Source organism: Bos indicus x Bos taurus, chromosome 5 (assembly GCF_003369695.1).
Source record: "Bos indicus x Bos taurus breed Angus x Brahman F1 hybrid chromosome 5, Bos_hybrid_MaternalHap_v2.0, whole genome shotgun sequence".
NCBI classification, from domain to species: Eukaryota; Metazoa; Chordata; class Mammalia; order Artiodactyla; family Bovidae; genus Bos; species Bos indicus x Bos taurus.
In genome coordinates this window covers 90,035,509-90,175,248 of record NC_040080.1, presented here as the reverse complement: position 1 = coordinate 90,175,248, position 139,740 = coordinate 90,035,509, and the positions used below count along the sequence as shown (strand labels likewise).

The window sequence follows — 139,740 nt, the reverse complement described above, 5'->3', positions numbered from 1 at the left end:
AAGGCAGGCCCTAAATTAGTTAGTTCCCTTCCTCCTCCTCATGTCCTCCTGGTTCTCTCAAAATTTACAACCCGGCCATTGCAGCCCCCAGTGCACCCCATGCTGAATCACACTCCTGTGCATTTTCTGATACTAATCTCGACCTGAAAAGGCCCATTCCCAGCACTGCCCATCTTAACCTCTGACTCGATCTTTGAGATCTCACCTTTGCTCACATACCACTTCCTACACACTTTTCCCTGAATCAGGGCACAGGGCTCTCTCTCTCTTGTCCCATGGCCCTGCATTTCTGTGGTGACTGAATAGCAGTAAGTGCCTTATCCATCTTTACCCCCAGCATGGAGCCTGTTACCTGGTGCCAGGTGGACGCCCCGTCTGACTCCCTGCCTGGTCAGGAGACTGTCTCCTCTCCCAACAGACACCTTTCCACTTCTGACGTCCATCAAGACTTTCCCCACTCTAAATCAGCCTGCAGACCTGTTAGGCCTGGAATGAGTAGCTACATCATCTCTTAAAATTTTAACTTGTGACTGGTGGGCAGGTTGAGAGACTAAAACAGAGCTCACTGCCCTGCTCTGGTTACAAAGATTGGGGTTGGGTGGCAGGGGGAACTATTCCCTGAAGCCCCTCCTATTTCCTGCTCCACCGCAGCTGGAGCCTCAGCCAGCAGTCAGACTAACAGGAAGCTGTTGAGCAGCGGGCAAGCGAGCCAAAATGGAGCAACTGGAATGCAAATTTTGGCTTTTAATAGCATACATAAACACTATGAAGACAAGGATTTTTATTTTCACTGATTTCTAGCATCAAGAACAGAGCCTGGCCCAGTTGGGCAACCATGAATACTTGCATAATGAGTGGGTTGTGATGCTTTTTCCATTACACGCTGTGCTTAGTTGCGTCGGACTCTGGAACACCATGGACTGCAGTCTGCCAGGCTCCTGTCCGTGGGGATTCTCCAGGCAAGAATACTGGAGTGGGTTGCCATGCCCTGCTCCAGGGGCGCTTCCCAACCCAGGGATCGAATCCAGGTCTCCCGCATTGCAGGTGGATTCTTCACCATCTGAGCCTCAAACTTCAAAGCTTGGCTGTATTCCGGAATCAGATATACATGCTGCTGCCATGAGCTCCCTGCAATAAAGGCCTGGGTTGTGTATGGAACACAGAATATTCCCAACACCTGTGGCAAGCTGGGTCTACAAGAATGGGAGGCCTAAGTGGGGTTTCTTTGTTTCTATTGATACCTAGAGCAGAAACTTAATCCTGTCCCACTCCCAGCCCCAAGAACAAGAAGTCAACAGCACCTCAAACTCAGCTGTAGCCTTGAATTCCACACACACACACCAGAAAAGGTTAAGGAATTTTATTTTTTACAAATTAAGACTATGTAGATTTCATATATTTCTGGATCAAAAACACCTTTGTCTTCACAGTATGAGTTAGAGAATGCAGCCTGAGCTGAAAACCAAGGAACTAGAAAAGAAAGTGATAACTACAGTGATTACTGTATTAAAAACCTGTTAGGCATTTTCTTTAAAAGTAGTTTTTTATATCTTGTCATTCTTGGCACTGTTTCTAAAAGAAAAACTCCTTTAATCCCAAGCAAAAAAGCACAAGAGGTGGAGTTCGGCTTCAGATGTAACTCAGATTCTCAGGCCTAGCAGAGAATCAACAAATTTATGGAGAGTTGCTAGTGGGGGGTTGATAGGAAGGAAATTCCTTCTGGTAAATGTCAAGTGACAGGCTGGGGACAGCAGCTCAATCAGAGCAGCATCCTCTGCAGAAGCAAGCCATTCTTCCGGGTGGCATGCCACTCAAGGAACCACACGGCCTGCCAACACAACTGTCTCATAGGGTACGGTGATGTGGTACGCTGCGAACCAGCAGCCACTGGGTCAAACTGTATACTGGTTGTGAACAAGGAAAGCCAAAAATGGTGTCCTACGAGCAATGAGTTTTCAATGGCTCCAGCCCTCCTTAGGCTGAAGCTCTGTGAACAGCCAAAGCCACAACCATTCCCAAGGTTGCCTGCCCTTCCGGGCCAGCTGACTGTGGCAGCTCACGGGGAGCAGCTGGTGATCCCCATTAGTACTGCCCCCTACACCTGCAAACAGAAAGTTGCAGGAAATCAGGGGTTTGGTCGCGTGGCCCCTGCCTAAAGGCAGCTACAGACTTCTAGAAATCAGTGAACAGACCAAAACCTAAAAGTGCATCTGTAAAACGGACATTTATCGACTGCCCCAAATCTCTGGCCTGATACTACTTATTAGTGCTCAGGTGGGATAAGACAAAAATGCACCTAAGGACTGTTCTGAATGCTGCCTCCTGAGTCATCACAGCCGGTTCCCCTGGTCTAAACAAAGATGCAGTTAGTGGAGATTTTGCTCTCTCCTGCCTCAAGAAGGTCCTTATCTAGGTTTGTCTGGCAGGATTAGTTACAATCACCCTAGAGGCACAACCATGCCCCTTCCTTATCCTTCCTCTCCTGGGATCCTTATTCATAGTCACCTAATAGAGGCCACTCAGTAATTAAGACAGTGATCAAAAAAAAAAAAAAACACTGGGACAGTTTGGGAATTTTCCATATCTTGCCATACATAATCAGCCTTTCATAAATGCCTGACAAGAATTTCCCTTTGTACTGAAATCCTCCCATCCCCATGGAAGGAAAGCAGGCAGATTCCCTGAGGATCAGATAAGGGACTGGGAAGGGAACACACACAAATCCACATTCCTTTTGTGATAGCAAGGCAGAAAGGTGTGTTTGCCAGACCAGTGGAGACTTAAGCAGCTCAGAGGAAGCTCAGCATCCACCAGAAGAGGCTTTTTCCTTGTAGGGGCTGACAGCTCAGATACAATGAGCCCAAGTAACAATGGGACCAGAAGTCTTTCCAGTGGAAAACACACTTCCTAGTCCCACAGGAACTGTGCACAAACCAAACAACGCTGAGGAAGGAAGGGCCGAGGCGTCTTTACCAAACAGTCCAGGTCCTCTTGGTGAAGCTCGGCCGGAGAGCGGACTCTTGGAGCTTGCCTCTGCTGCAGACCCCGCTCCTTCTCACGGTGGGCTGGCTGCTTGAGGAGAGGAAGGGGCTAAGGGTGGGGGCTGACAGAAAACGAAAGCAGGGAAAAACCCCAGGAATACGAAGCCAAACTCCAAACTATATTCTGCTAATCAGTTTTTTGGATCAAAAAATTCAAAATAGAGAAAACCACAAAGTACAAAAGCTTTTCTGATGCTTTTCATTATCACAGAACACGCCACCTGTAATGTGTGCAAAGAGGAAATGAAGGGCGGAGGGAGAGGAAGTCAAATTGGGGAAGGCTGGATGGCTGCTTCACTTCTTCTTCTTCTTATCCTAGAAATGGAGGAAAACGACCCAATTAACTTCTGGTGTTGACAGTTAAGCTAAAACTCTTGAGTGAGCCAACAGCTGACTGCCTTTGATTAGGTACTGTAAGACGGAAGGAGAGAAGCTACTTTGGTGTAGGAGGAGCTAAAGCTTAACCGTCTTCCACTGGCAGTCCCCCAAATTGCCAGACTTGACAAGAAAAAAGTCTACGCTCTCGCTCCCGCTTCTAACCGGCGTGAAGCTAGGTGCGTTGCCTGACCACTCCTGGTACTCACAACCGTGACAGCTCAGATACCCACCACCAAAAGCTGCAGACTGGCAGTCTATCCTAAAAGAACTAAATCAGAGGCCAAGACCAACTTTCCATTAGGCCTGAGACGGAAACATAAATCCTGGGCGTAAGCCAACATGCAAAATAATCCAGTCCAGCCAAACTCTTCACTGCACGGGGGTGGAAGCCCAGTGTATAATTACATGAAAGAAAGGCAAGTTGTTTGGACCGAAACTGGGAGGCTGGCTTCGTGCTCAGCCCATTCGTGGCACAGCCGAGACAGGGGCCACAAATCCTATCCAGTCGCCAGCACCCACCACTGCTGCACTGTCCCTTGTTCCATTTTAAGTTCCGTGAAGAAAGGCTATGCTTTCAGCTGTTCCCCTACTACTGGAGTGGACAATGCTTGCTCCTCACTAACCCTACCTAGCATACCTCACTTGGGAAAAAAAAAATTAGACCAACAAATGGATACAACTGGCCTATTTCTGAAATAAAGATAAAAAAGCTGGCTGTCATTTTATCCAAATCCTCTAGGATCTCTTTTTGAGTCAAAGCTATCTTTACAGCCTTTAAATTCTTCATATATACTAATTGTTTCTTGCTGCCACTGAAGCTCTTTTCCTTCTGATACTAATCTTGGGGAGACATTTTCTAAAAAAAAAACAGAATTGTCTTTACTTGTTCCTTTTTATCCAACAGCTAATGACTTCTAGTTTAACTTATATGCAGTGGCCTGCCTTACAAGTACCCTGGGCCCACACACAGTGTGAGCAAGCTCTCAGGTTTGAAGGACACACAGATGCTGAGCTCAGGAGCCCGTCTTTCCTCTTCGGGTGGTGCTAACCTTCTCATTCATAGCCAGGATCATCATGAGCTTTCTGAAGAGAGTTACGAAATCCAAGAAGAGGTCAACGCAGTGCCTGAAAGAGAACCACCAGGTTATAAACTGCACTTTCCATGTGTCTTTATCCACAAGCCCACAGAGGTACAGGGCATAAAAACCTCACCCCAACCCCAAGAGTCAACCTCACCAGCACCCTACCACCAACGAAGTACCCTATTGTCTCAGACCCTCTTTGACTCCATGAAGCCATGAAGCACAGAAAGAAGAAAATTTAGACTGTTACATTCCTCTCCCTCTCGTCTACCTAGAGGTAACCACTATTCAAAGGATAAGATAATTAACCATCTATCAATAGTCCAACTTTTAAAAATCTGATGTCTTTCAGGAACTGAGAAAGACAATGCTTTCTAATGGATAGTTCCAGAACCCTGGATATTCCATCATGTATACCCCTGGTAGGCTGGCCACATAAGTCAGCCAGTGCCACCTGGTCCACTCTTATTCCTACCAATGTGCAAAGAAAGGTGAGTCAGACAAAAGATCATCCCAGAGATTCAGGAAAGAGCCACTGAAGAGTAGCCTCCTCCTCCATACTTATTAAAGACCATTTTCACACTCACCAGATATAATCTTTATCTCCATTTTCAGCCTTTTCAATAATGAGTTGAGTATCAAAAAGGACAAAGCCACACATGACCACCAGCCCCATATACAGGTTTGCCTGGCAAAAGAAGAATGAGATGTTACCATGTGGTAGACCTTGTAGAGAAGAACAGTCATACCTCTCTCTGGTCCTTGGTCACTTCAAAGTACATCAAACACTAACCCTACAGACATAAACATTCACGAAAATTGAAGCCCACAATGAAGACCATATTACCTTCCCAAGCACAATTCTGCACTTATTTTTTTTTAGGTCACTGAAAGAGCTTTGATCATTTTAACAAGAAGCCACTGCTGGACTGGTTTTAGAAAAATGACTTCTGAGCAAACCATCATCTCCACTGCAATGCCCAACCCCTGTTCAGTCTGTACTTTGACCTGGAGCAGAAGGCTCCACTCTGAAAGGGTGAGTGGGGAGGCTTCAAGAGCACTGCCCATGAAGATAAGAGTTTTGGAGGATTCCTAGCCTATCCTGGTTTTAGGAGATTAAACAAGGAAAAGAAACACAAGGTAAATGGGGACTGGAAAGTTATATGCAAATCTCACCTGGAAAAGCCAAACAGATCCGAAGAAAAGGTTCCCCAGGGAAGACAAGAGCATGAGGCTCATGGCCGACATCAAGATACCTAGAAGGGAAGACAAAAACCACCTTGAGAAAAGCTAACACAAAGTTCAGCAATCTCATTAAAGCCATTCTTTACTTTTTCCCCCAAAACAGAGGCTTTCATTCTCAACCCAACAGTTACAAGTTGGAGGGAGGGAAAGGGTCCCAGGGAGAATTTTGGCTAAAGCAGAGATCCTCTCCCTGTTTTCCAGCTCATACATACCTCCTAGAAAGAGGTAGCTACGGCGCCTGGCATAGAGTGCACTCAGGGTGAAGCAGGTGAAGATCATTGCTGTGCCCATGAAGGCAGTGGGAAGGATGCTGTTAAAGGAAAAGGCCGTTATATCAAGGGCTACAGGCATATAACCTTTGTTTAGAAGGTATCTTCATTAAGGTAGAAAGACCTAAGACACTACTAACATAGTTACCTGGGGTTGATGGCAATGCACAAGTCCAGAGCAGGGCCCAGGCCAACTCCTAGAAAACAAAAAGCCCCAGAACATAAAATAAACACCAATTCTTGAAGGATTAATCAATAGCATGGGCATGCCTACAGTCCTAGAAAACAAAACATGTGGACTAAGATAATTCAGTCTCCCTCCCTTCCATCCTCAACTGTTTTCCAGAGAACATATACTTGACTAAATTATTTATGGACAGAGCTGCAAAACCAAGTCCTTGGTTGAAAATCATGGATGACACAGAAGGAACAGAGATTAGGAGAAATGAAGCAGGGAGTTCAAACATTGTCAAGCTAAACTGTAAGGCTGAAAAATTCTGAAGAGCAGTGATGTGAGACTGTAATGTGGGCCAGATCAGGAATCAGAATAGAAGAAAAGGATAAAGAGCAAAGTGGTGAAAAGTGGCCAACAACCTGTAGTCATGCAGACTGACTCCCTGTGTAGCAGAAAAGGCCAGACCGGTTCTGCAGGTGGACACTTGCCAACAGGAGGGAAACCTGTCCCAGCTCCAAACACTTCCTCTACTCTGGCCATGCCCTCTCCTTCTGCTCATCCCACCTCTTAACACTTTCAAAAACCAGCTTTTCCTGATCTAAAAATCTAATCTCTAAATCCCTTCCTTTCTACAATTTCTTCAACACTGTACAGATTAGACGCACTCAGAACAAGTTGTATTAACTCAAATGTTGCTCTGTGAGTATTTTTATTAGGTAGGCTTGAACTGTTTTCCTTAATGATTATTCTAGAAGAGCTGTGCTTGTACTTCTTTTCTTGAGAATCAGCAAAGTGCCCTGTAGGATGAATCTCGATGTATGGCTTTAATGAACTGTCTGCAAGATTCAGAACAGATGCTCCTACGAAAGTTGCCAGCGTTGAGTCCTTAATTCATTAAATCAGATTCTCAGGCCGCTGTTTAGTCCCATGTCCACTGTTAACAAGTCATGCTACCTAAGCTCTTAAACTTCATTCATTCAAGCACATGAATGCTTATTTTTGGGTACAAAAGTAGAAGTCATAGTCACGAGTCACAAACAGCTTACCCTCTGGATGGGGGAGCAAGATGCACTTATATGAAATAAGAAAGTAATACAAGGCACACTCAAATACAAGACAGGATAATACAGTGTGCCAATTGGGATGCATCAGAATATATACATATCTTGGGCCTTGGTTTAAAGAGATACTAAAATACAGTGTCGCTCCCTCAAAAATCAGAGCCATCCCAAACATACCTGTAAGGAAAGCAAATCCAGCCAGAAGTCCCAGTCTTTTTTGCTCAGTTTCATGGCTGTGAGGTGTTGCCATCAGCCAAATCATCAACCCCAAAGAGCCCAAGGCAGAGAGCAGGCCAGCCTGTCAGATCCAGAATCAATAATTAAATACTTGAAACTATCAAATTTATCTTACAGGAGACTTTATTGGATTAAAATATTCACCTGAACTTCCTAATATTTGATCTTAACCTGGAGGCAGTGGAAAAGGCAGTGAAGGCAGAGGAGAAAAACCAAAAGCCTTGTGGAACAGGCTTAGAACCATGACAGATGCTGGAGGCAGTCCATCCACTAGAACTACCCAAGTCAAATTATGAGTCTTGCCCAAGAAACAGAAAAGATGAATCAAAATTGACAGGTGCTTAAAGAACATTTCAATCTGCAGAATTAAGTAGGAATGACCTCTTTTTGATCCCTTTAAAACATACACACACAAATACACATAGAGAGAGAGAACTGAATGACCGTGTACTCATGTACCCCAAAACTCAGGTTTAAATCCCAATCCCCAATGTAATGGTATTTGGAGGTGGAGTCTTCAGAAAGTGATTAGGTCACAAGTGTGGAGCTTTTTTGAAGGGAGATTAATGATCTTATAAAAGATTCCAGAGAGCTCCTTTGCCCCTTCTACTATGTGGGGACACAGAAGGTGGCCACTTACACAGGAAGCAAGCCCTCACCACACAACAAATCTGCCAGTGCTTTGATCATGGAATTCCCAAACTGTGAGAGATGTTTCTTGTTTAAACCACCCAATTTATGGTATTCTGTTATAGCAGCGTGAATGAACTGAGACAGAGTAAGAACCAAAATGTTAAAGAGTTATTTTAGGGTGATGGGATTACAGGGTTTTATATTTCCTTCTTTAACGAATCTGTTTTCTAAATTCTCTATGGTGAATATGTATTAGTTTAAGAAAAAAAAATTTAAAGCAAATGGGAAAAGTAACAGGCAATAGAGACAGAAAAAAATAATTAAAGATGTATGCAGACACCGAAGTTCCTTCCTTCTTTTAAAGGTAGAGTCAATCCTCAGTGTTCACAGTAGTTATGTTCTGCACAGTCACTGTGAGCAATGAATCAGTGATACCCAACAAATGCTCCTGGAGGAAATGAAGGTGTAATTCTTTCGAGCGTCTTGTCAACATTTTTATCAACTGGCCTAAATAAAATACAAAACCTTACTGAATGTGTGTTTTCTGGTTAAAGACACTTGGGTATGTGGTACTGACTCTTTAACACAACTCGTGCTCAGCAGCACTGTAATTCATGCCTGAACAAAGTTTATCTAACACACGTATTTTCTCTAGAAGGCACATCACAGTATTGCATTGAGCAATACCAGACATTTGAGCGTTATGCTTGGGGCCATTTTAAACATCAAAATCACCAACAAAAATGATAAAAATGCAAAAAATGTGGCACTAAATAGACTATGAAAAGGACACTTGTTGACAGTATGAGAGTTTGAAAGAAGGCAGTATTGCTTTGCTCAATCTCAGCTGGGACATGGTGCAGCGGACAACTCAAATTTTTTGCCACTCTGTGTATGGCTGCAAAAGTCCACAAAAGCACCACAAAGGCTGATTTTAGAGTTACAAATGAATCTTGGCAAGTAGGTGAATTCACAAATATGGAATCCACAAATAATGAGGATGACTGTGTCTCACTTAAAAAAGCCAACACGACCAGAAACCAAAAGGGCCACTGTTGCCTAAGAGGTACAATGTTTTGGTCTAAACTCGAAGGATCAAAGCTCTATCTTTGAGCGTCCAAAGTAATTTTTCACACAGCTTCTGCCAGATGCCTGAGCACTGGGGTGTCTGAGCATGCCACTCCCCAGCTGCGGCAAATGCCAACATAATTACATCTCCATATTTACATTAAAAAGGACAACTCTAAAAGGGACCAGTCTTGGTTAGTGAGCCTCAAACTTTCTGGTTTTTCCTCAACTGTTCCTTTTATTGATGCTAGCCAAACTCAAACTCTCCCTCAACAAAGGAAAATGCGTTGTATCATAGAATAAAATGGACCAAGTCCTTAAAGGTCTCAACCCTGTCTCTCCTGGAAATTAAACATACAGTCAGTGTTTTGTATCCAAGTACTCCACAGTCATTCAGGCAAAAAGAGGAAGAATGGAAGAACAGATAAAAAGGTTACTGTGCAAAGTCACCCCAGCATGCATGTCAAGTCTGTACTCAGTGGGTGGGGGCCTCGTACGTCAGCAGCTCAGCATTCAGTGTCAGGGTCAAGACATCCTGTTTTCAGTACCTAGAGAGGGCATAACTACCAGAAAAAGTAAATGGCTCTGCATGTCCTGATTCATGACTGGTTTTGGCTGGGCTTCCCTGATAGCTCAGTCAGTAAGACCCCTGTTCGATTCCTGGGTTGGGAAGATCTACTGGAGAAGAGATAGGCTACCCACTCCAGTATTCTTGGGCTTCCCTTGTGGCTCAGCTGGTAAAGAATCCACCTGCAATACGGGAGACCTGGGTTCGATCCCTGGGTTGGAAAGCTCCCCTGCAGAAGAGAAAGGTTACCCAGTCCAGTATTCTGGCCTGGAGAAAGTCCAAAGCGACAGACATGACTGAATGACTTTCGCTTGGCTGGGTGCAGATCCCAAACTACTGAAAAAGACTAGGGAGAGACACAGGCTTGTACCACCCTGCTGAGCTCGTTTCTTCCTAATGCAATTTATGCCACAGCGACTAGAGGAGAAAACTGTTCTTACCTGAATGAAATGGGTGACCACATGGATATAGGCCCCCGCAGCCGCCACAAACATACAGAGGGCAAAACTGGCATAAACCTTCTTCAGGTGCTGCTGTGTCGAGGGGGTTCTAGGAAAGAAGGTTAATAATGGCCATCACTCCAGGACCAATCTATTCTCTAAGCTAAGAATAATTTTCCTTCTTCTCAGGGAATATATGAAAGTTTTAATACAATAAAGAAAGAACAGAAAATCTTAAATTCTGAGGAAGGCCCCACAGCCCAGAATTAACAATCAGTACCCAAACTATAATAACTAACTAGCTTTCAGTGACCACACAGCAGCCCTTAAGAGTTTGGATGCTTTTATCAGAGCCTCTGGACTCTAGCGAAGTTAATATGTTAGTTCATACACGCAAAAGTTAATACAACAGGAAAAGGAAAAGAAAAAAGACATAAAAGGAAATGTAAAAGGAAGCACAGTCAAGGTCAAAGCACTTACATGTGGGAAAATTTAAAGAGTGCATCAAAGTTGATCTTCCGATCAAATATATTCATGATGCTAGTGTCTGTGGGACACAGCCTCCGCTCTGTGGAATCAAGGATATAAGAAAAGTTATCCGAAAGATACAGGGACACACAAAATAACAAACAACTTTCTTTTGATTTTTTAAAAATTTATTTACTTTTTACTGAAGGATAATTGCTTTACAGAATTTTGTTGTTTTCTGTCAAACCTCAACATGAATCAGCCACAGGCATTTGTTATGAAAAACAGCAACATACGAGTTGGGAAACATGAAAGTTATCTGAAAATCCCACTGCCCTAACACAACCATTTTCATTTTTACATATTTCCTTCTAGAACACATTTGCAATCATATGCAACCAATTTAAAGGGGACAAACTCATCTTCTGCCCAAACTGTTTCATTACCAGCAATCGATTTCCATTTTTTCATTAGGTAACTTGCCCCTTTAAAAGACATTCTGTTTCTTGGAGAAACAAAGAAGGAAACTTTTTTTGGTTACAATCCCCAAACTAACTTCCTGAGGAATCCCGGGCCATCCTTAAGAGTTCACAGGCACTGCTACCATTTGTTCCCTGAGGTTTCTCTCTCACAAATGAAAACAACTACAATGGCAGGCTTGCTTCCTCATTTCCTCTTTCCTTTCTCACCTGCATCCCTACTCACCTCAACAGCACCTTCAGTTTTGTTCTTAAGGATGGATACAGTGAGAAGCTCCAGAACCTACTAAAGCCATTCCCCTCACCTCTAAGTCATGGGACTCTGGCCCTCTTGATCGAGATGGTGCAATGATTGCAGGCTGTTGCACGGCCAACCACAGCCTTCCATAACCATGATGAATCCACCCTCTAGAGAATACATTTATAGGATGGCAGAATCCAGCATCTGGAAAGTGTCTTTGTTTAAAGCTTCCATTAAGTGCCCTAATGACATCCCTAGACAGAACTTGCAACAGCACTGAAGCAACCTGCAGAGCTAAGTTTCTCTTACAACAAAGCTAGAGTGCCTCTTGCTTCCAATTTCAAGAGTTAAAGGTGGGGATGGGGAGGGGGGGTTAAATCCTCAAATACCCTGGAGGTTGTTAGTCAGAAAGGGCCAACATTCTGTAACCAGACCCCACTGAGTGGAAATTGTAAGAGGGGAGAATGGCAGTTTGCTCTTTGGCATTTCCCAGGGGGTACTCTCTCTCTTAAAACTGCTGATGGAAAAACCAAAGTCATCAAAAGTTGTTAAGATAGGGAAGGAGGTGTCAAATAAGAATTTCTCCATGATTTAGTGTCTTGTGATTTAAAATCACTAAAAAATTCATTAATTAAATAAAACTAGTTTTCCACCATTACTATCAACTCTAAGTTTTTTTAAATCTATCAACTCTAAAATTTAAGTGAAATATGTAATTATCAAATTTTCTAGATGCAAAGGTAAACAGCAATTGTAGTAGCAATTTTATAGGGAAAATGCAATAAAGTAAATATTTAATAAATATGACAAGGTGTATATGACAACTTCAGAAGTGTTAAAATCAGAGGGGAAAAAAGTTAGGACTTTGAATCAAGGAAACATATGACAGTTTCCTCTTGGTCTGTTCCAAATAGACACTAACATACAGACAAGTAATGAGTTAAAACTGTTCTTACAAGTTTTGCCAGACAGACTAAACGCACCAGTTTTCAATCTTAGCCTTAACTACCTGTGCTCAGAAGCGTAGAGAAGAGATACCTACATTCAGTGGTTCCTGTGTAAACTCAGCTGAACAAGATTAAATTGCATTCATAACTCAAAAATAGCAGCTCCCATACCAAAAGTATTTTCAGTCCAGGAACAGTCAGTTCTCAGCCCAGCTTGAAGTATTCAAAACCATTAACCAAGTAACTCAGTTAACATTCCAGAGGGCCCCCACAGTTAAGTGAAAATCTTTGTTTAAAAATTTGCTTTTAAAAAAGTACAAAGAATTCCCTGAAGTCTGGTGGGACTCCATGCTTTCACTGCCAAGGGCCCAGGTTCAGGCCCTGGTCAGGAAGCTAGGATCCTGCAGGCCGAGCAGCTCGATCAAAATAGATAAATAAAATGTAAAAGCACATTAAAATAATTTTTATGTTATGTGTATTTTACCAAAATAAAGGAGAAAAGTATACTGCAAGTATCTAAAAAGGTACTCAATAAAGGATTTCCCCTAACATACATTGAAACCCATTACAGAATGGATACCAGCATTGGTTTGTCTCACTCTGGACCCCAACTCGTACACAGTTCTACACTCCGATCTGAAACAGTAAAGTGGACAGTGCCTCTGAGACTCATGGGAAATTTGCCTGCACTGCATTTGTAAATGAGAAGTAAATGTTCAAGTGTTAATCATAACTAAATTTCTTTAGAGACTCATTTTATGCTTTCATCCTTAGAAAAGCAGAATACCAAAACTTGTCAAAACTGGTCACGCATACATTGCTAAAGCTTTATTGTAAGTCACTACCTGTGGTTTCCCAGGCCAGCCTCTCTGCCAGAGGCACCCAAAAACATTGCATAGTTCTACCAAGAAAGAAAAACTTAAGTGAACACATTGCTTTGAGTCGGTATTCATGAGGTCTGCTTTGGTTTGAGGAAGGAAGGGCAGCAGGGGGCAGGCAGAGGGAGACAGGAGTCAGATAGTCTGATCAAAGAACACCTATGTCTTCTCACATACTGTTAAATCTGTTTTATTCTAAGCATCTCCCTTAACCTGTTCTAAAACATAACAGCCAAGTCTTAAATTAAAAAAAAAAAAAAATTCTCCTCAATCTTATTCTAACACATATTAAGTACAATGCAAATGAAACATGGCCAAGTGGCCAAAAGCTATGCAAAACAACCATGCATTTAGCATTCTAATAAAAAAAAAAAAGAAAAGCTTGCTGACTTTTGGAGCCAGCACAGAAGCTGCCTCAGTGTATACAATTTAACATTAAACCAATTAAGTCAAAGAAACATTGGTCACACATTGATTTAAACATTCAGTGTGTGAATTATATGGTTCTTTATTCCTGTTGTAGTAAACTCAACCAGATGAATCCTGTTCCCACACATCCAAAAGGATCTGATTGATACTTAAGAAAAATCTCATGTTAAAAAAAAAGTGGGGGGGGGTGTGGAGCAGTAATTTTTGTTAGCAGTTCTTCCTACTAAATAGCTTGTAGACTCTGTACAACCATGTCCCTGGAACAGTGGTTAACATGGCCAGCTGCCTCTGAACCCTGGCTACTTCCTTAGCTGTATGATGCAGCAAGTTTCTGGCACTTAACCTCACTGTGCTTCAGTTTCCTCTTTTGTAAAATAGTAACACTTAATATTCCCTACTTCATAGGAATGAGGACTAAGCGAGAGAATACAAATCAAGTGCTCAGAGTAGTGCTTTTTTTCGTAAGACCAGCTCAGTATGTTAACCATTGTTGTTACCAGTGTAATTCATTACTCTCATGTCCTCAGTGCATGACTTCCCCTTTTTTTTTTAATTTGTTTAGAATCATTTAACAGATGTTCCAAACACACCCTTCACAGGGCTACAGGTGGTGGCTTTCCCTTTTTTAAAAGTCTAGTTTTAGAAGACATTTATCTTAGACCTAATTTATATACACTCTGTATTTTACTTAAAAAATATATATTATCCAATAACTAACTATATCCTGAAGGCTTAACAGTTACACAATGAGAGAGTAAAATTAAATGGGAGGAGGGGAGAGTCTAGGAAAATTATAAACTGGAATTGAAAGGAACCTGGTTAAGCTAACTACCGATTAAAAGGTTTAAATGGCATGTCTCTCTGCTGGTACATTTACACTGTCTCTCCTGTCCCCCAGGACCACAAAGGTGTTTTGAGACAGTCTAATAACCACTAAGTGATCGTCTGATGTGGCAAAGAATTTGATGAAATAAATGGTTATTTATTAGCTTGATGTTTTCCTTGCCACCCTTAGGAGGCAGGTCAGTTTGGTTTCAGGAAATCCAAGAAATTCTGTCTCAGCTAGGGCTGAGCTCTGATTGTCCTAGATTTGGATTCCAGATGTCCCAGCCCATCCCTTAACTTGGACCAAAATTCCTGGATCAGGTAACACTGCATCTCTAGGAGGCTGCCTCAGAACCTAACAAGTAACTGGAGATGGAATGCCTATTGCCTTCAATAAATTATTTTTTTGCATCAAGCTGACACTACTAAATCTCCCTCACTAAAGCACAATTGTTTGACAGACACTGAATCGCCTTAAGAAGGTCTCGATGTCCTAAATGCATAATCATCCTCCAGTATAAACCAGCAATCCCTCCCCAATAAAACCGTATTTAGCCCAAGTGAGAGCAGGCATAGATTAGGACAAACGGCACACTCACTCAACCCTCATTCCTAAAGCTCTTTTTTCCCCAAGTGTTTTGGATTCCAGTTAATTGTGCAGGAACTGTTCTCACACATTTTGTTGTAATCACTTTAAGAACCTGCATGTGATTCATCTGGCTATCCCCCACACTTAAATCTCCAGAGTAAATCTAGATGCTACTATCTAATGAAGCGTTGCAACCACACATCAAGATTTCTCAGCTGGCTCAGAGAGGAACTTCCCTTAAAGGGTCATTCAAGTGGCCCTAAAAGCCAGTCTACAGTTTTTCTCTCCTTGGTTTGAATACTGTTTTTTGAAAACAAAAATGTGTATGTGTCATATAAAAGCTACTCCATACAATTTGGTTAGTAACTCTAGAGGAGAGCAAGGTGGAGTGAAAGACATTTCTACCAGTTTCTACACCCAAATCAAAGTAGCAAAGAAAAATTTAGCAAGATAACGCATCAAGAGAATATTCAGTGTTTTCCCAGAGGAGACTAATACCCTTGGGTAGTTTATGAAATAAAGTGAAACTCTTCAGGCCAGTAACGGTACCTCCTGTAACAATACCACCGACTGCATTTATATAGAACTTTACAACTTTCAAAGCATTGTATTATGTACATTATCCCCTTTGATCATCATACACATGAAGAAAGGACAAAAATGATTAGTACCTCTCTAAAGATTAAAAAGACAGTTCAAAAAAGTAACATAATAGTATCATGAGCACTGGATTTGAAGTTACAAGTCCTGCCATCAGATCAGATCAGATCAGTCGCTCAGTCGCGTCCGACTCTTTGCGACCCCATGAATCGCAGCAAGCCAGGCCTCCCTGTCCATCACCAACTCCCGGAGTTCACTCCTGCCATAGTCTACCACATAACTTTGGGGAAATCACTTTACCTAAGGTCATCTAGGCTTCCTCATCTGCGAGAGAACGACGATTAACACCTTCCCTATTAAGCTCACTGAATGCCAGTAAGAAAATCTCTGTGAAATTACTGTAAAGTATTAAACACTACAGTGGACATTGAACAGACAGTAGTGCTGACAAACGTCAGAAAGTTAACAGTGGAGCCAGGACCGGTTAGGTAAACTCTAGTGCTCTTTATATATTACACCCGACAGCAGAAAAGCAAGTTTTCCTTAAAGCAGTTTCAGCTGCTGGTCGAGAGAAATTGTAAAACTATGACAACAAACACATCCCGATTCCTCTTATACTTTTCTCTGTATTTTTCAGCATTTCTACAGTAAATACGAACCATACACATATGTCAGGAAAAAACCTGGCAATGGCTGACCAAATATCTGGATTAATTTTACCTTTCCTATTCTTTAGGAGAGTGAGACTTCAGTGGATCAACAGGGGAGAAGGGAGAGAAGGAAAGAAAGAGGGTACTAAGCCAGGTATCCACAACAAAATAATGGAAAAGGGAAACTACAGACTGCACTTCTCAAGGCTTCAACCATTCTGACTCCACTGGAGGAAAATGGCAGAAAATCTAAATGTCAACATACTCTTGAAGCAAGGACAGAAAAAAACATTAGACGAGGAAAAAGAAAACACTGAAGAGAATAAGTCAAGTAATTACACAAAGGTGTTTGCAGAAGCCATAAGAAATGTGGTTATGAAATTTTTATCTTTCCTGAACTTAATTCTTAAACTACACATTCAACCAAAATTCAAGATAAACTTGAAATAAATAATTAACTAGGAAAGCCCATTTGCCGTTAACCTTTAACCTTGAAATTTCTGTCTATGTTTCAGGCACAGTCAGCTCTTCTGCATGATTACACATTCACAACTAAACTATTGCTGGAACAGAGTCTCAAGTTCAGAAAGGTTTTTGTTGTTGTTTGGTCAATGAAAGGCTGATAAGCAGGCAACGCAACCTGGGCAGGCACCGGGCTGCAATTCCTCACTTAATAAATACACAAAAATACCACAGCTCCAGCAAGTAGGTCCAAGGGAAAAAACAAAAAACTGCCCGATGACGCCTTTCCTGAGCGAACTTTGAGAAAGACGCCCACAAGGCCCAGGCCCAGCAAAGCCAAAGCCACCTCACCTGTCCAAAGGTAACCAATCAGGTCAGAGCGGGGCTGCCCAGCGGGGCTGGCAAACCAGGCCTAGCCCTGGTCTCTCCTCACCTCCCGCCTCTGCTGTTGGCTTCCAAGTAACTAAGGTGCCTCCCATGTCACAAAAGAGTGTGGCATCACCCGCCCCGCCGTGACAGGGCAGCCTGTCGGACCAGGTACTCCCGAGTCCAAGCCCCAGCCCCTCACCCACAGGCAGCCTAGCCAGAGGCCTCCCAGCAGGCCAGCAATCGGTCGGGAGGGGTTGGGATGACCACAAGCCTGTAAGGTTTCGCTTTCATTCTCCTCCGAAGGAAGGGGTTGGGGGCGGGGGGCGGGGAAACGCGCCCCGAATTCAAGGGATCGAGGCTAGGCCTAGGCAGTTTACACTTGGGCGGAGCAGAAGGAGGGACGCGGCCTGGGCGGGGCAGGAAGGCCAAGAAAGGGGCCTGCGATAACATTTATGCGCAGAATCCCCGCCTCGACGCCGCGCAAAGACCCAGCAACCCTGCCCGCCGCCTCTCCCCTGCTACTGTATAGTTGCGCATGCGCCATTGTAGTTCCTCGCTTCCCTCTCCGCCTAGCTTTCCGGAGTCCAGCGGCCGAGCAAGGCCCAGTTCCCCCAGGATGCAGTCCGTCCGAAAACGGTGACTACTTCCACTCTTTCTCAAGCAATAACTGCTAACCTTCTTTCCATTTCTCACTCCCAGCCTGCGCACTCCTAGCTTCAGACATACCTTCTAACCCGCCTCTCAGGAGCCCACACAGCTCTTCTAACACCGGATGTGCTTCTGACGCTCCCAGGGTCCGCTCCAGACTCTTTACCTTGCGTCTCCGCCCCTCGAGGGAAGCCCCGCCTCCGTATTCGGCCTAAGGCCAGTCCTCATTGGTCGTTGATTGCACTTCTGCCCTTCCATTGGTTGTACGTGCATAAACAACGACTACTTACTTCAGAGCTATTTGCTTAACTCCCTTGTCGATCAGGACTCTAGCCGCCAACCAGCGTCGTTGCAAAAGACCTCCACCTTCTTCCTGCATAGTAAGGAAGGGTCGCGGTCCAAAGCCGCCTCTAGTGGACAAAGGGAAGAGGGGCAGGCCCCACCCAAAACACAGGGCAACTAATGCAGCCTGCAAAACGCGTGAGGTAGCGCCGCAAAAGTGTCAGGATTCTGGTTTTAGGCTTGTCACGTAATGTTAAAGGGGGAAACAGATTCAGAAAACACGTAGAAAAACGCTGTCACAAGGGCCAATTTACCGTGAATCTAGTGAAGCTTAAACTTCAGAACACCTACGGAGGCTCAGTGAATTCTCCAGGAACGCGAGGAAGAATTAACAGCCCCAGTCCTGCATCGGACGCACGAGCCCACCCTGAAAGTCCCTCTCTGAGCCTTAATGGTGGATCTGGGGTCGTGGGCGGGGCCAGCGGGCTGCCAGGACCACCTCCCTGTCCACCTTGCTTCGGGGAGGTGGATATTATTAGTCCGATGGGTGGGAGGGGAACGAGGGTGGCTGTCTGGCCGAGCTGCCCTGACAGCCCTGAAGAAACTAAGCCATGGAAGATCAAAGGGCTCGAGCTCTCCGAGGACTCCTAAGCAATACTTGCACAAGAACTTACAGTAAGGAGTTATGAAACTGATTTTTAAAAGTTTCTACACTATCAGTTTTTTTCAGAACTATTTTTTTTTTTGCTGATTTATTTTTCTAATATCTCTACAAAAATAATACAACATGGTCATACGAAGAGGCAAAAAGTATGCAGCCAAAAAAAGTAGAAAAAGAAAAAAAGCTTAAAGTGGTTTGCAAGCAGTTCAGTTCAGTTCAGTCGCTCAGTCGTGTCCGACTCTTTGCGACCCCATGAATTGCAGCATGCCAGGCCTCCCTGTCCATCACCAACTCCCGGAGTTCACTCAAACTCACGTCCATCGAGTCAGTGATGCCATCTAGCCATCTCATCCTCTGTCGTCCCCTTCTCCTCCTGCCCCCAATCCCTCCCAGTTAGTAATAATAATGTAATTTTTTTGATTGTGGTGATGTTTGTGGTTTTGTCATTATTTTAAAATCTGTAATGATTTATTAATATTCTTATTCTAAATAAATATTGACTTTATTACATAATTTTGTATTCTTTTTCTGAAATACAGCCCTACAATTGTAGATGTTTTGGGCTGTACAAAGCATAGATCCACCCCTGACCCTCATTTTACAAATAAGGAAACAAGCCCCTGAACAGAAAAGGTTCTAGCAAAACAAGGGAAGAAATTTAGATTAAGGATTTCATCAGTGAATATCAAATCAGAATGAAAGATTTAGGAAACTGCTTTCTAGAAGGATAGGTTATTTTTCCTTTTTTTTCTTTGGCAGCGTCTCCCTGATTCAGGGTGGAACCCAGGCCCTGGGCAGTGAAAGCATGGAATTCTAACTGCTGGACTGACAGGGAATTCCCTAGAAGGGTAAAATGGTTATCTTTTTTAATAAAGAATACAAATGGGCAGGGTATGATTCTTGGAACACAAACTCAGATATGCAATAACATTTTATTTTTTGTAGTGCAACCTAATGTTTACTCTGAACCTTATTCCATCAGAGTGGAAAAAATATGTATTATCAGTCTTCCTTGAGATTTCTGTCCCTATTCCACCCTAATTTCTGTCACATTTCTGGGGCTAAAGTGCTTGGGAACAGGGCCTATCTGGTTCCTGGTCTTCCATCTACACAGGTTGCTGCAGAAGTTTTTACATCTGTACTGGTGTCCTTTAAGGTATAGCAGTAACTATTTCCTTCTATACTTAAGGCACAAGAAACCTTTTGTCAGGCTAATACTGAATTATCCACCTAGAACAAGAGGTTGCTAAGAATTTGGCCTGGATAGTATATACTGACATAGGTTACTCATTCATTGAAGACGCAGATTATTCATTCCATTTCTGGCTCAGGGTCTTTCAAGAGGTTGCAATCAGATGTCAACAAAGGATGCAGTCATCCAAAGGACTGACTGAAGCTAGAGGAATTATTCCAAGGTACGGCTGACAATTTGGTGCTGACTGTTGGTAGCAGACCTTAGAAGCTTTCCAAATGCGTTCCTTCTTAGGGCTGTTTGAATGTCCTCAAGTTTGAGGCCTGGCTTTTTCCAGAAAGAGCAATCCCAGAAGCAGAGACAACTAGATGGAAGCCCTTTTTACAACTTATCCTCACAGTTGCATAACAATCACTTCCTTATAATAATACCCTTATTACCAGAGCCCTGTCCTGCGTCTCATGCCTCAGAGGGCCTCATGCTTTGGAGGGCCTTCCTAGAAATTTTCTAAGTCTTCCTCATGTGCCTGGGACCAATCTGGGCCAGTTATGGCATCAAGGTTCAGCCCAGATCGGGTCCTGCTGAGCTCTTGTTCAAATTTCTCCCCTTCATGGGATTCTCCAATTCCAGGATGCCCAAGGAACTCTGGAACTCATGTCTATAGCATTATCCCAAGGCCCTGTGATCAAGTCTCTGCCCCAAGAGGGCAGCCTGATCACTCTTGCTGGCCAGGATAGTATTTCTTTTGTGGAATCCATGAGATTGGATCTCCAGGATCATGCTGATAGGCCTACTTGGGGGTCAGACAGAAGATGAACTGAGGCCTCTGGGCTGCCAAGAGTCTTCTACTAAGCCTTGGGCTCGAATTGTGTGTATGGGTCCCTGTATTGATCCTTTCCTGTCTGTGTTCTGACTGTGGGGCTGTGTGTGGTCCATAGCACCAGAGGAAACAGAGTGACCGCAGGCATTTCTTCTTCTGTACATCACCACACACAAGCCACCCCCACCACCCCACCCCCCACCCATCCTACCACTGACATCCAGGGCATTCACTGCATCTCCTTCAAAGACTGTGGAATGTATGTCAAGCAGTCCTCTGGGAGTAGCCCCACCTTTCTCCTCCAAGATCACTTCTGAGTGCTTTTAAAACTGTTGGTCCACAGTGTCAAAAGGCCTTCCCAACTAATGTCCTCTTCTGTTTCTGAATGCTGTGATGATGCCGTGTTCCCACCCACATCAGTCTTAAGTCATGCCACATGAGTGCACATATGACATTATGCCTCTTGTTCTATCCTTGATATGTGGAGGGTAGGGATGTGGTTAACACTGAAAGAGATCACAGTCTGAGAATGCTAGGATTATGGTTTAAAGAGTATAAGAGAAGACATGCTGAGAAGGGATGTTTATCCATTCATCCATTGACATTTGGGTTGTTTACACTTTTTGGCTATTATCAATAATGCTGCTGTGAACAGTCATGTACAAGCTTTTGTGTGAAGATATGTTTTGATTTCTCTTGGGCCTATTCCTAGGTGTGGAATTGCTGAATCTGGAGCCATAATTGGGGTAGTTTTTCTAAAATGGCCTTGAATGCTTGACACTTATCGACAGAGTAAGTCTATTCCCTCTCCCTTGGATCTGAACGAGCTCATGACTACTTCCCATAATAGACTATAGAAGTATTGCTGTGTGACTGCTAGTGCTAGGTCATAAGATACCATGCAGCTTCTGCCTGTTTCTCTTGGAGCACTGTTTCTTGGAATACTCTCTGAAGACTCTCTTAGAACCCAACTACTAGCCTGTGAGTCTAAGCTACTTGAAAAGGCCTTGTATAGGTTCTCCCATCAACAGTCACAATGGAACCAACTTTTGAGTCATCCTAGCCCAGATGTTACACATGTGAGCAATGAAGTCTTTGGATGATCCCAGCCTCCAGATGATTCTAGCAATTCATCTTCCCAGCTGATATCCTGCTGTGTCCTCTCCAAATTCCTATCTCATAGATTCCATAGGCTTAATAAAGTGGTTGTTGGTTTTTGTCATGGGGTGGCATGGACAAGTGTGTTTTTTCTACAAATCAGTAAGAAAAAGACCAAAACCAATGTAAAAATGGGCAAAGGGTATAAACAGGCAGTTCACCCAAGGGAAAAACCAAATGGTCAATAGACAAAGGAAAGTATGTTCGGTCTCACTAGTATTTAGAAAAATGCAAATTAAAACAATGATAGACCATTTTACATAGATTGGCAAAATCAAAAAGCCTGATAACTCCAGCTTTTGTAAAGAAGTGGAAAAACAGAAAATAATATGCTACTGGTGTAATGGAAAACTGTCATAAACATTTTGGGGAACAATTTAACAAGATCTATCCCAGGGACCAGAGAAGGCAATGGCACCCCACTCCAGTACTCTTGCCTGGAAAATCCCATGGACGGAGGAGCCTGGTGGGCTGCAGTCCATGGGGTCGCTAAGAGTCGGGCACGACTGAGTGACTTCCCTTTCACTTTTCACTTTCATGCATTGGAGAAGGAAATGGCAACCCACTCCAGTGTTCTTGCCTGGAGAATCCCAGGGATGGGGGAGCCTGGTAGGCTACCATCTAGGGGGTCACACAGAGTCGGACACAACTGAAGTGACTTAGCATAGCATCCCAGGGACAGAGGAGCCTGGTAGGAGGCTGTCTATGGGGTCGCACAGAGTCGGACATGACTGAAGCGACTTAGCAGCAGCAGCAGCAGCAGCAGCAACAGCAAAGCTTAAATGAACATACCTCATAACTTCTAGGGATATATTAATATTTTAATGCGTATGTATAAAAATATAAAACTAAACTCTTCTTTGCAACAAAAAGTTAGAAACATGGTATATTTATACCATACATTCTCAACAGGGGCAAATATCACCCTGAAAATGGTGAAAATTGGTTCTTAGGGGGCCGAAACTTAGGTGTGGCTTGTGGTTTGTGAACTCCCCAAAGCTCAGTTCTAGCCAATGAAAATTTTATTCCTTAGTACTTTTTTTCAATTGTTGGAAGAAATTAAATTAAAATTGAATGTTATTCATTTAATAACTGGTAGTTAACAAAATTTTCTCTTTGGGGAAAATAACAAAAGAAAGGTTGAGAAACAAATTTACACAGTGAAAAACCAGTGCAGCTGCTACAACAAATGTAGTAGATTCATATGTATCAACATGGACACATCTTCAACACAATATGAATGAAAACAAATTATATAATGCTACACCCAAAATGGTACAACTGACTTAAATATAAAGTAACACTCAGAACAGTAATGTATATATTGTTTAAATATTGGGTTGGCCAGAAAGTTCTTTGGGCTTTTTTCCGTAACATTTTACAGGTTTTAGAAAGTTTTTTTTAAAAACTTGGACTTTTTTGTCCAAAACTTGTATAAACATTGGACTTTCCTGGTGGCCCAGATGGTAAAAAATCTGCCTGCAATGCAGGAGACTCGGGTTTGGAATCATGATAATAGGGGTCTCAGAGGATGCTTTGTGAGTGAGATTAAGGAAAGTTTTGGTGTATTTATAATATCCTATCTTTACGAGAAATTTTCTGAAGAAAAAGTTATGAAATCTTAACATTCATTAATTGTAACCAATGGGAACATGGGCATTTATTATTATTGTCTGTGCTTTTTTTTCTCCCAAATTTTTCAAATTGAAAGAAAGTAAAAAGTTAAATATTTTAAAAATTCCTATTTGTTTTAGGTGTGTGTGAAGTGCATTTATGGAGAAGGAAATGGCAACCACTCCAGTATTCTTGCCTGGGAAGTGCATTTAACTGGGTCTGTGTCAGTGAAATCCAATTTAATGAGAGAATATGAATGGATGGAGCAGATAGAGTTTGCTTATAAAACAAATAGCTTTTTTAAAAAACCCTGCCTGCTTCACCCCATTCATATCATTCTCCTGGCCCTGAAGATATAGATGGGTTTACTTGGTCCAGAAACCCTCTGCTCTCAGGCCCCTACAGACCTCCCCTCCATCCTGTCTCTAATCCAGGGGAGGGAGATTCTTCTTAGTTTGGTGAAATGAAGGTCCTTTTTTATCTGTCCAAGACACTATACCCACGCCCTTGAGTACTTTGCCAGTAAGTGAAATGCTTAGCAGGCATCATTTGTTCACCGACCCTGCTCTACTTGCCATATCTTCCACGAAGACAATAAACATAAAGTCCACCGACTGCTTGATGGGGGGAAATAGGAAGAAAACCAAGGGAAAAATCTTAAAATGTGATTTAAAGCAGTAGGCCATAGCTGCTGTTGAAGTACCTACTATCTGATAGGCACTGGACTCTAGATCCTTTAAAAACATTGCGAAATTTAAGCTGACAGGATTCCTAAATTAGACTTTGACTTCTTTTCCCATTGCTTCTTTATTTGTCCGTCTCACCGTTTACCTTTTGGTTCCCATTCTACCCACCAATGCCAAGTTCAGTTACATAAAATGCACCTCCCAGGAGGGCCTGGAACTTGGCTTTTAGAAAGCATAGACATATTCTTTGGAAACGACTCAAGGAGACTATTTCCAGATAGCACAGAGACCCAGGGAAATGGCCATCACCCAGTCTACCTGAAGATCCTCCGAGTGTGTATGTCCAACCTCAGATTAAGGGAACAAAAGACCAACCATCTATTTACCTGGGTCAGGGAGGTTTCTCAGAATGCGGGACTTTTAGTGCTAAAAGCAGGACAGGCAATTTGGGACAACTACCAGCCCCAAACCTGGGACAGAGTGGAAGTTATGGGACACAGGGCTAGGCAGGGAGCTAGTAGGAGAAGAGAAAGCTAAGCGACCTCCTCCCACAACGTGAATTTGAAGGAAAATTCTGTTGGGTTTCCAGTCATTTCAAGGAGTGTAGATGTAACTAATGACCAAGAAGCAAAAGACTCCAGAAAGATTTCTTAAGCTTTATAACTTCCGCATATTTGTAGTGTTATTTTTGGTCTGTTTTTATTAGCAGAAGCAAAACACTTGTGATTATAGGTAAGATTTTTCTGTTCCTGTTTTTTTTTGTTTTCGATCATGCAGCACGGCTTGAGGGGTCTTAGTTCTCTGACCAGGTACTAAACCCCGGGCCCACTGGACTGCTAGGGAATTCAGGTAATTTTTTTTTCCTTTGCTTTCTATAATAATACTAGTAAATATGTATTGTGCACTGTTTCTTACATGTTAGTCAATGGATAAGATGTTTTGTATGTATAAACTAATTTAATTCTTATAATCACCCTGCGAGGCAGCAACGAATACTACATTTAAGATGAGGAAATTAAGATTCAGTTTGCCCAAGGTCACAGAGCTTCAGTTTGAGCTCTGGGTATCTCATTCTAAAGCCCTTATTCTTAATCATTAAGCTATACTGCATCTCACAAAATTGGCATGTGTTGTTAATGCAATTTTGTAAAGTTCTGTGTGTTTTTGTATTTTAATAAAATCTTTGAAAGAAAAGAGCAGTTGTACTTGACATTAAGAGCTTGGGGAGCTTAAAAAATGGTGAGGAAGGGACTTCCCTGGTGGTCCAGTGGCTAAGACTCTGAGCTCCCAAAGCAGGGGGCCCAGGTTTCATCCCTGGTCAGAGAACTAGACATTGCATGCTGCAAATAAATAATAATAAAAAAAATTCCACGTGCCACAACTAAGACCTGGTACAGTCAACAAATAAATTTTTTAAAAAAGAAAAATGATAGGAAGGAGGTGGGAAGACAGCAACAGAGTCTACATTCCAGAAGCTAGGGAGGAGGTGAAAAGCAGGGTAAGGAAGGAGAGGAGGATGAGAGGGATAGCTTGGAATGACTGCGGGTCCTACTCTCAACTTAGCCATAGGGAGGTTGACTGGTTTCCTAACAATAACGATAAACATGGCTTCCCTGAATCTTACACTTTTCCTTGTCTACTCTTATATCTCCAATCCCTCCTTCAAACTTGCTGACCTTGTTCTGCCCAGTGATTATGAGAACAAGCAGCGAACAGGATTGAAACACATCAAAACCCACACCATCACCCATAAATGTGTATTTAATATTCTGCTTAAGATTCAGGAGGAGCCTTTTCACTTCCCAGATCTCATTTGCATTTCCATTGACATCTGAAGGACAGAAGTGAAGAAACAAAACTTGAGCTTTCTTTTTCAAATCACAGTATTGTAGGCTATTATTACTGAAGACCAGAAGAAGAAAACAACTAAACTACACAGTTTACAGTATTTTTTACTATCAACTCAGCCCATTGTAACTTTTCAGAGGGCAGTGATTAACAGTAGCAAGAGTATTAGAAGAATGCTTTACTCTTTTCAAAATAATTTTCTATCTGTCGTTTCACTTTCTCTGTATAAAAACTCCAGTGGAGAAGGTAATGCAGATATTATCAGTCCCATTTTATAGATGAGGAAACTGAAACTCAAATAGATTAAGTTAGTTTCTGTAAAGAGCTATGAGAGATGCTTCGGTCTTAGATGTACTTAGCTCTCTCCATTTCTGTTGAGTTTCAGTCTGAGTTTCAGATCAATTACTTTAGTATTTCCCAGCACTCTAAAATCTATACTCAGGACTTCCCTAGTGGTCCAGTGGTTAAGAATCCACCTGCCAATTCAGGGGACACAGGTTTGATCCCTGGTTCAGCAAGATCCCACATGCCACAGAGCAACGAAGCTCATCCTCTGCAACTACTGGTCCACTCGCCTAGAGCCTGTGCTCCACACTAAGAGAAGCCACTGCAATGAGAAGCCCCCGCACCGCAACTAGAAAGTAGCCCCCACTCACCACAACTAGAGAAAGCCGGCTTGCAGCAATGAAGATCCAGCACAGCCAATAAATAAATAAAGTCTACACTCTTCTATTCCATCACCACTTCCAAACTCCGGACACTTGGCCAACCTCTTCATCCACTTCGTCTTCATCCTGCCTCTGTCATGGGTGCAGGTAGTGAAACACAGCAAAGGGCTCGTGTGCCCAGGGCACACAGAAAGCCAACCCTGGCAGCAGGAGTTTGCAGCAAAGCAAGGATTTAGGCTTCCTTGATAGCTCAGCTGGTAAAGAATCCGCCTGTAATGCAGGAGACCACAGTTCGATTCCTGGGTTGAAAAGATCCGCTGGAGAAGGGGTAAGCTTCTTATTCAGTATTCAGTTCAGTATTCTTGGGCTTTCCTGGTAGCTCAGCTGATAAAGAATCTGCCTGCAACACGGGTAGACCTGGGTTCAATCCCTGGGTTGGGAAGATCCCCTGGAGAAGGGAAAGGCTACCCACTCCAGTATTCTGGCCTAGATGATTCCATGGACTGGATAAGTCCATGGGGTCACAAAGAGTTGGACACAATTGAGCAACTTTCTCTTTCACTTTCAAGAATTTATTGCAGGGTGCCAAGCAAGGGTGTCGGAGACAATCCTCAGATCCACTCCCACTAGGTCCTGAGTTAGTGGATTTTTAAAAGGGAAGAGCCAAGAGGCTGGGATTAATCATTGTCCTGTGACAACTTTGTGACATTTCTTCATTGTAGTTTTGGAAGCCAGGATATCTCTGGTTTATGATTCTCTCTCTGGCCAGGTGGTTCATGGCTTGGGGGTCTTTTAGTTCATCTTGCCCTGGAGGAACAGCCCGAGTTTGTATGGTGGTAGTTTGTATGGTGGTAGTTTGTATGGTGGTAGTTTGTATGGTGTTTGTTTGTATGTTGTGTTACTTACAACAACAATTTTAGCCATCTGACTCTGATTGATTAGCATTCAGTTAGCACAGGACTGAAGTCAGAGGAGACAAGAAAGGGAATAAGTTTTGGACAGAGAAGTTAATCACAAACTCTGCAGGGGAACTAAGTTTTAGAGGGACTCGGTTTCAGTAGAGAAGCACTGCATTGTATAACCACTGTTTTACTGCACTGGCTCCTTGAATGACTATTCACAACTGATGACAAAAATCTTTCTTGCCTTAAGGCTTCAACATACCTTTTTCCTTTGCCTTCCTTTAACGGTTTTAAAATAGATAAACACAAGTTCTTTAAGATTTCTCCCTTCAGGTATACGTGCATGTGCTTAGACTGTTTGCGATCTCAATGGCACCCCACTCCAGTACTCTTGCCTGGGAAATCCCATGGACAGAGGAGCCTGGTAGGCTGCAGTCCATGGAGTCACTAAGAGTCAGACACGACTGAGCGACTTCACTTTCACTTTTCACTTTCATGCATTGGAGAAGGAAATGGCAACCCACTCCAGTGTTCTTGCCTAGAGAATCCCAGGGACCGGGGAGCCTGGTGGGCTGCCGTCTATGGGGTCTCACAGAGTCAGACACGACTGAAGTGACTTAGCAGCAGCAGCAGCAGCAGACTATAGCCTGCCAGGCTCCTCTGTCCATGCAATTTTTTAGGCAAGAATACTGGAGTGGGTTGCCATTTCCTACTCCAGGGGATCTTCCTGACCCGGGGATCAAACCCACGTCTCTTCTGTCCCTTGCATTGGCAGAGGGATTCTCTACCACTGCCTCATGTGAGAAGTCCTCTCCCTTCAAGAAGCAGAGCTTAATTCTCCTCCCTTCAAGCATGAGCTGGATGTTAAGTTGCTTCTAATAAATAGAATGTAAATCTTCCTCAACTTACTATGGGACTTTGTCCCGATAAACCTATCAAAAATTAAAAATATTTTAGGTTGAAAATGTACTTAATACATCTAAGCCACATAACACCATAGCCTAACCTAACTTAAATGTGCTCAGAACACTTATTAGCCTACAGTTGGGCTAATAAAATCATCTAACACAACATTTTATAATAAAATGTTGAATATTTCATGTAATTTATTCAATGTGTACCGAAAGTGAAAAATATAATACTTGTATGGGTACAGAATGGTTGTAACGGCATCAGTTGTTTACCGTCATGATCCCCTTTAGGGAAGAGTATGGCACTGCATCTCAATAGCCTAGGAAAAGATTACAATTCACAATTCTAACTTCAGTTTCTAAGGAATGTGTATCACTTTCAAACCATCATAAACACGAAAAATCGTAAGTTTAACCATGGTTAGTTGGGGACTGTCTATAAAGTGGAAGTGATGAGGATTAGGTAAAAACACTAGGTCAGAAAAAGCACTGCAGCTTCCTCTCTGCTCTCTCTCTGCTCACAGCTGCCATGTCAGGAGGACACTCAAGCAGCCCTGTGGAAAGGCCCAGGTGGTGGAGGAACTGAGGCCTTTTGCCAACAACTAGTAAGGAAGTGAAGCATCTGACCAACAGCCATGTAAATGAGGCATCTTAAAAGTGCATCAAGTTGGGGATTTCCATGGTGGTCCAGTGGCTAAGATTCTGTGCTTCCAATGCAGGGGGCCCAGGTTCAATCTCTGATCAGGGAACTGGATCCCACAATTAAGAGTTTGTATGCCACAGCTAAAACAGATTCAGCATGCCACAACTAAAAGACCTCACATGCTGCAACTTAAAGATTCCACACGCTTCAACTAAGACCCAGCACAGCCAAATAAATAGATATTAAAAAAAAAAAAAAGAAATCAAGCCGTCAGATGACTGGAGCTGCAGCCGAAAGCTTTATTGCAACCTAATGTGAGTTCCTGAGACAATAGCACCCAACTAAGCCTCTCCCAGATTCCTGACTCTCAGAAAATGTAAGATAATAGGTTTTTTTTTTTTTTGGTTTTGTTGTTTCAAGCCTCAACGTTTTGGGGCTATTTGCTAGGCAGAAATATATCACTAATATCCTATGTAGTTTCCTTTCTTGATTCCAGCTGATGATGTGATGTAGCTTGAGAGTTTCATAGCTTGAACACATTTGGGTGCCAATCATTGCAGTGGAGAGATAAACTGAATGACAAGGAGATTCCAAGGAAGAGCTAGGCACAGGACCTGTGTCTCTAGTTTTAAAACTCTAGGGACTTTTCCTGGTGGTCCAGTGGTTAAGACTCCCTGCTTCCAATGCAAGGAATGTGGTTCAATCCCTCATCAAAGAACTAAGATCTCACATGCTGTGAGGCCAAAAATTAAAAATAAATAAAGTGTACAACTTGAAAAAAAATCACTCTAACTTGTGACAGAAGAGAACAAGAGTGGCATCCAAGAAACTCCTATTGGAACAGAACAAATGAGGAAGAATGAGGGCTTGGACTAGAATGGCAGCTTGTTGAAGATGGAGGAAGCCAAGTAGGTGTTCTACTGTATAGGGAAGTTTTGTGTTTTGTATATAGGGAAGACTGGGGAGAGAAAACAACCCGGTATCTGTCTGAAATCGCTTTCTTCAGGGAGCCAATGCTGTCTAACTGCGGAATCCAAAAATCCGAAGGCCTTTTCCCAACCCTCCTGCCTGAGATTACCTCTCCCCCTGGCTTTGCGGACATAGTGTCACGTGGCTCCCTTTCACCCTCTTAGGGTGTTCCACCTCTGCCTTGCCTCCTGATTCCTCCCTATCTATCAACAACGACACATTTTCTCTTTCACTCAGGGTTAAAACTTGGAGCTCTTCTCAACTCTTCTCTCTTTTCTTTCTTCAACATGGATTTGTCAAATCCCTAACAAGCACCAGGTTCTGTGTTAAACATTAGAGATGCAAATAGGCATGGCCTTAGCCTTTATGACGTTTTCACTGTACAGGGGAAGACAGACATCAGACATTCACGAAGTGAGAGAAGTGAGAGAATTCCCTGGTGGTCCAGTGGTTAGGACTCCGAGCTTTCACTGCTGGGCCCAGGGGGCCTGTGTGTGATGCTTGATTGGAGAAATAAGATCTTGGAAAACACACACACGAGGAGCATAGCAGTTTTTTCCCAGTTCAAAGGCCTCTGCTTTATTTTAAATTTAAACAACTTTATTTAGGTATAATTGACATATAATAAGCTGCACATATTTAAAGTGTACAATTTCATGAGTTTTTTACATGAAACCATTACCCTAGTCAAGATAAAAGAATGATTCATTATCCCTTCAAACTTCCTCATGCCCCTTTGTTTCATGCGACGATTTCTCTTGCCTTCACCCTCCTCATCCCCAGCCAACCACTGACTTGCTTTCTATCACTATTAGATTGGTTTGAATTTTCTGGAATTTTATGTAAATGGACTCATACAATATATACTCTTTTTTCTTTTGCCTCTTTTTACTCACCATAAATTTGAGATTCATTCATTGATGTGAATGAATCACAGTTCATTTTTGTTTATTGTTTATTTCTATTTATTGTTCAAACAGAAATCATAGTTCATTTCTGTTTATTCCTGAGAAGTATCCCATTGTATTTTTTGCTGTTCAGTCACTAAGTCATGTCCGACTTTTTGTGACCCCATGGACTGCAGCATGCCAGGCTCCTCTCTCCTTCACTATTTCCTAGAATTTGCTCAAACTCATGTCCATTGAGTCGGTGATACTATCCAATCATTTCATACTGTCTCCCCCTTCTCCTGCTGCCCTCAATCTTTCCCAGCATCAAGGTCTTTTCCAGTGAGTCAGCTCTTCACACCAGGTGGGCAAAATATTGAAGCTTCAGCTTCAGCCTCAGTCCTTCCAGTGAATATTCAGGGTTGATTTCCTTTAGCATTGACTGGTTTGATCTGATTTATCATAAATCGTTTATTCATTTACCTGATGATGAATTTGGGGTTGCTTCCAGGGGACTTTTTTTTTCCCCTTATAAATAAGGTGCCGAGAATATTTGTGTACAAATCTTTCTGTGCTCATTGGTTTCTTCTTCCCTGGGGTAAATATCTAGGAGTACAATTGCTGAATCATATAGTAGGTATTGGGTTGGCCAAGAAGTTTGTTTGGGTTACCCATACCATCTTACACAGTATGTTTAACTTAAAAAAAAATTTCCGAATTGTTTCCAGAGGGTTGTACCATTCATTTTACACTCCCACCAGCAGAATATGAGAGATCCAAGTTCTCCACAGCTTTTCCAACACTCAGATCACTTTAAATTTTAGGTGTGTATATAGTGGTTTTTCACTGTGGTCTTAATTTGTATTTCCCTAATGACTAATGATTTGAATATCTTTTCATGTGTTTATTTGTCATGCATATATCTTCTTTGCTGAACAAGCCTCTAAATCTTTTGCCCAATTTCTTTTATTGGGCTGTTTGTTTTCTTATTATTGATTTTTGAGAGTTATTTCTGTGTTCTAGATACAAGTCCTTTGTCAGATATGTGATTTGTCATCGTTTCTCCTAGTTTGTGGCTTATTTTTAGTTCTCTTAACAATGTCTTTCAAAGAGCATTTGATTTTAATTTTGATGAAGTCCAGTATATCCATTTGTCCTATAAAGGACTGTGCTAAGGATAACTAAGAACTTTGGCCTCATCCACGTCACAGAAAAGGGCAAACTGTAGCCTAAAGGAGAGGACTGAGAGACAGGACCAGAGATAGTCACCAGCAGGGGCCCCTGGGTGGGTTGGGGGAGTGGGAGTGGGATGGGGGCTGGGGAGGGAAGGCGGGGGGAGGGGAGACGAAGAGACCCAGTTACAGGTGATTAAGACATTGGGTGGATTGTCATACAAGCAGAGTAGTGGATATGTTTATTAGCATTCAGCATATATTCCCACGTTCCTAACATGTTTTTTCCTTCCAGTGTGCTTTCCTATACTGCAGAGGCTGAAAAAAATAAGGATTATATTTCTCAACATACCTTGTAGTCAGTCAGATGTATTTGGGTGAGATTTAAGAGGCAGAAGTGAGACAAAGGTCATCCCTCTGCTACTTTGGCTATTTCTCCTGGCAAGCAAGGCCTTGGAGATGTGATCTATTTCTACTGCAGCAGCCCAGTGATGTCTCAAGCTTTGCAAACATTGAGAGGTGGTTGCATCAGAGTGCAGCGGCGGCAATGTCCTGATTATAGCTTCCAGATCCCTGGATCACAGTTGCGACCACTTGTTCTCAAGCCCCATCATCAGTGGAGACGTCCAGGTGCTCCACCCTCTCTGACTATGGCAGAGGTAGCAGCTCGTCTGATAGAGCACTTTTATCATGTTCTGGAGCTCCATTGCTGGAGTTTCAGCCCAGAGTGGGTGCTTCTAGACATTCCAAGTGAGTTTGTAAGCACGTATGTCTTCATATCCTTGTACTACTTGGAGGGGGTTTTGTTTTCTGCATTGAACCTTCAGTGATACAAGCAGTCAGACTGTATCTGAGAGGAATGATAAAGAGTAAAAGGGCTCTGTGGTGTGGGAGGAATGTCACAATGTATGAAATCATTCATTTATTCAACATGTAACAGACACAAAGTGGGTGCTATTGCTAGATACTAGGAATATCAGCCTGCCCTGAAGGAACTTACACAATCTTATGATTCAAGATATGATGACAGAAATATATTGGGGCACTATGTGCTCACAGACATGTTCTCATCAATTCTGGAGAGGTCATGAAGGAGGTGACCTATAAGCCTGGTTTTAAGGCATGAGTAAGAATTAGCCAGTTAAGAGGAAAGAGAAAATCCTTCTCTCGGTACCAGTGTAAATTATGAAAAAAAAGTTTAAAATTTCTATATTTACCCCCCCCCAACATAACTTCCCACGAGAAAGGAGAGAGCAGATGTGTGTTTCCAAAGACCTTAGAGGAGGGGGCTAGAGATAATATAGAGTTTCCTAGGTAGGAGGGAGTAGCAGGAGTTTGAATGTGTTTTGAGTAAGCAGTTGACTTAAGAGAGAGTCTGGGCTCCCCAGAGAATAAGGGTAAGGGATCCAAGCTGGCCTCAACTTTTCAGTCCTCTTTACTCCCTCACTTCTCACAAGAAAATCAGAATGGCATGGAATTCCAAGTCGAAGGCCAGGTTCAGTGCCAGGGTCTGTACTTACTTGCTATAAGGCCTCAGATGTATTATTTAACTTCTTTTAATCTGTTTACTCATCTGTGCAATGGGGATAATAATATCCCTTTCCCACAGTGTTGTGAAGGTCTAACCAGATAATAGATGTGGGAAAAAATTCTGTAAATTACAAACACTATAAAAATATTAGTCACTGTTATCAAATAGGTAACTATGTCTTGTTGATTCTGTCTCAGATATATCTCTGTTACAAACTGAATTGTGTCCTCCGCAAATTCATATGATGATAATGTGACTGTAGTTGGTAACTGGGCCTTTAAGAAGGCAATGAAAGTTAAAGAGGGTTAATGAAGGGTTAATGAAGATTAATGAAGGTTAAAGGGGGCAATGAAGGTTAAAGGTCATAAAGGTGGGGTGTTAACCTGACAGGATGGTGTCCTTATTAAGGAGAGGAAGAAAGGGACTTCCCAGTGTTTGGGACTTCGCTTTCCAATACAGGGGGTGCAGGTTTGATCTATGGTCAGGGAGCTAACATCCCAAATGCCTCAAGGCCAAAAAACCAAAACATAAAACAGAAGCAATATTGTAAGAAAATGCAATAAAGTTTAAAAAAAAAAAAACAAAAAGAGGAAGAGCCACTAAAGCCTTCTCTCCATGTGAATACAGAGGGAAGGTCCCGTAAGGGCATGGCGAGAAGACAGACGTCTACAAGCCAGGAAGAAAAGTCTCTCCAGAAACCAACCCTGATGGCACCTTGATCTTGGATTTCTAAGCTCCAGGACTGTAAGAAAATAAATATCTGCTGTTTAAGACATCCAGGCTCCAGGATTTTATTACAACAGCCTGAACAGACTAATGTAATCTTTCCCAACAATTCTACTTCTCTTCACCCGACCCCTGCCCCTGGTCCTGATTTTGTTCAGGCCCTTATCTCCTCCATATTATCTCTGCATTCTCAAATGCTGCTAAAAGAATCCTTCTAAAGAGTATACTCAAAAACTGACTAGGGAGAGGAGACACCAGTCCATATGTCCTACCAACCTCCCAGAATTCTTCTTGCTGGAATCAATCTCGGCTGAGTAATGCGTGAGCCACCAGGAAGGACCCTGAATCAGAATGATTGGCCAGAGACAATCTGGAAACTAGCCTTATTACCATAAATCTGAGACTGCGAGCCATGTGGCAAAGCAGTTCTCCTGGATTTTCTTACCCAGCTGCTGTCTGCACAGTCACCTCTTCTCAACAAAGACTCTTTGCTTTGTCAGAAAAACAAAAATAAAATACAAAAAACCTGACTAGAACATAGGACTATCTTCTACAGCAGAAAAGACTCAACTGAACACGAGACTCCTCTAAACTTGATTCACCTGACTTTTTAGGTTTGTCTCCTGTCCTCCCACCACATACCCTATGCTCCAGCCTCACTGAAATTCTTATTATTGCTCGTTCTGTGCTCTTCTACAGTTCTCCATTTTCACTTGTACAGTTCCTCCTCCTTAAACTGCCTTTTCCCCTTCCTGATCACCCCTCCTTCCATTACCTTCTCATTCACACTGTCTCACTTTTTCCATTGGCACATCTATTTATCCCTCAGCCCTGGATCAAGTGACATCTACTCCCTGAAGCCTTAGACAGCATTTTGCACACCCTTCTCTTATAAAACTTATCTCATTGTTTTATAAACATTATTTTCAGAGTCTTCCTTACTAGATTCTGAGAACCTGAAAGAAAGATACCTATTCATCACTGAATCTTCTTTTGTACTTGAAACAAAGCAGGTACTGGATATACGTGTCTTACATAAACCAAAAAGACCCAGAGTCCAGACAAGACATACACAAAAAAACTAAACAACAATGGCAGTTGAGGAACCACAAGTTATGTATTGGGTATCCTCCATGGCACCTAGCCCAGTGTCTTGTACATAGTAGACTCAGTAACATTACTGAATTAGGTTTCAAATGAAAAGTAAGAGAAAATAAGAATCACAAATCTGGGAGAACTCCAGGATGGGATTTCAAAGCTGGTACCCACTAATATGGGCTTCCCTGGTAGCTCAGCTGGTAAAGAATTGGCCTGCAATGCAGGAGACCCCGGTTCAATTCCTGGTTGGGAAGATCCCCTGGAGAAGGGAATGGCCACCCACTCCAGTACGCTGGCCTGAAGAATTCCACAGACAGAGGAGCCTGGCAGGCTACACACAGTCCATGGGGTCAAAAAGAGTCAGATATGACTGAGCAACTTTCACTGTCACCTACTAATATAACCAAAGGTCCTAGCTGGTGCCCTCAAACTTAGTCCATACCTCTATTCCTCTGTACCTTACCTCCTCTGCTCCAGACTATGAGCTCTTTTGAAGTGGGGAGGCACGAGAGTCTCTTACTCATCTTCGTTATCTTGCATTCTTTATCTGTTGGTATTTAGCCAGATGCTTTGCACATGATAAGCATCCAATAATGTCTTTTACATTTTGCTAAAAACCAAAGATTATGCTGAACCTGGGGGGATCAGAATAGGCTGCAGATAAGAAAAATAGAAATCCAGATCAGGGACACAGCAGGAAGGAATTTGTTTCTTGTTGCTGTTCTGACAAATCACCACAAACTTAGTGGCTTAAAACAATAGAGATTCATTATCTTACAGTTCTAGAGATTAGATGTCTGAAAACAGGTCCTACAGGGCTAAAATTGAAGTGTTAAGACCGTGTTCCTTCTACAAGCTCTAGGGGAGAATCTGTTTCCTGACCTTTTCCAGTTTCTAGAGACTGCTGCATTCTTTGGCTGATGACCCTGGATCCTCTTGACCTCTGCTTCAGTTGTCACATCTCCTTCTCTCATCCTGACTCTCCTGTCTCCCTCTTTGAGGACCCTTGTGGCTACATTGAGCCCACCCAGATAATCCAGGATAATCTTCCCCTCTCAAGCTCTTTAACTTAATCTCATCTGCAAAGTCCCTTTTGCTACATAAAATAACATATTCACAGGTTCTGGGGATTAGGATGTGGGTACTTTGGGGAGCCATTATTCTGTCTACCACAAGGAATAAAGCTGAAGACATAAAAATGCACAACTAATGTTAGGAGATGGACCTTTCCTGCTGAAGCAAAGGACTCATGAATATTAGAGCCAAGTAAGATAGGAGAGGTGATGGCACCCCACTCCAGTACTCTTGCCTGGAAAATCCCATGGACAGAGGAGCCTGGTAGGCTGCAGTCCATGGGGTCACTAAGAGTCGGACATGACTGAGCGACTTCACTTTGACTTTTCGCTTTCATTCATTGGAGAAGGAAATGGCAACCCACTCCAGTGTTCTTGCCTGGAGAATCCCAGGGATGGGGGAGCCTGGTGGGCTGCTGTCTATGGGATCACACAGAGTCAGACATTACTGAAGCGACTTAGCAGCAGCAGCAAGATAGGAAAACTAGATTGAAGAGGCCTTGGGGTTTGGAGATGATAGAGATTTTTAAATTGATATTGCCAGCGTGGATCTCTGGTCTCACACATACCAGAAGCCTAGTAGCTACCTCAACTTGGATGTCCAATCAGCAAATCAAGCTCAACATGGCTAAAAACATTGTCCCTGATCTTCCCTTTCTGGCTGTCCTTCACCAAGTCTATTCCTCCCACAATCTTTCTCCATTTCAGTCAATGAAAACTCCACCCTCCCACTTGCTCAGGTCAAATGCTTTGGCACTGATTTTCAATCACTCTCAACATCCAAACTGTCAAACAATTCTATTGGTTCTTCTTTCAAACCCATTAAAAATCCGATCATTTCTACTTGTGCAACTACAACACTGCTCCAAACCACCATCATTCTCTCACCTGTATTATTGTAATAGCCTTCTCACTGGTCTTCCTGCCCATGCCTCTATTCCTTTCATTTGCCATGCAGGAGCCAGAAGATCCTTTAAACCATAAGTTAGATCATGTCACTCTTCTGCTCAAAATCTTCCAATGGCTACTATCTTAGTTAGAGAAAAACCAAAGTCCTTGCAACAGTCTACACTATCCTGCACCATATGGCTTCTGGTTACCTTTTTGACCTTATCTTTTTAAAAAAAATAATTAAATTAATTTATTAATTTTTGGCTGTGCTGGGTCTTCGTTCCTTCGTAGGCTTTTCTCTAGTTGTGGTGAGCAGAGGCGACTCTTGTTTTGGAGCACAGGCTCTAGAGTGTTTGAGCTCCAGTAGTTGCAGTTCCCTGGATCTAGAGCACTAGCTTAGTAGATATGGTGCACAGGCTTGGTTGCTCCATGGAATGTGGGATCTTCCCGGACCAGGGATCGAACCTGAGTCTCCTGATTTGCAGGTGGATTCTTTACCACTGAGGCACCAGGGAAGCCCTGATCTCATCTTTTACTACTCTTTCCTTTGCTCATCGCATTCCAGTCACATTGACCTCCTTCCTATTCCTCTAACACATCAAGTATAGCATGTACTTGACATTTCCTCTGGATCATTCTTCCCCCAGATAGTCCCATGACTCAATTCTTCACTTCCCTCAGCTTTGTATCCAAGACCTCACCTTAATAGTGAGGTCTGCTCTGATCATCCTATTTAAAATTACAAAGGTCCGTCTAGTCAAGGCTATGGTTTTTCCAGTGGTCATGTATGGATGGGAGAGTTGGACTGTAAAGAAAGCTGAGTGCCGAAGAATTGATGCTTTTGAACTGTGGTGTTGGAGAAGACTCTTGAGAGTCCCTTGGACTGCAAGGAGATCCAACCAGTCCGTTCTGAAGGCGATCAGCCCTGGGTGTTCTTTGGAAGGAATGATGCTGAAGCTGAAACTCAGCCACCTGAGTTTGGCCACCTCATGCGAAGAGTTGACTCATTGGAAAAGACTCTGATGCTGGGAGGGATTGGGGGCAAGAGGAGAAGGGGACGACAGAGGATGAGATGGCTGGATGGCATCACTGACTCGATGGATGTGAGTCTGAGTGAACTCCGGGAGTTGGTGATGGACAGGAAGGCCTGGTGTGCTGCAATTCATGGGGTCACAGAGAGTCTGACACGACTGAGTGACTGAACTGAACTGAACTGAACTCATCTCTATTCCATTTCATTTTTTTTTTTTTTAATTTTGGCAGTGCCAAGAGACATGAAATCTTAGTTGTTCCCTGACCAGGGATCAAACCCTCGCCCTCTGCATTGGCAGAGTGGAATCTTAACCACTGGACCATCAGAGTAGTCCCTTGATTTTATTTTTGTTAACACTGATCACTAACACCTGTACATTTTATTTAGTTTATTGTCCACCTTTTTTCCTACCCAGAAGAGCAAGGAGAGCGAGATGTATGCTTCTTTCTTTTTTTGCGGGGGTGGGGGTGGGGGGTGGGGGTGGGGGTGGCGGGTGTCATACCACATAGCTTGCAGGATCCCAGTTCTCTGACCAGGGATCGAACCCTGGCCCCTGGCAGTGGACCATCAGGGAATTCCCTGTATGCCTTTTTCGGTTTACACATATGTCTTCAATGCCCCAGATAGTATCTGACATATAATGAACTTTTCAGTAAATACTTGTTGAACAAATGAATGAAAAGTCAAGGTGATAACTTCAGACATGGCTGGAGTCAGGTTCTCAGCATGTTATTAGAACTCCTTCTTAGTTTTGCTTTCCTTTGCACTGACTTCATTCTCAAACAGGCTTGAGATCTTATGGTGATGGCATGATGGCCACCAGCAGCTCCAGATTTACATTCTCACAATCCAGCAGCCTTCCCACTCTGGGAAGAGAGTGCCTCTTTCCTGATGATTCCAGTGAAAGCCTTAGAAATGAGTTTTATATTCCGGGTCAAGTGTCAATCCCTACAACAGTCCTAAAGGTAGAGCAAGAAAAAGCCTGGGTCATGGGGACCTTCTGGCACAGGCGTGAAATTCCGCTCTACATAGACTCAGAACAGCAGAACGTTAAGTTCCCAAATGGGGTGCTATCACTTGAAGAGGGATATAGGCTCGGCTGGCAGAAACAACAGATGTCCATCACATAAATGATGACCCACCCAGCAGACCTCGGCCAGAACAGCATTGTCCTGCCTCTCCATTTTCACATCCAATCAGATCAACCTCTGAACGTTGGTAAGGTCCTCTCAACTGCCTTTTCACCTGTCAGTTACGGTATTTCCCTATCCCTGAATGGCCCAAATATGATCTCCCTCATCTTGACTCTTTAACAGATGTGGTCTCTCTCCCACTTCTGAGCATCCTACTTGTTTCTACTTCTCTTGTAGTTATTTTTTTCACAATGTGCCCTATACCTTACTTATTTGTGTATATTATGAGCTGTTGTGGAAAACGGCCGCTTTCCGCGCCCAAGCCGACACACCTCACGCCCTCAGCAACTGCGGTGATTAGATACGCACCAGGGCCGCCAGGGCGCGCCAAGTGCCAGGCGCGAGGCCGCCGGGAGGGAGTCGGAGAAAGAGTGGGCAGGAGGCGCTGTGATTGGCAGTTGCTGCAGTCAATCGGACGCAGGCGGGGGCGGGGCGGGGCGGGGCGCCAGGGAGGCCCGTGGGCGAGAGGCGGGGTCTGCATGAATGGGGCGCGCGGCGCGCGGCTGCAGTCGGCGCTCGGGGGGAAGCAAGAGTCCTGGCCCGGAGTGGGTGGGAGGAAGCGAAGTGTTGGGGGGAGGGAAAGAGCGCGGGGGGCGGGGAGGGGCAGCGCCGGGGCGGCGCGCTGAGATCGGCTAGGCGGCGGGTGTGAGCGAGAGCCGTGGCCGCGGTGCCTGTCGCTGCGGTGCAGCTATCCGCTGCACCGCCTCCTGTCGGACCCCGAGGAGCCCCCGACCCGGCGGAGGAGTAGGGACCGGGGTAGCTGGCACTGAGGGAAGAGCTGGGTCCGAGCGGCCGTGCCCAGGAGCCCCGGGCGTGGAGGTGGGGGGGCTGAGGCCCCCAAGGGGGCCCCGCCGCGATGGGCAACCTGGAGAGCGCCGAGGGGGGCCCGGGCGAGCCCTCCTCTGTCTCGCTCCTGCCGCCGCCTGGCAAGATGCCGATGCCGGAGCCCTGTGAGCTGGAAGAGAGGTTCGCCTTGGTGCTGGTGAGAGCCGATCCTGTCCCTTCCCCCTCCTACCGCCCCCCCCCCCCACCCCCGCTCAAGCCCCGATCTCAGCGCCCCGGGGGGGACTTTGCCCGGATTCCTCGGTCCGGCCCACCCCTTCAGTCAGGATCCCCAATGGCCCTCGACCCCCAGCGCCTTTCCAGGCGCTGAGCAGCCCCGTCGGGGACCTCCCAAGCGAAGCCTCTACCTCTAGACACTTAGGAGGAGGGGTCCCTAACCCGGGACCGCCCCAGTATCCAGAGTTCTTCCTCTTCTCTCCCCCTTCTGCCGCCCTTCGCACTTCTCCCCACTTCCTTGACAGTCTCCCCAGATCCCTGGGATTCTCATTTCTAAATCTTTGGCGGGAGAGGGGGAATTCAGAAGCTCTGGGCCGGCCCATTCCTCAGCCTCAGTCCGGGTTCTCTGGGGAGACCGCCTCTCGTGTTAACATGGAGGCTTTCCAGGGAGTGGGTCCTACTCCCAGCCCAGACCAGATGTTTAGGGGAGAGGAGGGGGAATGGAGAGGGGCTGGCAGCTCGTGAAGGGGGTGGAATAAAGAGTGATGCCATTCTACTTATTTTCAGAACGGCCTGCAGGCATCCTGCAAAGTTACAGTGGGTTTGCCTAAAAGGGCTGAACATGTGGATAAACCATTTCACTAGTGTATTTTTCCAATTGAAACAATACACAAACCATCCTGCCTCCCCCACAACCCCCCTTTTTATGTTAAGCCCTAGTGGTTGGTTTTTGTTTTGTGCCTGTGCTTCTTTTTAGTCTTTCTGTAGGTTCCTAAGTGATCTGTATGAGTGAGGTTTTAGGGCTGACTTTGGGACCCTCCTTTGATGTGGAGATTGGACATTGATGTTAGTGGCTGTCTGGAACCAGAGGATCTGATTGATATCACTGAGATGGAGACAGAGAATATGTTGGAGCTAAAAATGATATTTTGGAGAAAGTGAACTAGGTGATGGAACATTTGCTAACAGAGGTAAATCTTAGAGAAACTTGGGGAAATAGTTCCCAGTTGCTCCAAGAACTCTGTTAGAGGCAGTGCCAATGCTGCCTTTATTGTTACTGTGGCCAGAAAGGCTGACTTTGCCTTTGCCTGTGAGGAGGGATAAGTTGTGGACTTAGCAGCCTTATTGGATTTCATCTGCTTTGGAATAGGCAGATTAGATCTGTTGGCATCAGTGAAGCTGTCTAGAGATCCTGGCCTCTCCAATGGTGCAGAGCCTGACATCAGCCCATTGGCACCGTAGCGGGATCAGAGAGGGTCCACGGAGTTCCAAAGGGAAGCTGGCACCTCTCTTGCCCATCAGCTCTGTGAAGGGCCTGAGGGATCTGAGCCACACATCCTGTGGCCCTCTGCATTTCCCCTAGCCTCTTCAGGGGGATGGGGTGAGTCAGTGATTACTAATGTGCTGAGGCCATCTCAGAGGCTGAGGAGGAGAGCCTGGGATTTGGTGCCCTTGAGAACAAGAGCTCAACTGTTGGGGAAAAGAGTAGGAGGGAATCTGCACTCCACTAAGGGTGTGAAAACCCCCCAGTGGCATGAGGTAGCTACAGAACTGGAGAGAAAGGGCTGTTCAAAGGTGGACTGATTGGGGGCTGCCTTAGGTAGGGGCTACCAGGCTGGTTGTTGTGAGAGCTCAAAACCAGAGTTGGTCATGTCCTCTTGGGGGTTTGGTTGACACGTTTGTTTAGTTGGCAGGTTAATGGCTTAATATTCACAAAATGTACAAGGTATCCTGATTACTAGCCAGCAAGCCCAGGTCAAGCCAGAGACCTGACCACCCACTCACAAGCCTTCTTTTCTGTATAAAGTTTTGATTTGTTTCCTTGTTGCTTTTGTTTTGATCTTTCTACTGCTGATGGGGAGCTGGGACAGGGCAGGCCCGGGGCTAGTTGTCTTAAGAAAAGAGGGAATTTTACCTCATTTTTCCAACACATGGAAATCATGCTTTCTTGGAGATTTCAGTTCTTCTCGGGGGCTCTTAAAGATCCCTTTTTCCTCTGTTCCTAAAACATGCCCTTTCCACTATCCTTTGGGAACTCCATTGGCTATTAGCTGTTTGACCCTGGAACAGGCTCAGGTGTATATCCTAACAGCGAGGATAAGCTTAGTAAAGTAGAAAAGGCAGGGGCTCTGACTTAGCAATTGTCTTAACCTCTCTGAGCCTAGATTTTTTTCATCTGTACAATGGGGCAAATGATTCCCATGCTGGTGGGATTTTGAGAATTAAGTGAAGTATGTATATAAAGTGCTTAGCACCTGGTTCTCAATATAGATTTGTTTCTTTTTTTGATTGTGTGACAGGTTGCTCCTTTTTCACCATTTTCTTTCCCAGATTGTCAGCCTCACTGTGATTGACGTGGTTTATGAAAAAGTTATTTGTTGGTTTTGCTGAGGTGATGCGCTGGTGTCCTGGTTAAGCATATGCATTTTCAAGTCAAAATGGGCTCATATATGGCTCCTCACAGTCTCCAGTTAGAAAAGTATTTGACCTCCAGCAGGTTACTTAATCTCTGTAAGTCCCAGGTTCCTCTTATAAATGAAGATAGTAATAGTATTTCCCACATGAGGTTATTGTGTGAATTTAACAAAACTAGAAGTTAAGTCCTTAGTTAGCATAGTCTGGCATCTACTATATGCTCAGTAAATGGTAGTTTTTAAATGTGTAACTCTCAGCTATGACTCAGATCTGAGAGCACTTGTATTCCCAGAAAAGTATTTTCAGTTCAGAAATCTGATGAAACCAGTTACCCCATTATGTACAGCCAGTCCCAGGATATGCTGCTGCTGTCACATGGAGGGCGTCCCCAGTCCCAATATATCTATGGAAACCCCCCCCTGAAAAACACCCTGGCTGGGGAAGTTGTATCACTGCTGAGTCAAGACCACAGGCTCCCTGCTTTTTGGTGCAGACACGTGATCTGACCCACAATCTGTCAGCTGAGGTTGGAGAACTCAGGTCTGAAGCCATGAGGTGATTTGTGCAGGACATTGTTCCCAAGAGTGCTGCCCCAGTCCAGTGTCCTCCCCTGGGGCTTTCCTCCTGGTATGCTGAGATGCTGCCCTTCTTTGCTCTGGGGGCAGCTGACATCCCGGATGGATCCCCTCTGGCTGGATCAGCTTCCACCATTTATTCTGTGTATAGTACAAACAGTATTATTTTCTAGATGTGCCCTCATATTAAAAAGGCTGTGAAGCTGCTATGTATGTTACACTGTTTCCTTGGGATCCTCCCTTACCCCATGTCTTGACAGCAGCGCCTATTCTGTTGAGAACTGAGAGTTTAGGATGGGCAGTTATTGGAGCTCCTCTTTATTAACACCAGGATGAGAGCCAATCTCTGGTCTGGTAAGGCCCCCTTCTGTGTTTTGGTCCTGGCTGGATTACTACCCAATCTTAGTTGGTCAGAAGCTAGTATGCTGGCCAGTGCTGGCGTAGAGAGGGGAGACAGCGAGCTTTAATGGTCTTGAAAGGATAGCTTTTCTTGTTTGCACCCTGATTTTTCTATTTGCTAGCTTATTACAGATTTGAGATGAAGTCTAAAGGTTCTGATGCCAGAAAAAGCCCTGGGTATTCCGCAAGAGGAGGCTCTCAGGGCACGAGGGAGGGGCTGTGTGAGAGCCTGTCCCTGCCATGGCCCCTCCTTTCACATTTCCCTGGTGATGACTGATGACTTGGGGTTTTGCTAGAAGTGTAGCATTGATGTGGGAGCTAAACTGGCCTGGGTGCTAGTTGTCAAGAGACTTTGAGAGGCCTCCTTTGACATAGAAAGGGGCTGGAAAAAACTTGGACTAAATATCAAGTTCCAAATCGCCATGGTGGAAATGTTTTTCCCAGCCTTGGGGATTGTGGTGAATTAGTTCAGGCTGGGATAGAACTTGGGGGAGGGAAAAGGCTCTTGACAGCAGCTCTGGCCAGAGGAACCCCCTTGTTAAGAGACCCCATTTAGAAGACCCTAGGCCACAGAGAGGAGCCTAATTCCTAGACTTTTCCATGTGACCCTGCTTTAGACTGGGGAGGTGTAGGGCTGGGTGGGAGAGGGATGGAACTGATGCAGTGGACTCCTTGTGATTTGAGGATGTTTCATTGCTCGTAAGGAGATTCAACCTTTTTTTCTTTTTTTTCTTAAAGTAATACTCATTCTCTAAAAAAAAATGTTTGGGCAATTTATAATTTAGATTAAAGGAAAAAGTCCAGATTTTCTCCATTCCTTTAGCAAATGGAGACGTGTTCTAAAAGTTTTCATATTTGTTTCTCTGTGTAGAGTTTTGTATCAATACAATGTTGTGATAGTAGTGTGTGTGTGTATACATACATATTTATCCAATATGGCTTTTTTTTTTTTTCGCTTTTGTTATTTCAGTAGTTTTCCCAGGCTAGTCACTGTAAACATTTTTAAATGCTTGCACAATGGTCCATCAAGTGAATGTACTATTGTTAACTCTCCTCCTATTGTTGGACATTTGTTTGCTTCTGTTTGCCGGCATGAACAGTGTTGTGATGAATATCTTGGTGTACATTTTCAGTAGAGTTTTCTTTGGGATAGAAACCCAAAATTGATCTTGCCAGATTGTAGGAAATAATGTTTTTCAGGTCCTAAATATGTTCCAAATGATTTTTTTAAAAAAGAGATTAATGCATGTGAGTGTCTTTAAAGGGAGGGAGGAGGGTTGAGAATAGCTTCTTTTCTCCAGATTATGAAAATAAAACACTTTTTAAGCAAATTTAGAAGTAAAAAGTTTGTAAAGTATAAAATACATAAAAAATATAAATAAGAGAATTAAAATCACCTATAATCTCTCCATTTACTTTTAACATTTTGATGTACTTATATTTTAACAATTAGTCATACTGTGCATATTGTTTTGTAAATTGATTTTTAATTTGACTATTTTAAGCATTTTTTCATTTGTTTATTCTTCAGTATCGTGATTTCATATCTGCAGAATATTCCATAATATAGTATTTTATTAATGCCTTATATTTCCTCTCTCTCTCCTTTTTGTTACTATAATTAACACTGTGATGAATTTTCTGTGCATAAATATTTGTGTGCATCTCTATTTCCTTGGGATAAATTGCTGGAAGAGAAATTACTGGATCAAAGGCCTTTGAGAAATATGCCTTCTGAAAAGGTTGTACCAGTTGGCTTTTCCACTGATCATGTGTCTCCTTTCTTGATAAGCTAATCATGACTGAATAGTTTAACTTTAAATACTTTTGCCAATTTAATTAGCCAGTATCTTGTAGTATCTTGTAGTATTAGTAGTAGCTTGTTCTAATTTGCATTTCTTTGAACATTTCCTCATAAGTGTTTTGGCCATCTTTTATATGTGTTCTTAGTTCTCTGTTGGGGATTTTATTATATATACATATTTCTGTAGAAAAAAATGTATACACTTTCTATACTTTTTCATTATAAAATATTTTGCGTGTATGAAAGAGCGTATATAACTATAATGTAAGATTAAAATAACGATAAAAGGGGTACTAGTATATCCGCTGGGGAGTTCTTAGAATTGCTTCTTGCCCCTTAATTTCTTCTCCCTGCTTTTTTATCTGGGATGAGAAAGCCCTTTAGCTCAGGACCTCTGGGATCTGTGGCTGCAGCGGGGGCGGTCCAGGTGGCAGCCGCACCAGCGCTTCATGGCTGCGTCTGTGGGGAAACAACTGCTGCACTGGTGAGAGCAGGAACCGGCTGTGGTGGAAATAGCTAATCTTCAGTGAAGTGAAAAAAGAAGCCAAGGTGGAGAGGAAATGAGACCACAGATCCTCCCCTGCCCCTGGGGTTGCCTGGGAAGGCTGGACGGAGCCAGGGCCCCAGTTCTGTGGTCGAAACCAAAGAATCTGCCCCGGAGCCGAGTGCAGAAGGCCCAGGGGACAGCAGCCCTGGCCGCCTGAAGCCAGCGTGTGTTCTGGTCAGCCAGGCTGCTCACCTCCATTCCGGGGAAATGTTTCTCCCAAGTCGGAGCTGAGTTGAAGCAGTGCCAGGGAAAGGCTGGGGGTTCATTCCAGTTCGGAAATGCTCTTCAGAGAAGAGGAAGGATCTTTTTCTTTGAAGATAAGAGAGGGTGCTGTCTCCACACAGCCCCCACCCTCTGCTTCTTGCCGCGTACTTGAGAGTCCCCTCTCTGAATAGCACCGTATGGAAACGTAGGGTATTAAGGTTGTCATCCACGAAGAAGAAGGTTCCAGAATAGAGATGAACTAGGCAGCTAGAATTCCCGAGTTCCCATCTCCAGTCTGTCTTTGCCTCCCTCAGCAGAGCCACATTTTTATATCTTGTTTTCCTTGCACGGGAGAATGCGTCCCCCAGGAAAGATGTAAAGGTATCAGGCCGCCTCTTGTCTTTGAGATACTCTGGTTGTCTTCGCCTCCCACCCTCCTCTATACTTCTTCTGTTTTCATCTTTCTGAATCCTCTTCCCAGACTCTCTTATGCTTTCTGTCTTCATCACTTCACAACAAAATTGTGGGTTGGGAGTTTGTGTGTTAGGTAGAGGAGGACCTGGATAGGTTTTGGGGAAACAGTTTTCCCCACTCCCTTTACTAATATGCATATTCTTCTCAGTTTATAAAGTGCTTTGAGGTACTTGAAGGGTGTTCTAAGTAATATTCAGAACCACAGGGGGAGAGCAGAATTATTTATGTGACTAGTTTTGCAAGTAGAGGAAGGATTTAGGCTGTTGAATTCCCATGAAGGTTCAGTTCTTGTCCTCATCTCTTTCCTTGTTCCCTCCTTGTACCACCTTCTCCCCTTCTCCCAGGTTATTCCCAGGGCTGGCTGGGCTGATGGTCAGCCCTGAAAACACGAAGGAGGAAGTGATGCACTTTCCTCCTCCCGTGCTCGCTCATTTCCACTCAGATCTAGACTAGAGTGTCACAGCCCTCCTCTGATTGCTCAGCCCCTCTCTAAGGAAGAGCAGGGCCTGAGCCTGGTGTTTGGGTACTTTCAGAGATGGTTATCTAGTTTTACAAACTATCTACAGTTTAGAGCAGAGTTAGTTTCCTCTCAGTTTTTGCCAGCTTCCTTGCAGGGAGCTGGGAAGCCAGCCCCTAGATCCTCCCAGTATTTCCCATGAAGCCTTAAAAACATGTTATTTTGAAAGAAAAAGCACCAGTTTTGGAATCAGGAAACTTGGGTTCTGATCCAGCTTGATAGCCTGTTTTCTTCCCCCAACTGATGACCATTGGCAAAGTCTATAACTTTTCTGATTCAAGTCTCATCTTTATGAAATGATTATACCTACTTTACGAGGTTTTGAAGATGGTTAAAGTAGACAACATAGTGAAAATACTGTGTAATCTGTAAAGGTTCTACAGTTAAATGTCTGTGGCATATACATTACCCACTGTATACCGCCTCTTAATGTGGTTTTCAGATGGGGGAGGTATTGTGCCAGGGGGAGTTTTTGGTAAGTGAGGATGTTTTGGTATCACACTGACTAGGGGAGATGGGGGTGGCTTTTGACATTTAGTGCCCAACGACTAGGAATATTAAACATCCCACAGTGTTTGGGTCAGTCCCACACAATAAAGAATGATCCTACCCAAAATGCTAATAGCACTTCTGCTGAGAATTATCTTCTGTTGATCTGTACCTCGTTGTTTTGTGTTCCAGTTGGGGATGAAGCTTTAAGGGCAGTAAAAGTAAAGGCAGAGCAACAGTTTTTTCGTTTTTCTCATGGTTTTCCCATTTCCTGGTACACCTTCAAGGAAGAGCTGGACCTCCCATCTTTTTATTACCTCTGTCTATAGGTTTAAGGGCGGATTCCCTGGTTCCTTCTGTACTGTGAGTTCTATCCTACAACTTGTCAAGGAGCAATTTGGAGTACACATTTCACTGTTGACCTTTACTAACCCCATTAGCTCCTCAAGCCAGGAGAAGTGTTCTTTTAGGTTGGGAATATGTTTAAGAGCTCTTTAAACAGTGTTTCTGGATCTTTTGAGTAAAGGACCCTTTTGAAAATCCACTTAAATTTGTGACTCCTAATTCTAGGCGTGCACACAGCCCTTTAGGGTTTTAAACCCATTCTTGGGTCTGCTAGGGAACCCCTGGCTTTGAGCCTAGAGGAATAGGAAGGGAGACGAGGAGAAGCCACTGTAGGAGCTCCTTCATACAGACAGTACTCAATATTTTTATAAGAGGAAAGGAGTCGTTTATCAGTTCAGATAAAAGGATGCCTTTGTTGGTGGATCCAAAAAGAGAGCGTGTTGAAACGTGGTTGACTGCCATTCAGAGGGAGATATTCTGGTCCCTGGACATCTTAACTTTGACTAAGGATACTTTGTGGTGAGGTCTGCCCCTTTGAGCCAGACCCTCAACCTCCAGGAACATCCAGGTAGGGATGGCAGGATGTACTTTGACAAGCCAGGGGAACCAGGGGCATCCTTGCAGTGAGGCCCTAAGGTTAGGTCATCTCCCTGTGTTTGTAGGTATTACCTGCCCAATCTGCAGATCTCTCCCACAGGCCTAAGGTCTCTGGGGAAATCCAGGCGGTTGTGGCTTCCCTGGGCATGCCTTAAAGGGGATTTTTGACATACAGTTTCTAGCAGTTACTTCTATGAGTAAATCCTTTTGCTTTCTACCTTGCCAAGAAAAACAAAAAAGACCTTTGCTTTTATTGACTGCTCAGAATATTTCATACCAAAATTTTGTGAAGAAAAGTTCAGATCCTTGGAGGGCTTTATTTATTATGAAAAAAAAAATTTTTTTTCAGGACAGTGTTAAGAATGTTTTTTCTGGGTGGAGTCTACCATCTCACCCTTATAGGAGTGGCTCGGTTTCTGCTCCACCAAATGCCTAGACTTAACTCGTATAGCTTAAGGAAAGAATTCAACATTTTTTGGGTATATGCCACATACTTTTACACGAATTATCTCATTAAATGTGTTAGTTATTTTATGTCTGTTGTACAGGTGATGAAACCAGGACTCAGAGGAGTTAACTAACCTGGAGAAGGTCTCAGCTTAAATGTCACTTAGAGGCCTTAAGTAAAAATTTTTGTTTAGATATTTTTGTTCATGCTAAAAGGATTGATAGAAATACAGCTTCTAAAAGATGCTCATATAGATTTTAAAGAACAGAGAAAATTTTCTGGAAGAATACAAATAAGTCTAATAATGAATACCTGTGAAATGCAGGGAAGGAATCATAATAGGAAGAACAGGAAAGTCAAAGGGAATTTAGGTTTATATATTATGTTGACGTTTCTTACAAGGAGAATATATTTATGTGTTAGTTATACAATTAAAAGTTAAAGAAAATTTAATCTCATTAGAAATCAAAGAAATGAATATTTCGATGATACACTTATATACTCATCATCAGGGCAAAATTTAAAGATTGACAGCATCTGTGGTTGTCATTGGGCTCCCCTGATGATTCAAATGGTAAAGAATCTGCCTGCAACACAGGAGACCCAGGTTCGATCCCTGGGTCGGGAAGATCCCCTAGAAAAAGGAATGGCTACCCACTTCCATATTCTTGCCTGGAGAATTCCATGGACAGAACAGCCTGGTGGGCTACAGTTCATGGGGTCGCAAAGAGTCAGACACAACTGAGTGACTAACACAACGACATGTTTGTCACTAATAGTACATTAATACACCGTTAGGGGTAGTGTAATTTGGTACAGACATTTTAGAAGGTATTTTGTAGGGTCTACTGATTTCATATGTGCATGCCCTTTAACTTGGTCATCTCATATCTAGGAAGCTGTCTTACAGAATTGTTTATGCATGTGCATGAAGGTGCATGGAAAAGATCCTCAGGACAGCATTGTTTACAATAAACATCTGGGAGAAACCTGATTGTCCATTTCCTGTCCATATCTATTCCTTTACCGTTCATCTGGTTACTTTGGGCAAATACAGGGAGTTATCCTTCATTTTTCCTTCTGCTTTCTCCATACCCACTCTATTACCCTGCCAGTTCCATCTCCGAAAATATGTCTCAGATCTACACATTCTATCTCTACTGCCTCAGTCCAAGCCAGTATCAACTCTGACTTGTATTACACCCAACAAATTGGCCTCCCGATTTCTTCCACTGTCCCTTTCTCCATCCTCACATCCATTTTCCACAAAGCAGCCAAATTTAAACTACAAGTCAAATAGCATCATTTCCTACCGAGAAATCTTTTTAATGGTTTCCTTCTTGAAGGAAAAAACAGCAAACTCCTGGCTTTGGCCCCTAAGAGTGCATTATTTTGGCTCCTGCTGACTTCTTTAACCTTACTCGCCCTCCTGATTGCTAGCCTCCACATTAGCCTTCCTTGAGTTAGGACAAGTTCCTTCCTTGTCTCAGGGCCTTTGCACAAGCTGTTTCCTCTCCAGGAATGTCTTGTCCTTGGATTTTCAAATGGTTCAATCTAGTTTATGCTTCAGGGCTCAGTTTTTATAATATCACCTCTCAGAGAGGCCTCTCTTCCTTATTATTCTCTATCTTAGCATCCTATTAACTTCTTTTGTATCATTTTCTATTTTAAAATTCTTTGTTTAATTGTTTATTATCTGTCTCCCCACTGTTGATTCCATGAGGGTAGAGACTTTCTGTATGCTTATCACTATCCACCCCAATACCTGGCACTGGGTAGGCCCTCAATAAATGGTTGTGGCTGATGGGAATCTCCAAGATATGTGTGTGTGTGTAAATATAATAGTCTAAAAGGGGAATTAAAAGAAAACTACATATAATGCTTTATAAAGCAACATGTTTGTATGTAAATGTATAGAAAAAAAGGCCTGGAACAATCAATACCAAGTTGTGGGTTCCTGTGGTTACCTGTGGAGGGGGATGGATAGAGTTGGGGACCAAACAGTGATTCCTTTTTATTCTATAAGCTTTTGAGTTGATTAATTTTTTAAGCTACACATATCCACATATTTGTTCCTCTTTTAAGGGAAAAGGAGGAATAAAAATAGGGGAGGAAGATTCAACTTGTGCTGCAAAAAAGAAAGCTCCTGTCTCTCTGCACTGATCCAAAAGAAGAGAGCAGGAGGAAGAAAGGACACCACTGGGGTCATTCCCTGCTCTGTACTGAGGTTGGCACTAGTTTTCATAGTAGGAAGAATCCTAAGAGATGCCCTTATTCCCTGAGGCTGTATTTTAAATTCATAAATGTAGGCACAATCTCGGTCCCCTAGACACAGGCAGGTTGTGTATTTTTAGCCTCTTTCATTTCTAGGCTATTGAAAGCTGCACCTCCAGCCTCAGCAGAGCTTTAGCAGATGAAGTTAGCAAAGAGAATAAACATGAGCTCTGGGCTTCACTGCAGCTAAGCTTCTCAAAGTTAAGTCAGTTCAGCAGCTGGGAACTGACTTAGGAAACTGTGTTCTCTAGATTCTAGTCTCCCAGAAACACGAATAGCTCATCATTTTCACAGCTAATGTTTGTTGTGTGCTAATGGTAGGCTGGTCACCTGGCAGACTCTTTATACACGTTATCTCATTTAATCTCCACAACTTTATGAAGTAGTTATTATTATCTCCATTTTATAGATGAGGAAATGGACGTCCAAGAAGGCTAAATAGCTCACCTAGGATCACACAGCTGGTAGGTGGTGAAGTCAGAATTTGAATCTAAGCAGTTTGACTCCAAAACCCACATCCTTAACCACAATCTCCTTCTCTTTCTGGGGTCAGCACCTCCCTCGCCTTCAGTATTGTTTTGGTGGGGATTGTGTACATTACAACAGAAATCAGGGGAAGTAGGACAAGTCATCTTTTGCTGAGAGGTGTGGTGGGAAGGTCTGGGCTTCAGAATCCCAGCCAGGTTTGGGTTTGAATCCCAGCTATCCTGTAGGACATTCACTGTCCAACAAATGTTTCCTTCTTCATTTACTCTGTGCCAGTGATACCACTGGGTATACAGTGGTGAAAAACATATATCACCTCTGCCTTCATGGAGTTTATGGGAATGCAGATATTAAATGAATAAGTACTTAATTACAAATCGTATGTCCTTGGAAGGCAAAGAACAGGTTGTTAGGAGAGAATGTAACCAACACTCCCCTTTAAATGAAGGCCAGAGGCAGCCTTGGGATCTATGAGAGACTCTACGTTCATCTAATTTTCCTTCCTATCTTGCTTTACTAAGAAAATAGGTCTTAGGTGCCCGCTGTATATACAACACTTTCTTGAGTGCTTTGGAGAATACCAAAAAATAGAAGATAATTGGAAAGATAAAATATGCATTTAGAGCTGTACTTTGAATGACTAGAGAATTAAAACAAGTACATGTCCTCGGGTTATCTGTGAGGTTCTCTGTGTGCCTCAGTAATTTTATCTATAACGTGGGGTTACTGTTTGTCTTGCCCAGTCACATGTTTTTTGAGAAGACCAAATGAGATCATGAGGTGATGAGGGGCCGCATAGCTCCAAGCACAGAAGGACTAGAGGGTTAGGGAAGGATTAGCATGGCCTAGGATTGCTAATCAGGCAGTGCTCTCAGAAGGAAGTGGACTTGAAGTCAGGCCTTAAAGGGGACAGGTGTGGATTAGGAGAGAGGAAGCGGAAGGCTAGAGCAGAATGGGAGGGGAGTAAAGAGGAGGAATGAGCCAGATCTATGAAGGGCAGCCAGGAGACCCACCTGTCAGGGTAGAAGATCCTAGCTCTAGACACAGACGTGAGCTTGGATCAGAACAGTTGGCCAGTTCATAGAGAGTTTGGTCTGAAGAGCCCCTGATTGTTAGAAAAGGCTCTGGAGGCCTTCCTGCCCAGAGTTTCAGAGGGGAATAGAGATTCGTTGATAAATGGTTCCTGGCCATTCATGGTCTTGCTTGTAACAATGAGTGATTGAAATATACAAGAAAACAAAAAAACCCACTCAGTCCTTACAGGTTAGAAAATCTGAATAATTTGATTTAAGTAAAACTGGATGGAAGATGATCCCAAATGTCACCCCTGAATTGGAGAAATCTAAGGGCTTCCCTGATGGCTTAGACGGTAAAGAATCCGCCTGTGATGCAAGTTACCCAGGTTCAATCCCTGGGTCAGGAAGATCCCCTGGAGGAGGAAATGACAACCCACTCCAGTGGAGAATTCCTTGGATAGAGGAGCCTGGCGGGCTACGTACAGCCCATGGGGTCACAAAGAATCCGACACAGCTGAACAATGAACACTTTCACTTTCAAAAAACATAGATGCTTCTATTTCTAGTCGCCAAGTTTGGGGCTAATTCTTGCCTTTGCCAAACTTATCTTGCCTTCCTTTAAAGTGGAATGTGGTCGTGTACTAAATAATTTATATAATTAACAATACCTTGTTATGTTAGGTGTTCATTTCATACTACTCATTACATAGTGTCCAGTGCGTGTGTTCTCCTTTCTGCTTGCTAGTGTTTTCTTGTACACTGTACTAGGGTGGGGGGCAGTGGGATGGCACCCTCTCCCAGCCAGTCACCCCAGCTGGACACCTGGGGCTACTCTTGGCTGTGCTCCTCTTGCCTTCTCTCTGTGTGCCACCACCGCCGTAGTTCATCCTCATCTCTTGCCTGGTCTGCTGTAGTAGACTCCTTAGGGGTCTCTCCTCCAGTCTTGCAGACCCAGCCCCATGTGCCTACTACTCCCGCCCCCATTCATCTTCACAGCCATATATACAAATCTGAGTGGTAGGTTTTCTAAGAAAAAAGAGTAAACCTTGGGATGGGAAAGAACTTTGCACATCTGAGGAACTGAAGGAATGCCAGACTGGTCAACAAGGATGCTAAAGAGACGTCAGGGATTGTAGAAGAAAGGTGATCAGGGCTTAGGTCATGGGACCTTATCAGCCTCGATAAGGAGTTTGGGGAGTGACCCAATGTGTTGTATAGTGTGAAGAGTTCACTGTCGCTGCTGTGTGGAGAATCCTGGAATCTGGCTTTCCTCCGGGCAGCCTGTTGGCCTGAGTGAGACCAGGCTCCTCAGTCAGCTCTGCCCAGCAGGGTGATCGAACCCTCTGCTCTTTCAGGTTTGACTGGTGTCCAGCCCTCTTTCCTATACCCACCTCAGGCCAGAAAGGGCAGTGCCTCTGCTAGGCTGGCCCCAGTGTTTGGCGTGCCTGCCCGTGGCCTGAGCCTATAATTTGGTGGGTTGGCTGGTTACAAAAATAAAAAGTGCGACCTATAACTAAAGCTGAGTGGATTCAGTAAAGAGGGAGCTTTTAATTTGCAGAGCTCCTGGGCTGTGTTTAACTGGAAGAGAAATGTGTCTCCTCCCTAGGCGCTGCTCCATTTTCTCCCTGGAGTACCTGCTCTGGGTGAGTTAGGGTTTGTGGGCCTGGGGGTGGTGAGCTTTAGGGAGATATTTGCAAGGGTTGTTAGTGTCCAACAGCAGGTTTGATGAGGCTTCCTAGGAAGCTGGCATTATTCAGTTGCCTCTCAAATAACCCATTGGGAAGCACGTATTTTTTCATTTTAATAAGTGATACATTAAAAAAAACACTTATTTAGCTGCATCTGGCCTTAGTTGTGACACGCGAGAGGCATGTGGACTCTTGTGGCTTAGTTTCCCTGTGGCATGTGGGATCTTAGTTCTCCAACCAGGGATCAAACCCGTGTCCCCGGATTGGAAGATGGATTCTTACCCACTGGACTGCCACGAAGTTCCGAAAGTAGAATTTTTAAATGTTTGATTGTGTGATCACTCATTTATTCACTCAACACAAATATATTGAGTGTTAGCATTTTAGACATTAGGGGTCCCACAGTGAACAAGAGACAGAGGGACTTGCCCCATGGATGTCACGTTGTTCGTGGGGACAGTGATCAACACATACACAGGTCTGTATAGAATGTTGAGTAGGGATAAGTGCCATGAAGAAAAAGAAGCTAAAGGGGTAGAGAGGAAGAGCGGTGATATTTTAGTAAAGTGGCAATTTGGGGAGTTGAAGTACAAGAGAAAAGTAAAATGGTGAAGACAGCTCTCTGTGGACTCTGGATCCCAGCTCCTGAGAGTCCCCCAGGGCAGGGGGTCCCTGGGCAGCACAGCCCGTCCGGGCAGGGTCCGGTCCACGCTGCTCATCCAGGGGCCTGGCTGGCTCCTAGCCCCAGGTGGGCCCAGTCAGAGCCTGTGGTTGCCTCCTCCTGGCTCCACTTGTCAAAACTGTCTGCAGGGCCGGGCAGGGTGCTGATTAACTGTAAATAGATACTTGTCTTTTCAGGGCTTCTCAAGCCTGATTCTCTTAAGATTTCCTGAAGCCACTGTGTGTTCTGGGCTAGAGGAGGACTAAGGAGTCTGGCCCGGGAAGCTATAAGCGGTATTGGGGTTCCTTCAGCCTGGGACTGCTGCCCAGCCAGGCCTTTTTTCAGAACCCTGGGGCTCCATGGATTTGGAGTTGAATCCCAGCTCTGCTGTTTATTAGCTCCATGACCTTGGGCCAGTGCTGTAACTTCCTTGAGCCTCAGTTTCTATGTCTGTCTAATCAGGATAAGAGTACTTGGCTTCTAGGGATTTTAGGAGACTTAAATAACATTTAAGGGTCCAGGGCAATGTCTGGTGTGGTGGGGTGCTCAGTACATTTTAACTAGAAATATTATTCTCAGTCCACCAACCTCTTCAAGTCAGGGCTGCTAAGTCGCTTCATTTGTGTCTGACTCTTCGCGACGCCATGGACTGTAGCCCACCAGGCTCCTCTGTCCATGGGATTCTCCAGGCAAGAATACTGGAATGGGTTGTTGTTTCCCTTCTCCAGGGGATCTTCCCGAACCCAGGGATCAAACCAGTGTCTTTTATGTGCCCTGCTTTGGCAAGTGGGTTCTTTACCACGAGCACCACCTGGGAAGCCCTCAAAGTCAGGGATCTGGTATTAATTGAGAAATATGGGTTATTGTTGATGGGTAAGAGGCTGGTTCTATGTACCTCAAAGTTGTAAAATCACTGAATTGCATACCACACATTAATCAGCTTGCTTTCCTTCTTGATGTTATTGGCCTTGTCATGACTTCCCCACAGGCCTTAGGACCTCCAGGAACCAATGTAGCCCTTGGCCTATCCTTTAGCACCTTTCATCTCTAGCGTAGCCATGGAAGGAACTTGAAGAGCCTTTTAGGCATTTACCAAGGCTAGAATAGCCAGCCTAGGCCTACTGAAGTCCAGACCTGTGCTCCTGTACTGAACTTTGGGGTGGTGGTGGCTCATTTGCAGACTGAAAGGGTCACAGACTCCCTTTCTTCTCAAAACTTCCCTCAGAATGATGCCCAGATAATGTTCTAAAACAGATGGATGAGAGATAGCTAAGTGGGAAAGAGTATTTTTGTTTGAATCGTCTGTGTCCAGAGTATGCTTAGGCCCCTTTGGACAGATTTCTGGTTTATGGTTGTGGTTATTTTGTTTTCACTTGCTGCTCAGCAGAATCAGCATCACACAAACACTCATTATCCTCACCCCCTTGGCAGTCAGGACACTTGGTAAATCCCTTGTAAAGTGCTCACGTCTGCAGATTATTTTCTGATGCATCTGGCATGAGTTCCAGATTGATGGTCCAATAGCAGCTATTAATTGCTCCCTTTGGGCTTGCCTAATTACTGCTGGCATCGTGGGTGAGTAAGGGATTAAGAGTCTCTTCTGCATTTATGGGGCAGCAGGTCCTGGTGAGCTCCCAAAGCATTTATCTGTCATTTCCCCAGAATACCCTTGTTAAAAGTTGGGAGTAAAACCTCAGGAGTTGAAGGGTCGGCGGCTAGACAGTGTCTGGTGGCATTAGGCTTCTCGGTTGATTCCCTCCGGGAATTGTAAAGAAACCATCTAGTATTTGTTGCCTATGGATGACTGTAGGGAAATGTCAGGTGGTGTCACAGTGTTATAAAACACTGCAGGCTGCTTCTGATTGTCTCAGAGGCAAGAGGGCAGAGAGGCTACTCCGGCCTTATCCCACCACGGCTAGGTATAGAGTCACTCAGTACTCTGGAGGGCTTCTGAGGCTGCGCACTGAGAATGGTGAAGGTGTCATCTTCCTCGCCTGGAGACGAAGAAGGGAGAGGAATGCTATGACAGTGCTCAGAGCCTTCTGAGTGCAGCCTGGTGTTCATTCACTCAGCAAGCACTTACTAAGCACTTAGGATTGTGTTAAGTGCCAGAGAAATAAAGATGACCGAGCCAGTGTCTGCCCCCAGGAGTTCAGTCTGAAGGGGAAGACAAACACATTAACATCTAATTGCAGTCTTCAGCTTGGGAAGTGTGATGGTGTAGAAAGGGAGGAGCACCTGGGCAGCACAGAGCAGGGCTTGGGGAATGCTGCCTGTAGGAGGAAATCTCTGCTGGCTAAAAGGATAATTAGGAGCTGGAGAGAAGTGTGGAGGAGAAAGCATTCCAGGTAGAGGGGCAGCGTCCGGACGAGACAGAGCGTAATGTGCTCAGAGAATCCTTCCGGAGCTGCTCGGGGCTTTTGGAGTATAGGGTGTAAGGCAGACAGTGGTGAAAGCACTTTGACTGCTCTGTGGATGGGCTTCCCTGGTGTCTCAGACAATAAAGGATCTGCCTGCAATGCAGGAGACTTGAGTTCAGTCCCTGGGTTGGGAAGATCCTCTGGAGGAGGACATGGCAACCCACTCCAGTACTCTTGCTGGGAGAATCCCAGGGACAGAGGAGCCTGGCAGGCTACAGGCCATGGGGTTGCAAAGAGTCGGTCACAACTGAGCGACTAAGCACAGCACAGCGGATGAACCACACATCATGCTTTTGGTAGGAGGGTGGCACGATCAGATTTTGAGGTGTCAGTGTGGCAGCCGTGGGAGGGGAATCAGTTGGAGGTCGACAGCCAAGTGGATGCCTAACAGTGTGATGATGCTGGTGGCAGCCCGAACCAGGGCTGGTTTGTGTGGTAGAGACTCAACAAATAGTTTAAAAGAGTAAGTTTAGGGAGCTCGATGGATCAAATTTGATATTGGGAAGGTGGAGATAAGCGGGAAAGGAGGAATTCAGGATGGCACTCAGATTTCTAGCTTGAGGTAGAAATGCATGTTTGAGTGAGTCATTGGTGTGTTCCCAGGTGATGCAAATGGTAAAGAACCCTTCTGCCAATGCAGGAGACATAAGACGTGTGGGTTGTGGGTTCGATTCCTGAGTTGGGAAGATCCTCTGGAAGAGGGTATGGCAACCCACTCCAGTTTTCTTGCCTGGAGAATCCCATGGACAGAGGAGCCTGGCAGTCTACAGTCCATGGGGGCTCACAGAGTCGGACACAACTGAAGCAACTCAGCATGCACGGTGTCTATTGGTCAAATAAAATTTGAGGCTTAAACATTCTCATGCCTCTCTCTATATTCCCATAGACAGCACAGCCGTTTAGTGTGTCTGGGAGGGACAACTCCAGGGACTTCTGCAAGGTCACAAGGGAAGAAACAGAGTTGTGGAGAAAAATGGTTAGCTGAGGGGACCGAAAACAGAGATTTGTGGTTAATCAAACCTCAGCTTTGCAGACCGCAGGTTTAACCTGAGGAAGTCAGGAGACAACGGGGAAGCGAGGGACTTGAGATAAGGTGGAACCCTAAAAACAACTTTCTTTGAAAAATCTCATTCAAAAGATCACGCAGCAGAGCACCTTAGTCAGTCAGTGACTCAATTCTTTCTCCTCAAACTCTGGTCCTAGCTTTCCTGTGAATCCCCTGAGTGGCCATTGGTATTTTCAGTCTTATCTTTCAAAGGGGTGTATGTGCAACTGCTCTAACCTAGAAAATTAGTAAACATATAAGTAAATATATTTAACCTATATTGTTCAGCTGCATGTATAGACTCTGTTTTTTGTGTATTTTAAAATACTGTGAAATTATGTTTTATGTATGGGCTTAGAAGCTGTCTTTGAATCACCTGCGACTCCTGGAGTGGCTCATCCCAGTTACCATTTATAGAGCCCTTCTCCTGGGCCAGGCCATATGCAAAATACTTGTCGTTCATTCATCCCATCACTGAATTCTTGTAGGAGATAGAGATTGTGATTCACATTTTATAGATGAGGAAACTGAAGTTCAGAGAAGTCTAGTAACATTCCCACTGTCTCATGAAAAGTACCAGGACTCAAATCTAGGTTCTCCCTGTTGCAAAGCCCATGCCGTTATTTATAGATGGCTCTGAATGTTTAAAATGCCATTCAGATATGAAGGAATTGTCACTGGTAGTATCCAAGAGGGAGTTCCCTTGGCTTTCTGCTCTGCATGGTGTCCCTCTTCCTGTGAGACAGAAGCCTTGAACTTCAGGTGTCGGGCACACATACCTCGTTCAGCTAGTTTCACCCAGTCTTGCTGGACAGGGAAGCACTGTTTAATGATCAACCAAAGTCAGTCAGACAAATCCAGGTGGGCCTTTCCAAGTTAGAAATGGAGATTTGATTTCTTTGAAAGGAGATGGCAAGATATGGCAGAAAAAGGCATGTCCTGTCAAAAGTTCTGTGGGAGGCCACATATCTGGGTTTGAATCTTGGTTCTGCCTCATTCGGTGTGACTTCAAGCCTGTTGGTCTCAGATTCTTAATTCTTTCACCAGTTAAACAGGCATAACACCACTTAACCTCCACGGGTTACTGAGAGTAGTGATAAAAGTGCCTGGCGTGTAACAGACGCTCAGTAATGTTTTCCTCCCCATCTGTGGCCCTGAGTGGTTATGACACCCAGAATGCCAGACACTGAGAGAAGCAGACAAGATTCAGAGTCTCTCTGGGTCAAGGGGTGGGAACTCTTATGAGGCTGCCTCTAAACAGATGTTTTTTGTTTTTTGTTTCTGGCTGGACGATCAAATGAGATACAAAAAGGCTGGGACACTCAAAGATGGGGTTGGGGGTGTGGGCAGTCATGACCCCTGTGTCAAGCTCTGGCCTTAACAAGTATGAGGGAGGGACAATGTTGGGAAGGCGGGTTGTGGATCAAGAGCAGACTGGGGTCTTTCTGTTTCCTCCCCAAAGAGGCGAGGTGCTCCGAGGCACTGAGATGGACCCCCGTTTGAGAGCAATTGGAAAAGCCAGGGGAGATAAGACTTGTAGTGCTTCTCCCCAGCTGATATGACTGGTGCTGGGCCTCAGTTTGTCCTTCCATAAAGCAGGAGTCATGCCTCTCCCACGTGTAGTCTGGACGTAGGAAGGGATTCATTAGGTTTTATGACTTCGTGATAAGCTCCTGGGTTTATAACGAGACTCCTGGAAATCCAGACCCAGTGGTACTGGGTGGGGTGGAGTGCTGTCCCCAGGCGGCCACACGGGCAACTCACAACACCTATTAGGCTTCTTTATGTCAGATTGTCTAGGAACATGTGAGATCAAGGAAAAGTCCATGCCCTCAGGAAGCTTACAGTCTAGTTCAAGAAATAATACAGAATGTGAAAAATGAGTAGCAATATGGGAGTGAAATCATTTTGTTTTTTCATGAAATCTTAACAATTAAAAGATCTAGCATAGTGTTCAGACCAAAGTAGATATTTATAAGCCATAATTTTTCCTTTTTTGGGTAAACATATAAAAGTTATTGCCAGACAAAACAAGACTTCCGGTTGGCACAGTGTATGGTGCCCCGAAGATGCTAAAGGAATGATGACATGTAATCGTGGATGGGAAGCGAGGGCAGTAGCCCTGCAGAGGTTCAAGGGACGGAGTGTGCAGAGGTCTGGGTTGTTTGAAGGGGGCTTCATGAGGCACCTTGATCATATTAACCCTGAAGGATGCATACAATCCGAAAAGGTTCAGAGAAAGGCTAAAACAATTGGTTGTCTCAGAGGAGGCATTGTGTGAGAATACAAAGTCAGGATCAGACCTGGGTTCAAACCTCAACTCCATCACGCACTAGCTGTGTGACCTTGGGCAAGTTCCTTGGCCTGCCTTTCCGAGCCTTTGTTTCCTCACTTGTTAAATAGGAATGATTTTGGTCCTAACTCCATAGGCTAGTTGTAAGAATTAATGAGATAATTTATATAGAGTTCTCATCTCAGTTTTGTCAATAAATGTCATCAGCTTTTGTCATTATTCCATTTTTCATTTTAATGGTAGTGTCATTAGTATCCTACTCATGCCCACAGATTTACCCTTAGTTCCTAGGACCTTGTGTCATCTGGCCATTCCCTGCCTGCTGTAATTTCCTCGAATATGCTTTTGTTCTGTTATTGCAGATCACTTGGAGACTCCTGGGCTTTTTATGGTGTTTTGTACTTCTGTGTACTTGCAAATGCCATGTCCCTGCCCAGAATTTCACCATCTTCCCCTGCTTCATTGCTTTTGCCTAACTTCCTCCTGCTTGATGTTTTAAGAGTAAATCCTATAGCATTTCTTCCAGGAAGCCTTACTTGACTCCTCTGTTCCGTTTCCTCCCTGGGACCCCACAGTGCCATATGCTGCTGTTTGACAGCAGTACTGTGTGCACTCATCCCTGGCTTGCTGATCTACCTTGGATATAAACTTTCTGAATGTAGGGATCCTACGTTATTTATTTTTATATCTCTAGCTCCTAGCTTAGTGACGGGCATATAGTTATTTTCTGCTAATTGTTGAATAAGAAATCCCAACCAAAAACAAACAAAAAACCAAGAAGAACACAGCTAGCTTTATGTGTAACATTTATTACCTAGTTAGTTCTGATTTAAATGCTTTGTGTATACTAACTTATTTAATTGTCATAGCAACCTTAAGAAGTAGGTACTGTTTGTACCTCCATTTTACAGATGAGGAAACTGAGGCTCATAGAAATTAAATAACTCTCCCAAGGCCACACTAGTAAGTGGTGGAACCAAGATTCGTACTAGGGCAGTGTAGCTCCTCATTCTGTGGTTTAGCCACTCTTTGAGATTTGTGATGTTTATTGAACGCCCAAGAAAAAGTGAAGAGACATTAGCTGTACATCACAACTCCATGAACACATGCTAAAAGCATTAGGGAACGTGTAGAGACACTTTTAGGGGAGAGTGTAAACCTTCCCAGTCTTACTTATGACAGATTTGCTAGAGAAGGTGGGATTTCTCCCCTTGTGAATTGGATGAGGGGCATGGCTGGCGGCTGGGAAGGAGATGATCTCTGAGGACGATGGAGGAGAAATCTTAGGGAGCGGATGAAGAATATATGTCTGGGGAAATTCAGTTTGCTCAGTCTTTATTGAGCACCTACCGCAGTGATCAACAAGCTGGTGATGATGATGCCTGTGCTCAGGAGCTTGTGGTCTAGCGGACTTTAAGTGCATCTGGTTAGACAATAAGTCAAGGGAGTGTCTTAGACTTATAACATGAACCGAAAGACAGAGTTGAAACCCAATGAGAAGTGGGAATTTGGTGCAGGAGAAGCAACATATAAGGAAAGTGATTTGGGCTGTAGCACATAAGGCAGATTATAAGACCAGAAATAGCAAGGACAATTGTGAGAAGTTGGATAATCCCCTCCAAAAATAACCAGGGACTGAACAAAGGACTTGGTGGTGGATGAGGTAGTAGCAGGATCAATCAGTTATTTATTAAGCACCTGCACATGATTCAGAGGAGGATAAGGCATGACTCCTCCCCTCCAGCAGTTGTATTCTAATTGAAATAAAGGAAGCACACGCATGAAAATGCACTATATGACCTCATTCAATTTGTGTTGAGATCCACAGTCTCAGTGACCAGGTACTTTCTTTCTCTTTGCTTCACTCATCTGGATTTCATTTCTAAGGTCACCTCATTTTCCAGAATAGCTGCTGAAGTTCCAGTTATTGTCTCTGCATTCCAGCCAGCTGGAAGCAGAAAGGAGAAAAAAAGGTATACTCCCTCCCTTTAATGATACTTCTCAGAAGTTATACATACTATTTCTGTTCACATCCCATGTGGTCACATAGCCACATCTGAATTCTAGGAAAGATGAGAAATATATTAATTCTTTGTATTAAAAAAATTTTTATGAAGTATAGTTGATTTACAATGTGTTAATTTCTGCTGTACAGCAGAGTGACTCAGTTATACACATATATACATTCTTTTTTATATTCTTTTCCACTATGGTTTATCCCAGGATATTGAATTTAGTTCCCTGTGCTATTCAGTAGGATCTTGTTGTTTATAGAAATGTATTAATTCTGGGTTGCTAAGTGCTCAGCTAAGCATTGGAGGTTCATTAATAAGGAAGATGAGAAGAGGTTGGGGATAACAAGCAGGTCTCCGCCTTATCATTCTTCACATATAATTATGCTTTGGAGCTCAGAAGAGGGACTGAGCTATGTTGGGTAGTCACAGAGTTGGATTTTGAGTCCAGTAGTGATAGGTAGGGATTCAGAAGATTGGGGAAACATGAGTTACAAGTGAATCCTATGACTAGAGTAGCTGCTCCAAGAGAACCCAGGAGACAATGAGCTGGTCAGAGATGCTGGGGCCAACATGGAAAAAAATCTTAGCTCTGAAGCTCTTTCTTATCTAAGATGCTGAGAACAAGTCAGCCAAGGAGTTTAGGTTTTCTTGTGTAAATGGTAAGGAGTCAGAGATTTCTGAACTGAAAAGAAGCATGATTTATCTTATGTGCTAGGAAGTTTGGAAATTCCATCCACATGCAGGCTGGAAGTAGGGATGCCAGCTAGAAGTTTATCCCAGAAGGTCAGGAGTGTACAACAAGGGCCATCTGATGATGGCCATGGGAGGGGAAGAAAAGGTATGGATGAGAGACCCTGGGAGGAGCACACTTGGGTCCTAGTGAGTAATGGCCTGTGGTCCGAGGAGAGAGAGGAAAATGTCTTTTGTGGGGTGTAACCCCAGAAATGTTGTGTCCTCTCTGAGGTAGCACTGCCTAAGGGCTCCCCCTGCGGGAAGGCAGAATATGGTGAAGAGAAGGGTAAACCCTGGTTGGCTACAGGGACAATGTGAGTCTGCCCCAAGACGCCTCGGCTTTGGAAAAGGCAGCGGCCCCCAGCAGAATAGTTTCCATTCTGCGTAACTGGGGAGTGTGTGGGTCTGGCTAACCGCGAGGAGGGGCTGAGGAGCCAGCAGACAGATCGAGTTGCTGTGGCAGTGGTGTTTTTAAGCTGGGGCTTGGGGCCTGTGGCTAATAAGAGTTCTTCTATCCCAGATTGTATGCTTCTTGACTGAGTAGGCCAAGAGGGCGTCCTTAGCCAGGGCCAGGTTACCTGCTCAGGTTACCCGATGTCAGGTGTAAGGCCGGCGGCGTGGCAGAGAGTAGAGCTAGGGGGCTTTGCTGGCGCTGGGGACCTGACTGACTTCCTGCACCAGTTCAGGATCCCAGGTGGGAGTCGACCATGGTGAGGAGGAGGCCTCAGGGGTACAGTTGTATTTGGATAAAGCCACCTCTTCGTTTGATTGACACCGGCCTTCCGGGACCTTGCCTTTACCCGACTTCCCTGGTGTGAGTTGCGGAGCTCAGCCTGAGACATCTGGCAAATCCATCTCTTTTTCCTCCAGGCTGCTCAGGGACTTGGCCCGTAACCACTCAGCAAGTCATTTCTGGTTATAGAGTCATCAGTGACCACAGAAGCACGTTCTCCAGACAGGGCTCTGAAAGCTGGCTTTTCTCTGGTAGCTTGTCCCCAAAGTGATAGCTTCAAGCAAACAAAACCAGAAAGTCAGATCTAAGCCGCTACAGACGCTTAAGTCAAGGAGCACCCACTTTTCCGATGTCTTTTGTCATAAGGTACTGCGGTAAATTTCCCACAGGTCTAGTTGGGCAGCTCAGGCCTTAAGCAAACCGTGTGTGTGGTAAGCGCTGGGTCACACCCATGAGCTCCTGTGCATGGGGCTGCAAATGGAGGGAGGAGGGTGGCAGGGGAGCTGCTCTGTTGAGGCTGTGGGATTTGGCGGCACCAGGGCTCCAGGCCTCGCATCTAGGGAGGTGACTGCTCCTGGTCCACTCCTTCCTGTTCTTCAAGTGTTCACCCCACTCCATCATGGGCAGGGCTCCCTCTTCCTCCAGCCAAGTGTCATGAACTGTTCTTGTGATTTCCTTTCTGCCGCAGGGCACTTCTTCTCCCAGAGCCTTTCGCAGTAGACTCGGGCTCATTCCAGGCTCTGTCTGTCTCATGTTATCTTCTCCAAACCTGAGCTCTGAAAAGAAGGATGGGAGGGAGGAAAGCGAGGAGAGCCATCTTGAGCTTCGTCTCCTAGGTTGGCCGCAGAGCCTGGCTCGGCCTGTCTGCGGGGGCTGCATTGAGACCTGGCTGCCGACCCGGCCCACTTCCTCCCTGTACTACACCCACCGGTCACGGGGCTGGGGAAGCTGTGCTTCCCATGTCTGGACCTTCTTAATTTTAGCTCTTGGACCTTTGCTCAAACACTGATTTTTTTTATTTCCTTTTGCCAATATTGTAGTTTTGGGGGGCAGTTGGGAGGAGCTGTGCTGAAGGAGTGAGATAAACAAACAGTGACGCAGAGGCGGCGGCAGCGTAAGCACCGGGCTGGGCCTGCTGTCTGGGCGGGCCGGGTGGAGGAGGCCTCCCGCCCTGCACACTGGCCAGCTGGCTTGTGTTAAAGCGCTGGCTGAAAATAACTCTCATTGTCTGGGAGCTGCTACCGCGGCAGGGCTGGCTATGGCCGCTGAGGGGGCCGGGGTAGCAGGAATGATGCCTCCCACCTCCTTGGGCTCCCGCCCTTTGGGAGCAGCACCCAGCTGGCCACAGCTGCCCCTACTGCCACCAGGAGAGACATGTGGAGGGGAGGCCTGGCCACTCCTAACCCTAGGTCCATTTGGCGGCTGGGCGTGGGCCTCTGTGCCCAGTGTTGCCTGCTTCTCCATTGACTTGGGGGCAGAGATGGTTTGTGAGGGGCTCCTGGTAGGAATATGGTACTCCAGCTGCTCCTCCAGCAGTCTCCTGACTCCTACACCTCGTACCTTCTCACTGCCTTCTCCTCTGCCATCGCATAATGGACTGATCTGCAGATGCCCGAGAGGACTTGCTGCCAGCTGTGACCAGGGGCCAGGGCTCAATAGCATATGGTACCAGCCTGGGACGGTGCCTCACTTCCCCTCTGGGGAGGATCTAGACTCTGCTTCCCAGGGCTCCCTGCCCCGTGGGCTGAGCATGGCGACTGCGGCTACCACTCCAGGGAGAAGTGGCCAGCCATAAGGGCCTCGGTGGGGAGGTGGTTCTGAGACGGAAAACATTAAGAAAACCACCAACTCACATTCTATATTTGCTCAAAATGAACAGCCCCTGCCTGCCTTTCCTTAAGTCTCCAGAATCCCCTTTGCAGGAACATTTCAGCCATCTCTCTCTCTTTCTCTCTCTCTCCTCAGAGGAACTATGCCATTTTAGCCTCTGATCCTGAAATTTATCATGACTGACTGGGACCAGTAGAGGCAGCTGGGAATTTTGGGTGGTTCCTATCTCTGTTTGTTGGGTTTCCCCAGGCCTGGCCCAAGGAGACTGGCAGAGGAGGGGTGAGTCCCAGCACAGGACCCACAGCTTTGAAGGAAACTCCAGCCCCACCGGCATTTCCCTTCCCCTGCGGTGGGAAGGAAGCAAGGAGGGGCTAACTGACTGGGGGTGCAGAGCAGGAAAGGGAAAGGAACCTCTGTGACCAGAGCCAGCTCCCCCCTCCTCTGCTTCTCTGGGGCCAACAGGGTCGTGTGGGGAGTAAGGAAACCTCGCTGCGGGGACTGGGCCCTTGGTCCCATGGAAGGGGTTGGCCCCTGAGCAGGGTGCTCGGCCTGGTCTCAAACTGGCCGTAAACCAGAGCTGCCTTGCTGGAGAAGCATCAGATCCACCCCTTTCTGCTTCTTTCTGTTATAGGTTTTTATTTTAGACTTCTGGCTGGTTCCCTCTGATTTAAGAATCAGTCCCAGAGTTGCTTTGAGTCTGAGTCTGAGTTCCTCTTCTCCCGTCTCCTTGGAGTCTTCCCCTCCCATCCCAAGGACAGTGATGTTTTACTGCCTCCTAGTCTTAGCAGCAAAGGATCAAAGCAGGGGTGAGGGGTTGCTCTGTCCCCAGAGTGTTGAGAAGCAGAGCTGAAGGAGGAGGGACAGAGGCAGGAATAGAGGACAACCGGGGAGAGGGCAGGTCCTTGGGGTGTCAGAGCATCGCTCAGGGTTTCTAGGAGGAGAGGGGAGGGAAGTGTGTTGAACACCCACAGTGTTCCAGACTTACTCGGACCTAAAGTATTTATCATTTAATCCTCATAAAACCCTGTGAAGTGGTGAGATTATCTCCGTTTTGTGAATGAGCTCTTTGAGGTTCTGTGACTCTGAAGAGCTTGAACTCGATCTGGAGCTCGCTGGTTCCACATCCAGTGTCCTCTGCTCCAAAACAGCTGAGTCTCCTTTCTCTTCAGCGAGGGGCTCCTAGAGGAGTTAGCAAGAACTCAGCCCGGCTTCTGCCTCAAGAGAGCCTGTGGTCTCAGTGGAGCCACAGCAGGAAAATGTCAAGGAAGCAACCTCTGACTGAAACTGGAAGGAAGGTTGGCAGGTTTGCTCCCTGGCTGTCCCCGGAACTCAGGAAGCTGCCCTTCCTCAGGACATTGAGCCCTGTTGGCCTCACACACAGTATCTGTTAGAGGCAGGGGCCCCAGTGCCATGGCCGGGTGGGGAGAGAACCACCAAACCCTGGCCCTGCCCGTGATGGGTGGCTCTCACCCCCCACAGTCCATGGCTGACTTCTTGTGAGTGCTGGAGGCTGGGGAATTCCCCCACCCACTTCCTTCCCCATTGCACTTCAGTCACAAAGGAGAGAAAACTTCCCTCACTGCTCAGAAGCGTCACCCAGAGCTCTAGACTGGAGGACGTGGGCCTGTGGTCAGAACTGCTTCACGCTCCTGTCCCTGGTTTCTGTTTGCTGGCATCCCTCTCTCCTGGGCATCTAAAGTCTGGCCAGTTCCCTGAGGTTCCTCTTCCATGCTCTGAGGCTGGGGTTCCCAGAGGTGGTGACCCTGCTTTGTCTTTGAAGCCCCGGGGGACCAGACGTTTTCTCAGTGGTTCACCTGGTGGGGAAGTGTGAGGCCCCAGCGGCTGAGGGAGGAAGTTGGTGTAGACAGGATGTGATGTCTGCCACAGCCACGACGAGCTCCCTCTCCCCTTCCCAAGTCACGTGCTTCCAGGGGAGACTACTGTTTTCTGTCTTCATGGCACAGACGTGGGAGAGAGGCAGGAGGACAGTGAAGCCACCTCAGGCCATGTGCAGAGCCAGAACCAGGCCTGGTCCCACGGGCTCTGCGGGCTGCAGCCTGGCCCTGCTTAGGTGGGAGAACTTGCTCCAGGCCACCTTTGGTCTTCGGGTCCCTGTTCTGTGGTGGTCTCCTGCTCCTGTCCTGCTGGCCACACAGACACGCTGAGATCGGCCCTTAGCAGGGTGGTCCCAGAGAGAACACCTGGGGTCCTATTTGCCTGTCGGGCCAGGCCTGCTCCATCGGCAGTGGGGCGGATTCGGTTAGCCCCTCTTCCCTGCGGAAGCTCAGGCAGATTCACAGGGCAGGAGCAACCATGCGGAGAGGCATGACGTGGTAGTCCCTTCCCCTTCTTTTCTTCTCTTCTGGGTTTCTAAATTCTTCCATTTCTAAACACTGAACAGAGATCCCAACTCCACTTCCTTTTTCGAGCCATAATGACCCTGTTTCCAGCCAGAAGCTTGGCCCAGAGCTCAGAACCGGAACCTGTTTGTTTTTTTTTAATTTATCTATCTTGGGCTGTGCTGGATGTTTGTTGCTGCTCAGGCTTTTCTCTAGTTGCACCGAGCAGGGCTACTCTCTTGTTTCAGGGCACAGGCTTCACATTGTAGTGTCTTCTGTTGTTGCAAAACACAGGCTATAGGGCACACAGTCTTCAGCAGTTGCAGCTCAGCCCCCAGGTCTAGAGCACAGGTTCACTAGTTGTGGTGCACGGGCTTGGTTGCTCCATGGCATATGGGATCTTCCCGGATCAGGGGTTGTTAACCTGTGTCTCCTTCATGGGCAGGCGGATTCTCTACCACTGAGCCACCGGGGAAGCCCCACAACTGGAACCTCTTAACCATAGGTTTACCATCAGCCTACTCTCTACTTGGTGCCTGTCCTAGGGTTAGACGTTATTAGGAGTTGGAGATCATATGAATAATGGTACAGTCAGTCCTTTAGATGACCGTGTGTGTGTGTGTGTTAAGTCGCTTCAGTCGTGTCCAACTCTTTGTGACCGTATGGACCGTAGCTCGCCAGGCTCCTCTGTCCTTGGGATTCTCCAGGCCAGAATACTGGAGTGGATTGGCGTGCCCTCCTCCAGGGGATCTTCCTGATCCAGGGATCAAACCCACATCTTTTATGTCTCCTGAATTGGCAGGCGGGTTCTTTACCACCAGCACCACTTGGAAAGCCCTTGAGCATACAACTGGCTTAATAGCATGTATGTAAATAAATACCTAATAAATAGATACATGTAACAGAAATAAATGATGTTTAAGGATTTTCTTTCAATTTCCTAGAAAACAGAGAGCCTACTCCCAGGATACTCTTGCTGTTTTTGGAGTAACTCAGAGTTGGTATGACTCCTCAGGATCCTGGGCACATACAATTTGTGTCCCCAGGGACAAGGATGTCAAGGACCCAACAGAGATAAGCCAGGTGGTCATGCTTTGTTTACCTGAAAGTTAGAGCTGAGCTTGGAGCAGTAGTAAGGGAGAGGAAGATGAGAGGACCTGCAGCCAAGGCAGCTAGATTGGTTAGAGGAGGGGCTTGGCTGGACCGGAGCGGGAGGTGAAGGCTAAGGAGGGGACAGTGGAGCTGCTGGTCTGGGTGGGGCTTGCCCCTGGATGCCTTGGCTTTTATTCACTTACACTTGTGTTCATGTATTCATTCAGCAAATGGTAGTGAACAAAATAAAATGACTCCTGGTCTGTCCTGTACTCTCAGCTAGAGTGTCTCAGGGAGGGGTTGGGACACTTCACTGTGTCTTAAATAATTGGGAGCTGTGTCATAAGTAATCAGCACTAATGATTAAAAGTACTGAAATCTTGTAAACTATTTCCTTAAAAACTTGAACACTTATCTTCATGTTGATGTTCTGCTCATTCCCTGGTGTCCTGGATGTGACAGAAAGGGTTAGAGTTGTAGCATCTGCACAGGCTATGTATGGGTGGCTCAGGATTCACCCAGGGGTGTGTGTGGTACAGGAAGCCTGCCCAGCTCTCAGGCTGTGGGGGCAAATTGATTGATGTTGTCACTTTAGACTGGTGACTTTCAAACTTTTTTGACCTGTCCCATGTTAAGAAAACACATCTTACATTGTGTGTCTGTTTTGTTCATGAAATAAAAACTTTGTGAAACATTATTTATACTTCCTAATTGCAATCAATTCTGATATCTTAAATTCTTGTTCTATTTTAATCTGTTCATTCTCATTCAAAATAAAGTTACTCTTGACTGACTTCACTGATTCCACAACCAGTGGTTTGGAAAATGCTGCTCAGCCAAACTGAACCAAACATGAAGGGGAAATGGGAAGATGGCCGTGCCCCTCTGAGCCTTCCTGTTCACCCATGGAATGTCAGGGTGAAACCTGAGGGTTCAGGCGTGAGGGAAGCCTGTCAGCCCTGTTGACTCAGGTTCTCTCCGCAGAGCTCCATGAACCTGCCTCCCGACAAGGCGCGGCTCCTGCGGCAGTACGACAACGAGAAGAAGTGGGACCTCATCTGTGACCAGGTACAGGGTTTGGGACCGGAAGTGAGGCCAAGCACGGCGGCGGGGCCTTGGGTATTAACTGCAGCCCTGGGGTCCCTTGAGGAACCCCAGCCTGGTCTTGGCCTCAGCCCATGCTTATTTCCTCTTCTAAAAGCACTTTCCTAACAGACACAGGCTGGCAGGTCAGGTTCCCCTTTAGCTCCCACAAAGCACTGTCTTGATTTCTTCCCAGTGAGGTTTATTGAGCTGTGAGGTCTGCTGTGAAGGAGTTTGGTGGTTTCCCCAGTAGAGCCTGTTTCTGCCTTTCCAACCAGGGTGAGGGCTGTGCCTGGCTGAAGAATCCAAAGCGCCATTTGTCTTTCACTCTGCTCCAGACCTGGCGAATAGCAGCCTTTTCCCCATTACTTACAGGCCTCTAGGAATGAGAAGCCCCGGTCCTCTAGTCTTCTGTTCCCAAATCTCAGAATGTGAGGATTGGAAGCTCCCTTTACATGAAAGTGTTTGGAGCCAGAAGAGAAAAGAGAGATTTTCACTTAGCTCAGAATCAAGAACTCACACCTGTGGCCTTGCTTTTTCCCCTGCGTACATTTGAAGATGACAGATCATGAGTTTTTGAACTCGGACAGGCCTGGCCGCAAGCAACCTCTTAATTTTTAACATAGAAAATTACTTTAGACTCAGGGTTACTGAGTCTACTCAGTAACTCAGAATTACTCATCAAAGGAGGAGAAGATGGCAACAGAGAAGTACCTGAGGATAAGTCACGGAGGGGAACTTACGGTGTGGGGGATGTTAAGGGCCAGGTGACAGCTTAAGGAGTCCCCTCACATCAGACACTGTGGGCGCCCTGCTTCCTCAGCACTCTTCTCAGAAGCCTGAGTGTCTGTGTGCACACACGTGTTTCCCTCACAGGAACGATTCCAGGTGAAGAATCCTCCCCACACGTACATCCAGAAACTCCAGAGCTTCTTGGACCCCAGCGTAACTCGGAAGGTGAGGTGCGAAGCAGGGTAGCCCCATCTTGCTGTCCTTTGCAGTCCTGTGGGGTTTAGGGGCAAACCCTGTGATGTGGGTCAGGACTGTTCTGAGCAGCAGGAGCTGGGTTTCTGTGTTCTGGGGCTCTGGGGGAATGGCTGGCTAGGAACAGATGGAAGGACTGTCACTGCCCTCTTGGGAGCCTTCCCTCTCCTTTTCTGCCCCGTTTGCTTGTATTGTAAAGTTGACTCGGGGGCCTCCATCAGTGACAGAATCCCACATTCACAGAAATTCAGGAGGAGAGTGCAGGAGTCAACCAAAGTACTGAGAGAGCTGGAGATCTCACTGCGGACCAACCACATTGGGTGAGTCACTCTTGACCATCAGAGCCTTTCCACCTGGCCGCTTAGGACCCGGCGTCCGCTGAAGAGAGTTTGCCTGTTTATCTCCTTGTTGTGGGGCAGAGCTGCCTCTCGAATGCCTTTTGGTTCCCCAGAGGGCTTCAGACTGTTCCTTTTCTGGCTTTTCTCCCCCTCAGCTCTGCCAGCTGCTGACTGGATGCTGCTGGCAAGCCTGGGGCCTCTCCTGGGGTCCTCAGTCTGTGGCTTTGAGTGGAAGACATTCCCACAGCAGCTGAGACTGGAGTCTGCCTGTGGCCTGGGGCTGGGCCAAGGGAGGCCCAGAGAAGGCTGGGAATGGGGAAATGTATTGCATTGGGTTGCTGAGACCTGGTTTGTAGACTGTTTGGTGCCCAGAAGACTATTTGCTTGATTATAAGACAATTTTAGTTCATGAGCAGAAGCAGCTTCCTGAAACATCAGGGAAGATCTGAAGCAGGTGGACCAGATGCTGAGTGTCCTCTGTAGTCCCAGACCCAGGTCCTGTCAACCTGTTGCCTGAGCCTCTAGAAACTACATGAGTCTTTTTTTTTTTCCAGAGGAGTGAGGAACCAGGACCTGCTGAGCAGGCACAGGGCTAATGCGTGAGATACAGGGAAAGAGCTACAGTCTTGCATTCATAAAACTGTAACCAGCCAGGGTAAATATAGTGAAAGTGAGAGCAAGAGAGAGGATGAGAGAGCGAGAGAGTGACCGTGCGTGTGTGTACACACAGGACAGTGAGGGACTGTGACAGAGAACTGCAGGCAGTACTACAAATCTGGCCTGATCATTTAGAGCTCACAGGAGTGAGAAGTCTGAGAAGTCTAGCCTGGGGTGGAGGTGGGGTTGCTGGGCAGGTTCCAGCCCCAGAAGCAGGAGTAGAAAGAGCCAAATGACATCATCTGCCTTCCCCTCCTTTCCCGCCTGGGCTTCTGGTGCAGGCTACCTGTATGCAGTCAGCTGCCTCCTGCAGTCATGGGAGAGAACAGGTAAGGACAGTTGCCGGCGCAGTCGCTGTGCTTGGTGGCCAGAGCTGGCTTTCACACCTCATCCATGAATCCATGAACCACACATTGAGAACTGACCAGCTAGGAAATGTGTAACTCAGCCTTCACCTTTATTTAGTGAAGCTCAAGGAAGGAAAGACTGCAGCGTCCCATCAGCTGCCCCACGTGTGAGAGCACGAGCAACACAGATGACAGCTCCAAACTCCACCCTGCATTCATCCGGAGGGCCTTTACCCCTCCCTGCTTCCTTTTCCCTCACGCCCTCCCGTCCTCCTTACTGAGTCCTGCTGCATGAGGAGGGGGCTCTGCTCTTCCCCAGAAAGGGCCTTGGAGCAATGTGGGATGGTCCCCCAGCATTCCGCTTCTACCTGCTGCCATCCCCTCTGGCCATTGGCCAGGCTCTGAGGCCAGAGCAGCGTGGTTCCCAGGCCCAGGCCTCTCAGCAGTTGGCACACAAGCTAGAGATCTGAACCGGGTCCTTGGTTCCCAGGAGCAGCTCAACATCTGGCATTTGAGGAGCTCCTGTCATTTGAACTGTGCTCCGCTGGTGGAGTTATATGGGAAGGCCAGGACGCTTCCTGCATTTCTGGGCAGGAAGAGTGTGTCAGGCTGTCAGGCAGGGCTGTGGGAGCTCCAGGGCGGTGGGAGCCCAGGGCAAGGTAGCAAGAGGGCGATTCTGCCTCCGAAGCAGCCTGATCCGCCCCAGGCCCTTGGAAGATGGGGACTTGAGCCTGGAGCGGGACAGGCTGGGAAGCAGGGTTCCAGAGCTACCCCAGCTCCTCCTCCCCCTGGTTTGTGTTGGTTTCACGGCCTCGCTGAGGTGCCCTTTGACATCTCCTCAAAGTGTCAAGATCCCGAAAATAGCAGTGGAGACTCAGACAGGAAATGAGAAGGGGGCGGGGAGCTGGAGAGCAGACAGACAGGAAACGGGAGGCCTGTCGGCCCCCAGAGAGGAAGCTAACTTCAGGCAGCTCCGGTGTCAGTCAGCCTCCTCCGCCAGAGCTTGCTGCCAGATCTCTGCCGGGCCTGGCGCTTCGGCCCGGCCTCTCTCTGCAGCCCGGGTGTGGCCATCCAACATGGCGCTGGTGTCCCAGCTGTGGGGGAGAAGCGGCCTCAGGGGGCTGTTCGGCGCAGCTGGCCTAGAAAGACCCCAGACTCTCAGAGTGAAGAGGGCACAGGAGAGTCAGGGTTTCATCTGGAGAGTTTTCTTTCTCTCCAGGTCCTGTGTGTCTACAGGACAGGAGTGAACCTGTCCTGTAACAATCCTGGGACTTGCTCCTGACTCCTTCCAGGGCTGTCTCAGTTCGAAAGGCTTGAAGGCAGAAGGGTTGAAGTGCCCCAGTCTGTTGTCTGTCTTCCTGCCTCCCCGGTTCAGTCCCTTAGAGGTCAGAGCCGTTCCGGAGTTACTTGAGTTCCTGACTGTTCCCCCATCCTTCTCCTATTCTGCCAGTCTCACCTGTGACCACACACAGAAATCCCACGTATCCCTCTGTTAACTGTTTCCCAAAATACCTTTTCTTGAACTTGGTGGGGAGCCCTTTGGCCCAGTATGCCTCTTTTCCAGAGCTCTCTTTGCAATGGCACTCCACTTCAGTACTCTTGCCTGGAAAATCGCATGGGCGGAGGAGCCTGGTAGGCTGCAGTCCATGGGGTCGCCAAGAGTCGGACACGACTGAGTGACTTCACTTTCACTTTTCACTTTCATCCATTGGAGAAGGAAATGGCAACCCACTCCAGTGTTCTTGTCTGGAGAATCCCAGGGACGGAGGAGCCTCGTAGGCTGCCGTCTATGGGGTCGCACAGAGTCGGACACAACTGAAGCGACTTAGCAGCAGCAGCAGCCGCCTGTCTTTTAACTGACACTTCAGTTAAGTTGGGGTGCTCAGTTGTGTCCAACTCTTTATGACCCCATGGACTGTAGCCCGCCAGGCTCCTCTGTCCCGGAGATCTCCCAGGCAAGAATACTGGAGTGGGTTGTCATTTCCTTCTCCAGGGGATCTTCCTGACCCAGGGATCAAACCCGCATCTCCTATGTCTCCTGCTCTGCAGGCGAATTCTTTACCTGCTGAGCCACCGGTCAATTTGGGGACCTGCCAGCTTCCATCAGCTCTGTCAAAGGACTGCAGTAAATACTCTGTGTAACCCTCAGTTCCTCCCACAAATGTGGCATCAGGAAGCTGTGCCCAGCCTCATGTTCGACACCAGGAACCCAGAAAACGATGGAGTGGGGGCCCTGGCTCTTGAGGAGGGGGCTTCTGAAGGCTGGTTTGGCTGACGTGGTGTTGGAAGGCCTGCATCTCTCCCCATCTCTGGCTCCCCCGCCTAGGGGCGGTCCGGCCAGGTGACATGATCATGGCTGGGTCAGCCACAGGCTTTGATCATCAGAATTCTCCCAGCCTGGTGCTGAGTTCCAGAGGATCCAAGAGGGGATATTGTTTCACAGAGGCACCTTTTGCTCCTCCCCCCCAACCCACTTTATTAGCAGACCCCTCCGCTATCTTTCCTTTATCTGCAGGTGGGTGCGGGAGTTTCTGAATGACGAAAACAAAGGCCTGGACGTGTTGGTGGATTACCTGTCCTTTGCCCAGTGTTCTGTCATGTGAGTACCACCTGGGACCAGGGCGGGGGGCCCCATTCTGCTTTGACTGGAACTGCCAGTAGTGAAGGTGGAATGGGAACCCCAGGCAGCAGTCTGGGTGTGGGCAGGTGGCCACGGGGCTGTCTGAGGTCAGTGAAGAGTGCCAGGTAACTGGAGTAGAAGGTGCGTTTTGGGGAGCAGAAGGCAAGGTGTGGAAGGGCAGCTCAGGATCCTAACCCAGAAGACCCAGACTCCATGCTGGGAGCTCCCCAAGGAGGTTTCCTGGCCTTTGGGAGAGAGGCCCCCCGCAGGGTTCGTTTACTTAGGGAGAGCTTGGTCTTTGCAAAGCCACTTTAGGTCTCCAGCTATAAGAGGGTTTCTCCGTGTCACCCCAGAAGCAGTGAGCATGACCTTTGACAGACTGAAAATGAAGCATTCAGGAGACTTTTTCAAGCAGGCGGGGGTTTGGAGGCAGCTGGAAGTGAGTTAACGCAGAGGAAAAGGCAACGTGGGCTGGGGTGGGGAGTGGAGGGAGCGAGGGCTTTCAAGGCAAAGCCTGGCGTGGGTCTCTTCAGTCCTTTACTATCTGTGTGACCTCTGGAAAGATTGTTGAGGTCCTCTTATGTAAGAGGGGATCCATGTTACAGGGTTGCTGTAAGCATTAGATGATACTGTGTGTAAAGCAGTCTATAGTATTTGGAACGTAGGCTGTACTGTGGTAGCCACTTTTTATTTGTTAATTGTTGCTGTTTAAGGTGTTCCCTACCATAATTACCTAAATATATGGAAAGAGGGATTATATTGATCATTCACAGCATGACCAACACATGCAGACCTGTACCCAAGACTTACTAGAGCACTTGGGTGACCGATCATCCCAGTTTACCCGTGGTTTTCCCCACATGACTTTCCCCAGTGTTAGTGCTGAAAGTCCCTCATCCTGGGGAACTCCTCAGTCCGGGGACTCCGCCCCAGTCATGAATTTCACTTTTCTTGCTGCCGTCCTTGCCCTGGGCCATTCTCCTTCCTCAGCAGGTTTTTCCCCTCATCTCCTTAAGAGTTTAGAACTATTGCCCCTCCTGGGTTTGGCCTTAGTCATTTTTACCAGGTCATCCCATTAAAACCAAGAGTGACCCACTCCCCCTTCCCATCCCTGCAGAAGTCAAGCCTTCTATCCCTTAAAAAAAAAAAAAAAAACTTACTCTTTTTATAGAAAGAAATGAAAAATATTTGCTGAAGCGATTTAAAAAAAATAATTCAGAGCTTTTATAGTAAAAGATGTAGATCATTTTTCCAAATAAGCCTATCTTGTTTGGAAAGCAAATAAATTCCAGCTGCTTGAAACCAAAATACCCTGGAACCTCAGTATTGTAGTGTCCATGGCAGTACCTTTGACTGTGTTTTTAAAAGAAAGACTCAGGGCAGGCAGAGGGTAGGTAAGAGTGTGTGTTTTGGGAAGGGTTGAGAGGAAAAGAGTGAAGCCAAATAGAGTTTGAGTAAAGGCACTTAATTTGTACACTGAACGTCCCAGAGTGGGGTTGGAGTGGGGAATACTATTTTTGATGGAGGGAGGGCACTGGCAAGCGGTTTCCCTGTCCTGGAGACTCCTCCGAGGTCCACTTGAAAGCCCCATCAAACATCTGACCGTCAGGATCCTGAAGTCTGCTCCTACTTTCTTGGAAACATTCAGGCATCTGCAGATACCGCTTCCTATTTCAGAAAGCCTTGGCCTCTGTGACTTTGACCCTGGTGCTGTGCATATTTAAGGAGCCTGTTGGAAATGCTTGTTCTGTCCTGGATGACCCTCTTCAGGGAAGAGGACAGGAAAGGGGAGTGGGGCTTGTTTCTCAGAGGGGGAGATCCGATGAGGGGACCTGCAAGGGAGAAGGCCCTGTGGGTTCATCATCTTGAGCTGTCCTCTTTATTCTGGCCACACTCCCAAACTGCTGATTGGGGAAGACAGCTGGTCCGAGAAGCAGAAAGTGACAAAGAAGCCGTCCCAACTCTCTTAGGGACTAAGGACCCCAGTTCACATCTCTGCCCTCCCCCAAGGGAAGCTGCAGCGCGAGGAGCCTCTGAGCCAGGAAAACCTAGAAACCTCAAGTAGAATCATGGAGAACCCAGCCATCAAAACTCAGTGCTGGGATGGGACTGTAGAGTTCCTCCTGAACATGGAGGCCTGTCCCACTCTGGCTTCACCAGGACCCCCATCCCCCTCCACTCAGACCTGCCCTCCTGAACATAATCCAGAACCACCCAGGCCCCCTCAGGGCATTGAGAGGCCTCTCCGGCAGCTGCTGTCGGCCGCCTAGTAGTACCTGCAGTTGTCCAGTTCCCCACCGCCGCTCTTCGGGCTGACTCAAGGGGACCCATGGCTTCTCTGAGATGTCCTTTCTATGGCTGGAGGTGCAGAAAGACTACCAGCCCCCCAAGTCCCTTCAGGCTCATGGGAGGTGACTCCTGGAGTTGCTTGGCCAGTGGGGAGCAGCAGCTGGCCTCCCAGCATCCCCATCTCCTCAGATGCCCCTTCTGGGCATGGCTCATGGCGCCTCTGCCCTGCTCAGCACACTTGTGCCAGTGGCTCTCCCGGCCAGGGCTGGGTCTCTGCTGCCCGGTTCCGCTTTTCCTTCTGGCTGCCCTTGCTTCTTGTGGCCCTCAAGGTCTAACGGGCGGGAGTGGGCCTGCCAGGGGCTTGGCACTGAATTTCTCCTGTGTGCGTGCATGTGTGTCCTTTCCTGCTCCAGGTTTGACTTTGAGGCTCTGGAGAGTGGTGACGATGGTGCGTTTGACAAGCTCCGGTCCTGGAGCAGGTCTATCGAGGACCTGCAGCCACCCAGCGCCCTGTCAGCCCCCTTCACCAACAGCCTCGCTCGCTCTGCGCGCCAGTCTGTGCTCCGGTATGTGTGCTCTTGCTCTGCCCGCCTGCCTCCCACCCTCGCCCCCATCCGTGCAGGTCCTGGGTAACGGCGGTGAGTGCTCACGCGCCTCCCTTCACTCTTGCTTCCAGGCTCAGCTCTCTTGCCCTCTGCCTGCCAGTCTGTCTCTGGTCTGTCCTCTCTGTCCCCTGACTCTGCCCAGCGATCTGTCCTGGGTAAGTACATCCCCCTCGGCTGTGCCCTCCCCTCTCGTCTCCCCCTCTCTGGGGGCCCCTCCATTCCTCACTCTCACTCTGCCATTCCTCCAGGCCCCTGGGCAGGGCTTGTCCTCATCCAGCTCCTTGGTCTTCACCGGCTGGTCCAGCACCTGCCTTCATGTCTGTTTCCCTCTGCTCCATCAGCTGCCCGGAGACCACCCCCCACCAGCCTGCTGCTGCTCACCTTTCCCTCACTTCTTCCTTTAGGCCTTTTTTCCTCCAAGGCTGTAGCGTGTGCGTTGGTCTGCAGTAGCTGAAGAGCTGTCCTGCCGGGATGCAGGTGGATGGACTAGATGATTTCTCAGAGCCCCTTCACAGAGGGAGGCTTCCCTTTGGGCCCTGTGGCCCTTTCCATGATTTCTCTCAGCCATGCTTTTCTCCTTGTCTCCTTTGGGTCTTGCCCCTGACACTGCTCATCATTCTAGTCATGCATGACCAGATACCATTTGTGTTTCCTTTATTTCCCATGAAACATCACTGGGGGCAAAGTCAGAGGTCGCCCCAGCCCTCTTGTAGCCTCTGGGGTCTGCTCTGTCTTTTCTAGGACCTAGAAGTGGGGTAGGAGCCAAGGTGCCCCAGCCCCAGGGGATGTGTAGAAGATGCAGTGACTGGGAGGAGGAGGAAGGAGGGCTCAGATGGGTGTCTCCTGGACCCATGCTGAGGTCCAGGAAGGCCTGCACAGCTCCTGTTGTGTTTGGAGGAGCTCTGGGCTTAGGATGGTTTGGGCACTGGTTTTAAAGCTGGGGTCCTGGAGATTTACTGACAAAGACCTGCTCCAGGGAGGTGAAAACAGTGGAGCACCTGCCCCCTGCACCTTCTCTCTCGGGGCTATTGGTGCAAGGTCCTCCATCCCCCTTTCCTCCTGCTGCTGAGGGGCAGCCTGCTGTCTGGGTGATGCTGCATGCCCCCGACCCTTCACCAGAAGCCCCCTCTCCCCCAGGTACAGCACTCTCCCTGGGCGCAGGGCCCTGAAGAACTCCCGCCTGGTGAGCCAGAAGGATGATGTCCACGTGTGTATCCTTTGTCTCAGAGCCATCATGAACTACCAGGTAAGGCGATAGCACTGGCCATGGGTGTCTCTTCCTGGTCTCCCAACCAGGAGAGCTAGGAAGGCAGCAGCTTGTAAAGGATGAGTCTGTGGGTGGGGCCACCATCAGAGAGCTCCAGCTGGGGTCTGCCTTCCCCCCATCACCGTCTCCCCTCCTGTCCTTTCTCCTTGCTGCAGTATGGATTCAACCTGGTCATGTCCCATCCTCACGCTGTCAATGAGATTGCGCTGAGTCTCAACAACAAGAATCCAAGGTGAGTTCCTTTCCTCTCCTTTCCTCCCCTCTCTGCCCAGGGCTCTGGAGATCTGGGCTCCACTTGTCCCTGTCCGGAAGTCCTGCCTGGTCTTGGGTCCCGTGGCCTAGGGCAGTGCCTCAATTTGGCCCCCTCCCCTCTGCTGGAGGAGGAGTGTTCTGCTTTCCTCACAGCTTAGGAAGGGGAGCCAGCTTGTCTCCCCTGCCTTCTCTCCCAAGCCCACACCTTCTCCTTCACCACGGAGGCTGTCTTTGTTCCCTCGGAAGGACTCACACAGGTGTGCAAATGAACTGTGTCGTGGCCAGGGCAGGGGCGAGGGTGTTCATTTTTATTTTCCACCCCTTAGGACCAAAGCCCTTGTCTTAGAGCTCCTGGCAGCTGTGTGTTTGGTACGAGGAGGTCACGAAATCATTCTCGCTGCCTTTGACAATTTCAAAGAGGTCAGTGTCCTACACTCGTGTGTGTGTGTGCATGTGTGTGTTTAGTGGGGAGGATATGGGAGCCAGGTAGCGAAGCACCCTTTCCTGTGATCTCACACATCCTGGGGATTTTAACAGCCCAGTGCTTTTAGCTAGGTGGTCTGCCCCCTGCTTTTTTAAACCCAAAGCCAAACTTCAGTCTTACTAGATCTTATGTTGGGGATGCCCCTGATTGGCCAGCAAAGGATGCCCTCATTGAGGGCTACAGTCCCACAGTCCTAACCCACTGTGCAGAATACCTGAAGAGCCTGGTAAATGGTTGGACCCCTGGGAAGCCTGGTGATCTGTGCCTTAACAGGCACCCTGGGTGGTTCAGAGGCAGTGAACACACTGGTCGAACCCAAGGTAGTTATACTTGTTGTGGGAGGAGAAGCAGGGGTTCTCCTGAGGGGGCTGTTGTTGGTAAAGGGAGAGGGACCTCCTACTTGGAATTCCCCAGCCCCGGGGCCTGGCTCTGAAACCCCCATCTGCTTGAACATAGGATTCCTCGACATCCAGCCGCAGCTGCTGGTCCCACCCCTTCCTCCTCTTTGGACCTCTTCCCTAGCATCCATTGTTCAAGCCAGGAAGTGGCTCTTCCTCCTTGAAGCCAGAGGCTCAGCGGAGTCTCTGGACCCCTCTCAGCTCTGGGGCTTTCCTGTGCCCCAGCCTGTCTCCTGCATCCCTGCTAGGACCTCAGCGTTCTGCCTCAGCCTTGGCTTCCACCTGTCTTCCACCCCACTCCTTTCAATAACTCAGTACCCCAGACCCCTTGTTTCTTCTTGGCCTACCCCCAGAGGCACCTAGAGCCCAGACTAAGGTCACACCTTTACTGAGCCCCTTCTGAGGCCCAGAGCAAATGTCAGGTCCCAGGCTTTCTTATGTCATGTCCCAAGTGGCCAGTTACATAGAGAGTTGTGGTTACACTTGGTCAGAACCAATCCCTTTGCCGAATGTTCCTAAGAACCAGGGCTCGGGGGGTGCTAGGGTTCTGCAGGGGACAGATCCTGTCACTGAGAAAGTCTGTTTGTTCAGGTGTGCAAGGAGCTGCACCGCTTTGAGAAGCTGATGGAGTATTTCCGGAATGAGGACAGCAACATCGACTTCATGGTGAGGAGCTGGGCTGGGTCAGGTGCTTGCCCAGCAGGGCCACCTAACCCTTGAGAGCTGGGCCAGGCCGACAGTGTGCTTTGGTATTCTGTGTAGAACCGCAAGTGGTTCTCTACTCAGTAACTGCTGCTTGTCCACTCACCCCAGAGGAAACTCCAGGACGAGGTCATTTTTCTGTCTTGGGTCTGGTTCCTTTCCTCCTTTTTTTGGCCTTACGGTCCCTGATTTGGATCCTTCCTGAGCAGCTTTCCTTTCCCCCAGCTTTTCCTCTGGCTTCACTTCTCTTCAGTCGAAGGTGTTCAGCTGGTAGGGTGGTCTCAAGAAATACCTGCTGAGGGACTTCCCTGGTGATCCAGTGGTTAAGATTCTGCACTTCCACTGCAGGGGGCACAGGTTTGATCGGGGAACTAAGATCCCACATGCCAGGTGATGTGGCCAAAAAATAAAAATAGAAGTAAGTTAAAAAAAAAAAAACCTGCTGATGTGCAAAGGAAATCAGAGCACAAATCTTCATTTATACTCATTTCTCTTATAGTTTGTCTTCATACACTGAATATTGTTTGACTTAAATGAAAATACTCTTATTTTGCTATTGTTCCCCAAAGCCTTCCCGATTTACTCACTCCTTTTGATTATCCCCTGATGATGCTGGTTCTGCCAGCCACCTACCATCTCTGTCTCAGCTCTCTGACCCTCCGGGCTGCTCCTCCCCCAGGTGGCCTGCATGCAGTTTATCAACATCGTGGTGCACTCAGTGGAAGACATGAACTTCCGGGTCCACCTGCAGTATGAGTTCACAAAGCTGGGGCTGGAGGAGTTCCTGCAGGTGAGCTGGGCCGGAGTCCTCACAGTGGGAGGTGCTTCAGGACAGTTCAGGACAGAGGACCAGCTTAGCTGTATCACAGTGGGTGTTTCTTTTCTAAGAGCCTAGTCATGGATGCTCCTGGCACCCCACCTGTCTTCTGTGGCCTGGGATTCAGGCCTTCCCGCAGAGGGCTCTATCAGTCAGCTCCAGGGCCAAGAATCGGACACTGCTGCAGGAGGAACTCCCCGGGCCCTAGCTCTAGGAAGGGATCTTGGAGGGAATGAGGAGGCTCCCCCCACTACTACTCTGTCTGCTCTTCCCTAGAAGTCACGGCACACAGAGAGCGAGAAGCTGCAGGTGCAGATCCAGGCGTACCTGGACAACGTGTTCGATGTGGGGGGTTTGTTGGAGGATGCTGAGACCAAGAATGTGGCCCTGGAGAAGGTGGAAGAGCTGGAGGAGCATGTGTCACATGTACGTGGCCCTCCATTGCTGCCAGGACCGCTGTTGAGGGTGGGGAGGGAATGGGGACATGTGAGTCCAGGAATCCCGAGCCAACCTACTTAGCTCCTGACTGAGCCCCCGGGAAGCCTCAGAACCCAGCAGGGCTCTCCGGCGCATGGTTCGGCTGAGGCACGGGGCCGTCCGCAGTGGAGTGAACACACCACTGGTGACCTCTGGCCTGGATGTGAGGTGGCCTTGGGCTCCAGAGAATTGGGTGTAGCCATTTGCCTGGTACTGTTTCCCGCAGCCTCAGACCCCAGGCCCACAGGAGTCCGTAGGGAAGCCACTGGGCCAAGCTGCCTTTGGAGCCCTGGGTGGAGGGGTCGGGCCCAGGTTGGTCACTCGGACTTAGGCTCCGCTGAGTGGCCAGGCTTTAGGACTGGCCCCCAGACCTGCCCTTCTCATCCTGCAGCTCACAGAGAAGCTTCTGGACCTAGAGAATGAAAACATGATGCGTGTGGCGGAGCTAGAGAAGCAACTGCTGCAGCGGGAGAAGGAACTCGAGAGCGTCAAGGTACGAAGTTACCTGGGGAAGGCGCCCCTGGGCTTTCCATCTCTGAGTCATGTCAAGTCCTCAAGAATCCAGATCTTGATTCACCCTTGGAACACTGATGATTTCACCCCAGGATCTAGCTGGAGAGGGAAGCTGGAGCCAGAGTGGGCCAGATGCACACACAGAAGGGTGGAGACCCCTCGAGTTCCCGCCTTCTCCTCCAGCCCGTCCCCCTGCTTCTCCCTTGCCTGCACCTCCACTGCTTTCCCAGCCCAGCTCCTTGGGGCTGTTTGTTAGGGTTTCTACCAGGCATCCCATACTGGAGGGCAAGGCTTCCTCATATTTCAGTGTCTTCTCTGTCCCTCATTGAACTTTATGTAGTTGCAAAATCATGCCCCAACCTACCTGTTCTCCCACAGGAATACAGTTATGCCAGCTCTGTTGAGCCCAGCACACATCCGCCAAGCCCCTGCTAAGAGTCTGAAGTGCTCTGTCAGGAGTATGGAGGACACAGAGGTGGCTAAGGCAGGGCCTCGTCCATAGGGGGCTTCCAGCTGAGCAGTTGTACAAACCAGATGGAACGAGAGCAGGCCTGAGGCACCAAGGGCTGAGAGCAGCCATAGCAGGCTGCTGGTGGTTGAGGGAGCATCTACAAGGCAACTTCCACCCAAGTCTTGAGGGACCAGTGAAACTGGACTGGACCACTGCCGGGTGCCGGCCAGGTGGTCGATGCTTCCATTCACCTCTTGTTACTTTGCATCCTAGCTTCCCCGAGTCCCCACCTGGGTTTCTGCTGCTCTTTGCCTCTGAACACTCTCCTGGAGACCCCGGTGTAGGAAGCCTCCCTCCCAGAGGCCTTCAGGTGCTCTTTTCCTGATGGTGCCCTCTGCCCAACAGGAGACTTACGAGAACACAAGCCACCAGGTACACACCCTGCGGCGGCTCATTAAAGAGAAAGAGGAGGCCTTCCAGCGCCGGTGCCACTTGGAGCCCAGTGCCCGGGGCCTGGAGTCCATGGGCAGCGAGGCGCTGGCCCGGGTGGGCTCTGCGGAGCTGAATGAGGGCATGCCCCACTCCGACCTGGACCTCCTCACTCTGGCCCCCCCTGCTGAGGAGGCCCTGCCCCTGCCTCCACCGCCAGCTCCTCCCTTGCCCCCGCCTCCTCCCCCGTTACCAGGTAAGCAGAACCTTTACCTGGTAAAAGCCAAGAGGTGCAGCCTTATTGTGAGGTCACAGGGGATGTGCTCGAAGGATGTAAAGTCAGATGGGAGGGGCTGGGGGAGGGTTGGGATCTGAGGGATGCTCAGGTTACTAGGGAAGGGATTCTAAGAGTAGGTGTGGATCTGTTTTAAGGAGCATAAAGATGCTGCTTCTGATTCCTCTGAAGACATTCAAGGAGAGGGCTTAGACTAAAGCAGGAAAGAGTGGGTCAGAGACCAGCACCACCACCCCTGGGACCCCTGGGAGTCGGAGTCAGAACCCCTGGGAGCCGCTTGGGCAGGGAGTTCATGCAGCCTGCTCTCCTGAAAGTCTTTAAGGACAGGTAGGCGAGCAGAGGGGTCTCTTGGCCCTTGAGTCACTGTGCCATTTCTTCTCCCCCAGACAAGTGTCCCCCGGCCCCGCCGCTCCCTGGCGCTGCCCCCTCTGTGGTGTTGACAGTAGGGCTGTCAGGTGAGTGTCCTGAGAGCTCTGGGCAGAGCTAGTGGGACCGAGGGAGTGTGTTCTTGGCTCCTGTCTCACTGTTCCTCCTTCTAAATTAGCCATTCGCATTAAGAAACCTATCAAGACCAAGTTCCGGCTGCCCGTCTTCAACTGGACAGCCCTAAAACCCAACCAGATCAGCGGCACTGTCTTCAGCGAACTTGATGATGAGAAAATCTTGGAGGTAGCAGGGCCTGGGGCCCTGAGGGATGGGGCTGGGGGTTAGGGACTAGGGTATCCTTCAGGCTAGATCTCCTGGCCTTGGAGGAGCCCCCGGGCTCAGCCTTGGGGCACCAGAGCTGAGCCGGTGCTGGTGTGCTGCCAGGGGCCCTCCCGAGGGTGAGACCACAGCACTTGCCCTCTTGTGACTCCTGCCAGGACCTGGACCTGGACAAGTTTGAAGAACTGTTCAAGACAAAAGCCCAGGGCCCTGCCCTCGATCTCATCTGCTCCAAGAACAAGACAGCACAAAAGGCTGCCAGCAAGGTGACCCTGTTGGAAGCCAATCGTGCCAAGAACCTGGCCATCACCCTACGCAAGGCTGGCCGCTCAGCTGAGGAGATCTGCAGGGCCATCCACACGTGAGGCTCCCACTGAACTTTCCCTGGTCCCCAGCTGTTGGTAACCCACTTAGGATCTCCACCTGGGACCCCAGCCTTCCCTGGATTCCAGGGTATCGACAGAACTCCCTCAGTCATCCAGTGGCTTGGCCAGAACTTACTACATCTGTGCTGTGTGCCAGACACTGTATGAGGTGCAGGGTAGTCAGCCCAGACCTTCCCTCAGGGAGCTCCCAGTCTAGTAGGAACAGTCCAGTAACACTGGGTGGTAACCACCAAGATGATGGAGGTACAGGAGGCTTTGGGAGAACAGCGAGGGCCAGGTAGCCGAGCTTGGTGATCAGGGAAGGCTTCCTAGAGGAGGCGATGTCTCACTTGCGACCTGAAGGATGTATGTGTATATAAAGTGCAGGTTGGGGCCTAGAGGGAGAGGCATGGTGCCCTGGATACTGAAAATTGACTCTGGCTTTAGTGTAAGGAGGGGAGCCAAAGAGACAGAGCAGAGAGGTGAGCAGAAGTCTTGCAGGCTGGGCCTCCTAAGCCACATCTGGGAGTTAAAACTTCTTAGCTGCAGAGGGAAGATACTGAAGAGTTCTTAAACAAGAATGGACTGTGCCTCTAGGACTTTTCCTGGTGCTGAGTAACATCAGTACTGGAGTTACTGGAGGTGAGGCAGTGAGTCCTCTGCCTCTGGCTGTGTGCTGCTCAAGACCCTGCCCTCCCTCCTTGCAGGAACTGGATAATGAAGGGATGACAGATACTGTGGGCAAAGGCAAGACCCAAGGTGGTTCCTCCCTCCTACACAGGTTTGACCTCCAGACACTGCCCGTTGACTTCGTGGAGTGCCTGATGCGCTTCCTGCCCACGGAGGCGGAGGTGAAGCTGCTGCGGCAGTACGAGCGGGAGAGGCAGCCGCTGGAGGAGCTGACGGCTGAGGACCGCTTCATGCTGCTCTTCAGCAAGGTGGAGCGGCTGACCCAGCGAATGGCTGGCATGGCCTTCCTGGGCAACTTCCAGGACAACCTGCAGATGCTCACGCCGGTACGGCTCTCCCCCGAATCCTGGTGGTCTGCCGTGCCCCCGCCCAACTCCTGACCTGCTGGCCCCCTTCCCTGCTGGCCCTGCTCTGACATCATCCTGCCCTGGCGTGGGGTTACTTAGTTCTTCCTCTTGCCTTCCAGCAACTCAACGCTATCATTGCCGCCTCTGCCTCTGTCAAGTCTTCCCAGAAGCTGAAGCAGATGTTGGAGGTGGGGGAGGTTGTGGATGTGGGTGCGGGTGGTCCCCAGGTCCTGGGTGGGGCTGGAGCTGTACAGAGAGGAAGGCCTGCCCTGAGTCCCTCTGGTGCACCTCTGGACAGATCATACTTGCGCTGGGGAACTATATGAACAGCAGCAAGCGGGGAGCTGTGTATGGCTTCAAGCTCCAGAGCCTGGATCTGGTAAGAGGGTAGGGGTGACACGGAGCCAGGGAGCTTGAGGGGCAGCTGTGGAGCCCAGGTGTTCAGACCTGTTGCGTTGCCCTTTGCCCCCCTCGACCAGCTGCTGGACACCAAGTCCACCGACAGGAAGATGACCCTGCTTCATTTCATCGCCCTGACGGTGAAGGAGAAGTACCCAGACCTGGCTAACTTTTGGCACGAGCTGCACTTTGTGGAGAAAGCCGCTGCAGGTGAGAGCCCAGGACAATCCCCAGAAGCTATGAGGAGAAGACGCTTGGGTGCCTTTCTTTCTGGCTTTTCTTTCTGATATTTCAAAGCTTTCCGCTGGGGCCATGGGCAGGGGCCACCCCAGAGAGCGCCTTCCTACAGGCCCCTTGCCCCACCCGGCCCTGCCCACCTGGGTGCTATGGGAGCTGGTAGAGAAAGGCAGCCATGGCTCTTTGCCCCCACAGGCTGGCCCTGGAGCCTGCATGTCTCTGTGATGTGTGTGAAGCCCCCCACAGACATAGGGTCGCTGTTATTTTTGTCCTGCTCCTGAAACCGGGGCAGGCCTGGGGCAGCTCTGTGTTGGAGCCCAGCAGTCTCTGGCTCAGCTTCCTTGGCTATCTGGAGGGTCACGAGCCCACAGCCTCCACTCCTTCTCCTTGCCCGCCCTGTAAGAGCCTGGCTAGCTTGGTGTGCCCCTCTCCATCCATGTGGGAGCTCTGGAAGCAGGGCGTGAGGAACCAAGCTAGTCCCCGCTGCGGGGAGGGCTGTAGTCCTCAGCCCGGGCTCTGGTGACCACAGTGTCCCTGGAGAATGTGCTGCTGGACGTGAAGGAGCTGGGCCGGGGCATGGAGCTGATCCGGCGGGAATGCAGCATACATGACAACAGCGTCCTGCGCAACTTCCTTAGCACCAACGAAGGCAAACTGGATAAGCTCCAGCGTGACGCCAAGACGGCCGAGGTGAGCATAGGGTGGAGGCGTGTAGAAGCAGCGTGGTTCTGGCTCTTGGCTCAGAGAACTTTCGTCAGGCAGCTGGCTGGCTGATTAGGGGGCAGGGGTTGCACTGTGGTGGCAGGCAGCTGCCTCTGGAGACACATACTCCAGGGGGCTCTGGGAGCCCTTGTTCTTTTCCCTCCCACAGGGGCTGGGGGAGGGGGGGGGGCGTTGTTGCCTCTCCTTGGTCCTGACTGGTCCCTGGTGGGAGCTGGCTTCCCCTTCCCCACCAGGCTGACCCCTTCTGCCCACCCCTTCCCCAGGAAGCCTACAATGCGGTAGTACGCTACTTCGGTGAGAGTCCCAAGACCACACCTCCTTCTGTATTTTTCCCAGTGTTTGTCCGATTCATTCGTTCTTACAAGGTGAGTAGAAGAGAGGTTTTTAAAGAGGCGTCTGCCTCAGAGAAATCGGGTAGGGGGAGAGAGGGCTGGGCTTCAAGTCTGGGCCTTTTTCATCTCCTCCTCTGAGTCCTGGGAGGGATCAATGGAAGCTGGCCACAGGCCTCCTAGCTGTGAACTGGTGGGCAGGGTGGGGGCCCAGGCCCTTCCTGTCATTGTTTGGGGCAGGAAGTACCCCTCCAGAGGGTGGCCACCTGGGGTTGCTGGTCCCACTGACACCCACTCTCCACCCTCAGTGTCAGCTCCTCCCCTCATAGCCTGTGTGAGCCTCAGCACACATACACACCATCCTTAAACACACACACCCTCAACACACACACACCATCCTTATACACACACACACCATCCTTATACACACATACCATCCTTATACACACACACCATCTTCCACACACACACACAAACACCATCCTTATACACACACCATCCTCAATGCACACACACACACACCATCTTTCTTGGTTCTTAGGAAGCAGAACAAGAGAACGAAGCCCGAAAGAAACAGGAGGAGGTAATGCGGGAGAAGCAGCTGGCTCAGGAAGCCAAGAAACTGGATGCCAAGGTGGGTGGGACCAAGAGCTGGGGCCTGGAGAACAGGGCAAAGGCTTAGGTGGAGGGTGGAGCAGACAGCTGGAGCCCCAAGACCACCCAGAGGGCCTGATGCTAGCTAGAGTCCACGGGCTGGGGAGAGGGCCTACAAGAGGGGACTCCCAGGCCATGGGGGTGGGGTGCTGGTGAGCGGGTCTGAGTGCATCTTGAGGCAGGAACCAGCCCCATGGAGCGTTAGTGCTGACTCCCTTCCCCTTCAAATGCTCGGCCCTAGACCCCATCTCAGCGGAACAAGTGGCAGCAGCAGGAGCTGATTGCAGAGTTGAGGCGGCGCCAAGCCAAGGAGCACCGGCCTGTTTACGAGGGGAAGGATGGTACCATTGAGGACATCATCACAGGTGGGCCCTTTGCCCTTCCTGACGCCTGGCCGCTGGGTGGCTCCCAAACCCCTCCCATAGCCCTTTGGGCCTCCTCCCACCCCACCCCCATGGGGCCTGACCACTGTGTCTCTCTCCTGGGCCACAGTGCTGAAGAGTGTCCCTTTCACGGCTCGTACTGCCAAGCGGGGCTCACGCTTCTTCTGTGATGCAGCCCACCATGATGAGTCAAACTGTTAACCCCCAAGGCTGGGGCCCTTGACAGGTACTGGGCACCACAGCTGCCCTCTGCATGCCCACCTCCCAGCACTCCTGCTGGGACCCACAGGCACCTCCTCTCCTGCATGATTTGGAACCATCCTCTGGCAGCCTCGTGGTGACGGGGGACACATACTTCTTCCCTTGCATGCCCCATGCTCTGAGAAGCGTGACTGATCCCCTGCATGTACCCTCAGGGAAGTGGTGCTCTCCCACTAATGCTGTCCTGGCTTCTACTAAGACCCAAGGGGTAGGGAGCTGTCCAAATAGGCAGGACCAGGCGCCACCTCTGATTACTGAGGCTGAGCAGCTCCAGTCCTGGGCCTGGGTGTCCGTTGTCCTTGCCTCCTCAAATGAGCTCTGGCAGTGGCTTCTGCCCAGGGACATCAGATGACCCTTGACCTGTATCCTGATATCCAGTCTGCCTGGCATCTCTTCCCAGCTTCTAGCTCTTGCTGAGTCTACCTTGTTTCTGCCATTCCCTAGTGACCTCTAGTACCCCCGCCTATTCTTCTGAACATGCAGAGTCCACCCTGACTGTCCACTCCAGCCTCTTTTAATCTCACTCATCAGCCTCACGGCTGGCTCTTCGCTAGACCTGCCTGTGGGGCTGGGCCTACAGAAGGTGGGCCTGGCCCAGCCTCCCTGCCTGTTCACAGGCCTCTTGTCTTCCCCACAGGCCTCCACCACCAGCCCCTCGTCGTTCGCCATCCAGCCAGGAGTGCTGCACCACCCGCTGGTCCCCCTCGGGCTCCAGGCCCCCACTGAGACCCTCCTGGAAGCAGAAGCACTTCAACCCTCGGAGTCCTGCAGGTCCAGCCAGTGCACCTGAAGCCCTGCAGCTGTCCAAGGGCCCAGCAGAGGGCTGTGCTGCTCTCAGTCCATCCCAGCTCTCAAAGCTGCAGCTTGCCTGCCACCTCTGTGGGCACTAGGCCTTTCAGGGCCTGGCACTTCCCTGGTGCCTCCAGCACTGCACTTTGCTCCCAAGGTCTTCAACTTCATTTCCTCAAGAGCCAGCTCAGGGCTAGAAAAACCATTTCCAGCTTTAAGCTAGGCCACGGGCACCTAGGCCCGCCGTCACTAGAGGCAGAGGGAGGAGAGGAGAAAGCAAGTATCCCTTCTTTTTTCCCCTTACTTTTTGAATCCCAGTGGTCAGCTGTGATCTAGGAGTGTCCAAGCTTAGCAAGCCCTGGACCCTGCCAGCCTCAGGTCTCCTTCTACCAGGAGCAAGGCCCTCCTAAGCCTGGGCCTGCCCAGCTGTGCCCTAGTGACGAGGAGGAGCGATCCCACACTCCCTGCCCATGGCCCTTTGCAGTCAAGGCTGACTCTGTCCTTGCCAATGTGAGCAGAGGGGTCGTTTCCTCTTCCCCAACCTGGAGACAGCAAGACAAAGGATGTGCCAACAGCATCCTCATTTTTCCCAGCTAGGTTTTGCTGGCAGGGGGCAGGGTCATGGTGGTCTCAGCTGTTTTCTCCATCCCCTGCCAGTTTCTTCTCAGTCCCTGAAGGGAACACAGGGGCCCACTCCTTTTTGTACATGTACCACTTCCTTCTCTCTTGTATATAAACCCCCAAACCTTCCTTCTCTCAACAAAGGCTTGAAATACCAGGCCTGACTCTGTCTCCTTTTTCTGAGCATAGGGGCTACATCGGCCATTTAGGCTGACCTAAGCCACAGGGGGGCTTCCCTGGTGGCTCAGCAGTAAAGAATCTGCCTGCGATGCAGGAGACGTAGGTTCAGTCCCTGGGTGGGGAAGATCCCCTGGAGAAGGGCATGGCAACCCACTCCAGTATTCTTGCCTAGAGAAGCCCATGGACAGAGGAGCCTGGCAGGCTGCAGTCCATAGGGTCACACAGAATTGGACACGACTGATGTGACTAAGCAGCAGCAAGCCACAGGGACAGAAAGGAGGCTGGGTCAAGCTGCCATGCTTGGGGGAGGTGACTGCAGAAGCCTGGGCAAGGAGAATCTGTTTAGATGGGCGCCAACCTCACACAGGGAGGCAGGCCTCCCATGAGGCACCAGTGCCCCCTGCTGGCCATGCGTGTACCTGTCTGGTCCCCAGCCTGCCCCCAGTACCAAGCCCAAGGACAAGACAAAAGAGCCACTGGCCACGTTATAAATATTGTCATTTAAAAAACAAAACCAAAACAAAACACACATATGCTGGGCCCCAGGGGTGGTGGAGCCCCAGGGCCTGGGCAGGCGGGAGCAGGCCCTGATGCTAGCGGCTAAGGACCTGCCCCTGCCGCCCAGGCTGTGTCCACCAGCCTGCCACTTGTTCTGGGGGCCCCATCTCACATTTTATCTACTGGCACCACCCACATGGCATTCACCACCAATCGCTGGTCTGAGACTGAGGGCAAGGACTGCACTAGTTGTCCGGGAAGTTGAGGGGACCCTTGAACACCACAAGCACCTTGGGAGATGCCAGAAATGGTGGGTTGGGGTTGGGGATACTTGAGAAAAAGTGGACACAGACCCAACTAAAGAAGAAGTCTGGGGCAGACAGCGAGGGTGAACTCAGCCACAGCCTCACGCAGACCCGAGGCACGGTGGCGTGTCAGGTCACTGGTGGTCGTCCAGCTGCTGCAAGAGCGTCCGCCGCCGTCTTTCCAGCTCACCCTCACTCAGCTCGCTTTCCGACGTGTCCCAGCCCGTCTGGTGGAGCAAAGGCACAGCTCACCCACGGCTTCCCCGAGGGCCTGGGCAGCGCGCTGACCGGGCGGGGGCCGGGTGCCTGCCTCTCTCACCTTCTCCTTCTTGACTCCAAAGGCTGGGGGGCGGTTAGGGAGCTCTGCCCGCCGGAGGTCCCTGTCCTTGTCCTGTTCCGGTTCTTTCTCATCACTCTCCTTGGCAGCTTTCTCCTCAGGGTCTGTCTCGCTCTCAGGACTATTCTGTAAGAGCCCAGAGCCCACCTCCTCAGTTCTGTGGAGGACGGCCCGGGAGGCGGGTGAAGACATGAAGATATCTCATAAAATAGCAGAGACTTGGACGCAAGTTCCTTCTCTACGCACCGACTTGTGTCTTCTCTTCTTAGTTTTCTTTTTTGGTTTCTTGGCTTTCCGAAGACCATGATCTGGAGATGGAAAAATTCCCACTAAGTCCCACGGGAAAAGGGAGGCCTCATCCTTTTTTCTGCTCATTCTTCACAGGCAGGGACCTGTCTGAGGAAGTCTCAGTCCAGTCCTCCTTCCTTCTCTCCGCTTCCTGCCTGGGCAGGGACGGGAAGTTCTTACTCTCTGACAGGTGCAGCCCTCCCCACCACCTCCACCCTCAGGGGTGGGGCTCCCCTAAGGCCTCCCCTCCAGCTCCCAACTACTTACCTGATCCAAGGAGAAGGCGAGAGGAGGGGGAACCCCGTCCTCCAAGGGCAGCACCCCCACTTTCAACAGAATCAAGTGAGGAAGAGGGCTCAGAGCCTGACTCCGAGGGGTTCCGTCGCCTCCGCTTGGGGGGCCGGAGAGAGGGTGGGGGCAGCTCCTCATCTCCTGACTCAGAGCCCTGGGTAGATGAGCAGATACAAGTCAGCACAGAGGGGCGCTGGGCTCCAGAAGCCCTCGAGTCTGGGAACTGGGGACAGGAAAATCCAAGACCAAAGGAATCTCCCAGTCTTCCTCCAGGGGAGGTGATATATGGGGAAAGCAAGAGAAGTGGTTCTTATTTCCCCCAGGTAGTCCAGCCTCACCCCACATCCTTCCTACCCGCCAACTCACTGAAGGCGAGTGGGAACGCTTGCGATGGTGCTTCTTGCCCTTTCTGCCGTGTTTCCGGCCTTTGCTGTGGAGGTGCTGGCATTCCGTCTGGTGGAGGCAGAAGGGAGGGTGAGGAAGGCACCAAGGTTAGCCCCAGGAAGGACCCTGTGTCCCAGAGGTTTTGCTGCCTCCTCTGAGGCTAGGGCCTTGGGTGGTTCCAGGGCACCGTGAGACCTCCCCTTCCTTAGTTGTCAAGGAAAGGAGAGCGTGGGGTTGAGAGGTTACTGAGGCTACTGTTAAGCTAGCTTCATGTGTTCACCAGTCTGGGGCAGATATAGAGGACCAGAAGCTCTGCCTCACCTCCAGTACCTGCAGGAACTCCCGAAAGAGCCGGATCCGCTCCGACTCCAGGGTGATCTGCTCAAAGGCTGAGTCGCACACAAAGCGCTCACGGACCTTGAACAGGAGAGCACTGCTGATCAGACCAGCCCCAGCACAACGTGGAGGCCGCCGTGAGCACAGGGCAGGGCTGGGGCAGAGGAAGGAAGGAAGGGCGCCGAAGCTGGCCCCGAGCTGTGCTACGACTGGGGTGGGCCCCCAGTGGTGGAGAAGCACTGCTGCCCTCAGGACTGAGGGGGTGGTGTTTGATGCCAGGCTGCAGTCCTGACCTCTTCCCAGGCCGTGCCCAGCTCCAGAGCAGGCACAGCCTGCCTCAGCATGCTTCGGAAGGCAGCTTCCCTGCGCCGCAGCCGCCGGGCCTCCTCCTTCTCCCGCTCTCTCTCGCGCGCCTCTGCTTTCTCCAGCAGCTGAGGGCGACAGGGCACAGGGTAGGGTCACTCAAGAGAGGGTGTGTGGGAAGTTGGGGTCTGAGCTCCTACTATCACTCCTGGACTGGGGGCAGAGTCACACTGGGGCAGTGCGTGAGAAGGAACGGAACCAGAGCAAGGGACGAGCTTGAGAACGGAGCCCTGGCTACAGCCCCACCCCGCGCGGCCCCTCACACTATTGAAAGTCAGCTTGATGTTGCCTGCATCCAGCGCAGCAGCCCTCTTGTCAAAGCTTATGACGTGGGCGAAGTCCTCGAAGGCTGTGTTCACCTCCACGCAGAAGCCCCGGTCCTGTGGGCACAGCAGCGCATGAAGCAGGGGGGCACCACAGGCCTGAACCTGAAGTTGGCTGCCTCCAGGGCAGGCACGGGTCAGACTACAGATGCTCAAGTAGCCCCCTCCCCCGGAAGGGATCCACAGGACGGGGATGCACTTCGGAGACCAAGTCATTCAAGTCCTCCCCCATCTGATAATTAAACCTCCCATACCAGCCCTTGGCTTAGCTGTCACAGGGAACTGGCAAGGCTGGATCACGGGTAGGTGTTCAAGGTACATGTTCTCCGTCTGATAGATGCCTGTGTTTCTGACAACTGATTCTTTGTCCCTTTGGCTTAAGCTTGAGCCATTGCTGGGTCATAAGTTCCCTGTATTCTTTCTTAGTCAACATCTACGGCTGTGTTTATGAGTGCTTACTATGTACCAGGTACCATGCTGAGTGCCTCACACACATTATCTCATTTAATCCTCACGTATCTGAACTAAAGCACAGGTCCTAATTTTATGTGGAAGAAGAAACCAAGGTTGAGAGAAACTAGAGTAACTGCCCAAGGTCTTCAAGGCTAACATATGGCTGGACAAGAATTCTACCCCAGGTCTTTCTAATGATGAAGTCCCTACTTTTAAGCACTATACCCACAATCATGAAAAATAAAGGCCATCAGCTGTACATCTCCCCAGCATTATTAAGGACACGTCACACTATAAAGCACCATGGACTAGGCGCTGTGCTTCTCACCTAAGCCTCACAACACGCCAGTGAGCAGGCTGTAGGAGAGTTGTCTCACTTGGCCCAAGACGACTCAGTGGAAAGTGGAGCCACTGAAGCGTGAGGTCTGAGGCAGAGGCCCAGGTTCCCTTCTACTACCTCTGCTCATCCGGAACCTGCTCTGGCCCCCTGCTGACGGCAGAGGCATACTCTTCCTGCTGCTTCCAAGAGGGATTCCTCAGCCCATGCTCTCCAGCTCTTCTCAGACATACATCTCTCTCGCTTAGGGAACTGCAGACTTCGATCTCACCTCTTCATTGGTTCCTTCTGTCAAGTACGCACCTCACTTAACCTGGAATACCCTTTCCACCCTGCTCTCACCTTCCTCAAGCTAATAACCTCTGCTTCTGTCTCTCTGTTTCACAATCTTTAAATGTAGCACAAAGGAAAACATTTATTAAACCTACTAATGAGCAAGATACTACAAATGTTATCATTTAACTTCATGACCTTGCATTTATATTATCCTCATTTTACAGATAAGGAAACTGAGGCTCAGAGACACTATATAACTTGCAGAGGTCTCAACCAATAAACAGCCAGGAGTTATATAACTAAAGCCTGTGCTGCACTCATTTTACCCTCTTCATGGACGCTGTTCCCCTAGAGGTTGCTCATGTCCTAAGAACTCCAGGGACCCCTTCTGAGTCCTCAGTCTTCTAGCCTCTGTTCACTTCTGCAGTCCTTCCTTCTCCAGGGTCCCCGCCTGTCTCCGACCCCTTTTACCACCTCTCTTGTCTTATGTGCCTGTCCCACACTGTTCCTAGCAATCCCACCCCTCACCTCTCTCCTGACTTTCAGACCCATTCTAGACTGGATATTTCACAGACACTTCAAGTTCAGCAGATCCCAAGATAATTCATTTTCTGGGAGCCCCCACCCCATACTCCACTCCCCACTCCCATGGATGGGCCCAGATCTTCTGACTTTTAGCTTCTCCGAGTTCAGGACTCTGCATTACCCTATGGGATGTGGAGTGTCATCACAGTCCACAGTCTGCCTGGCGGGTAGATGGCCTCAGGGCCCTGGGTTCACCTCCCTTCCAGAGGCAGGAGCCCAAAAGGGGGCAACAGGAAGGGGAACTGACCAAAGACTGTCCTCAGGAGGTGTGGAGAGACAGGCCTCAGCAAGGATAGGGCTCCTACAGGCCTGTCAGCAGTACCAGCCACTGAGGGGTTAAAAGTTAAGTGTCCAATAAAATTTAACTCTTCCTGGATAAGATATTTCTACCTTATGCGATTATCATATTTAAAATATGGTATTTGCTCTATTCCTCCCTGCCCCTGGTTGCTTTATGAGAACAATTTCCCAAATGGAATTCCTGTTTTCTCCAGCCCTGTTCTTCCTGCTTAATCCTTACCATCAATCCACCCCTGCTATCTCCAACTCACTCCTTCCTTCCCTCAATTTCACACACACACACAAATGTGTCAGTTCTACTTCTGAGTGAGTCTAGCCTACTGGTTTGAAACCCTTTTTTTAAATCAGCAGATGCTTTTTTTTTTAAATAAAAATCTTAAGTAGAACCCTCATTCCATAAGAGAAACAAGCAGTTATACTTGAAAATAAAGGAAGGAGCAAAAAGTCCCTCCACCCCGCCCCCTCCGGCTTGTCCCAAGGCCCCCGTGAGCCAACCTCGGGAGTTTCAGAAGCAACTGGAGCACCCCAGCTGTGCTCACCGGCCATCCCCACCTAGACCACACAGCAGCTCCTGCCTGGTCTCTCTGCTCACCCCTCACACTTCAAACCCTGCCTCGAGAGTCCACGGCTGCCCAGACTTTTCTCCCAAGGGCCCCAACAGCAAGGGAGCAGTCTAGGGGTGAGTCAGAAGAGGATGACTCAAGCTCAGAACTGACCTGAATCACTTGCCACTATCACTTTCTGCGTCCTGAGGCCTCAAGTCCTGTCTCCCTACCACTCCATCCCTGCGCATACAAGTGCTCTGGCTGCGGGCAGGGCTCTACACCACCACTGGGGCTTTTCCAAGACATCATTCCCCGCCTCCCCATTACTTACAAGATAAAAATCCAATTTCCTTATTTTAGCATTCAAAGAATTTTATATGCAGGGCTCTCCTTCCCAACTGGGGTATAGAGAAATAGAGGAGGCCACAGGACAATACAATATATGTTACCTAATGGTAAGTAATTTTAAAATATTAACAGGTAAGTGTTACGGTATTAAAGTACAGCGCCTGCATGAATTTTAAGGCAAGACATGGGACTTAAAAGAAACGTGTGTGCAGTGAGACATTCCTAGCTTTATTCTGAGACCTTCTTCATCTCGGGTACCAAGTTACTCCTGCTGATAATCAGGTGAAGTTTGGGGGAATATTCCCCACTTTTCAGATGAGGAAACACGCTCAGAAAAATTAAGTAATCTGCTCAAAGTCGCAAAACTTCTAAGTGGTTAAGATGGACTTTCAACCCCACAGTCGGCCTTCACAGTCTTGTTCCTAACCACGGTGCACACTGCTCCCCGAAACTCATGAGAAGAGTCTTTATCTCCACAAAGAAATATGCTTCTCTTTGTTATCTTTTCCGAAACACAGGGCTCTCTCAGTCCATCACTCACTTTTTCCTCTTTGATAGACATGAATACTGAGGAACTCTCCAGCATGGAGATGGTAAATTGTAGGTGACTTTGCTCTCGGATGTGACAGGGAGGAGTTAGGACAGATAAGGAGGATATGCCCCTTCTAAAAAGCCTTAGTATCTCAGCTTTAGCCCACTGAATGCTTCTCAAAGCCAACCTAGCGCTGCTAGATAATGCAAATTTCCAAGAGATGCTGAAGATCCAGATTTTAATTGTAATCTCTTGATTTTAAAATGTTAGCAACAAATTCCAGGTTTTTCTAAAACACTGTACAGGCAGAAGGAGAATACTTGTGTGAAACTAGTTTATGACTAGTTGTGCTTCCTGCTCCTCTTTGCTCCTGCGGCACCCTACACCCCTGGCCTCCATCCTCCCCCACCTCCTCATTCTTAGAGGTGCAGTTTAAATGGCAATTCTTCTGATTCTCATCTCTGTAATAATAACCCTTGCCCCTCTGTAATGTCTATCTACTTGCCATGTCTCTCTTCCTATTAGACCCTGAGCTCCTTCTAGGCAGAAATTGTATCTTGTTCATTTCTGTATAAAGAAAGGATCACAATAGCTATCTCCTGAACTGAGTTGCAATGCTCCCACAAAACAGGATTTATCAGGGAGCCCTGTCCTGGGAGCAGCCCTGCATCCAGCCTGCATCCATCCACAGCCCCAGGCCTCCCTCACCTTAAGGATGTCCTTTATGATCTTCTTCTCATCATGGAATCGTGCCTTCAACTCTTCCACATAGAACTTGAACAAGTCCAGAGGGGTGGAGCCTGTGGGGGAGGGAGGGAGGGGGGCCTGGCGGCGGCAGCTTCCCAAGGCCTGAGGGTAGGGTTGAGGACAGGACCAAGGAGTGGGAGTGCAGAGAGACTGGCAGGGCAGGAAGCCAGGCCAGAGAAGGGAGAGCCCAGCTGCCTTACCCGGCTGGCCCAGCATGTTGGCAAAGCGGATATCAGTGCTGACCGCTGGGTACAGCTCCATCCAGGTGGACATGGAGTGCAGCTGCCCTGTCTCGTGCAGCTCATCCAGGAAGGTCTAAGCAGGGAAGAGGCCAGTTACAGGGAGGGTGAGAGAGGGAGGGAGGCAAAGTCAAAGCCTGGGCAGGGAGAGGAGAGACGGCAGGGAGAGGCAGGAACAACCAGACTGAGGAAATGCCGGCAAGGGAGGCAGAGATGAGGAGTTACAGATGGGGAGGCAGAGAGCAATGTGAACACAGACTGTAAAACAGAATGGGACAGACTCCACATGAGAATAGGCTGGACTGGGAGGCAAAGAAACAGCGCCTGCAGCATTACCTTCCCATGACTCCCACACTTCCCCATGTGTTATAGCCAACTAATCCCCTCCTCCACCACCACCAGTGCCACCTCCAAGACGGGGGATGAACTAACTGCCTGTCTGGCTCCCCAGTGAAGGGAAATAAACCTGGCCAAGCTGCTGAGCCTTGCTTTTAGGGCGCCATCTGCTGGCAGTTTCCGGGTGGCACGCACACCTAGTCTAGAGGAGCTGGCCCAGAGTTGAGGGGACACAGCAGGAGCAAAACTGCAGGCACAGACAGCCCTCATGGAGCGAGGACAGGCTGGGCACAGGGAGAACAGTGGGCCTGGCCGAGAGGAGGCAGCGTGTGGGTGAAGAGACTGTCCGGGGCAGAGCTGAGTTCCGATTCAGAGAGCAGCAAAGATACCTGGAAGGCTTCCCGGTTCTTGCGCTGCTGGCGCCGCTCCCGAAGTCGGGCTCGCTCTCGCTCCTCCTCCTCCTCCCTCTCCAAAGCTCGGATGTGCTCCTCAAAGCAGATCAGCGCATCTTCCTTGTCCATGTCTAACCACAGAGAGGAGGCTCAGCAGGCACCGCACCAGGGGAACACCCTCTCAGTCCCAGCACCCCCAGAGTTTCCAAGATGCTACTCCTGCAGGTGTTGGGGACATCCAGGGTGGTGGGGAGAGGGGAGCAGGGGCTCCTGGGAGAGGCTATTGGAATGATGGTTCATGAAAAGGGTTCAGTGATTATATGAAGTGTTAAATAGAAGCATTCAGATCTTATGAATTTGGTTACTAGAAGTCACTATATGAAATCAGTTTTCTCAGAATCTAAGGTTTTACTTTTTATTGGACTGGGAATCAACCAGGCTTTGATATAACTTCAGAAGGTGAATATCAGAAGATACTGCAAATGATGACAGGCCAACAGCAGCTGATTGCCACATGTGTGACCATTTACAGCCCACCATACCAAGATGATTTAAAACCATATTCACATGAGCTATAAAAGTCATCTTCAAATATTATTCCTATCCCAGTGCTGTTCCCCCAAGAACACATAATATCCAGGTTAACTATAGACCCTAGAGGGAGAGGTGACCTGAAGCATCCTCCTGTGATCTCAAGTCCAGAGAGGTTCTGGACTACATGCAAGGGACTCCTAGATGTCCAAGGGGATAGGAGGTGCAGGGGGAGTAGTGTGAGGCAGGTGCTGGGGGTCAGGAAAGAAAAAGGAAGGGAGAGAAGGGAGTGGAGACCCAGGCTTACTCTGCAGCTGATGGTCCTGAGCAAAGCTGGGGTTATCCATGAGGTACTGCTGGGCCTGGGACCATGTTGTTTGGAAGTTGACACTACTCATCCCATCTAGGATGCTCTTCAGGGCCTGGATGTTGCGGCGCCGCAGCTGCTTGGCCTGTTCCTAGGGAGCCATGGGGTTAGGGTGAGGCAGGGCAGGGCAGAGCTACACAAGTGGGCCTGGGCAGAGAACCTAGGTAAAGGCAGGTGGCTTGGGAACTCTGGGATGGCCAGACTCAAGGCCTTTCTGACTCCAGAAAGGGAAAGGAGCACAGGTTACAGACCACACCCTCAGAGACCTTCCTGTCCTCCCAGACCAAGTTGTAGGCCCAAAGCATGAACTGGGGATGTGCCATACCAGCTTCTGAGTAAGAAGCTGGGACCCTGGGGCAGCAAGTGAATGGGCGGGTCCACAAGGAAGCCAAGACATGGAAGGCCTTAATGAGACTGGGGCTGATGGATCCAGCCCAGTAGCTGTTACCTTCTCCTTCTTGGCCAGGAAGAAGAGGACATCATCATAAACCTCTTTTCGATCCCTCTCAGGGACCACAGCCCAGACCTCCAGCTCCCCAAAGGTCTGTTCTGCCCGCCTGTGGAGCATATGGGCTGTGAGAAGGCAGGCAGAGAACAGAGCCTGGGCCCATGGGGGTCTCAGGGTTCCCAGGCCCCAACCCAGCCTGGCCCCCTGACCGGTAGCGGGTAGTGGAGGTCATGCGTTCATGCTGCTCCAGGAAATGCTGCAAGGTCTGCTTGGCCTCCTTGGCTCTTAGCCGGGCCTCTTCCTTCTCCTCCTTCTCCCGCTGCGCTTTGTAGGCATTGAATGCCTGCTTTTTCTCACTCAGTTTGGGCAAGGCACTAGGGTGGACAGGGTGGGAGTTTGGTGGGGACAGACGAGTCAGCCTGAACCACAACGCACAGCCCACAAAGTAGGGTCATGGCACACTGGGGATGGGTCTCACAGAACTGACTGAATGTCCACGCATGGGCACAGCGGGCTGCAGTGGCCCCAAGGGCACAGGGAAGCAAGATAGGTTGGTCTCTGGCATATGGGGAGGGGTGACAATGAGGGAACAAGACAGGCCTCTTAAGACACTATTAATACTGAGCCCTTTTGCTATGGGTTCTCAAGTTGCAGTCAGGCCTCTGCCCTATCCAACCCCTTTCCCCAATTAATTCAATTCAAATCAATTCAATTCAACAAGCATTTATTGAATGATCCCCTTCCCCTCCTCCTGGAGGCTCTTCAGCTTCTCTTCCCCAGCACGCTCACCCATCTATCACTCTCCTCACTCTGACCCCGTCAGGGTTTCTTAGGAAATCCGTGGATCAGCCACCCTCATGAACAATGTCTGGAGGGCCTGCCCAGGCCTACCTGTAACGGGGGTCAGTGACCACCATCTTCATGGCCTGTTCCCACGAAGCATTGGAGGGGACAGCCTGGAATGGAGCAGGCGGGGATCATGGGCTCTGCCCACCTCCAGCCCCCTCCAGGGCTACCCTGGGAGCCCCACCCTCAGCACCTTGTCCCTCAGCAGCTCCTTGAAGGCCTGCTTTGCCTTCTCCCGGTTGCTCCAACTGAGGCCAGACCTCTCCGGCTCCGGTTTTGATTCTTCTTCCTCTTGCTGCGGTGGCTGATGCTGTCCAGCAGAACTGGGGTACAAAGGGAAGTCAGCCACAGTGTCCCCAAGTCCATATAGTTTTCAGTGCCCTGTGTGATCAGGACACCCCTTTGTTCCCCAGGGAAGCCCTTTTCTGCTCATTAGAAGCCATGCCCAGATCTTCACCCCTTTCCCGAGAAACCTGGCAGAGGTCAAGGGTTGAACCCAGGTGGGAGCCTGAGGTCTAGAATGCCATGGGAGGCAGCCCTCACCTGCTGGGGCCCTCCTCTGGCTGCTGCAGGAACCCCTGTTCCAGGGGCTGGGCAGCCTCTGACACAGCGCAATCTTCACTCCCACCTGGCTCAGGTTCTAGGAGGCCTGTGGGCAGCAGGGTGGGGCCTGGCGGCACAGGTGGGGGATCGGGCTGAGGCTGAGGAGGCTGTGGCTGTAGTGCCTGTGGCTGCTGCTGTTTCCTGCAGGTGGGTCGGAAGGGCAGTGTCCAGTAGTGCAAAGACAGGTGTGGTCAGGGGCTGACTGGTCTCTATCCTGTGAAGGACTAGCGCCAGAGCAGACCACTCCACAAGGAGATGAGAGCTGGCTCTTCCTCTCACAGAGCACAGATCGTGGAGAGAGGCCACTCCCACCCCTCAGGAGGCCCCACGTATGGGTGGACGGGCAGGCAAGACAAGCAAGTCACTTACCCTGCAGCCTCTTGTTTGACTAGAGCTGCAACAGGAAAGGATAACGTGGTTAGAGGGTAGCACAGAGTCACGCCCCCGAGCCTCTGCTTGGGCCCACCCCCTCCTCACCCTCCAGGTCATCCAGGTCCTTGGGCCGGGTCCAGCGGGACTCCTTACTCTGATTGTTGTAGTAGTAAGGTTTGCCTGTGTCCGACTTGTACTCTTTCCAGGGACACTGGGACAGCAGGAGCTGTAAGAGGATGGGCCAGGAAACATCAGTGGGTTGGGCATACCCGCCAGCCACAGTTGGGGGCGCTAAGTGAGGGGACCCAGTGAGGGGGTATACAGAAGTGTTTAGGTACCACCTGGCCTGGCTCAAGATGAGGAAAGGTGGATTTCTTGAGATCCTAGGAAGGTTGGGGAACGGTCAGGGATCTTAGGATTAGAGGAACCATGAGTATGGTTAGAGACTCAAGGGAGGCCAAGGACTTGGAAGGGTCAGGGCAGCTGAAAAAAAGAGCCAGAAAGCCCCATTCAGGACCTCTGCCTTGGACTTGAGCACGCTGGGCTTCTCCCACACGGACTGCTTGTCGTCAGCGTTGTAGTAGTAGATGCGCCCGTCAGGGGCTACATGCTCGCTCCACAGGGCCCTCTAGGGGAGGGGAGGGTGCACAGAACAGTGGTCACAGCTCCTTTCCCAAAGCTTCTCCTCCTCATCCCCAAAATTTAACCATTAGCACCTCTTTTAGCCTCCTACCCAGAGACCCCTGAGTGGAAAGAACTTACCGGAGGGCCTGTCCCAGCCACAGCAGCTAGAAAAGAAGCCAAAGGAAACCTATTAAGTCCTTGTTCCAACAATTATCTGATCCCCATCTATTCCTCCCTTACACTCCATCCCCAGTAAATCTCCCCTGGTCCCATCACATCCCAGGATCCCTGGCACCCCAACAGGCATGATCCAGGGTAGGCCCTAGTCCATGGTCCCTCTCCCCGCCCAACCTCCGAGCCTGGGGGGAGCAGACCCCCAGAAGACTCACAGCTGGCGGTGTCCGCACCCGGAGCCGTCTGCCGAAGAAAGAGGAGGGGGAAGGGTTGGGGCCAAGCCCAGTGGCCCCCAAGACCCAGGCCATGGGGGATGAAGAAGCAGGCCAGGCCAGGATCCATGTGTCCTGCTCCCAGGGATCTCTGCTCCCTAACAAGCTTCCCCCGCCCTCTGGGACCATGGCTCTAGGACCCCAGGAGGAAACTGCACGGCAGCTCCTTTTTTCAAGAGAGTATTCTGTTGAGTGAGACTCCATGGCCCACCTCTTCCACAGAAAGTACCAACTGCCACATCCTACCCAACTCTACTACGCTGAACAGCAGCACAAGAAGGTTTAGTGAGATCTCCAGGTACTGCCGCTTCCTCCAGAGACAAAGAAGATGCGAAGAGGAAATTGTATTCACGTGTCCACAGTGCTAACTCTGTGAGAGTGATCAGTGTCTGGAGTGAAGGTGTTCCTTAAGGGAACTGGGCATAGCAGGGGGATAATGAGAGGATGTATGTGCCTTTTGGGACGAGTGAGAAGCTAGAAGAGCTGAGTTTGTGGCTGGAAGGACTCAGTGTGGGGAGTGCAGCGGGGCCATGGGTGGATGTGATGAGAAGAGGGAGAGAACGGAGGCCGCGTCCCTGTACGCCAAGTCAGACCCGGTGGGCTGCAGCGCAGAGCCCACTTCCTGCCCCCCAGTGCTTACCGCTGCGGTGACAGGCACTGCTGGCATCAGCATTCCTGGCATCATGGGAGGTACCATTCCTGGTATCTGTGGATACAAAGGAGACAGAAACCAGCTACTAAGGTGAAGGCAAGCACAGGCCACACAGAGTCCTGAGAGATGCTGACAGGGCCATGACCCTCACAAGGGTACACACTGGGCTCTGGGCGCTCAGCTGAGCCTCAGAGTGGCCTCTAGCCACTCAGCAGGCAAATTCACGTGGGCCTGGCCCCACCTTCCCTCCCTTCCTCCCCAGACTCTCAAGTTCAGTTCAGATATCCACCTTCATCTCTACCTGCAACTGAGATGACAGGGTTTTCTGAGGCCCTGGAGCAGGGGAGATTACCTGTGTGAGTGGTGGTGGTGCCCCCATCGGTGGGAGCATTGGGGGCATGATGCCAGGTGGCATGGGGGGGATGGCTGGTGGTCTCTGACTCATGGGAGGGAGCCCCATTGGAGGAAAAGGTGGGGGGATTCCTGGAGGAGGCATCTGCAAACGAGGAAAGGAAGAGAGCCTGAGCAGAGGAGACACTGCTCTGCCCCTGTCAGGAAACAGCCACTCATCTCCCACCCAACCCTTCACACTGGCTCTGAGACAGTCCAAAGTTTCAGTTTGAAAGGCATCAAACTGCCTCCCTCCTCACCACTGAGACTGACAACAGGGGTCCTCTGGGTCTAAGAGGCAAGCAAACGGCTTCTTGAGAGGCAGGGGAGAGGGGAAAGAGAAATGGAACTGCCACCAGACTGCGACTGGAAGGCTCCACCACTTAAGCAACTCTCTCCAGAGAGGCCTTTCAGATGCAGGGCCAAAGGCAGGTGTCCAGTCCCCAATCTCCCAGTCCTCTGCCTCCTATCCCTTTTTTCCCAACTGATGACCACCAGTTGCTATTCCAGCCTGACTTCATGGCGTATTTAAAAAATATAGACAAGGGGAGTTTCCTGGCAGTCCAGTGGTTAGGACTCCAAGCTTTCACTGCCAAGGGCGTGGGTTCAGTCCCTGGTTGGGGAACTGAGATCCCACAAGCCATGTTGGGGGAGGAACAAAAAAGAATACAGACAAGGAGCAGTGAAAGAGAGAGAGAGCCCCACCCTGCCCTCACACTTAAGAGGGTCTTTTCCCATTCACTTCTTCCCCCAGCCCCCGTGTGTCCCAAGGACAAAAAGACAAAGGGAGAACTGTCAACGTTATGGACCCAAGCAAAACCATCCCTCAACCAAGGGCAACAGGAAGGGGGCATTACACAAAAACTGTGCTGGCGATGCAGCAGTGCTGGGGGCTAGGAAGTTGGGGATGCAGGCTGGAAAAGCCAAGCCCAGGGAAAGACATAAAACTTACGAAGGGTGGTGGCATCATGGGGGGCCCCGGTGGGAAGGGGGCAGGCGCTGCTGGGGGCCGGGGACCAGAATCGGGAACCGACTGTTGAGGGAGAGAAAAGTCATAGAACCCCGGATGGGCAGAGATGGGCTTTTGTAGAAGAGAAGCAGAGGGGTGAGGATGAAAAAGGAGCACAAAGTTCAAAGGAAGAGTCTCAAAGCCCAGTTTCCTACCCATTCCCACTCTGAGCCCTCGATAGATCTGTTCTTTTGCCAGTCCAGAGTCAGCTGGCTGAGCCCCATTAAAGTCATCTGTAGTTTGGAAGTTTCCATTTTGCCCAAGCCATGAAAAGATGGAGGAGGTTCTACTACAGGGACAGATCAACTCTTTCCAAGGCTTTTCATCCACCCTCCCGCCTGTGGGCAAGGCTGCGCTTCCCTCCAGTCAGTCAGAGGTCTCTCATTCCCATTCAGGAAGGAAGTGGCCTCTTTTCCTGTTCACCTTCCTGAATTCACCCAGTACAGAGACTCAACCCAAAGCCCTCTAAACACAATTAGTCCTTCCTAAGTACTACCACCAGCCTCCTCCCCTAACTGGCCTCATCTTTAGTCACTCACTGTCCTTGACAGCTCCATTCCCATCCCCTCCTCTTTAGCTCTGCATCCCAGCCCCCATCAAGACAGCAGCCTGTGCCTCTTCTAGGTTCATCCCAGTGGAGGAGGCTTGGAACAGCCTAGGTCTCCCTGTCCCACACCCAATGGCTAGCCACATCTCATCCTTTAGTTCTCAGCTTAAATATCACTTGCTCTAAGAAGCCTTCCTGACTCTATTTAAAGCACGTCCAATTTGTTCTGATCCTCTTTTTAGTTCCCTCACGTATACAATTGTGTAATTATTATGTTAGACTGCATATGTGCTTCCCCTTACACATATTCCATGGGGGCAGAGATCATATCTGAGTTGTTGAAAGCTGAATTCCTGGTACCTGCCACAGCATCTGGCACATAATAGGTACTCAACATATATAAAGTGAATGAATAAACAAATGAAGGAACAAATCCTATTTATATAGAATCTTATGGCTCTAAAAATTCATCCTATAGATATAGCCCTACATGTGTGTACGAGATTTTCAGAGCAGCATTATTTATAAAACCAGAAGACTGTAATCAGCCTAAATATCTGTAAGGAACTATAAAATTTTACACAAACATAAGATGAACTACTATGCAGTCATAAAAAGAATGAAGAGGCTCACTGTCTCGATTATAATCTGGAAGATACATAAACAAGTGGGAAAAAAAGCAAAGTGCAGCAAAGTTTTATTGCTTGCATAAAAATCAGAAACAAAAGATGACACAAGAAATGAGAATGAGGACACTGGTAGAAAGAACTCTATCTGCCCTCTGTAACTTTGAATATAGCTAGATTCACCCATTCAAAAACAGTTTTTAAGTAACCTGGGGCACTTAAATGCAGCTAAAAGGCTCTGTCCTTCCTCCTTGCTTGGAAGGTGCTGGGAGTATGGTGGTGAGGAGGAGATCCAGGTAAAGGTGGGAGCTGGCTCACTGCCACCCAATTTCCCGACTTTCCCAATTATCCCTATGTTGGGAAGACTCAGTATTTAACAATGCTTCTACTCTCTACTTCAGCAACACCTGTCCTTCCTTCCCTCTGCTTATCTTGTCCTAAGAGAGGGGGTAAGTCAAACTACTCCGACTTAAATTACCTTTTCTTGGGGTTCAGCTACTCTAAGCCCTGAATTCAGACCTGCTCCGCCCCCTGAAACCTCCTTTTGCACTAGAAGTGAGAAACAAATCAACTCAGGATGAAATCCAGCTCTCTGTGCCACACTTTCCCACCCAACCTGCCTCAGGGTCCCAGCCTCCCAGAGGCTACATAACCATCTCTGGGTCCTACCAGGCTCTACGATTACCCATCTCAGAGACTATGCCACCATCCACACAGTTGTCCAAGATAGAAATTTGTGAGCCACTCACCACACCTCCCTCTTTCTTGTGAATACATCAGTGAGTCCAGTTAATTTTACTTCCTAAAGATTTCCCGAATCCATCTATTTCTGTTTCCTTTTCCAACCCTACAACTTAAAAAAAAAATCTGACCTACTTCAGTGGCCTCCTGACTGGTCTCCCCACATCCACTCCAACCGCAGGCTACATTACTCCTCTGCTTAAAACTCTTTAATTGCTTCCCACTGTCCCCAAACCCACTTCCAGGGCCTGGGAGGCTGTGGCAGGTTTGCTTCCCAGCTGCCTTATCTTCCTCACCCATGTTGAGCTCCTTCTTGCAGTCCTCCCAACTAAGACACCCACCTCTGCCTGGGGCAATGCTCCCTCCAACTCCACACACCCCGCCTCCATAACCTTTAGATCTGGTCATCATCATTTCTTCAGGAAAGGCTTTCTCCAACCCAGCGGACTAGTCAGAGCCCTCTTTTACACTCTCATACACCATGTACCTTCCCCTTCAGCAATTAGTCACTGGAATTTTAGTTATTTGTACAACTGATACAAATTGTATCAGTTTGTATCTGATTGTATTATTATGTGGCACTAATAAAAAACAAATGCTGCCCAAATTACAATACTCCACTGATTTTGGGCTTCCCTGGTGGCTCAGACAGTAAAGAATCTGGCCTGTAATGCGGGAGACCCAGGTTTGATCCCTGGGTTGCAAAGGGCCCTGGAGAAGGGCATGGCAATCCACTCCAGTATTCTTGCCTGGAGAATCCCATGGACAGAGGAGCTTGGTAGGCTACTGTCCACAGGGTCGCAGAGTTGGGCATGACTGAGCAACTTTCACCACTGATCTTAAGACACATCTTGACTTCAGAAATGTTAAGATGTGAGTCTCAGAATCAATGAAATATGTGATACCTCCAGTTTCCAGCCTAGGCTAGAAATTTTAAGGGGCAAGGACTTTGTTTTTGCTCATCCCAGAACCCTGTGCCCATTGTAATTTCACCACCACCACCACTGGCTCACAGTACATGCTATTATTTCTTAACTTAATGACTGAATGGTCTTGGCAGGTTCACAAAACAAAGCCATCAGTAAGGTCTAGCAGTTATTTAGGGAACACTGAATGTCAGAGCTGGAGGAGACTCTGGCAACTACCCTAGGCATTTTTTCTCAGATGAAAAAGGGGGGAATAATGGGTCCCAGGACGGGATTCAATCTGCCCTCCAGGCCTACTCCCTTAAAAACACAATCCTTACAAGAAGGAGCTCTGTTTTTTTTCACTCTAGCATATTCTCTGTGACCCACGTGGTTAAACCAGGAAGTCCAACATTTTCTTGCTAGGAGACCAGTGGTGGCTCCCCGTTGCCCACCCTACAGAATCTTTCATCGGACATTCAAAGCCTTTAAACAAGACCCATCCCACATTCTTCTGGCTCACCCTGATTCATGGCTTCCCTCCTCCTCTTTGCACAGAAAGTATTAGATTACTCCATGTGTTTCTTTTATTCTGCTTTGTCTCTTATTTTGTTCAAGATGATCCGATATTCACCTCCTTTTGGGCCTTTATGATTATCCTCCACACATACACCCTCCTACCTCAGTCTCCTCGGGATAAATACTGAACTACTTTGCACAGAGTCACATGCTACTCTATGGATGTCTGCTGGGTGTTCCACATGGGACTGCATGTCTTGCTACTCAGGTCGGGGTTTCCCCACGTTTAGGGATTGAGTTTTCTCCTTTTAAGTCTCTTCTGAATGTCAAGTCAGGGCCCTGTATACAAAGTGTTGTGACAAAATGCAGACTCATCCCTAACCTTATTTTTGCATACTGGAATATCCTAAAACAGACAAATGTGTGTGTATGTGCCCAGGTACATCTGTATAAACTCTTTGGGTAAAAGCTGACTGTGATGGAGAGAGAGGCAGTTTGGCAGAGGTCTGTGTGTCTGGGGAAAGTGAACTAGAATCAAATACTAGCATGGGAAAACCTAAACAATTAAAAAAAACTAACTCTATATGACCATCTTTAACGGGACGGAGACTCCTGGCCAGGATCCAGACACTAGCCTGTTTTGGACAGTTTCCACAGAGGAGAGAGCAACGGTATGAACATAAATTACTGTGAAAAATTCAAAGCCCTCCTTTCCTTGAGTCTCCCCTGTGCAACCTGCATATTTTCTTTCCTGAAACACCCCTGCCCCTATCTCACTTGATGCAGTGCCTATATAACTTTGAGTCTTATTACACTTCTGGGTGAGACTCTGAAGAAGAAATTTGTGTGAGAAAACGATATAGGAAAGGGGGCTGAAAGAGAAACACATCATGTGTCTTCCCTGGAACAAAAACACATTTGTGGGTGGGGACAGACAATGAAGAGATAATCAATCATCTGATCATCATGTGTTCACCTGGGCCAGCTGAAGCATTCCTCCCCACCCCCATACAATCAATTCTTCTCAGTGTTCACTCGTGGGGGACATCTCAGAACTGAAGATTTAGAAAAAAAGAACAAAAGGAGAAAAGGAGAAGACTGGAGAGACACAGAATGGAAGGAGGAGGAAAAAAAACCAACACCTAATTGCTAATATTTACTGAGTGCTTATTATGAGCCAGATACCATGACAAAGAGTCATTTAATCCTTGCAACTATCTTAGAGGTTATCATCCCTATTTTACAGATAAAGAAACTGAGGTTCAGAGAGATCAAGTAACTTGACCACGGTTCCAAAAGATTAAATGGCAGGGGCAAGTCTGGAATCCAAGCAGTCTGACCCCGAAGAAGACTAAGCTTTCAACTACTCCACAAAGCAAGGATGATGGTACCACAGGCATTTCTCACATTCAAATTCATTCCCCTGTTTTCTTTTTACCCCAATTCTCAAACAATCCTGAAATCCTCAGCCAGCCAGGTGATCCCAAGGCTGGCCTGCTCTGCCTCACTTCCTAAAGGGCTCTATGCTGGAAAATGAAGGCTGGGGAGGCACACTTTTCCGAAAGAGGGAGCAATCATCAAAAAGAAAGATATTAGGGAGGCTGAGAGACCAGCTGATTCCCCTGTGGTCTACATCCACCAGCTGCCCTTCTTTAGCTGCCCCAAACAGCACCAGCCACACCCTCCCTGTTTTCGAGGCCATCCTAGTCCCCACTCCCCTGTACCAGCCTTATTATTCTTTCTGCTTCCCCAAAATATTAGAAAATATTTTCCACTGCTTCTAATCCTGCCATCACCTCACACTCTCCTGATGAACAGAATGTTACTTCTGGTCTTCATCCTTCTTGGGTTCAGTTTCAACCTCTTTGTCTTATTTACAGTCTTCCCATCACTCCAACAGGATTCCAGAGGCGCTGGCTAGCCTGCCCCAGCCTTGCTTTGTGCCTACCCTCCCCTCATGTCCCTGGGGACTTTCTGCAGCCCCAGCTGAAGACCTAGCCTCCATCTTCATCCTTCTTTCCTTTGCTTCCCCAAGTCCTAGAACCCATTCTCCTGAACTCTCTCCTCAAGCACCTCCCCATTTTAAGAGCAGAAAGAGATCTGGGATATCCTTCTTATGCATCTTCCTTTTTTTTTTTTTTTTAATCGATGGGAAATCTTAGGCCCAAAGAAAGGTAGTGAGTGACTTGCCCAAGGTCACACAGAGTTGTTACAGACTGTCTTGGCGGCAGAGCCAGGGTTGGGACAAAGGGGCTTCTGCTCTCCCCGTTTCTTGGACTACCCAGCACTGGGTGGGGGCCAGAAACGTCTCCTTCCTCAGGAGACAATACCCCCCTCCTCACATCAGTAGACTATGCGGGGAAACGAAGGACGGAGTCTCAAGAGGTCTTAGAGGGTATCCACGGCTTCCAAAGGGAGCAAGTAGTGAGTCTGAGAAAGGGGCCTGTCGCACGCCAAACATCCCAGGAGGGGAAACTGTGCACCCCCCCCTTTCCCCTAGACCCATGGTTCCCACGTCTCTCGCCCTTCTGTTCTTTCCCGACCTTTCTCCACAAACGCACCCTTCACTTCATCCTTTCCCCTTCCTCACCCAGTCCCGCAACTCCAGTTCTCCTCAACACCCCCACCCCCCCGCCATCCTCCATCATGGCCTCCCCCGCCCCTTCCCCCCCAAATCCCCGCCCCCTCCCCCTTCCTGGGCTCCTCTACCTAACCTCTCGTTCCCCTCGCTCTGCCCCGGGGTCCCGGGTACCCCTGGCGGCCTCCCTGCCCCCCTGGCCCCGGGCCCGGGCCGCCGGGGGCGCTGTGGGACCGCCCCGGGCCCCGCCACCCCCGCGCGGGGACGTTACCATGCCAGAGCCTCGGAGCAGCTGGGCCGGCTCGGCCCACCCGCCAGTAAAAGCCGCTCTGATTGGCTGACCGCAGCCGGGAAGGCGGGGCCAGTGGGGGGTCGCACCCCTTGGTGGCCGGGGCTCCGGTAGCTCCCACCGACCAGCCGGGTCCTCCACCGGCCCGGAGAGCCCGGGTCCGGCCCCGCCCCCGGCGCGGAGAGCCAGGCCCCGCCCCCGCGCCGCCGGGTCCGGGGTCCGCCCACTAGGGGCGGGGCACGCCTGCTCCGGGCTCTGACTGCACGAGGGCCGACGCAGGCCTGCAGCTCGCGGCCTGAACGTGGAGCTTGACCCCTGAGCGCGCACCCGCTACTCCCCTGCTTTCCCGCCCTGCCTGCAGGCCTCCGACCTCCGCCCTCCGCTTCTTGGCCTTCGTGCTGGGCTGCCCAAGCGCATGGAGCGGCTCGTGCGCTTGCTCTGAGGACCAGAGGCGGGACCCAAGTATTCATTCCGAATATAGGGGTATCTTTGCACTTCGCAAAGCGTTTTTTGTTCAATGCATAGTTATTTTTAGCACTTTAATTCACTCATTCAACAGCTGTTTATTTTGAACACCTGTTAATGTGCCAGGAAGTGTGCAGACACTGGGCAAATAGCAGTAGAAAAAGTAAAAGTGAACAGATCTCCGTAAATCCCTGCCCTCGTGCGTTGTACACGTGTTTCTCACGTGACTCCAGTGTTGCTTCATTTGAGACTGGCTCCCACCAAGTGGTGAAATAGTGAGGTGAGGAGCCCAATTCATTTTAGGAATAAAGATGTGAGATAGATATTATGTTGCACAGATAAAGGAACTATGCTGCTGCTGCTGCTAAGTCGCTTCAGTCGCGTCCGACTCTGTGCGACCCCATAGACGGCTGCCCACCAGGCTTCCCCGTCCCTGGGATTCTTCAGGCAAGAATACTGGAGTGGGTTGCTATTTCCTTCTCCAGTGCATGAAAGTGAAAAGTGAAAGTGAAGTCGCTCAGTCGTGTCCGACTCTTAGCGACCCCATGGACTGCAGCCCACCAGGCTTCTCCTGGATTTTCCAGGCAAAAGTACTAGAGTGGGTGCCATTGCCTTCTCCGAAAGGAATTATAGCCTAAAGCTATTTAATGACTGTTCAACGTCTCAGGGCTAGTAACTTACAGAGCTCCAGGCATTCGGGTGCAGAAAGGTGGAACATCTTCCCTCCAAAGCCCAGGTAAAGGTATTTCCTTTTTTCTTTATTTATTCACCCTTAGCTGAGCCTGTGCTCTGTGCTTTGTACAGTGCTAGATATTGAAGATACAAAGAACTCTCACCTGCGTCCGATTGCCGGAAGCTGAGAGCCTAGCCGGTGAGAGATAGGAAAACAACCAATAGGAAGTAGAAGTTCTAAAGGTGACAAACAGGCGGAAAGGAAGAGAGAGTCATTCTTAAGGCCACTGCAGAGAGAAACTTCATTTGGAGGGAGTTGGTTTGGGAGTGTTTTTTTGGCAGCATACAGCTTGTGGGGATCTTAGTTCCTGAGCCAGGGTTGGAACCTCTGCCGGCTGTAGTGGAAGGGACGACCCTAACCACTGGACCACCAGGGAATTCGCAAACCATGTGGTTTTCATTGTAATACTGCTGCTGCTGCTAAGTCGCTTCAGTCGTGTCCAACTCTGTGTGACCCCATAGACGGCAGCCCACCAGACTCCCCCATCCCTGGGATTCTCCAGGCAAGAACACTGGAGTGGGTTGCCATTTCCTTCTCCAATGCATGAAAGTGAAAAGTGAAAGTGAAGTCACTCAGTCGTGTCCGACCCTCAGGACCCCATGGACTGCAGCCTTCCAGGCTCCTCCGTCCATGGGATTTTCCAGGCAAGAGTACTGGAGTGGGGTGCCATTGCCTTCTCCGCATTGTAATACTAGATGGGCTCAAAGAGGGTCTAGTCCTGTTGCTTTCAAATGTTGTTATTGAGACCTCTAGGCATAACACAATGGTTCAGGGGCTCCATAAACTTTTATTAATCATATTTTATTTTTACAGTGTTTTTTTAAATGAGATAATTTTTAAGAATACATAGACACAGCAGAGCCCTTCCTCCATCATCTCTACCTCTTCAGCCATATTCAGCTCTTTTAAACTGTTTCTTTTGGCATTTATCTTCATAGCTTTGACCCTCCTCCAGCTGTATCCCTCCGTTCAGAGTGAGGCACCCAAGGGAATGTGCCTACCCAAAGCCCGTTCTTGCATGCTAAGTCGCTTCAGTGGTGTCCAACTCTGTGCAACCCTATGGACTGTAGCCTGCCAGGCTCCTCTGTCCAAGTGATTCTCCAGGCAAGAATACTGGAGTGAGTTGCCATGCCCTCCTCCAGACTCAAAGCCCACTTACCCTCTAATAGATGATATTCTGAATACCTGGAACCCTGGGATTCCCTGCCCAGCTTGCTTCCTGGGCCTGCACCAGCTTCTTCCTTGGGTCTTTCCTCCCCAGGGAGACCATGCTGATAATGTGGGCATTCCTAGGACTGAGGGGTAGCCAGGGAACAGCTATTCAAGCAAGAGGAATGAGCACAAGCTGGGATGTCCACAGGACCTTATGCGAGGCTCTCTCATTGCAGGACAGAGGCAAGGGCAGAAAGGAAGGGGGTCAGGCAAGAGTCAGAGGCTAGGGGCTGCTATTTTCTACTGTAGAACTCAGGATTCCCAAAATTGTAATTTAGAGCCTGGCCTTTTAGGTAGGTCCTTAGGAAAGTATATTTGTTAAGTTAGGAGCTTGGAAGGTATTTTCTTTAACAGTGTGTTGTCTTAGTTTGTAACATTAAGATATGTAGTGTGTGAGTCTCCATCTGTAATCTTGTGGGGCCTTGTCGAAGGCCCCACAAATAATAGGGGCAGGATTGAGGATTTAACTCTTTCCCCTTCCTCTCTCCCCACTGCTCATACCTTCTTCTTATCTCCTATCTGCCAAAATAAATTTGATGATTTTTGTTCGTTGAATTTTCAGTTCTTACGATGCTGTGACTACATATGCTATTCACAATTGAGCCTTGTAAAAAACTTTGATTACTCTTCCTTTCCTGCACTTTTTATGTTTCCTGGAATTAGTAATTATCTTGTTTTTTCATTTGTTTAGTTTTCTATGTGTTTATCACAAAATCTGCCTCAGAATCTTCCCGCAGTTGCCTAAATCTCTTCTCAGAATGTGTAGATACAGGAGATATCCTATCAATTTCATCTTCTTGATGACATCTGGAGCCTTCTGACCTGCTCCAATATGTTTATCCTCCCACCCCCTTGCTTCACCTAGCATCTCCTTTCTCATCCTTCTAGGCATTTTCTTTCCCTCTCTCCTTTGTTAGGTCTTTTATTTGCCATTTTCAATATCTTTCTCTTTTTTAACTTATACCCTCTTGAGGAGACCATCTTCTAGAAGCTTCCCCAGAAAGGAGAAGGTAAATTATTTGGAAACTGCACATTTGACATTACCATTATTCTATTCTGACACTTGCTCTATTGTTTGGCTGGGCCTGAATTTCTTTGAAATTATGATGGCATTGTGATATCACTTTCTAGCTTCCATCACTGCTCTTGAGATGTCCAAAGTCTTTTAATTCCTTATCCTTCATAAGTGACTTTCCCCCTCCCTCTGAACTTCTCCTTGTCTTCAGTTTTCTGAAATGACAGTGATATGTCTGGGAGAGGCTATTTGTAGTGCTGGGCACTCAATGACTTCTGGGAAATAATGTTTCTTAAAATTTTATTTATTTATTTGACTGTACTACATCTTAGTTGTAGCACAAGGGATCTTTAGTTATGGCATGCAGACTCTTAGATGTGGCTCGTGGGATCTAGTTCCCCAACCAGGGATCGAACCTAGGCTCCCTGCATTGGGAGCATGGAATCTTAGCCATGGACTCACCCATTTGTGATTTCCTCCCTGCCATTTTCTCTCATTTCTTTTTTGTAACTCCTGTAATTCAGATGGAAAAGGAAATCGCAACCCACCCCAATGTTCTTGCCTGGGAAATCCCATGGACAGAGGAGCCCAGTGGCTGACAGTCCACGAGGTCTCAAAGAGTCAGACGCCACTGAGCACGTGCACACATCTCTGACACTATTAATGATCCTTTTGTTTAAATTTTCTTCTTTCACATAATTGCTGTTTTCTCTAAATTTCTTTTCCTGTGATTCTGGTTTCTTTCATGTATATTCTTTGCTTTTATAATCCTTTGTTGTCTGCTCACATTAAGGATGGGTTACCAAAATCCCAGTTAGAAGCAGTTGTGCTCTGTGGGCTCAGGTACGTGAGTGGACTTGTCTCTAAGAACTTCACTGCGGGGAACCTCTGGAGTCCCATCTTTAGGCCTGCCTTTTCGGGGTGGTCAGCAGTCTGGCACAACCAATTCCATTTGCCATATGGTTGCCACACTACAGTCCAAGGATTCATCCTTCTCTGTTCTGTCAGAAACCACTCATCTAGCTTCCTAAAGTATTTCACTCTTGTCTCCTCTCCTGTTTTCCTGTCTTTGTGCATTTATGCCCTAAAAAACAAATCCCTTTGCTATAGTTTTAGTGTATTTTTAGTAGAGCAAAATTAGATACATGTGTTCAATCTACCATTTTTACCCAGAAACTTTAAATATCTTTTAACTATTTGTAAAACAGTAGTTTAAAAATATGAACATTCAGATGTCCTACATTTCAAATTTTTGGTTTTGTCAAAACAGGCTAGTTGACATTGAATGATTTTATAACAGAGATAGGAAGTTGAACTTACAAATGTGTTCTAATAAGACATTGCTTGTGTCTGTTTTAGATAGTGAAGTTCTACAAAAGGCTTTGCTTGCAGAAGGGGGTTGGCTGGGTTTTTTTTTATAATTTTATGTACTTATTTTTATTTCTTTTGACTGTTCTGAGTCTTCATTGCTATGCAGGCTTTTCTCTAGTTGTGGCAAACGGGAACTACTCTCTAATTGTGGTGCACAGGCTTCTCATTGCAGTGGCTTCTCTTGTTGCAGAGTAGGGCCTCTAGGGCGTGTGGGCTTCAATAGTTGCAGCTCCCAGGCTGTAGAGCACAAGCTCAGTAGTTGTGGCGCGAGGGCTTTGTTGCTCCTTGGCACGTAGGATCTTCCCGGACCAGGGATCGAACCGGTGTCTCCTGCATTGGCAGGCGGATTCTTAACCACTGAGCCACTAGGAAAGTCCCCAGCTGCTTTTTTAAATGTTTGCAAACATCTCTTTTGAGCTGGTGATCAATTAGTGTGACCCTTGAACTGTGGTGAAGGTTCTGCTATTGGCCTGCATGGGAGAGGGGCTTGGAGGAGGGAGCGTCCCAGCCTCAATGGTAAAGGGAATGAAATAGGGAAGACTTGCCACCTGAGCAAAGAGAAAGAGTTCTTTCCTTATACCCTCCTGACTAACTTCCAGTCCTTTGTGCTGTCTGCCCACAATCCCTCCACAGCCTTGAACATTATAGAACATTACATTTTTAAAAATCAGTTTGGGGGACGTCTCTGAAGCCTCTACTGAGCCTACACCCTGTAGAGCCTATGCTCCGCAACACGAGAAGCCATTGCAATGAGAAGCCCGTGCACTGCAACTAGAAAAAGGCTGTGTGTGGCAACAAAGACCCAGAGCAGTCAAAAATAAATGATTTTTAAAGTTTAAAAAAGTATATAAAAGTCTGCTTTGGGATTTCCTTTGTGGTCCAATGGCTAAGACTCTGCACTGCCAAAGCAAGGGGCCTGGGTTTGATCCCTAGTTATTAGGGAACCCTGGAGAAGGCAATGGCACCCCACTCCAGTACTCTTGCCTGGAGAGTCCCATGGAGGGAGGAGCCTGGTAGGCTACAGTCCATGGGGTTGCAAAGAGTCGGACACGACTGAGCGACTTCACTTATTAGGGAACTAGAGCCCACACACAGCAACTAAGACCCAGTACAGCCAAATAAATAAATAATTTTTTTTTAAAATCAGCTTTATTGACGTATAGTTTACCCATAATAAAGTTCACCAATTTGAAGTGTAGGGTGCAGTGAATTAATCATGACATAAAACAGTTCCTTCCCTCAGAGACCTTCTTTGTTCCATTTTGCAGTCAGTTGAATCTCCCTCATCTGGCTCCTGGCATCAACTAACCTCCTTTCTGTCACAGCAGTTTTACATTTCTAGAATTTCATAAAAGTGGAGTGTATAGTTTGTAGTAGTTTGTGTCTGCCCTTCTTTCGCTTGGTATGAAGCTTTTGAGATTATCCATGTTGTTGCATGTATCAGTAGTTCATTCTTTTTTAAAAATACAGAGTGGTACATTTCATTGTTTATCCATTTACCAGTTGATGGACATTTAGATTGTTTATAGTTTTGAGCTATAACAAATAGAGCTGTTTATGAATATTTGTGTATAGGTCTTTGTATGGATATGTTTTAATTTCTCTTGGGTGAATACTTAGGAATGGGCTTGCTGCATTGTATGGAATAGATATTTAATTTTTTTTTTTAAACTGCCAAGCAGCTTTCTAAGTGGCCATACCATTTTACATGCTCACCTGTAATAAACGAGGATTTCACATGCCAACATCCTCCTCAACACTTGGTGTGTTCACGCTTTTTATTGTGGCTAACAAGTTGTGATTTTATGTGTATTTCCCTAATGACTAATGATGTCGAGAATCTTTTTATTGCCTACTTACCTTTTGAGAACCTTCTCTTTTTTTAAGATTTATTTATGTATTTTTGGCTGTGCTGGGTCTTGTGCTACATGCAGCAAGAGGGGGACTACTCGGCTGTGGTGCGGGCTTCTCACTGGGGATGGCTTCTCTCTGTGTGGACTTCAGCAGTTGTGGTTCCCGGGCTCTGGAGCACAGGCTCAGTAGTTGTGGCCACAGGCTTAGTTACCCCTTGGCCTGTGGGATCTTCCTAGACCAGGGATCAGACCGTATCCTCTGCATTGGCAGGCGAATTCTTAACCACTGGACCACCAGGGAAGCCCGTGAATATCTTCAGTGATGTGTCTATTCACATCTTCTACCCATTTAACAACTGGATTGTTTTCCTTTTTGTAATTGAGTCATAGTGGTTCTTTATATATTCTGAATACAAGTCCTTTATCAAATACATGTTTTGCAAATAATTTTTTTCCTGTCAAGGGCTTCTATTTTCTTTTCTTTTATGTCTATATCAGGTCTGTGCTTTTATAATATTCTGTCTTGTTTTTTGTAGCAAGACAATGCTAACTGCATAAAATGATTTGAGAAGTATTCCGTTACTGTTCAACTTTCTCAAATAGTGTATATAGAATTGTATTATGTTTTCCTTAAATCTTTGGCAAAATTTACCAATGAAGTTATCTGGGGCTGGAGTCTTCCTTAAGGGAAAGGTTTTTAATTACAATTTCTTTAGTAGATACAGGGTTTTTCAGGGTTTTGCTTTCTTATTGAGCTTTAATAGGTTGTATCCTTCAAGGAATTTGCCTATTTCATCTAATTTATCAAGTTTATTGGCATAAAGTTTTTTCATAATACTCTCATTATTTCCCACTATAGAGTCTGTAGTGATGTCCCCTTTATTATTCCTGATGTTGGTAAATTGTGTCTTTTTTCCCCCCTGATGAAAGCTGGATAGAGCTTTATCAATTTATTAATCTTTTCAAAGAACCAGATTTGGGTGATTGCACTGATTTTCTCTATCTTTGTTTGTTTGTTTTATTTATTTACTCTTATCCATACGATTCCCTTCTGCTTCAGTTTCTCTGTAATTACTTATCTAGTTTCTTACTCTAAGCACTACTTTAGCAGCATCCTATAAATTTTAATATGTCAATTTTTCATTTTCACTCAGTTCAAAATACTTCATAGTTCTCCTTGTCATTTCTTCTTTGATTCATGAGTTGTATAGAAGTATGTTGTTTAATTTGCAAACATTTGGGAATTTTCCCACATACCTCTTAATTATTGGCTTATGGTTTAATTCCATTGTGATCTGAGAACAGATTTTGTATGATTCTAATCTTAAGCTTATTGATATTTGTTTTATGGTCCAGATTATTATTCCATATGCATTTGGAAATAAGGCATCCTGCTGTTGTTTGGTGGTGTGTTCTATAAATGTCAATTGAGTCAAGTTGGTTGACAGTATTTTTGAAAACTTCTGTATCCTTGCTTTTTTTTTCTCTACTTTTTCCAGTTGCTGAAAGAAAAGCGTTGAAGTCTCTAACAGAAATTGTGGATTTATCCATTTCTCCTTTCACTTCTGTAAGTTTTTTGCTTCATGTATTTTGAAGCTGTTATTAGGTTCAAATATATATAGGATTACATCACTTTTATTAGTTGACACCTCTATCATGGAGTTTATGGATTTAAAAAGGACACCTCCCTTTTTAACTTTGCTAATCTTTCTTGTTCTAAAATCTGAAATTGGGACTTCCCTGGCGGTCCAAGTTTCCAATGTAGCAGGTGCTAGTTTAATCCCTGGTCAGGGAAATAAGATCCCACATGCCGTGCCATGTGGCCAAAAAGTAAAAAATAAAATAAAATCTGAAATTGATGTAGTCACTCTAGCTTTCTTTTGACTAGTATTGGCATAGTTTATTTCTTTCCATCTTTTAACCAATGTGTGTCTTTTTATTTAAAGTGTGTTTCCTGTAGACAGAACATAGTTTGAGTCTTGGGTTTTTCTTAATTGAATCTTATAATCTATCTTTTAATTAGCTTATTTAGATCATCTATTTAATGGCACCCCACTCCAGTACTCTTGCCTGGAAAATCCCAAGGACGGAGGAGCCTGGTAGGCTGCAGTCCATGGGGTCTCGAAGAGTCGGACATGACTGAGCGACTTCACTTTCACTTTTCACTTTCATGCATTGGAGAAGGAAATGGCAACCCACTCCAGTATTCTTGCCTGGAGAATCCGAGGGACGGGGTAGTCTGGTGGGCTGCCGTCTACGGGGTCGCACAGAGTCAGACACGACTGAAGTGACTTAGCAGTAGCAGCAGTAGCATGATCATCTTCAAGAGAAAGAAAAAGTAGAGAGGGAGAGAAAGGAAAAAAGAGGAAGGGACCCCAGACGGGGAATCAAAAAAGCAGGTTGAAGTCCTGATTCTGTACTTGCTAGCCCTGTAACTTTAGATAAATCTCATAACTCTGAGCCTCAGCTGGCTCTCAAACATGTTTGTAAGGATGAATAAGTTATTTGTAAACTACAACATGCTCTGAAATCACAAGGGATTAAAGGAATCCAGTGCCAGATGTATGGATAGGAATCCATAAAGCAGGATGTGAGTACCTCAAAGGCAGAACTAGGTCTCACTCTTCTGTATTTCTAGCACCTAGCTTCATGCCTGAAACATTAAATGTTACCAATAAGTGTTCATTGCAGGAGTGAGACAATGAAAGAATTAACTTTGAATAAGCTTGAGCCATAGGAGAAGCCCATAGTGAAGGAATGATAGTATGTAAAAGACGGGTGGGTGTCAGGTGACATGTTTTTAAGTGGCTATCGCACTGCTGAGAACTGAACTTACAATGTTTAATTCCTTAACTGTTAAATGTTTCAGTAGCATGGAAGAATGAAGTGAAGTGAAGTCACCCAGTCGTATCCGACTCTTTGCGACCCCAAGGACTGTAGCCTACCAGGCTCCTCCGTCCTTGGGATTTTCCAGGCAAGAGTACTGGAGTGGGTTGCCATGTCCTTCTCCAGGGGATCCTCCCAACCCAGGGATCGAACCCAGATCTCCTGCATTGAAGGCAGACACTTTACAGTCTGAACCACTGGGGAAGCCCGGAAGCATGGAAGAATAATTTGCACATATATGTATTTTTCTTACATATTCATTAATTCAACAAATGTTTATTAAGTGCTTATTATATACCAGGCAAAGTTCTAGTCCTGGGCATGAAACAATGTCCATTTTAATCATTTGTTTTAAAAAGGCCTCTGGTAATGATGATTATCTTTAGTGAAAGTATTGATTAAGCCCTGACTCTTGGTGTAAATTGAAATGTATTCCCATTAGTTATTGGTTAGTTGTAATTTTTTTAAAAAACTTCTTTGGGAAAATAACTTTTTCTAATTTTTTTTTTACTACTTTTAGCCATTAATATTAGTTTGGGAGCATAGCATTTAATGATTTTTTAAAAAGCAGTAGGCCAAGTTAATATATATTAGGTGATGGATATGGATAAAAAGCTAGATAATCAAGCAGATAGATGACAGGAAGTCATTCTTCCAGTCAACCTGATGATGTCATTGGAAGAAAGAAGGTCAGTTGGAACCTGTCACCTGGCAGTTACAGGGAGCTGCAGCTAGGAAGAGGGGTCAGGAGCTGCCCTGGAGTCCTTAACCCCCAAGCAGCCAACACTGTGTTCAGGCAGGCCCCTGCACCAGAGGCACAGGAAGTCTTTGTGACTGACAGAGTGATCCAAGATGGAGAAAGATAAACCCCCACAGTTGGTGACCCCTGCGTCAGTGAAAGCCATCATCTCAAGGATTGAGGCTGCCCAGCTAACTCGGGCTCAGGAGGTAACCCCTGAGATGAAAATGTCACCTTTCTGTTGGGGTCTGATGGGGAGGCCAGGGACTGATGCCAGATTTGGGCAAGATTCCAGCTCTGGGCCCCTGTGGGGCCTCAGGATCCTCAGCAAGCTGGGTTTATGGATAGCTTAGTGCAAAATATTCACCTCCTATAGATTGGCCTCTGGAGGGTGATCTGGAATCAAATCTCCCTCCCCGCCCCCCCCACCGAGGCCAGCGATGGGTCCAGGAAGAGGACAGCCCAAGGGAAGCCCTAGGATGGCCCTGAGACCATGGTGGTGGGTCCTACCAGGGCAGATGCTGCTGCTAAGTCACTTCAGTCATGTCCGACTCTGTGCGACCCCATAGACGGCAGCCCACCAGGCTCCCCCGTCCCTGAGATTCTCCAGGCAATAATACTGGAGTAGGTTGCCATTTCCTTCTCCAATGCATGAAAGTGAAAAGTAAAGTGAAGTCGCTCAGTCGTGTCCGACTCTTAGCGACCCCATGGACTGCAGCCTACCAGGCTCCTCCGTCCATGGGATTTTCCAGGCAAGAGTACTGGAGTGGGTTGCCATTGCTTTCTCCATACCAGGGCAGAAGGGGCCCAGAGTTCATGATTTCAGGTCTGTTCTTGGCAACCTATCAGAATCTCCCCAAGCTGAGCCCTAGAAACTCTCATTTTTAAATGGGAATCTCTGATCCTTGCTTCCCTTGTGGCTCAGCTGGTAAAGAATCCGCCTGCAATGTAGGAGACCCAGGTACGATCCCTGGGTGGGGAAGATCCCCTGGAGAAGGGAAAGGCTACCCACTCCAGTATTCTTGCCTGGAGAATTCCATGAACTGTATAGTCCATGGGCTCACAAAGAATCAGACACACCTGAGCGACTTTCACTTTCACTTTTCTGATCCTTGGGTTTCTTGGGGCCTCATTTTTCTAGTCTGTTGCCTCTGGATCCTTGTGAGGAGAGATGTCCAGAAGTCCCTGCAAATTCTGAAATTCTGAAGAAATGTTCACTGTGGATTTTTTGTATTCTCTCCCTGACCCGGTCTTAATAATTGAAATGAGAGTAATTAAAGCTAACACTTACTTTCTGTGCCAGGTGCTGACCTAAGTGCTTTACAAATACTGGCTCATATAATCTTTATTAAAACTCTGTGAGATAGTTATTATAATGATCCCCACTTTACAAATAAGAAAACTGAGGCCCCGAGAGGTTTAACTGCCTTGTTTAAGATCACATAACTGGAACATGGCATCTGGTGCCAGAGTTTACATTCCTAAACACTACAATCTACTGCTTCCCGTGTAGAATATTTCTTCCCAGCTCTCAGAAATCTTGGACAATGTCAACTGTGTCATCAACCGCTTCCAGGAAGAATTAGGATATGATTTTAAAAAAAAGGCGAAACCTCCCCAGCCACAGCAGAAGGGCAAGAACAGATTCATCTTGCTGGAGAAAATATCCTCCTTCTCCGAAGATGCTAAGACTAAAGAGAAGAACTTGTATGAAATTCTTCACTGGCTAGGTGACTGGGGTGAGTTTGCAGGGGGGGTGCAGTCCTAAGGGTGGGTTCCTTCCCCTAGTGACTCTGGTTCCAGCTCACTCAACCTCCTTCTTTCCCCACCCTAGGCCAGCCTTTGATGGGAGCAAGGGCAGGGTGGTGGGTGCAGAAGGAGCAAAAGACACATCGTAGTGCCTCGCCAGTGAAAACATCACCCACTCATGACATAGCACGTCACCTCTACTCCCTAGAGAGACAAATGTGTCATTGTCCAAAACATAACAGATTGTGACATTAGATGCTTGTGTGATGAAGCCTAAGTCATGGGTTCATTATTATATCTCATTTTTTAGCGAGACAGAAACTAAATGCAAACTCACTGTTTTCTTTTTCCAGCTTTATTGAGATATAATTGACAAACAACATTGTATAAATGTTAAGTGTACATGTGATTATTTTATATGTATATGTATGCAGTGAAATGATTATCGCAATAACACATCATCTCACAGCTTCCCTTTTTTTGTGTGTATGGTAAGAGCATTTAAGATCTTCTCTCTTAGCAAATTTCAGATTTGGATATTGAAGGTTTAGTTCCAGACCACCACAATAAAGTAAATATCACAATAAAGTGAATCATAAGAATTTTTTGGTTTCCCAGTGCATATAAAAGTTATGTTTTTATTATACTGTAGTCTATTAAGTGTATAATAGTATTATATCTAAGCAAACAATGTGCATACCTTAATTGACAATACTTTATTGCTAAAAAATGCTAACCATCATCTGACCATGCAGGGTTTCCACAAAGCTTCAGTTTTTAAAAAATGCAATATTTGCAAAGAGCAATAAAACAAAATGCCATTAAACAAGGTGTGCCTGTATACAATACAGCGTTAACTGTAGTCGCCATGCTGTATATTAGATCCCCAGAACTTATTCATCTTATAATTGAAAGTCTGTACCTTTAACCAACATCTCCCCATTTCTCTCACTTCTTAGCCTCTGATAACCACCAGTTTACTCTCTGTTTCTGTCAGCTCAGCATTTTTTTGTTTCCATTTCCCTGTCTGATTTATTTCATTTAGTGTAATACCCTCAAGGTCCATCCATATTGTCACGAGTGGCAGGATTTCCTTCTCTGTTGTGACTTAATAATATAGATCTTCCTTAGCTTATGATGGGTGTACATCCCAATAACCCTATCCTAAGTTATAATACCATAAATCAAAAATGTACCTAATACACCTAACCTTCCCTAGTGGCTCAGATGGTAAAGAATCTGCCTGCAACACAGGAGACCTGGGTTCCATCCCTGGGTCGGGAAGATCCCCTGGAGAAGGGATTGGCTACCCACTCCAGTATTCTTGCCTGGAGAATTCCACGGACAGAGCAGCCTGGTAGGCTACAGTCCACGGGGTCCCAAAGAGTTGGACACAATTGAGTGACTAGCACTTTCACTTTAACCGACCAAACAGGTTAGCCTAGCCTATCCTATTCAGAACACTTCCGTTAGCTTATCACCTAACACAAAGCCTATTTTATAATAAGTGTTGGATATTTCACATAATTTATTGAAGACTATACTGAAAGTGAAAAACAGGATGACCGTATGCATACAGATGGTTGCGAGTGTATTTGCTGTTTACTCCTGTGATTGTGTGGCTACTTAGAGCTGCAGTTTGCTGTTAGTGCCAGCATCATAGGAGTATCATACCATTTATGGCTAGCCTGGGAAAAGATAAAAATTCAAAGATTTCTACTGAATGCATATTACTTTCACATTGTAAAGTCAAAAAGTCAGAAGTTGGGGACTATCTGTATTTCTTTATATATACCACATTTTCATTATCCGTTCATCCATTGACTGACACTTAGGTTGCTTCCATGCCTTGACTCTTGTAACATGGGCTTCACTGAACATGCGCATGCAGATATCTCTTGGAGACAGTGATTTTGTTTCCTATGGTTATATACCCAGAAGTAGGATTGCTGGATTATATGGTAATTCGATTTTAAATTTTTTGAGGAACCTCCATACTGTTTTCCAAAATGGTTATACCAAGTTACACTCCCATAAACAGTGCACAAGGGCCCCTTTTCTTCCTGTCCTCACCAATACTTGTTATCTCGTATCTTTTACATAATTGCCATCCTAACAGGTCTGAGGTAATATCTCATTGTGACTTTGATTTGCTTTTCCCTGATGATTGGTGTTGGAGAAGACTCTTGAGAGTCCCTTGGACTGCAAGGAGATCCAACCAGTCCATTCTGAAGGAGATCAGTCCTGGGATTTCTTTGGAGGGAATGATGCTAAAGCTGAAACTCCAGTACTTTGGCCACCTCATGCGAAGAGTTGACTCATTGGAAAAGACTCTGATGCTGGGAGGGATTGGGGGCAGGAGGAGAAGGGGACGACAGAGGATGAGATGGCTGGATGGCATCACTGACTCGATGGACGTGAGTCTGAGTGAACTCTGGGAGTTGGTGATGGACAGGGAGGCCTGGCGTGCTGAGATTCATGGGGTCGCAAAGAGTCGGACACGACTGAGTGACTGATCTGAACTGATGATTAGTGATGTTAAACACCTTTTCATATACTCATTGGCTATTTGTATATCTTCTTTAGAAAAATGTTTATTCATATCCTTTGTCAATTTTTTAATGTTTAAATGTTTATTTATTTATTTGACTGCATAGGGATCTTTGCTGTGTTATGCAGGCTCCATAGTTGGGGCTTTTGGGCTTAGTTGTTCTGAGGCCTGTGGGATCTTAGTTCCCTGACCAGAGATTGAACCTGCATTTTGCAGGGTGGATTTTTAATCACTGGACTACCAAGGAAGTCCCCTTTGTCCATTTTTAATCAGATTATTTGTTTTGTTTTGCTCTTGAGTTTTGTGAGTTTCTTAGATATTTTGGATATTAACCCTTTATTAGATATATGGTTTGTATATATTTTCTCCCATTCTGTAGATTGAACCTTTTCACTTTGTTGATCATTTCTTTTACTGTACAGAAACTTTTTTAGTGTGATGTAGTTCCACTTATTTATTTTTGCTTTGGGCTGCTATCTATGGGGTCGCACAGAGTCGAACACGACTGAAGTGACTTAACCTTTTGTTGCCTTGCTTTTGATGTCATATATATAAAAAAAAAGTCATTGCCAAGATGAATATCAGAAAGTTTTTCCCCTAAGTTTTCTCCTAAGAGTTTTAAGGTTTGGGGGTTTATATTTAATTCCTTTCAAGTTAATTTTTGTAAGTGGCATAAGACAGGAGTCTCCAATTTAATTTTTTTGCATGTGAATGTACAGGCTTACCAGCGCCACTTATTGAAGAGATTATCCTTTCTTCACTGAGTCTTCTTGGTTCCCTTGGCAAATACTAGCTGACTGTATATGCATGGATTTATTTTTGAGCTCTTGATTCTGTCCCATTTGTCTCTGTGCCTGTTTTTATGTCAGTGCCACACTGTTTTGTTTACCGTCAGTTCCGTTCAGTCACTCAGCTGTGTCAGACTCTTTGTGACCGCATGGACTACAGCACACCAGGCTTCCCTGTCCATCACCAACTCCCAGAGCTTGCTCAAACTCATCTCCATCGAGTTGGTGATGCCATCCAACCATCTCATCCTCTGTCGTCCGCTTCTCTTCTTGTCTTCAATCTTTCCCAGCATCAGGGTCTTTTCCAATGAGTCACTTCTTTGAATCAGATGGCCAAAGTACTGGAGTTTCAGCTTCAGCATCAGTTCTTCCAATGAATATTCAAGACTGATTTCCTTTGTAATATAGCTTAAAATCAGGTAGTGTGATGCCTCCAACTTTGTTTTTGTTGCTCAAGAGTGCTTTGGCTATTTGGGGTCTTTTGTGGCTCCCTATGGATTTTAAGATTGTTCTCCTAGTTCTGTGGAAAATGCTACAGGATTTTGATAGAGATTGCACTGAATATATAGATGACTTTGGGTAGTATAGAGATTTTAACAATATTAATTCTTTTGATCCATGAACATGGGTTATCTTTCCATTTATATGTGTTTTCTTCAATTTCTTTCATTAATGTCTTATGGTTTTCACTGTAGATATCTTTCACACACTCCCATTAAATTTATTCTGATGTATTTTATTGTTTTGATGCTTTTTAATTGGGATTGTTTTCTTTATTGCTTTTTTAGATAATTAATTGTTAGTGTGTGGAAATGCAACTGATTTTTATGTGTTTATTTTAGGTCCTGCAACTTTATTGAACTTATTAGTTCTAATACTTTTTTTGGTGGAGCATACTAGCTATTTCATAGAGGAACTCAAGGGTGATATTCAAAGTACTGAATGGATACTAGGCCAAAGAGCACGGATGCCAGCTGTAAGCAACTGGTATAGCCATTTGGGTGTGGACCAGCTGCATGCAGCCCTGGAACCAGGTGCTACCCCTCTTAAGATCAGAACTATCCCATCAAGAGACCTCAGTCTGGTGTGAGATGTGGTGGATGCTGTAGTGTTGGAGGAAGATGGTATAAGCATGTGCTCTAACCCTCCTCGCATTGCCCTGCTCCTGAGTGCTCAGTTCAGTGGTTCTTCAGCTGCCTCCAGAAACTAAGCAGAGCTGTTGACTCCAGTTAATTCATTTAATTGTCCAGATAGAATAAATAAGTAGGCTAGGCAATGAGCGTAGAAAAATAACAAGGCAGACACATGCTTGGCCTTGTAATACAACAATACAATTTAATATCTATGCATATTTTCTACATGGCAGGTCTCATGTTAATCATTTCACTTGTGTTATCTCATTTAATCCATACCCAACCCTTTTTTGGCAAGAATACTAAGGCTCAGGGGAATAAGTGATTTGCCCAACATCATACAGCTAATAAGAGGTTAAACTAATTTAACCTCAAAGTCTGCTGGGGTTACCCCCATGCTCTACCACTGTTTCGGGCTCCCTAGAGGACAGATTGTTATCAGCCTGAATCTCCCACTCTCTCTCAGGTGACAGCCTGACCTATGAGATCAAGAACAGGAAGAGTGAGGAGGAAGAGGAAGCCCTGGATGAATGGATCGAGGTGATGGAAAAGGTGTTACCCCTCTCCCTCATAGCCACCAAAGGAGGCATCGAGTCTCTCATTTCCCTTTGCTCTACTCTCATTGAAGGACAAAGGAAAGGGGCACAAAGTAGGTACCGGGAACAGCATGATTAGAAAAATAACTCTACTCCAGGGAAATATGGAGGATCAGGAGTGTGTTGAATTGAGTTGAACTGGATCAAATAGGTCCAGACCCCTCTGGGCCCTACAGGTGCTGTGGAGCTGACAGACCCTGACAGGTAAGCTCTGAGCCCAGCAGAGTCCTCTCCCGACAGTATCTCCCCTGGCCTCATATAATGCCCCAGCTCCTTATTACCAAAGCCCTAAGAGGGCTGGATGGGAATGTGGCCAAGCAGGATCTGGAGAATCAGTATAATCCTTGGATCCATGGGAGCTTATTGTCTTTGTTCTCTCTACCTCTCCTAGTGTCCAAACATACCTTCTGGCAGGACTGGCAGGAACAGAGCCCACAAAAAGCGATATCCTGCCCTCAGCCCCTGAGCCCAGAGCAGATGCTGCAGGACAAGCACACTACCTGTGTAAAGGTCTCCGAGGTGAAGTCCATGTTACAGGAGCTCCTGGACTCCACCATGTTCAACCAAGGGGAGGTTAGGGCCATCAGGTACATGTCTGCTGTGGTGGAGAACCTCAATAAGGCCTTGATCCTCCAGCACAAGGAGAACAGGAGCCTGGAGGCCAAATACAGGCACCTGAAAATAGAGATGACCAAAGAACTCAGCAACCAGAAGCTGTACTTCCAGAAGTCCCTCCAGGTCCTCGAGAGTAAGAGAGATGCCCTGCTAAAGCAGATAGACATTTTAGGGGGAAAGTACCATGACCTGCTCCTGATAAAGCATGCCCTAGAGTTCCAGCTGAAGAAAATTCAGTCTGCTGGAGCTCAAGCAGAAGACTTAGTCAGGGTCTTGGTTGAGTTCCCAGACCCTGACAAGAAAGAAGCCCTCCCAAAGAAAGACACAGTCATGGAGGAAACCCAACAGGAGCCCAAGAAGGAGGAGCAGTTTTCACCATGTTCCCCAAGCCCCATGGCCATGGCCTGGGACAGTGGTGCTATGCCTTCACCAGATCAGCCTCTTTCCACCATGACCGTGGATTCAAGGATTGCAGATGTGTACAGGAGCAAGGACGCTGAAAGTCTTCAGCCTGTGTTGCCATCCTCCATGGATCACATGTTTCCTAAGAAATGGGAAAGACTGTCAGCAGAAAGCCCAGGTGACAGAGCCAAAGACCAGGACTTCTTCCAGGAAGTGGCCTGGGAGAAGGAAGTACTCCAAATTAAGTCCCATTTTCAGAAGCAGCTGTCCCTAGAGAGGTCGAGGAAGTTGGCCTTGGAGAGCAAGGCAGAGGCCAGGGAAGAGGAGCTAAGCTGGGAGAGGCGGAGGCAGCAGTGGCAGCAGGAGGAGGAGATGTGGCTGCAGCGGCAGGAGAGGTGGGCCCTGCTAGAGCAGGAGCACGAGGAGAAGCTGCGGCAGTGGGAGGCAGAGGAGGCAGCAAGGGAGCAGCGGCTGAGACTGGACCAGGAGCCCAGGGGCCCGTGGAGGGAGCCGGAGCAGCCGGGAGAGGACGCAGAGAGGATGATCTTCGTGCCCATCATTCGCTGGAAGGACTCGGAGGACGCGTCTTTGGCACCTCCCCCAAGCCGGGCCCAATCTGCTCGCCAAGGCAGGAGGCCATGCGTGCCCAGGTCCCCTAAGGCCCAGCAGCCCATCCCAAGAAACCAGAGGTCCATGAGTTCAGCCGAGTTTACCCAGAAACCACAGGCCCACCGGCTTCCCGTGAAGCCCAAGAAATCGGCCTCCTTTCCTGTCACGGGTACATCCCCAAGAAGGGTGACCCAGCCCCCTGTGCATATAGCCCCGGTAACTCGGAAGGAGAAGGTATACCATATAGACGTGGAGGCCCAGAGGAGGAATCTGCGGCTCCTGACTGAGGAGGACACACTGGGGCTGCCCTACTACCTGCATGGTAAGGCGCTGGAGCTCACCACCACCACCATGGAGCTGAATGCGCTCAAGCTGTGGTGCCTTTTCCACAAGTACATCTGCTACAGACACTTCCAGAGCCTCCGGTAAGTCTTCCCTGGCAACCATTGGCACCACCCACACCCATGGGCAGAGCCAGAACCCAATGAGAAAGAAGTAGCGTGGGGCATGGGGTGGGGAGAATCACCCAGGCCTGGACATGATGCCCCTGAGAGAGGGTCTTGCACAGGACACCCAGCCTCAGAGCCTTGGGCAACCCTGAGGTGTGGGAGGAGGAGTACTTAACACTGCTCTCCCTCTGGGAGTCTTCCTGCTGTCTTCCTGTCGTCCTACTGCCCTGCCCATAACCCGCCTGCCATGCTCCCCCATTGGCCTTACTTCCTATTTCCAGCCCAGCCCAAGGCTCCTTACCTGACACCACCTCACCTCTGCTCCCTGTTTTCCCCAGTTCTCACACACACAGAGTCATGCCGATTAACCCACTCCAGTACTCTTGCTTGGAAAATCCCATGGACGGAGGAGCCTGTTAGGCTGCAATCCATGGGGTCGCTAAGAGTCGGACACGACTGAGCAACTTCACTTTCACTTTTCACTTTCATGCATTGGAGAAGGAAATGGCAGCCCACTCCAGCGTTCTTGCCTAGAGAATCCCAGGAATGGGGGAGCCTGGTGGGCTGCCGTCTATGGGGTCACACAGTTGGACACGACTGAAGTGACTTAGCATAGCATAGCATAGGGGCTAGGAGGAGGCCCCTTCACCCACTAAATCACTTCCCTCTCTTTCCAGCCAAGACGTGATCAACCATATACAAGTCGTGCGAGAAGCTGGGGCTTCCTACAAGGCCCAGAACCTCTTCCTCTTCCTGGAAAACGTGGACCACCTGCAGAAACTCCAGCTCCAGGTGTGGACAGACAAGCAGAAGGACCTGGAGGAGAAGCGCAGAGGGTGCCTGAGCAGCATGGCAACTATGTTCCCCAAGGTGGGCCTCGCACCTGGCGACCTTCTCAGGGGTCAGCACGGCCAGCAGGAACAGGGCCAGGATGGAGCTATGGGGCTGTGGGGGTGTGCCTGGGGGCAGGAGAGCAGATGGGAAATCAGAGAGCAGATTAAAGCCTCTGAACCAGGAAGAGGGGAAGGCAGGCGGCAGCCTGAGTAGAAGGAAGGCAAGTTTTCCAATCTCCATACATGGGGGGAGAGCAAGAGAGGGAAGAAAGGGAAAGTCGCTCACTTGTGTCTGACTCTTTGCGACCCCATGGATTGTATTGGACTATACAGTCCATGGAATTCTCCAGGCCGGAATACTGGAGTGGGTTGCCTTTCCCTTCTCCAGGGGATCTGAGGGACCCTCAAAAAGAGCTGGAGGGGACTTCCCTGGTGGTCCAGCGGTTAAGACTCCGTGCTTGCAATGCAGGGGGCACAGGTTCAATCCCTGGCAGAGAAGCTAAAGTCCCACATGCCACAAGGTGCGGCCAAAAATAAATAAATAAATTTTAAAAAGAAAAGAGTTAGAGAAGGAAGCCCCTTCTGCAGGGGAGGTAGCCAGAGCCTGCAGTCCAGCTCTGTGCTCAGATCCTCCTCCCGTGGGTCTCCTTGTCCAGCTCCTGTCGGATCTGGTTGCTCTCTTGGTTGCTCTCCAGGCTTGGTCTCCAGGTCTTCTTCACCCTCATGCTGGGGACTCCCTTTACTGCTCTCTGGGGACAGCTCCCCTGCTTCCAATCCTGGGTCTCCCTTGTTTTAGTGGAGCACCTCCTCCAGGCACTTCTTGACAAAGGGTTCCTAGCAGGTAGAATCACTGAGACCCTGGTTGTCTGAAAATGTCTTCACTTAATATCTACCCTTAACTGAGGTTGACAGCTTGCCTGAATAGAGAAGTCTAGATTAGAATTCATTTTCTCTCACAATTTTGAAGGCACTGATCGTTGCCTTCCAGGTTTTGGCTTTGCTGTTGAGAGTCCAAAGTCATTCTGAGTCTTACTGTATTGGGTTTCACCTAGTTTTATTCTCTAAGGGCTGCCTGCAGTTTCCTGTACTCTTTCCCTTGCTGCCAAGGTCAGAAAAGCATTGAGTGCTGATGTGGCCCACAGGAGGCTAGCTGATGGCTAGCAGTGACTCTGAATCTGCTAAGACGGGCCAGGAGGTAACCCCCCTGAGTCCTGAGCAGCAGTGGTCAGAGTCTGGGGGAAGCAGTGTCCTGAGGGATTCAGCATTGGAAGTTGAGTCAAGGCAGTTGGAAGAGCCTTGCCATGGAGCCATCTCCCAACTCAGTTTCCTGTCTCCTTATACTAGTCTTGATCACCTCCTGTAGGTGTCTTGACGTGCTAAATTGGTTTTGAGATTGAGAAGGAAAGGGACCATATATATATAATTCTTTAGGTGGCTGTGAGGGTTCCCCCAGCTCCTTGCCCAGGGCCAGGGCAGAGGCTGAATGACTAGATACAGAGAGCATTCCAGACACAACCTGACCCATGTCATGAACCCTATGAGTCTTCACAGTTCCAGCTGCTCTAGCTTCTTTAGTTTTTTCTTTGCTGTTTTGCCCATTGTCTGGATTCTCCACAACAAAGGAGAAAACAGGAACTAAACCAGCAAATTGCAATTCAAGGCATTTCTAGGAAATGTGATACATTGAAGTCCCAGGGGGTCTCTAATTGGAGGGATTCCTGGGGCCTCCCCCTTTGTGCTAAACCCCAAGTCAGGCAGCAGTTGTGTTGGGCTGTGCTCAGCCACTCAGTCATGTCCAACTCTTTGTGACTCCATGGACTGTAGCCCAGCAGGATCCTCTGACCTTGGAATTTTCCAAGCAAGAATACTGGAGTGGGTAAACATCCCTCCTCCAGGGGATCTTTCTGACCCAGGGGTTCGAACCTGTGTCTCTTGCATCTCCTGGATTGGCAGGTGGATTCTTTTAAAAGAGGATAAATTCCTGTCTCTCTGATGATGCCTCTCTGCTGGTTTCTCTTAGCTCCAGGAGTGGAACGTTAACCTGCACACCCCTGTGGTCATCTCCCCAAAGTCAAGGAAAAGCAAGCCTCCTCCATTCCTACTGCGGCACATCCACTCCAGCAGCCCCTTCTGCAAGCGATCCCAGGAGCTCTTTAAGACTAAGCACCAGCCACGTGTGCCCCAGCAGATGGCCCGGTAGGTGCACGGAAGCCGGGGGCAGCTGGCTGGGTGAGTGGGGAATCAGGGAGCAGGGGTGAGCAGACTGGGGAGGGGACCAGAAGCTCAGTGAAGGTACAGACAAGCAAAGCTCACCCATGAGTTGCAAGGAGCCCAGCTTCTCAGCCACCCTGCCCAGTTCTGGCCATTGGCCTAGATGAGGGTGTGTGTATGTGTGTGGTGTGTGGGCTTCAAGGGCCAGCCTGACCAAGTATGTTTCAAACTATGCAACTGAGAGACTCCTGGGACTCACAGCTGAGAACTCACAACCATTTCTACCCCGAGCATTGGTCCGTCCATAAAAATAAACTGGAGCCTTCCCACCCCGTGACCGCTGGGCTCAAAGAGAGACATTGTGAGCCACACCTCAACCATCCTAGTGTGGCCGGCTCAGGGCTTCAGCCCCGGGGCATGTCTCGGAGGAACAGGGGCTATCTCGGCAGCCTTTTCCAGTAGTTCCTCAACCAGAGGAGACTCCAGCAGGTGAGACTGAGAGTTGGGAAGGGAAGAGATGTGACACGAAGGATGGTGACAACTATCTGAAGGGGAAGAAAACCCTGGAGAGCTTGTTGCTCCCCATTCTCTCCCTTTCTGCAAGTCTAACTTCGTCTCTTTTTGTACTTTCCGCCTTCACACCCCAGCCAGCAGGGGAACCAGATGGAGGCCATGTGGAAAATTGATGTGGCTGCCTCCAGTTACCCCATAGAAAAGAAGACCCCCACCAGCCTGTCCTGGGACCAGCTAGGAGGTTTCCCAGACATTCCCCGCCTGTTGGCACTGGATGTGCAGTCCTCCTTCCACAAAAGCTTGATGTCCCTCAAGGCCCGGTAAGGTTCAAGGCCAGATGGTCAATCTGGATTCAGGGACACCTGCCCATTAAGGGCAGGGGCCAGAGTAAACACTCCCTGTGTCCAACCGCCCAACAGATATCTTTCCAAACATTAATGATGACTCACTGTAACACACTGAATCTGCCCACAATGCAGGAGACCCAGGTTCGATCCCTGGTTTGGGAAGATTCCCTTGGAAAAGAGGAATTCTCCAGTATTCTTGCCTGGAGAATTCCATGGACAGAGGAGCCTGGTGGACTACAGTCCATAGAGCTGCAAAGAGTCGGACATGACTGAATGACTAACACTTTCACTTACTGTACCACATCAGACAGACAGATGCTTACCTGCCTCATCAGGCATGAGCTTGGGTCCCCACACCAACACCATTCTAGTTCTCTCAAAGACTCCACATGGCATCTCAGAAGACCAGGATGGAAGTCTTTTCTTTCCACTTATTTCCTGGGACTTGCATTTAAATTACTCAAGAGTGTGTCTTGCCCTAGGCCTGGGGGTTGTTCTCAAGGTGAGCCAGGTGCAGGTATGGAGAGATGAGAGAGACCAAAAATCTCAGGATAAACCTGGGCCCATCTTTGGCACTGTTATTTCCTTACCGCCTTCAAGAACTGGCCCCGGGAAGAGCAGCTGAGGGGAGGGAAGTGGGACTCAGTGGGGCCAACAAAAGACTTTTCTGGTTAGGAAGGTTCAACTCTGCCTCTCTTGGCTTGAAGACTCAAGGTTCTTCAGGGAACCCTTCTACATTACTAATGCCAGCTGTCTCTTGTGGCCCTGGCCATGCGCCATCTAAAGATCTCTGACCGGATAGGAATTCCCTGGTAGTCCAATGGTTAGGATTTGGCACTTCCTTTGCCGGGGACCCAGTTTAATCCCTGGTCAGGGAACTAAGGGGCTTCCCACGTGGCCCTAGTGGTAAAAAACTTGCCTGCCAATGCTGGAGATACAGGAGACCCAGGTTCGATCCCTGGATCAGGAAGATCCCCTGGAGGCAGGCATGGCAACCCACTCCAGTATTCTTGCCTGAAGAATCCCATGGACAGAGGAGCCTGGCGGGCTGTAGTCCATGGGGTTGCAAAGAGTCAGATGTGACTGAAGCAGCTTAGCACACACACACAGGGAACTAAGATCCTGCAACAAAAGAATGAATGAATGAATGAGTTAGACAGGGAGCGGGCACTGATGCCTGCCAGTCTAGACCTAACTGGAACCAAGCCTGCAAGATGCTGGTGCTGCCATTGTCCTCTCGGCAGGGACTGAGGGAAGACAGGGTGGCCCAGCAGCATCAAAGAAGGCTGGTGCTCGGCTGTGATCCTACTCTGAAGTGGTCCTGAGAGTCCCAGCTGGACATCAGCATAGCCCACCTAGTACATACATACCTGGCTTCGGTTCCTAAAGCGATTCCAAGTGTGTGGGTGCGTTGCTGTTATTGTTAGTTGATTTGGATACAACAGAATTGAGCAAACAGAATTGAGAATAACCGAAACAAGTGTGGCAGAATTCAGTAACCCAGAAATCGACTGGGGCTGCACCCTGCTGAGACTGGGCTAAACTTGCCCTCAACTCCTGCACCCCCATAGTGGTGTCTCTCCTCTCTGAGCTCCTTCTCTGCATCTGTTTCAACCTGAGGCACGAACCCCTTTGTTCTTCAGACACACATAAAGGCATGCACGTAAATATCAAGTAAACACATGCCACTTGGCCGCACGCGCTTCATGATGTTAGTAACTTTCTGAAAATTTAGGAGGGTGACAAAGACAGGGATTCACAGTGAACAGCACCACAGAGCAGCCTCCTTTCTTCCTCTCTTTCTGTATATAACATGCAGAATGCAAAAACTCCTTCTTTGTCTCACGCAGAGCTCTTCCACCCACACCCAGCCCTTCACTGGGATCTCAGCTTCAGATTTAAGCACTTATCAAAATATTGCTCCCACCAAAGACTTTCTCTTTTCCAGGGGAATTTAGGTGAATACAATTTTCTTCTCCCTTTTCTAACTCCACATGCGTGTATTCAGTTTATCACAGTACCAGGTGTAGAAGTCAAGCCCTGCTGCTTCTGTCTTCTTTACCCACATGCCAGGTGGGCACCACCTACCTGGATGTCAAGCCGATCCCCGACATTTCAGGGCAGTGCTGCCTGCCTTGTCCTGGGATCTCAGTTCTATGGCCTGAGAATCTCCTGCTCCTGAATGCAAGTTCTCTGCCGCTTTCCAGGCTCCTGCTGCCCCTGGGCTGGTGGTTGTGCTGCTGTCTTTGTGAATTCTCTGTGTGTATGCACCTCTGGAGACATGCTGCTTCCACTCCCAAAAGTGCATCCTGTCTTTGGCTGCCTGCCCCAGGCCTACCTCAAATCTGCATGTCCACCTGTTTCATGGGTCCAGGCCACTCACCCCTTTGTGACCCTGCCCACCTCATCAGCTCCCCTGGCTGTGCTCTCCAGTTCACAGTAGTGGCTAGTCTCCTAACTGGAACCCATCTCGGGCCAACTGTGCCGTTCTCCCTGTTTGCTTGGCTCTGGCAACCTGCCTCATCAAAGGCTAACTGGGATGTCTTCTCAGCTTGTGGGGAAGGGCTCTTCATCTTTCCCCTGGGCTTTGGGACTGAGTCTCTCAAAGGCCAGCAGACCCCCTCCTCCAGAAGGTTTCTCTGCTTTGTTTTACACATGTCTCCCCTGGGCGCTCTGTCTGACAGGTAAGATAGCTACATGCCCGCACACTCTAGGCACTGTGTGTAGTCCGAGAAGAATCTTAACCTCGACTCAGACTGCCCTGCCCTCCCTTGCTCAGAGCCTGTTTCTGCACAAAGTACATAGTGGTTCACATGTGTGTGCCGAGATGCAGCGAGCAGGGACTCATGCAGACTTCCAGTGCGGTGCTGACAGAGGAGAGGGCTTATAATTTGGTTTCTGGGAAGGAACCAAGATAGGGGTGGAGAGGAAGAAGCATGGATGGGTAAGAAGGACAGGAAACAGTGACGGGAGGGAGAGGGAGAATTCTGTGATGTGAAAGAAGAGGAAGATTCGCAAGAAAAGCAGCAGAGCCCCTGGAATGTGGCAGAAATGTCGTATTAAGCAGTTCCACATCTGGGTCAGCCCTGGACTGGTCTCCCAGAGTCAACCGGGGAAACAGCTGGGTAGGCTGGGTGGGCACTCACATCTCAGGGGCCATGTCTCAGCTGCTCCCCAACCCATAACTGTATTAACCCTTTCAGTGCCTCAGTGACGCAAAGAAAGGAAGAAGAGGAACCCCCAGAGGAGTCAGCTGAACTTGTTCATAAAAAGTCAAACGAGTCCTTCCCTGGAACCCTAAGGAGCCAGAAGGATCGAGACAATCCCAGCCCCATTCCATGCCTGAGCCAGTGATTCTCAAACTTGTTCCAAAGCAGATTCCCAGCTACTGTTTTTAAACAAACTCTCTGGGTCCTGCTAAGTAATCCTAGAACTTTGAGAAACACTACTTTCCTCTTTCAGTCAGCAAACTGTACATTGTTAATAAAATAGAGATATGTTTATTTTTAAAATTTTCTGTCTCATTGCTAAAACCCACACCTCCCCAACTCATTTTTGGAACCAGGTCCGTGGTTACCAGTTACAGAGGATCCCCCAAATGTTGAGCTTGCCCTCCGGGAGTCGACCCGCCAAGACAGCCATGATTAGTGTCTGGCATGCGTCAGGGCTCAGTAAGTCTTCATTCAGTCAGAGACATGGACAAATATGTAACTGATAATGAGCATCAACACTTAGAACAAAAGAAGATGGTACAAGTCAGAGCCAGGGGTGACCAGGTTGCGGGGGAGAGGGCAAAGACGAGTGTCCTTCTGAGGAGTGAGGACACAGATGGAACAAATGGAGACACGAGTTTCCAAATCTACATGGTGTGGGCTTAGGAGGCCATGTCTGTCTATTGTCTCAATTCAGGTAAGACATGGCTTTGGTTGGTTCACACAGCTTACAAGCAGCGTCCCACCCTCACTCTCCCTTGCACTCAGCCGCCTGCCAGTCTCCCAGCGGCCTCTGCCCGCCCCTTCCGCCTTGTCTCACCCAGCCAGGCCAGGCCTAGGGAGCAGGCACAACCAAATGTTAGCTAGGAAGTCACCCTGTCC

At 47.8% G+C, this 139,740-nt stretch overlaps 4 protein-coding genes across 21 annotated transcripts; 2 read left to right on the top strand and 2 right to left on the bottom strand.

Moving 5' to 3' along the window:
- Nucleotides 1-1,345: 1,345 nt before the first annotated feature.
- Nucleotides 1,346-17,967, bottom strand: TMBIM6 (transmembrane BAX inhibitor motif containing 6). Its single transcript, XM_027542793.1, has 10 exons — nucleotides 17,861-17,967; nucleotides 10,678-10,765; nucleotides 10,198-10,306; nucleotides 7,429-7,549; nucleotides 6,164-6,212; nucleotides 5,959-6,056; nucleotides 5,678-5,757; nucleotides 5,089-5,189; nucleotides 4,469-4,544; nucleotides 1,346-3,356 (listed from the first exon to the last, which is right to left on the bottom strand). The coding sequence occupies exons 2-10, from the start codon at nucleotides 10,731-10,733 to the stop codon at nucleotides 3,336-3,338; spliced, it is 711 nt and encodes a 236-aa protein (XP_027398594.1). The 5' UTR covers nucleotides 10,734-10,765; nucleotides 17,861-17,967; the 3' UTR covers nucleotides 1,346-3,335.
- A 22,364-nt stretch (nucleotides 17,968-40,331) lies between these two features.
- Nucleotides 40,332-91,845, top strand: FMNL3 (formin like 3). 6 transcript variants are annotated; one of them, XM_027542786.1, is made up of 27 exons: nucleotides 40,332-40,722; nucleotides 71,162-71,245; nucleotides 72,137-72,217; nucleotides 72,488-72,564; nucleotides 76,102-76,185; nucleotides 78,909-79,061; nucleotides 80,238-80,346; nucleotides 80,523-80,599; nucleotides 80,946-81,039; nucleotides 82,093-82,167; nucleotides 82,883-82,993; nucleotides 83,297-83,446; nucleotides 83,889-83,990; nucleotides 84,867-85,146; nucleotides 85,572-85,640; nucleotides 85,730-85,854; nucleotides 86,049-86,251; nucleotides 87,037-87,271; nucleotides 87,412-87,480; nucleotides 87,591-87,671; nucleotides 87,772-87,901; nucleotides 88,458-88,618; nucleotides 88,915-89,016; nucleotides 89,522-89,614; nucleotides 89,876-89,999; nucleotides 90,127-90,243; nucleotides 90,916-91,845. In XM_027542786.1, the coding sequence occupies exons 1-26, from the start codon at nucleotides 40,597-40,599 to the stop codon at nucleotides 90,216-90,218; spliced, it is 3,087 nt and encodes a 1,028-aa protein (XP_027398587.1). In that variant the 5' UTR covers nucleotides 40,332-40,596; the 3' UTR covers nucleotides 90,219-90,243; nucleotides 90,916-91,845. The 6 variants fall into 6 exon arrangements, with proteins under 6 accessions (XP_027398587.1, XP_027398588.1, XP_027398593.1 ...); XM_027542787.1 differs by having other exon boundaries at nucleotides 40,353-40,722; nucleotides 83,300-83,446; XM_027542792.1 differs by having other exon boundaries at nucleotides 40,353-40,722; nucleotides 77,884-79,061.
- Nucleotides 91,846-92,349: 504 nt separating this feature from the next.
- Nucleotides 92,350-112,740, bottom strand: PRPF40B (pre-mRNA processing factor 40 homolog B). 10 transcript variants are annotated; one of them, XM_027542783.1, is made up of 27 exons: nucleotides 112,559-112,738; nucleotides 106,315-106,395; nucleotides 105,325-105,468; nucleotides 104,961-105,026; nucleotides 104,264-104,291; nucleotides 104,013-104,038; nucleotides 103,768-103,878; nucleotides 103,356-103,476; nucleotides 103,248-103,272; nucleotides 102,819-103,019; nucleotides 102,469-102,598; nucleotides 102,321-102,385; nucleotides 101,639-101,803; nucleotides 101,430-101,538; nucleotides 100,922-101,072; nucleotides 100,081-100,214; nucleotides 99,317-99,431; nucleotides 99,078-99,169; nucleotides 94,934-95,050; nucleotides 94,601-94,738; nucleotides 94,293-94,388; nucleotides 93,942-94,040; nucleotides 93,564-93,741; nucleotides 93,401-93,451; nucleotides 93,255-93,316; nucleotides 92,991-93,134; nucleotides 92,350-92,898 (listed from the first exon to the last, which is right to left on the bottom strand). In XM_027542783.1, the coding sequence occupies exons 1-27, from the start codon at nucleotides 112,559-112,561 to the stop codon at nucleotides 92,806-92,808; spliced, it is 2,745 nt and encodes a 914-aa protein (XP_027398584.1). In that variant the 5' UTR covers nucleotides 112,562-112,738; the 3' UTR covers nucleotides 92,350-92,805. The 10 variants fall into 10 exon arrangements, with proteins under 10 accessions (XP_027398584.1, XP_027398585.1, XP_027398576.1 ...); XM_027542784.1 differs by having other exon boundaries at nucleotides 93,954-94,040; nucleotides 112,559-112,737; XM_027542775.1 differs by having other exon boundaries at nucleotides 99,078-99,431; nucleotides 112,559-112,739.
- An 852-nt stretch (nucleotides 112,741-113,592) lies between these two features.
- On the top strand, nucleotides 113,593-139,158 carry FAM186B (family with sequence similarity 186 member B). 4 transcript variants are annotated; one of them, XM_027542769.1, is made up of 8 exons: nucleotides 113,593-113,777; nucleotides 120,725-120,792; nucleotides 129,538-129,720; nucleotides 130,059-131,718; nucleotides 132,420-132,612; nucleotides 134,596-134,771; nucleotides 135,434-135,619; nucleotides 138,850-139,158. In XM_027542769.1, the coding sequence occupies exons 3-8, from the start codon at nucleotides 129,615-129,617 to the stop codon at nucleotides 138,998-139,000; spliced, it is 2,472 nt and encodes an 823-aa protein (XP_027398570.1). In that variant the 5' UTR covers nucleotides 113,593-113,777; nucleotides 120,725-120,792; nucleotides 129,538-129,614; the 3' UTR covers nucleotides 139,001-139,158. The 4 variants fall into 4 exon arrangements, with proteins under 4 accessions (XP_027398570.1, XP_027398569.1, XP_027398571.1 ...); XM_027542770.1 differs by lacking the exons at nucleotides 113,593-113,777; nucleotides 120,725-120,792 and adding exons at nucleotides 122,254-123,059; nucleotides 124,364-124,589 and having other exon boundaries at nucleotides 132,420-132,621; nucleotides 134,602-134,771; XM_027542768.1 differs by lacking the exon at nucleotides 120,725-120,792.
- The last annotated feature ends 582 nt before the right edge of the window (nucleotides 139,159-139,740 follow it).

What these genes read in the sequence shown, in the direction of transcription:
- TMBIM6 (XM_027542793.1), bottom strand. Translation starts at nt 10,733, where the DNA reads ATGAATATATTTGATCGGAAGATCAACTTTGATGCACTCTTTAAATTT. An exon ending in CTCTTTAAATTTTCCCACAT is followed by an intron (nt 10,307 to 10,677) that starts GTAAGTGCTTTG and finishes CTTCTTTCCTAG; the next exon opens with AACCCCCTCGACACAGCAGC. An exon ending in TCCTGGCTATGAATGAGAAG is followed by an intron (nt 3,357 to 4,468) that starts GTTAGCACCACC and finishes CTCCATTTCTAG; the next exon opens with GATAAGAAGAAGAAGAAGTG.
- FMNL3 (XM_027542786.1), top strand. Translation starts at nt 40,597, where the DNA reads ATGGGCAACCTGGAGAGCGCCGAGGGGGGCCCGGGCGAGCCCTCCTCT. An exon ending in ACCCCAGCGTAACTCGGAAG is followed by an intron (nt 72,218 to 72,487) that starts GTGAGGTGCGAA and finishes CCACATTCACAG; the next exon opens with AAATTCAGGAGGAGAGTGCA. An exon ending in GTGACGCCAAGACGGCCGAG is followed by an intron (nt 88,619 to 88,914) that starts GTGAGCATAGGG and finishes CCCCTTCCCCAG; the next exon opens with GAAGCCTACAATGCGGTAGT.
- PRPF40B (XM_027542775.1), bottom strand. An exon ending in TGCTCAAGTCCAAGGCAGAG is followed by an intron (nt 103,477 to 103,767) that starts GTCCTGAATGGG and finishes ATCCTCTTACAG; the next exon opens with CTCCTGCTGTCCCAGTGTCC. An exon ending in ACCTCCACTACCCGCTACCG is followed by an intron (nt 101,539 to 101,638) that starts GTCAGGGGGCCA and finishes TATGCTCCACAG; the next exon opens with GCGGGCAGAACAGACCTTTG.
- FAM186B (XM_027542770.1), top strand. Translation starts at nt 122,964, where the DNA reads ATGGAGAAAGATAAACCCCCACAGTTGGTGACCCCTGCGTCAGTGAAA. An exon ending in TCACTGGCTAGGTGACTGGG is followed by an intron (nt 124,590 to 129,537) that starts GTGAGTTTGCAG and finishes ACTCTCTCTCAG; the next exon opens with GTGACAGCCTGACCTATGAG. An exon ending in TTGATGTCCCTCAAGGCCCG is followed by an intron (nt 135,620 to 138,849) that starts GTAAGGTTCAAG and finishes TAACCCTTTCAG; the next exon opens with TGCCTCAGTGACGCAAAGAA.